The sequence below is a fragment of the Triturus cristatus genome, chromosome 5_1 (genome assembly GCF_964204655.1).
Source record: "Triturus cristatus chromosome 5_1, aTriCri1.1, whole genome shotgun sequence".
NCBI lineage: Eukaryota > Metazoa > Chordata > Amphibia > Caudata > Salamandridae > Triturus > Triturus cristatus.
Window position 1 is genome coordinate 615,970,332 of NC_140587.1, and position 144,179 is coordinate 616,114,510.

At 41.7% G+C, this 144,179-nt stretch overlaps 1 protein-coding gene across 1 annotated transcript; it reads left to right on the forward strand.

Annotated features, from left to right (window-relative positions):
* Positions 1–34,312: 34,312 nt before the first annotated feature.
* LOC146831280 (uncharacterized) lies at positions 34,313–95,529 on the forward strand. The gene is made up of 3 exons (XM_085604131.1): positions 34,313–34,673; positions 37,697–37,807; positions 94,888–95,529. Exons 1-3 carry the CDS (start codon positions 34,462–34,464, stop codon positions 94,898–94,900), a joined length of 336 nt encoding a protein of 111 aa, XP_085460257.1. The 5' UTR covers positions 34,313–34,461; the 3' UTR covers positions 94,901–95,529.
* Positions 95,530–144,179: the final 48,650 nt, after the last annotated feature.

Here is a 144,179-nt window from a genome sequence, read left to right on the forward strand (position 1 = left end):
GCAATAGAATGCCAAATTACAAAATACCGGTCAACATTTGAATATTTCAGATAATGAAAAACACAATAGGCCATAGTTAGTTGTTTCCCAAATTATGTCCAGTTGGATAATGCAGCCAACGCATGTTTCGTCTAAAAAAGTCTTCCTCAGGTGTTGTAGTAGTAATTTTTCTGCAACTCGACGAAAGCTGGCAGAATGGCAACCAAAGTGCAATAAAATTGCAAACATTAATGAAGTGTGTATGTAGATTCTTATTTTCACATAAAGAAGTCCAAAAGACTTATTTCTAGACCCTTTCTATCTAAGGGCTTCTATACCGCCATCCACAGGTGCAGATTTACAGCTGTCGCCAATGTCTGGATCAACAAACGGATATGCTGCAGTTCAATAAGTTACCTATTTTTTTTGACTTTATTATGTGAAAATATGCTGCCTCTGTTTCTTACTGCTGTACAGAGCCAATGAAGAATCGGCGCCCAGGCATGAGGCATCAAAATCCAGACATACTGCGTTGATGCAATAACGGAGAACCGGGCGCTGTGTCGCTTTCACAGCTCAAAGCAGGTGTTGCGCAGATTCCACAGCTGCGAAGCAGGTGCTGTGTCGGAGGCAGAGCAGGTACATGGACGTCGGTGACACAGTGCTTGGGACTTGCGCTGCAGCAACTTTTCTGATGTGCTGCAATGTCATACTGGGGCCCGCGGTGAAGGCCGTGGTCGATGCATCATACTGGAACCTGGGTCAGGTATGTAGCGATCTTTTACAGCGAAGGCTCTGGGAGTCGATGAGTGAATTTTCTCCTTCAGATTATCAGGGTACACTTCCAAGGGCCCAGGAACTGGATTTGGCACCACTTGGCAAGTCAGGACTCTCAACAGAAGAGCCCAGGCACTGGCCGATGAAGTCTTAGATGGCCTGAGACATCTTAACAGGAGGCAAGCTTAACTTAAGCCCTTGGAGAACCTTAGAAACAGGATAAAGAAAGTGAATTCCAGTCCTTTCACTCCCAGGAGAGTGGCAGCAACAGCCGGCCAGCACAACAAAGTAGTGGCATCCAGCTCTTCTTCCTGGTAGAATGTCCTCAGTCCAGGGGCTGTATTATAGAAGGGACCTTGGAGCACAATGGGAATTTGAACCCGATTTGCGCACCCCTGGGACACTTTGGCATTACAGAAGGGGCGGCAGACGCTTGTGCGGCCCCTTCTGTAATACTGAAAGCGCTGACACACATATAGCACCAGCACTTCCCCAAGAGGGTGTTCCCTCATTTGCATGCGGGTGCAGAGGCAAAGAAGCTCTCAGGAGGCACCATGACAGAGCACCATCTAAAAGGTGGCATACTTTCAGTGCCTCCCTCATTGCAGCCCTCTGGCATGGGGGAAAGGGAGGCCCATGGACCCCCCCGACATCCCCTGGCAGGCGGGTGCAGTCACTCACTGCACCCGCCTACAAGGGGATCTCTATTCCCCTTTAAAAGTGCAGGCAGGTTGCCACCTGCACTGTGAAAACACAGAGTGGCTTTGAAGCAGCCGCTCCGTTTTTCACATGAATGCGCTGCACTGGGGGCAGGGCGATTTCGCGCCTGCCCTTGGGGCAGCGCAGTCACCATAATGCTGTGCATTTTCCTGCTTAGAGCTGGGTGTGCGCTAACCAGTAGAATGCACCACCTACATAATACAGCCCCAGGAGTGTTCTGACTTTGGGGTGTCAGAGGTCCATCACTTATACCCCTTTCTGCCTTTGAAATAAGCAAACTTCAAAGGAAAGTCTTTGTAATGCACAAGACCCTGCCTTTCCCTGGTTTGGCTCCAGACACACTACAAGGGGGTGGAGACAGCTTTGTGTGATGACAGACACAGCCCTAATCGGGTGTCAGTGACAACTCCTCCTACCAACCTGGCTCAAGTAGGCCCATCAGCCTGACGATGGGCCATCAGGATATGCAAAACACACCTCAACTCCCTTTGTGACTGTCTTGAGTGCATTCACAAGAGCCCAACTGTCCATTAAGTACTCTACAGACAAACAGACCCACAGAATGGTTAAGCAAGAAGATGTCCACTTTCAAAAAGGTGCATTTTCAAACACGCAAATTAAAAACCAACTTCACCAAAATATGTATTTTCAATTGTGAGTTCAGAGACCCCAAACTCCAAATTTCTATCTGCTCTCAATGGGAAATTACACCTAAAAGATATTTTAAGGCAATCCCCATGTTACCCTATGGGAGAGATAGTACTTGCAATAGTGAAGCATGAAATTAGCAGTATTTCACTATTAGGGCATATAAAACACACCAGTATATGTCCTACCTTTTAAACAAATGTCAAACAAAAATGCTAACCCAACTTTGTGAAAAACGGGGCTAACCCTCCACTTAGAAAACCAATACACTGTAGCTGGCCCATGGGACTTTCTTGGGCCTACCTTAGGGGTGACTTGCATGTAGTAAAAAGGAAGGTTTCAGCCTGCAAGTGGGTCACTTGCCAGGTTGAAATGGCAGACTAAAACTGAATACACACACACTACAGTGGCAGGTCTGGGACATGTTTTCAGGGCTACTCATATGGGTGGCACAATCAGTGCTTTGGCCCACTAGTAGCATTTGATTTACAGGCCCTGGGCACACCTGGTGCACTTTACTAGGGACCTACTGGTAAATCAGATATGCAAATCATGGATAAACCAATCACCAATACATTTTATATGGGGAGCACTTGCACTTTAGCACTGGTCAGCAGTGGCAATGTGCCCAGAGTCCTAAAACCATAAAAAACTAAATGCAGCACACAGTCAAAAACAGGAGGTCAAAAGCAAAAAGACAGGGGAGATCACGTCAAAATATGCCAGGTCTAACGCACCTCTATTGGGGGAACCACGCTCCACTCTGATCTCAGCTGGTTCCTCTTGTTCTCCAATTTCTGTGGGCTCTTTCAACACAACTCCTTACATGTTATGAGCTCTAACATTCTTGCTACCTCTACAACTCTTTGACCATACCGGGTCCCTTATTTTAGTTACCTTTTTTCTTCACCCTCGTGTTCTATATTCTTCCTCATCTTCCTCTCTCCTCATCACTTTTCCTCTACACACCTTCCTCCTTCGTTATCTCAGGGATAATTTGTCCAAAATACTATCTTCTCTTTTATGTCAGTTCTACACGTCTCCTTCTTCAACTTTGTTCTCCTACCCTTCACCCATTATCAACAGCCTCCTATATCCCTTGTCTCTTGCCTGACCTCTATTCATTCTGCTCTGAGCTATCACTAGCCCAGCTTCATGTCTCTATGACAACTTTTTCTGGAACAATTTGTGTTCCACAACTAGATCCCATTCTGTTGCCATCATCTGCCATTTACATTGAGATCGTATTCTTGTTGGCCTTTTACTAAGCGCTGGGGATCCCTGTAGTTGCCCTGCTTCCACAATGCCTGCCAGCCCAAAGGTTATAAATAAGTCTCCCAGGTTTCTGTTTTTACTGATTTTTACAGATAAATACGGACAGAAAACCTTTTCTTGTCTGTATTCATTTTTAAATGTGGATAAAAACGGAAATTGGTTTGCATTTTGAGTAATTTTAAATAATGTCAGCCGTGACTGCCGGGCCAAAAGCTGTGTTGATAGGTAAGGGGGTTAAAAAAGAGAGGAATTTTTTAAAAGATGCTTTAACAGCGGTAGATATGCACAAGGTTGATACCGAAATTTGCATATTTTTTATATAAGAGCATTGATTTATGTGTTGCGGGTGTTCACAGCATTGAAACCTGGCAGGCATTGAAGCACGAGTGCATATTTATTGGTTAAATACATGTGGAAATATACAAATTTCAGCTTCATTTTTCAACAAAACACAAAATTAATATGGATAAATACAGATAAAATGAGCCAAAAATAACTATGGATAAATACAGACAGAAATGTCCCAAAAATAAATACCATAAAACTGGGAGCCCTAGTTATAAACCACTAATCCCAGGCAGTTGTCTACCACACAGTCTTAAATGCTTTTAAGCAACAAAAATATACAGACAGCTACTTGGATGAGCACTTTTCAAAATTCTAGGCAGATAGTACGTCTGGTCCCAGTTACCAAAAGTCAGCTCTAACCTACAGCCTTGCACATGAACGTTGCGGGACGGAACATCCAACAAGCTCTATCCATTAATGGAAGATTAAGCTGCTGCTATGAAGCTCCCCACCCTGACCACCCAAGGTCGGCCCACTGGGACAAATGCACCAATCATCTGTCGCTGACTTCAAAATGTTTCCAAACTCCCCGCAACTCCTTTGGTAAGGAATAAGGGGGCATATTATCAAGGACGGCGTTAAAACTATCGCCGCTTTAGCGGCAGAACACTGCCGCTAAAGCGACGATAATGGGCTTGATAATATGCCCTTGAGAATTCCCATAGAATCCCATGTTCACACCAGAAAATGGGTTTCTATTGGAATTCTCTGTGGCATAGTATCAAGCCCATTATCGCCGCTTTTAGTGGCAGTTTCCTGCCGCTAAAGCAGCGATAATTTTAACGCCGTCCTTGATAATATGCCCCAAGGAGACTTGAGGCTTATGGGCAGGACCCAGATCATCCATTCTTAAAACAAGACGTAGTTATTAGCAATCAATACCAAGGGTATTGTTTGCAAAAGAAAAATAAATCAACCCCTTTGTTATTTAAGTGAAATAAGATAATATTTTTATTTTTTCTCGAAATAAGGAATTTAAAACACCGTTATGTAATAGGTATAATATGGTCATATTAAAAGGAATAACGTACATCGCTTCCAAAATGAAAATAAAGTATTTCTGCAGCATTGCAGATTGACGGGTCAAAGGAATCAAACTTTATAATCATATAAATAAAATTAAAGTAAATAGCTCCTTACCCGTGTGAGGTTGGCACCTGTGATTTGCTTTCATGATGTCAGTCAGAAAAACACTGGGGATATTTAAGGGTGGGGGGACATTGTGCTCATTCCACCACATCAACAGCTGTGTACGTTTGTCCTCCTTATTGTGTGACTCCCCCGCAAATTTAATAAAACCTCCTGTTTACATGACATTCTTAAAGCAATATTTTCATTAGTAAATGTCAGTCACTTCTGGTGTGCGTGTGTAGAGCTGTTCCAGCAAGGCTGACCGCTGCTGAATAATGTTCCTCCTTTGCATGTGTGACAGCACCCGTGACAGCAGTTCTGTTGCTCTGTCCCTTAGCTGAGAGCTGCCCTCCTCTTCCTGACTTTCTTCATTAAAATTCTCTTTATAGCTCGCAGTGCTTCCTACATAAAGGTCATTAGAAGCTGAGACTGGCCCGTTGCTACGTCTGTTCAACTAGTGTTAGCGTTTTAATCAGGACAGAGTAGGGTCTAGCAGAGGTGTTCCACTATGTACCTAAATACAGCTTTTACAAGCAAACCCGTAGATGTGTATGGTCCTCTTGCAGAAGAGTGAATGGCCGAGTGCATTCTGTGACCAGGTCATAGGTAACAATCATACGAAAGAGGTGCGAACCCAGTACACAAGCTCCTTTTGCCCCATTAGGTGTTGATCTAGCCCAGAGCACCTGGGATAACTCTTAGGGCCTACTTACGACCTTACAGCAGAGTGGTGGTGTGGCGGTTTCCACCGCCGCACCACCGCTCTGCCGAAGGTCACCACCGCCCACCAGATTACTGCTTTTCAGTGGTCTGGTGGGCAGGCGGCTTGGCGGTTCCCCCCGCACTACCCTTTAAAAGGCGGCTGTGCCTTTTAAAAAGGCACCGCAATGGGAATACCTAACAAGATTTCTGCTCGACATGGACTCAAAAGTCCATGCCATGCAGGAACCTCTGTGCAGGCACACGGGGGGCACATGTTATGCCTCTCTGTGTGCATCGCATAATCAACAGGGGGACAAAACAGCTAATTGTTTAAAGAGGTCCTGTTCCTATGCTCCTATGTGTATGTATTTGATTCATCAGAAGGAAACAGTTCCTCTCTTGAGGCAGAGGTGCTAGAGATCACTGTCTGTCTGCTGTTAGTGGTCACAGGGGGATCTGTATTTCAGATCTTAATGCCCTCACACACCTGTTAGGGTGTCATGCTTCATCATTGGGCGCTCCTCGTCAGACCGGCACTGCAATGTCCAACGGGCCTGGTGGCATCTTTAGCGGAGTTCTTTTGATCTGAGATCGCCATATGTGAAGGGTGTGTGTGAGTGAAGATTGAATGAATCTTAATATGTGTTGTGAGTCAAAAAGTGATTAAAATAGGCTCCGGCCCGGTTTCGGGGCTGGGACTAAGTAAAAACAGTGGGGCTATTGCAACGATTCAAGGTATCTAGGTAGCCTTTAGTTGAATAAGGTCAACATGTTTTGTGTCGTGAGTGCTCCAGGATTGAGCGACACTTTTTCAGGACTAAGGATAGATCTGTAGGGTCCCCAAGCGCGGTGGACCAGTGTGACAGACAAGATTGTGACGTCAACAGTTGGAGGAGGACATCTAAATGTACATCCAAGCATTCGTATTAGAGGGCGTGTCACTGAGCTAGGAGGGAAACCATGACCCTTCCTAGGATGTCAACAATTATTAGGAGACAGTTGGCAAATACAGGTTAAAAATATATACTAATGCAGGGAGTAAAAAGAGGGGTCCTCTAAGGACCAACAGTATCATCCATAAACCGTCATAAGGGAATGGATGAGATGGGAGGGATATCATAGCCAAATCTTACCTCAATAGAGTTGAGAGTGAAACTTCATAGGTGAGGGAAGAGCGGCCCGACCCCTTCTTTCCCCTAGGGGAGTGCCCCCAGTAAATAAACATGCTCCTTAGTAAATTTGAGTCTTCGCTTATTTGGGGGAAGAGACCCTTCCTGGAGATCACACCTCCAAAAGGACGTATGAGATTTTTTGAGAATGTTGTTATTCAATGACTGAGAAATGCAGGCAATATCCATCCTGTGACCTGCACCAGATTTTCAGGCGACATAGCAAGCGTGACACAGAGAAAACTATAATCTCGCCCTATGAAGGAACTAAGTTCTCTTGTGGGGTGATAGAATTTGGTCAACCTGTTTTCCAAACTCTTGGGATAGGAATCCATGCCCTATATAATGGACCACATTCCACTTAGAAGAAATCCAGGGGTGGTAGATGTATGTATATAAGTGTATATGTGTATGGTAGGGGAGCACAGTGCGTGGTCAAAGACAAGCATAAAGTTGACACGTAAGAAGGGATAGAGCTGGGTTGAGGAATGTTGATGCATTGTGATTCAGTTGTCTTTAATGAGTTGAGTCTTCAATTCTTTCCTAATCTGGAGCAGTATTGAAGTGGTCCTGATGGATACGGTGATGTTGCCCCAGATCCTGGGTGAATAGATAGAAGAGGCTTGCTGTCTTGTTTTTTCTTTTTTACACTCCCTAGTCTGCAGTCTGATGGTGTCCTGACTGCGGGTGTACCAAGATCGACCAGAAATGGCGAGCTTCTAAGCAAGATAAGCAGGGGTGCTAATTGTGATAGCTTTGTAAATTATGCTGCTGGTTTTGATGGTGGTGCGGGCCAGCCAGGGCTGCCAGTGGTGTTTCATCAGGATAGGTGTGATTTGATTATATTTCTTCATGCCCTGCATGAGACATGTTGCACCGTATATAATGCCCCTATTAGGTAACAGTGTGGCATCTGGGAGGCCTTGGAGTAGGACCTTACCACCATCCAGATGCGAGAGTACGAGCTCTTGAAAAGCAGTTCATAAGTCACTTTCTGGAAGAAATGGTTTGGCTTTCTTTTGAAGAGAACACTGGTACCAGACTGTCTTTGTTTTTTGGCATTATGTTCCCTTAGTGTGAAGTTGGAGTCCAGGGTGAATCCAGGTGACTTGGTATTTGGTGAAAATTGGGGTTGAAGCCATCAAGGTTCATTTCTTTGAGTCAGGTTTGTACTGTATCTTGTTTACAGTTCTTGACAAATAACAGGAATTTTGTTTTTGCTGGGTTGAGCTTCAGAAAGGCGCTGGGCATTCAGGTGTAGATTATGTAAAGACAGGAATACGGTTATGGCTTTAGATTCGCCTGCACACTGTTTGTCCTAAATGTTTGAGCTGTGCTCACTCTTCAGGTCAACCGTAAAGAACCTGATTTTAACAATATATACAACTACACAGGGTGAGGAGCACAATGCCTTGAATGTCAAATATCTAATTTAAAAAGTTATATAATATTCAAACATATTTCATACATCCTGAATATGTGAGACAGCAAAACCAATACTTTTTGTTTGTAATGAAAACTTTCACGTCCTTATAAGTTCTTTGTTGTCTTTATTCAAACGTCTTCAAATGACTAGACATGACGGGATGACACATCTAGAAAAAACAGCCCATGCGTTTCGTCCCTATTCACACATGACTTCTTCGGGGCAAAAGTCCAAACCGAGGTGATCCAAACTTCAAAAACACCATAGGTTCTGATTTCTTCACACAAGGCCTATGTCAGATACTCACATTATTCTCCTATGATTTCCTCACAAGTTAAAAACCGACATCGCCGTCTATTCTCATCTCGTTCTCTTTTGAAAATTCCTCTCACACTTCTATCATGTGTCCACAATCAGTCAATCCTTGTATTTCATGTGTTGGTTTCTGTCAGGCCTTAACTTTAAATGGCCTCATGCGGCGCAATTATGCTCTAAAGGAAGCGTGTATTGCCCCCTATTCCTCACGGGGGTGAGCCTTCTATAGCATCAGGATCCAAAACCCAGGTAAAAAAAAAAGGTCTAGATGATGTTCATGCAGTGTTTGAGGAACTGTATGCCTGAAGCAGAGGAGACTTTCAAGTAGAGTTGTGTATCATTGACGTATTTGTGAATCTTGATGCTGTTATCTGTGAGTAGATCAGCAAGTACCTCAATAAATAGGTTGAAGGTAACATGGGTCAGTATGGAGCCCTGGGGGACTTCACATGTGATAGCGATCTTTTGTGACCTGGATGTACCCATGTGAACAATCTGGTGTTGGTAGGAAATGTATGAGGAGAACCATTGAAGTGCATTGACAGTGAATCCCAATCAAGATGGGCTGCTTTCTCTTGAATGACAATGTGCTCATGCCCAAATGTCTCAACAGTGGCTGACAACCATTTTATGTCATATCTCTGGGGCATGAGTATAACTAATCTGTTCTTCAGAGCAGGGGATTATTTCTAATCTCTTGATACAATATACAGTCATTTAATTTATCACTTCTCTAGAGGCAGGAGGAGAATGCCTGTTTCTGATAACTATGACATTCTGTCACACAACTTCTTTTAGCCACTACTGACACACAAAAAATTCTTGACCCTCAGTACTAAATAATGTGTTAAAACCTGATATAGAGTTTGGCGGAGAGTACTCCATCCATCAGGGGGGCAGCATCCCTTACCTCTACAACTCCCTGATGGAGTACCATCCAGCAAATTTAGAGATGACCGCCGAACCAGCAGTCATCTCTGCACTTTGAAAGGATTCGCCTACATGGCGGTACAAAACGTTTGGTGGATGGTCACCATCAGTTTTGACAGACATTAACCAAACCTTTATACTTATGTTATTTATCAAAACAAACTGCCAAAGCGGGAGTGTGCTTCTGAAAAACAAGAGACTAATGGCCCTCACACCCTAAGAATTCACTCCAAGAGTACGAATGTTTTTTTTTTTTCTATCTGTCAAGTCAAGGGTTTAATTGGCTGTAACTGACAGAAAAAACAGCATTGCATCGTCCACCCTAAATAGAGCTGGTGGTGTAATACCTTTCCTCTAATGTTTCCCTACTCTGTCAGGCCGTCAGCGGAAGCCTTCCGTCGACAGAGCCAAACAGGCCTCTCCCTTGACAGAAAGTTTATTGTCAGCGCATTTCTAAATGAGGCGGACACACTGAAAGTTTTGCGGACCTGGTACTCTGTTGAGTTTGCAATGAGGTACCGTGCCTCCTAAACGCAAATTCAGGCCCATAGTTCTTTCTGTTAAAACAATCAAATATCAATGTATTTAAATGTTAGAACAATATGAATGCATCTGCGTTATCATAAGCATTTGGTATGTAGAGTGATACAGTTACATATTTTTATTTGCATTGCGGAGATACGGAGCAGTTATTTTACTTGCTGTTATATTATTCTTTATTTTACTGGGTCCGTGTGTGAGGCCTGATTTTCAAAAAAAACAATTGTGAATTAACTTTTGTAGGTGTCCTCCTATTCTAGACTAAATTTCAGATGGGAATTCCCAAAGGTTTCCCAGAGTACCACTCGGAAGCTGAGATTGTCACACTTTTCTCACCAATACATCAGAAAACATTTTGTGAGTTCGTCTTGGAACTGGTCTACCATTTCACATTCGTAAATGGTTTGATAATTCTAAACAAAGTTGTATATAAAACATAAATATCGATTTGATAATACAAACATTTGCTTGTGTAAGTTCAACTTGCATGTGTACATTGGACCCAGGGTTTGACACCAAACTTTAAACTGACAATAGTCACAAGCAAACATTAACCATGTTCAGGCTGATCTAGCTAGTTAACCTAGTCTCTGTTAATATATTTTCTCAGGGTCCAGTATTTTTAGATGATTTTCTGTGAGCGCAGTCACAGACAGAAATAGCCAAATACTGCCACAGAACAGCTTTTAAAAAAACTCATAGGAAGAGTATGTTACTTCTTCATTGTTCAATGATTGGCAGAGACTCTGTTAAACTGGTGCTACAACTAAATCTAGAAATTCCTGCACTTCAGGGCAATTTTGCCAAAACTGTACTCTCAATTCAAAGTCACAATAAAATCGGATTTCTGACCTCAACATCTATGTACCAGGGGTCGAATCATCTACTTTTTAACTTTAAGTGATGTGTAATAAACCTATTTATTAGCATGCTGTTAAGTAACTCCTCACTCTTGTTCTAAATCTTTTTGGGGATTTTCGAGCCTAGATTTTAATGTAGTTTATAATAATATGCTTCCTCATAGCTAATTGTTTGTGCTGTAATCTATTTATTTTCCATGCCACTAGATAAACTCCCATACCTATTTTTTAATGCTGACCCTTAGTCCTACAGGGGCCTAAATTAAGGAAAAAAAATGATTACTGTGCCTTCACATCAAGAGGTAAAATGTGAGCAGTAGGGATTAAATACTTGCAGTGATGTACAAATTCATCACATTAAGGGACACCCCTGAACCCCCGGGTTGATTTTCCATGTTGAACCACACACTTATTAACATTCTCTCTCATAGCCCTACAGGACCAGGTGGTTTTTCAAAACAATTAAATACAAGTACATGCCCAGCCCCACGCTCAACAGACAGAACCGTATGCGTAGAGGGTAGAACTCTTAGACGATGGGTGGAGGTACAGAACACCACCGCCAGACTCGTCCTCAGCATCCCCGATACGAACACATTAGCCAACACCTAAGAAGGCTCCACTGGCTCCCCGTGGAGAAATGAGTCACCTTCAAAATCCTCACCCAAGCCTATAAATGCCTACACAACACCGGACCCAAATACCTCAATGACAGAATCAACTTCCACGTGCCAAAAAGAACCGTCCGATCTTCCAACCTTGCACTGGCCAAAACCCCACGCATCCACAGAGCCAGAGCAGGTGGAAGATCCTTCTCTCACATCGCAGCCAAAACCTGGAAAGAGCTCCCATCAGACATCAGACACGTCCCCTCTCTCAACACCTTCAGGAAGACTCTCACGACCTGCCTCTTTGGCTGAACAGATCCGCAGACCCCCTTCCCCCTCAGCCCCTTGAGACCCTCACGGGTGAGTAGCACGCTTTATAAACTCTTGATTGATTGAGGTGTAGAAATATGTAAATAAAGGAGAAAGCTCCTTTGGGGTCAGGAGTAGGTAGATCAGCACGTCTCCTATTCCAATGTCCTGAAAGTTAATTTATCCATGGGTTAAAATATAAATCCTTGCATTTCAGTATTTTAGTCGGTGCTCTGTAGTGTTTTGTGCTCTCATTTACAGTCTCCTGACATTCACATCTTTTATGTAAAGCTATAAACAATGAATTAACATTTTCTTTGAATCCACTTTTTTTTGCTGAAACAAAATCAGCTCTTGTTTTTTCACTGACAAGTATTTAGGCTTGAGAAGTAGGTGAATGTGTTTCTGTGCTTTGGGTGAATCGGATTTAGGAGCCCTGCAGAATTGTATGTTACCATTGTAACAATGTGTGTTGCATTCAGCAGATCTGCACTTTCAGTGTAACCAGCGCTGGAACAAAATGCTGACTGCTGAGGAGTGTGCACCCAGTAAGCGCAAAACTCAGGGAAATGGCCATTGCAGGCTTATGCAGAATGAACATAATAGCTGTAATTAAGTTTACCTAGCAAAATCTGTGAACTTTTTAGATGTTAAGAGACTATATTGAACACAAGTCCTAGAAGCCAATTTATTTGGCAATGGCAAGCTGAAGACATTTTTAATTAATTTTAATTTTATTTGCCAGCATGTGTCACAAAAATAAAATAAAAAGATGAAAAAAGAAAACATGATGCACTTAAATAAGTCTGTCATATGCTTGCAGTAAAAAAAATACTTAAAAAAATGTAATTGTCTTAAATTTAGTAGAACAGTATAGGTACTTCCTAACAAGTAGGTGTACTTAAAAAAAAGGTATAGAAAACATTTTTAGTTTTAATGTGCGTCACAGGAAAATATGACTTTTATTTGAACAAGAACAGGTTGCGTTGGCTTTGTATTACTGTAAGTAAAGTGTACATAAAAATATAATGATGACTGAAAAATAAATATAAAAAGTGGGCAGAAGAAACAGTGGCAAAACAAAGTATTGGCTTAGGAGCACTGGCACTTAAGTGTGCTTATTTGCAGGAGACTGTACACATGTGAGCAGGACAAATGTAATCACTCACAGAGCAAGAGAGCCAATACCAGTAGAGGGATAAACCCAGGCCCGAAGAAGCATGTTTTGTGGGAGGAAGCAAAATGTGAATGACAGTTCAACAGACCAGTGAATAATGGGGGATGTCCCAAAGTCCTTCTATGTATGTATATGATGTGTGTGGCAAGCCTAAAAATGGTGGCAGTCATCATTGACAACTGAAGAAAAAAACCAAAGGTGAACTTGAATACAGGCAGGATGTACCACCAGCTGGTGCAGAATAATTTCCAGATAAAGAATTTAGCTGAGATGTAGAAGTGATGGAATGAGGAACTGATTCTGGTCACACAGCACACCATAACTGAAACAGAGGAATAAATGAAAGAAACTTTGTTCTTCATTTAATGGAAGGAAGGCAGGGGGTGAAATACACATTTATGAGTGGCTGGGCCTTTGCTGGCAATATTTATGAGGATTTTTTTACGATTAATGTGAGCCAAAACAATATGGACAGTAGAAATGCACAATTTCTGCACAACAAACACAGAGAGGAGGAATGAATAGATGCATGTGTGACTAACAGCTACCTGCCACTTCTGTGATGTTAGAAATACCCTACTTGGGGTCAGAATTGTATGTGGCACACAACTCTCATCTGAGAGACCACTGCTAAGAGAAAGGGGCTTAAAACTAGAACACTGGCTAAGTGTTTGACAAGCTGCAGAGCTCTCACTCTAAAGGATCAAGCAGTAATGGAGTTGTGGAACAAGTGAAATATCTGCCTACACTGTGGACAAGAGATCAGGCAACACTACATGGTGCCTGTGCTGATGGAAACTGCACTAGAAACTGGGTAGGACCAGGTCTTAATTTGAGCCGGTGGTTTCCGGGGGCTTGGCCCCGGCACTTAATTGTCAACACCAGTGTTTATTACAGTCTTCCACAAGGTAGTCCTGTCTGGTTAATTTAGTAATGACCACAACAACATTTAATTAGTAATTCAATATACATTATAAATGAATATTATCTGCTGCCCAAGCCATTTGCAGCTTTGAGGGTCTGATATAGTTTGACTTGTCACACTTGAAGGCGGGCGATGGTTTGCAGTGGTGTTGTTACTATCATTGGCAGCACAGCAAGGACAATGTATGATGCAAGCTGCAGTAGCCTCCTGACAAGAGCCCTGGCAGTGATTGTATTTTTTTTACAAATCAAACACTGTGTGTAGAGGCCTAGGAAACCCAGGGAGGGTGCTCCCTTTGTCACAGATCTGGAGCACTGAGGTACGTAATGGTGGGTTCGATGCATTGACTTTGGCAAAAAGATAGTTGATCCTCAGGTCTATTTTAATGCAATATACCTACCACACCAAACGCTTTTATAAATATTCCTTTCTTATGCAAAGGGCTTGTATACCTAAACCAGTTTTGCTAAACTGATTGCAGAACATGGCATGTTATAACAGAATTATCAAGAGAAATCAGCAGATTGAAACCTGCCTTCACTAACTCAACTCTATCTTCCTTGAAACAAGTATTTTCCCACAATCTCTAGATGTCAGCATTCAGATCATGCTTGTGTAATCACAAACTAGAGGTCTTATACAAAAAAGTCCAAGTCCAAGCTTTGCACCCTTAGTGCTACAACTGTGGGACTAACTGCAGAAATAGAACATTAGAAGGGTTTATTTACATATTTTTTAAAAGAAGAATATGTTGATATACAAGTACAGTATGAAGAATCCCCAGGCAGAGACCAACATAGCAACTAGCATTAGGTGGACTACAATAAAACAACTTCTAAAAGAAAGTCCTTTATGAATAAAATAAATTTCAACTACCCTCATCCATAAAAAAAGTAACACCAAATATAAATCAAAGCCAGTCGCCAGCATTAATCCCAGTTCTTAACCTTACTTAAATGAAATCCACAAACTACCTCACACAAATGTATGTACATAGTACTTATACAGCACAAATCCGGCCAAAAGGCAGCTGAGAAGTCAGCCACTGCGTGGCCAACCTAGAGGAAATTGATGGCATGATGGAGTAAATCTGATTTCTGAGGCCCTCAGATTTTATTACAAGTCTGGTGGCACATATTATGCATTCTCTTTTCTTACTTCATTATCTACTGCAATTTAACGCACTACAATACCCATAATCCTTCATGTTGAACAGGAAGTGACACAAAAACCCCATCCAATGAAAGCAGGTATAAATAGGGCCAATCCAACAGCAGCGTCCATTTTTCTTTCTGCTACAAATAAGTTATTTGCATGGTGCTGTGTGGAGTTATAAGAGAATGAGATGATTAGTGTATAGCATTGTTGCTGGGCGAGGCTGTGCTTTGTATAAGAGACTCTTTGCTTTCAGTTTTGTAGAAGGAGAGGAGGGGAGAAGCAATGATGCTAGTCTGTTCATTCAGCGGGCCCAATTTCAGCTGCTTAATTAATTGCCAATGTGACACATATTGGGAATTGAGTGCTCCCCTAGGCTCTAGTTGACAAAGTGAAAGGATACAAAGTATCCATTTTTTAATGGCGGGGGAAGGTGGGAATAATACAGTTTGTTCATTGAAGGCGGGCTGCAGGGGGAAAGGATTCAAAGTATCCATGAGTTTAGGTGAATGCTCCATTTTATTTAGCGTGGGTGCTGGGGGAAATGTTTAAAAGCTGGTTGCAGTAAATGTTTGTTTTTGGGAAACTGCTTCTGTTGAAATGTTTGCTCTATGACCAAACACATATTTTATTTTATTTTTAATAGAAAGTGTATTGTTTTGACAAAAACAAATAATACTTACGGAGAACATTGCGGCTCCCATGAGGGAATACTTTTGCCTTAAAGAACTGTGATAACCATAATGCAAAGCATGCAGACGCCCGGATGGGCGGGACTATATAAACCCAATGCGAGTGCGATGGAAATGACTGCTGCCTTCTCTCCAGACAAGCCGTGACCAGTGACAAAGGGCGTGACTACGCCCGAAACGCGTTTGGTAATATTGGCAGGACTGAAGCTGTAACAGGCGATGCTGTTACCCTGCATGTCCCGCAAAATAAAAGGAAGAAAAACACGACAGTGTGTGGCGCCTTCAATTGTGAGTGCTTTTCGTTTGGATATATTAGCGGCATACCCAGGTCACGAGGGCGCCCCGCTGCTGACGGAGCGGCTCCAGCGCCTTGATTACATCGGCGCATTTGGAATGGCGTGTCCGTTTTGCTTGGACTGGAATGTTGCAGAGCGACGACATTCATTGTTGACAGCTGCCCACTGTGGAATGTAAAACAATAATTACGGAGAACATTGCGGCTAACATGCAGGAATACTTTTGCCTTAAAGAACTCTGATAACCATAATGCAAAGCATGCAGACGCCTGGATGGGCGGGACTATATAAACTATATAAACATGCGATGGCAATGACTGCTGCCTTCTCTCCATTCAAGCCGTGACCAGTGACAAAGGGCGTGACTACGCCCGAAACGCGTTTGGTAATATTGGCAGAACTGAAGCTGTAACAGGCAATGCTGTTACCCTGCATGTCCCGCAAAATAAAAGGAAGAAAGACTGTGTGTGGCGCCTTCAATTATGGGTGCTTTTCGTTTGAATATATATATTATATATATATATCTATATATATCTATATATATATATATATCTATATATATATATATCTATATATATATATCTATATATATCCAGTCCAAAGGCCCCTCACGCAACATGAAGAACCGGGCACACACACAGGATCGTTTTCAACCAGCAGATTTATTGGAAATGGCATGATGCATTTCGGAGTTATTCCTTCGTCAGATGCCTTTTCCCGACTGAAAAGTGCCGCCGGAATCCAATTCAAAAAGGTGCCTGCTTTGCTCTGATAGGCTCAGCGACCAGGTGCGTGTGGTGGAGATTAGAGCACATTAGGTAAGTACACTCCCCCATGTGGGCGGCGCTCTCCTTCCCACCTCCTGCACCTGTGTCAGGCAACTCTCTGCCGGCCCCACAATCCATCACCCTGCCGCTTCCAAGCTCCTGGGGAAGTCCCGTAACGGAGTCCAGTAAAAAAGCGGCGGCGAAGCAGCGTTTCCAGTTCAATGAAAAAATATATATATATATTACCTACTGGCGGTCGCCAGTAGGTAGTTATAGTTAGGACCCCTTTTCCATAGGAAAACCTCAACATTCTATTTTGAATAACTTTGGCGCCGGTCGATGAATCCTCGCGAATTTCTCAAAATAGGTGGGGCGCTACGCTCCGCTCCTACCCTGAAAGTCTCGGGGGGATCCGTCAAGCGGGGGCTGAGATAAAAGGGGGGTCCCAAAACGCGTTTTCCCCATGCATTTTTCCATAGGACCTTTAGAACGAGCTACAGCCCGAACGGCTGAACAGAATTACTCGAAATTTGGCAGAGAGGTAGTCCCTAGGTCAAGGAAGTGCCTTTTGTAGGTTTGGTGTAAATCTGTTCAGTAGATTCTGAGAAAATAGCCTTTAAATCAATATATATATCTGAGCCCGCTTACGGTACGCTTACCGTACGCTTACCGTAAGCGTACGGTGGCGTGCGCGAGCGCGATTCTGATTGGCTCTTAGATCTTAGTAAACATTCGAATCGGCCGAAACCAGGAAGCGGCGGCCGCCATTTTGTGTATTTCACTCAGAAAAAAAAGAGTGAAAACAAGAAAAGGGGGCAATGAGGAGAGTTACAGACCCCCTTACATTTGTGAGGGGGTCAAAGAAGGACTGTAAAGTACAAAGAAAACATTTATTGATTTTAAAAAAAATCACGGGGTACACGTACGGTAAGCTTACGGTAAGCGTACGGTAGAAAAAAAAAAAAAAAAAAAATGAAAATCAGATTTAAGTGTTTAGATATTAGGGGGCTCTAAAAAGAGCCGTTGTGTTTATGAAATGATTTTTTAGTGGTACCTACAAGTAAGTACCGATGCAGAGTCTAAGGTTCAAGAGGAAGACTCTGTTCCCTTCATCATTGAAGTGCACACCATCTCCTCTATAAATGTCTTGCATGTCATAACGCAAGTTGTTGTGGTAAATGGCACCCATACCATAGTCACGGAGGAAAGCAGAAACAGATTTGTTGACGTGCTTTCTTGCTTTGTCATCGCACCGCGTGCCCACCGTGCGTGCACGGCACTAACTGCGTAAAGTGGGCGCGCGGTGCGCGAAGCGCACCGCGTGCTCACTGTGCGCGCACGGTGCGCGAAGCGCACCGTGCTTGCACGGAACGAACTGCGTTAAGTGGGCGCGCACGCCACGAATGGCGTAAAGTAACTTAGCATTTAAAAAACCGTACAAATTCACTGAAAAAACCATAGGTTTCACACACGTTATAGTTAGGAATTAGCATTTAAAAAACCTTGCAAATTCACTGAAAAAACCATAGGTTTCACACATGTTATAGTTAGCGGAAATTTTACTGATAAAAAAACAATGAAATTCCCCCGTTATAGTTAGTGCAGACAACTATAACTCACGCGACCGCAATCTTCTGCTGATGACATATGTGTCTTTATGAAAAAAAAATATTTGTAATATATGTATAGCTAAAAATGTATGGAAGAAGACATGGGCAAATAAGTGTCTAAATACAGTATTAGCATCAGCAGAGGATTGCGGTCGCGTGAGTTATAGTTGCCTGCACTAACTATAACGGGGGAATTTCATTGGTTTTTTATCAGTAAAATTTCCGCTAACTATAACATGTGTGAAACCTATGGTTTTTTCAGTGAATATATATATATATATATATATATATATATATATAGATATAGATATATATATGTCATGTGAACAAGGCTCCGTGAGAGCCGAAACGTTATGGCCGTCGCTCTGGGTAAATAAACGAAAATTAGCACCTTAATTTGGTTCGTGTACCGACTTCTTTGGCATCAGCAGGCGTATTGTAGCTGTGGAGCTGTGGAGCTGGTTGATTTGATATATATATATATATATATATATATATATATTCAACTCCCTGGGGTTTATAGACTAGTAAGTCACCATGGACAATGACAGGGTCGAAGACCGGACAGAGAATACTGGAGAATCAGAGAAGAAGGTCCTAGATAACTCAGTTTCAAGTAAATTGCTTGTGACATTCATTGGCAATTCTGTTGCCTCCTTCATAAGTAAATCATTAATTGTGCCCACAGGGGCAAGAATGCATCAAAATGTGGGCACCGTGTGGTGCAAAATGATGAGGATAATGGTGGTGGTTCAATTCCTCAAATAACAAACTCTGAATCCAGATGGTATCACCCTTTAATGGGTTACGATGTTGGTCATTATAAGAGACCATATGATGATGTTGATGTTTGGATTATCTATATTATGATGACATGGGAGACGATGATGTGAATGCTTCTAATGTAAGTAAGAAGCAAAAAATGGCTAAACCCCAAGAGGACCTTTTAGATTCTGAGGGGAACCCTGTGTTCGAACTCACTCTGTTACAGCAATCAAACTCAGCCTAGTGGTTTCCACCATTATTAGTAAAAGGTTACATTAAATCTAGAATTAGACGCCCGGTGGATCAGGCTACTAGAGCTAAAAGGAGGGCTGTCTGTCCTAGGCCTACAATCACTGACAAAATGGCAGTGACTCTTTAAATAGATGTGAAAATAGCTACGTTTCTTAGCAAATAGGGTAAAGACCCTATGAAAGAGGTGGTAAAGGCCTAAACCTCTTGTCAGGATAAGGTTTTGGATATTCAAGACCCACTAGCCAGGATATTAGGCTCAGAAGAGCAAGCTAAAACCACAGGAGAGTCCCTAGATCCAGAAATTGCCTCAGGTGGGTCCAAGGGGTTATTTGCTTTCTGGGAAACACCAACTCTGGTCTCTTCTTGGGGAAGATAAAGGGTTTACTATTAAGGATTGTTACAAAACTGGGGGATTTAGCTAGTTCTGAGACTTCAGTGAATAGATAAGATGTCATGTTTGGGGACGATTTGATAAGAGAGCCAGGGCACTATGTTCAAGCTTTTTCTCTTCTAGACAGGGCACACTCTTCAGTAATGAGAGTTCTTGGATGGATGAATGAATAAATAGACTTTATTGTATGATTACTTAAAACCATTACATAAATATCAAATGACAGTCTAAAATACACAAAGCGAATAAAAGAAGCAAGCAAAATAAATGAAAAATGAATTCCTCTCAGTTCTGTTTCAGATCAAAAAAAACATTGGGTTAAAAAATGTAAGTAAATGCGTATGGTGCATGAATACATATCTTGTTACTCAGAGGAGAGCCACTTTGGCTTTGGATACGCTGGTGGTCAAGCAAGGAGAGGGGGAGCTCATGGTAAGAGTTCACTCTCTTGCATATGCAAAAGTAGGAGGAAGGCTGGCACTCTTTGTGCAAGAGTTGGAAAATATTTCCAGGAATCCATGGGTCCTTCAGACAGTGAGGGACATTCAGATACTTTTTTTGCAGTGACCTTTGAATTCAGGTGCCAACATCCAATGGTTTTCTCTTAGAAAGGGGGAAATTTGATATATGCAGAAGTAAAGGAACCTGTTATAAAGGGATGATAGAGTGATGTTCCGGCATCCATAGGATTTGTCAACAATGTTTTTCTAGTAAGAAAGAAAAACAAGAAATTCCGACCTGTGATAAACCTGAGGGAGCTCAATCAGTGTGTGCTTTACCAGCATTTCAAAATGGAAACTGTAAACTTTTTAAGAGACGTTTTGTTTCCAGGGAATTTAATGGTGTGTTTGGATTTGAAGGGTGCTTACCTAACAGTTCCCATCTTTCACAGTATCTACATTCATTTTGTCAATGAAGTATGTACAGTTTCAGATCCCTTCTTTTGGGTCTGTCTTCAGCACCTTGATGTTTCACCAAACTGCTGAAGCCGGTCTCTGCATTTCCCAGGTTACAGAGGCTGTGGGGATAGTGTATTTACTATTTAGAAGACATGATATTCCTTGGCCAAAAGAAGATCTCTTGCTAGATCAGGTTCAGGAGGCAGTGGAGATCATTCAGCGGTTGGGACTTTTAATAAATGTGGAGACATTGGATCTAATTCCTTCAAGGAAGATAGATTTTTTGGGTTCCTGGTAGATTCAGTAAAAGGTATATTGATCTTGATAAAGACAAAACTAAAGCTGATCAGGAATGAGTTCAAAGGACTGTTAGAAAGAACCCATGCATCTTTGAGACACTTGGCAAGAGTGATAGGCCTGTTGTCACTGTCCATCCAGGAAATATTTTCAGGCACAGATCTAGAAGACGGATGCATTTCTCCATGACTGGTCGGGGGACGCATTAAGCATAACGCCCATAGATTATGAGAGCCAGAAGCCTGGTGTAAATACACAGACAGCTACTTAGAGTGGTGATACCTATATGAAGGAGCCAACCATGGGATCCCATGTTGTTAGAACTCTCAATGGAGTGTCCAATACATGTTAAGGAGTCCCTATGGCAAGGTACATCCTGTGGTGTTGCACAATAAACCAGTTCTAGCGGCTTGTAACTTCTTTTCAAGATAATTAAAAAGGAGCCTGGACTTTCGGATGAGGTGATGCTTCACCATGAATCAAAGCTTCATAGGCCTCAGGCACTGTTAAGGCCTATAGATCAGGATGGGAGTTATGGTGTAGCTGGTCTTTGGATCCCGTTTTAGCATGTGCCATGGGTAGTGGTGGGCGGAACTTGTGGAGTTCATGCCACGGAATTCTGCATAGTTACATTAAAACTTTGTGAGATTTAACTGAGTTCTGCGAGAAGGCATAATTCTACATATCGCATTGCTCACATGGATTTTTAGCGCAAGGAGCTTGTTCCACACTGTAAAATCTGCGCAAATGGCACCTCGCGGCAGTAGATTATCTGCACTTGTGGCAGCTTTCTCAACACGAATGGTCGTGACCTGCCGCAATCGCCTGCATTGTGAAATCTACTCCGGGAGGCATTCTAGTGCCTGAAAATAGCACTAGAGGATGCAAATTCTCGCTCACGCTTGCCAACTTAAAGTTGGCGAGCCGCATGCAAGAATAAACTGTGCCACATGGCAGTTGGTGAAGTTTTGGTGGAACGCCGTGTTCCAAGTGGAATGCAGAGTGTGTAAAACTACCCAAACTCTGCCAGCGAAGCAGAACTATTCACCCACCCCAGTAGTGGGGATGTTGAATTTCTCAGCTTCTATGGCTGCATGTCAGAAGCCATACAGAACTGTTTATGGGTACAGGTCGGCCATATCAGCAGGGCACAAGAAAATTGATGGGAAACCAATTGGGGAACATCCCTCAATATGTAGATTGTTAAAAGCTATAAGGTTTATGAAACTTCCCAAACCATGGTATACTGCTATGTGGGATGTCAATCTAGTATTGTATTTATTTGAATCTGGAGAGTATAATGAATATTTTTTTAATACAAATTGTGTCTGCTAAGTTAGTAACCTTGTTATGTTTAGTTTCCTTCAGGAGAGTCTCGAATGTCAGATCCCTGGATATTTCAGTAGGAGTTCATGTCCACAATACGCGGATAACTAAGAATGCATCCTCGTTTGTGGAGTTCCGAAGTTTTGTTGCACATCCCAAACTCTGTGTAGTAAGATATCTCTGCCGGAATAACCATTCAATAAAGTGGGTGAGGACTTCTGCTCCTCAGTTATTGATACCTTTAAGAAAATATTTACACCGGTAACATCCACAACTTTGAGTAGGTGGTGATGCCTACAGCAGTTGTGAATATGGGGACCTTTGGGGCTCATTCAGTTTAGAGGGGCAATGACTCCCAATGAATTCTGGGCAGGGGCGAGACTAGAGGACATCTTAAAAGCTGCAGATTGGTCTACATTTTTTCAATTATTTTTGTTTTTTACTTTATCTGTAGACTTTAAGGAACTTACTCTTGGCGGGTCAAGAAAAGAAGACATTGTTGATGGATTAGCCCTATTTATATTGGGCTTCATTTGGTGTTTTGTGTTTCTTCCTGTTGACAAGAAGGATTATGGGTATTGTAGTGCATTAAAATGCTGTATACAATAAAGTAAGAATAAAGACTGCCTAATACTCACCTCCTTTGTCTTTAATAAAATCAGGACTCTATTTCACAACTGGCTAGGAGAAGCTGCTATGTAACACATTTAAAAGCCTTGCTCTTATAGTGGCCTGGGAATTACCTGGGTGTCAGATACTTTTGCCAAAGGAGCATACAGTGTGCTATAAAATCTTTGTTATAGAAACATTTTCTGGAATAAACACGTTGAATGCCACATGGACTAAATTAGATCTATAATTTGAGTGAAAGCATTCATCAGGCAGGTATCTATGGTGATGGTTATGTAAGTGATACACAATGAAGGAAATGAAAATGATGTATTTGGACTGATTTAGAGACATGGTCAAACGACTTGTGTTGTGTTTTATGTTATGGTATGTTATCATAAAATAAAATAACACTCATGTGTAATGGTTTACAGCCATGGCCTAACTAGGGATGTTATGTTATGTTATATGTTATGTTATGTCATACCAATTATTTGTACAGATTTACAGACATGGTATAATGATGGATATGCTCTGAGATTATTCTACAGGTGGTTTCTTAAGTTTTTGCTTTAATTAACCAGTTCCTCAAATACATGAACCCAGCCTTTATCAAGCAATGGCATTTGCAGCTACTGCTAACAAGCATTTGCATTTAAATACAAGCCTGTTTGGGCAAAATAGCCATGAAAGCACATAGCAAACATTCAATTCCTAAAAAAGACTAATACAATCTCAGTGATGAGCATTTTAAAGCAAAAGTGTGCTAGAATGAGACTGGAAGGTGGAAAGTTTAAGAACAATTTAAGAACATTCTGTTTTTAAGAGATAGATTAAGGAATATACAGGACATCTTCTCAAGAGAAGTCCTGGGGAAGACACAGTAAAACATTTTTTTGCAAACAAGCCTGGGGCAGTCAACAGGTTAAAAGCTGCTGAAAATGAATGGTAACATTGGAAATCACATTTATATGCAAATAGGCAGATAGCATCTCTGGGGGTTTGAGGGCCTTAAATGGCATCAAGAAAGTCTGATTGTATTAAAATAACCTAGCCCTGCTGATCCACTTGAGAAAGCCCATGTACACTTGCCCTTTGGGGGTGTTATAGGTGGTGGACAAACTAGTTCAATCAGATTGTACAATTAGTACAGTCCGTAAAACCTGTAACAGATTGATTGTATGTCACTGACGTTGGGTCACATCCATCATACAGCTATTCTCTCAGAAGAACCTATGTTCTATTGCGACTCAAAGTCAGTCCTTGGACTGAAGGAGTGATATCCCAATGGTGGCTCTCATTGATCTGTAATGAAATAGCCCTTGCCTGACTTCTGCTCCTTAAAGACTGCTTTTGTACAGCAGCTCCATGGTCGATGGAGATCATCAAATGATGCAGCTTGGCATAGCCGCTAGCACTTTCACATCAGACAACAGCAAGTCTGGGTATTAATGCTCTAGCCAGCCATTGTTCTATCACCAACCCACCTATTTATGGAAGGCCCTGGCAATGCTGACCTTCACCAATATAAAGAGTTGTTAGGCAGAATTTGTTTGATATCAATTATTCTCGCTTCAGAGCTGTTTACGGACAGAGTCTAGACTGCTCTGTCAGCTAGATGATATATGTTCGACGACTAATGAGGGAAGCATCTCAGCTCAAGTTATATTTGACCTGCCAGTGGCCTTGGCACTCCTGAAATTGGGTTATTACTGCAGAACCTGCAGGACCTGTCTTATATCAAAAAGACCATTTTGCAATGAATAATCTTGCTCCTGCAGTACATAGGCCAACAGAGTCACATAGGTTGGTTTTTTTCCAGAGTTTAATATAGCACGAAATTTACCCGATGGTATCAGGTATCAGAGCACTTTACATGAGCACCAGTTACGTTACACTGGGACACATTCAGAATCACAGGATGTTGAGCGTCATTGCTGAGACTCGAACCCGGTTCCCCAGATTTGAGATCGACCGCCCTAGCCATAAGACCACATTTTCTCCCCTGGGTATTGGCTGTGATGTCATCCGTATATGTTGGCCAGCTGTTCATCATTGAGAGGCACGCTCTATAGTAATATAACTATGTAGATGACTCCCCAATCTATGTCCCATTCCAGGGCAGTCCTGTATTATCATTTATTAAGGGCATCTATGCAAATAACAAATACAGAATGAGGATGTGCTGATAGCATTAGATAACATTGATTCTGACCACACGCTTGAATACCTTGTGACCTTTTCCTGCAGATTTCCACAGGCAACCCACTTGATTGGTCATGCTTTGTGTGGATCCTCCATAGAGTGAAATGCGAAAATCGATTTTAGATCTGATAATATCCTGTGAGATACTAGCAAGGTCTTGGATGGGGTGAAGGGGTGGACCTGTCTGAGAAACCTCAAGCAATGATTGGATTATCAGACAATTAGATTGATATGATACACCATGGAGGGTGTGAACTCATGTGTAAAAACTTGGTGCTTTGCATTAGTGCAGTGCTGGAAGTGAAAAATATACTGTGTTTATGGTTTCTTTTTATTGATAATGTTTGTATCACACCCAAACTACTGTAAATCAGTTTCTGAGCAATTAAGAAAGAGTGGAATTTGGGTAATTCCAGTGAAAATAATTTTGAGGTGCGGGTCAGATGTTATCTACCAACCGACATTGGAGTCCATAAGCAGTGCTGGATGGGCAGGTTTTAAACTCTATTTTGAGCTTCATGTGATATGCTTGCATGTAGAGGACAGGCAGAGGGAGTTTTGGAGTGTGGGTCCTTTTGGCATATTCATCTCCAACAGTTGGTACCTCATTTGAAAGACAGGCACCTGATTTAAGGTTGCCAGCATTAAATGTCTGGATGACTGATAGGATGAGTACATTCTGGAAAGTCAGTTTGGTACCTGATGAGCCATTACACTTTAACCATTGTAGTTCTACTAATGGTGGCTTTGAGAAACAGCTGAGTTTTGGATTAATATGGGCTCATTAATTTGCCTTGCATCTGCTTGTACAGCATCATTAAAGGGAGAGCCTGAAAATTGAAAGAAGAGTTTAGTGACTGGGCAGACACATTGAAAAGTATTAAAGATGAGCAGCACCACAGGGTGTGCCAGAGGTAACAATGGAGGCATCCGATTCGCAATTTTTATATATTACTATTGCACTATCATTATGATAATGAACCCAAATCGATCTTTTGCTGTCTGTTTAGGCCAACTCCTTAAATTAGTCTTTACAGAAGTAGCATATAATAGTCTATGACGTCAAAGGGAGAAAATGAATCCATGAACACCAATTATGCCATAGAATAGTCATCTACTTCTATGCAGTCCTCTTGGTCTTGAAGAACCTGTCGTCTGCGAGCTGCATGAGGGTGGGATAGGAGCACTGTGAGGGGTTTTCGCTCGAAAACGAGCATATACAGCTACGAGATGTATGGTGGCGTCACGGAGGATACATAGATACACATGAGCACGTAGAAATTTTGGATCTGGAAAATAAGAACCAGTAAAGTCTCATTCCGATTTTTAAGACGCTACCACAACAGATACCATTGCGGTTTGGAATTATCAGCGCATAACAAAATCTACAGATACACGGAATTTAGCCTTGAAAAAGTCGCGGGACTACTCCCCCATTTTGCGATGAAACACGTGTTGGCTGTAGTGAAGTATTGGAAGATTTCATTAAATAAAAAGAACAAGAAAGAAGACTCTATATATATATGTTTTTGCACTTTAAATTTGTCAACTATTCTGTGGAAACACACTACATACTGATGTTATTTCATAAATGCTACGTGTGCTAAGGAGTGTCATTGTTCACTGTGAGCTACTGTCACTAGCACACGTTTACTACTTGTGTACTCTCATGAGCAACTGCTGTCTCCTCTTTGACTACAGACTTAAACACACCTACTCACTCACTCGGGATGCCTTAAAGCGCATTGGTCCCTGATATCGTGCTGACATGAATGAACGACCGATATGCGTCTACAGCAACTTCTCCTTACGTTAGATAAGGAGGCTCCAAAAGAAAAAGGTTGCAAGAGTCACACTTGTTTTACGTTGGTTACATTAAGATAATCCATGCAGTGTGACACCTGCATGGTTATCTGTGATACATCAGTTAAATGGAATTAAGCTGAAGGGTGGGAAGTCTAAAAGAAGTGTAGCCTAAGAAGCATGTCTAAGAAACTTCCACAAGAGGCATGGCCAGGCTCGGATTGGAGAGATGGGCAATCAGCCATGGGTCAATAGCCCTGTGGCCGAGGCCAGTTGGTGGGACGTGTTTTTGGTGGACTAAGTAGTCCAATCAGCAAGGCTGTGCCGGTCTTCACTACAAGTGCACAATGTAAAAAGGCTGTTGTTACAGCCTTTGCATACATATACTGAGCCTGACCCACATCAGGACAGCTACTTGTCAGGCAGATTGACACTGGGTGCTCCTTCTGTCACAGCATGAGGTGTGCCTGCCCTTGGCTCCTCAAGGAGCTGCTGAGGGGAAGCCATTAGCACGTGCTTTGCAGATAGGGTTGCCACCTGACCAGTTTTCTACCTGCACCACTGATATTTTGATTTCCCGGCTGGTACAAAAATAAGAAAAAGCACTTAAAGCCAGTATTTTCAGCCTTTATCTGTACATACTTCAAACAGCAAATAAAAATATAAAGCACTTTTAAAGGTGCTCTAGGGTTGCGTTAATTATCCATGATTACTAATTAAAGTAAACAAAGACAGAAAAGTCATGTTACAATAGAATATTTACGATTTTGAATTTAAGTCCTATTTAGTATCAAATTCGGACCTTTGCAGACTCTTAAAACAAGAACAAATGGCCCGTATTTTTTCTCTTGGAAAGGTGGCAACCCTGTTTGCAGACAGCTGGGGTAGGGAGGAGTACTGGAGATTGAGGGTGATGGGAGGCTGGTGAGGGCCAGCGAGGGAGCTCGTCAGGTTATTTGTGTTTCCCTCCCCTCCATGGAATGGTGGGATAAGTTAGTCTCTGTTGTTCTCCTTTGCCTGCCAGATACCAATTACTGCAGCCAGCTGGGAAAGTATGTGCTCTTAACTCACTTTGAAATTGAGAAACCAGGTTTGAGTACCGGTTTCAGCTCAACATCCTGTGATTCTGGGCACATCACTTAATCTCCCCGTACCTGCAAAAATAATTAAAAACATGAATTTGATATTGTGTAATGTAATCCGAGGTTTGTGTGTATCACTCTCTAATGTCCAAGTCTGTGCTATATCAAACTGCAACAAACAAAAACTCACATCTCTCTTCCGTGCCCCTCTCACTGAAAGTCAAACTGCCCACTGAATCTCAGTGGCAGAGATCGTGGAACACTCAGTCGCTCACACGTCCACTTTTCTGAATGTCAAACAGCCCTCTGGAGGCCTCTGCATCCACAGATGTGATGGCATGCCTAATTCAGTGATTTAAGTTGCATAGTCTGTGGTAGTTCATGTTCTAGATATTCTACAGCCCCATTTTTAATTTCTACAGCAATCTAGTTGTCTTATTCCTGCAATTCTTTGTGCACAGATTGCCCATATCGATGGTGCACTCAACAACCTCTTGCTCTAGAACACAGAAAAAATTGATATGCTTTTTCATTCCTGCACTGTGTGCCTTGCTTGATGTGCCCATTGTGCTAACACTAACAATTAGTGTTTTAATTGTGTGTGTGGTAGTGATCCAGCTGCGTACCAACAACAGATACTCTGGTCCAGGCCAGCACTCCCCAGCGGCTTGCAGTTCGATCCGCTCCGGTCCAGGGCCTCCTCCTCGAGCAGGGTTCACACCGGTAGAGCGCCTCAGGTGGTCTTTCTCCTCTTCGCCCACCCGTTTTCCGCCTGCATTCTAAAACCCCCTAACTCATTTTTATTTCACTTGGCCTGTGTGTTCTCACTGTATATCTGTATTCACTGTATTACTGTTGTTTTCTTCTCTTGTGTGCAATCTTCCTGCTGCTGCTCCCTATGGCCCCACCCCCTGACACAGCCCCGCTCCCACCCCCCTACCTCTGGTCCCGCCCCCCTCCCCTACTTAATACCGACTACTGCGCCGTCGCGCAGTGGGCGGGCCACTGGCGCACCAAAGGTGCGCCTAAGGCAAGCCCATCTGCGCCCGTCCGTGCCTTGACCTTGCCCAGCCCCAGATTCCCTGGCCCCCGTGAGCACCACGACGCCAGATGCCGCTAATATGCCAACCTCCTCCACGCACTCAACGCCGGCCGATTTACCACCTGATTCCAGGCCACCCCAAAGCGCACCCACGGACCCTTCACCAGCCGAAACTGCAGTTACACCAGCCAGGGTACACCAACACGTGCTGCCCCCCCACCAAGGCAGGCCACAACCATCTCAGATGCATACTGCTCAACACCCGCTCCGTCCACAGGCACGCAGAAACCCTCAAACAGACACAGCGGCAGAAGACCATCTGGTTCACCACCAACCTCGATACATCCAAGCAGGCCTGCCAAAGACTAGAGAAGAAATGGCGCCACAAGAAAACACCGGACAACCATGCAGCCCTCAAGAACGCCAGCCGCAGACACTACCAACTCATTCGAACGGCCAAAAGGACCTCCTTCAAGGAACGCATCGCCAACAAGGCACACAACAGCAAAGAGCTCTTCAATATTGTGAAGGAACTCGCCAACCCCACCTCCAATGATATCCCGCCGTCACAAGACCTCTGCGACTCTCTAGCCACCTTCTTCCACCGCAAGATCGCAGACATCCATGGCAGCTTTAACACCCAGACCTCTCCGACAGCCACCGACACCCTAGACCCACCGACCCCCAGTCACACCGGCCGCCTAATCTCCTGGAACCACGTTAATGAAAAAGACACCATCAAGACCATGAACACCATCCACTCCGGCTCACCATCAGACCCCTGCCCCCACCACACCTTCAACAAAGCGAGCTCCATCATCACACCCCAACTCCGTAAGATCTTCAACAGCTCATTTTACCTTCCCGGAAAGCTGGAAACACGAAGATAGATAGAGAGAAAAGAACATCCCCAGTAACGTGAAATTATAATTACCAAGAATAGTGTGAAGACCAACCCCCTGGCCAAGGAGCTGGTAAGGGTGCCCTGGGATAGGTCAGGCGACAAAGGCTTCAGGACAGGAATCAGGACAGGATAGTTGACCTCTCTAGAATACCGACAACTGTCTTCATCAGCATCTCACAGCGTCTCTCCCAGCAAACAGCATCCCCAATTCTCAGACAGCATCCCAAGCTCTGCTTCATTCAACAAATCTTCATCAGACTAACTAACCAAAGGCTACCTCAGTTATACCTTTTGTTCTTTATGTTCCACCCACTAAAGTTGCAATATCGTAGAAATACGAATTCTAATTGGTTAGGCAAGGGGGGATGATCATCACACCATGCTTACATGTCACTTTATTCAGTTCGACCATTGTTCACAAACCCATCCCCTTAATTTTTATTCAAAACTTTAATTCTCGTTCACAAACCCATCCCCTTAATTTTTATTCAAAACTTTAATTCTCATCCACTACATGTATCCTTTTTGAAACATTAATGACACTGCAAAGAATAGGACATCTCATTGCTGAACTTTTCACCATCCGTTCCCAGGCTATGGCACTCATATTGGCTTCCATTTAAATATTCCATCATTGACCTTCATGGCTCCACTGAGTGAGCATGCGCAGGTATTTCGTCATTTCATTCAATCCGGTTATGCAAGAGAGGCCCAAATGCGCACTAATAATAAAGTCAAAAGACAGTTGTTACTTTAACAATATAAATGGTCTCCCTATATACGACCCATCTCTACTTCAATCCCCTTCACTTATTAATACTTTTCCCGCATTAGCATTAGTAAAATAGCTCGTTTTCGTCTCAGCTAAGCAGGTCCCTTGCACGCGAGTCTTCGAGTCTCCATTTTAGTGCCTTCTGCTCATGCGCAAGAATTTCCCTCCAACATTACTCATCATACTGCGTAGATGCAGTTGACGCATGCGCAGTAAAGATTTCCCCGTTAAAGCGGTTTTAGTCCTTCGTTCGTGTTACTCTAGTTAGTAAACACATAAGCAAGCTTCTCTAACCCGCGTGTTTGTGTGGTGCGCCTTAATTTTAAACAAACATTTTTTTGTAACTTGTTAGTAAGTTAGAGGAGAGGATTGCTTCCGAGCAAGTCTCTTTTCTTCAAGTCCTTGCTCCATCAGTAGTACTACATTTATGACGGGCTTTGTCAACCTGGGGGAGTCGCTGCAGGCCCTGGCCCACTAGGAACCCTGCCGTGATGACCCATGTCAATTGCAAGTTGGACATGGGGGCATTCAAAGAGTTGCATGGCATGGTCCCTTCTACTGTCATGAGGCATAGCAGGAGCATGAATTAGTTTATAGCTTGGTCGGGCACCGTACCCCACACCCACTCACATTGTGTTAATTTCAGAAAAAGGCTGACAGTGTTTACAGAGTCTCTGCACCACATGGTGAAGGATTTGCGTAGTGAAGAAGTCACTAACCACAGGGCTCCCCAGTGACAAACTACATTTCCCAGCAATCCTTCAACTGTAATGTTTGGCGATAGCAGCACTATGTAGGATCATCGGATATAACTTTGACCGGGTCTCACGGTGTTCTTGCTAGGCAATTGCGTTTTACTGCAGCTGGGACCTTTCTACTTTGATTCATGATATCATTTGGGGAAACAGATGCTTCTTTGAGAGTTTACGGGAGCAGGGTTTTATGAATTCAAGTATTCTGAAAATCAAATTGTGTTGGGAACACACTTTTAACCATTTGACTTAAACCATTGTTAAAAACATTATGAGCTGTTTGCATTTGAACTATGGGATTATTCCTGTGGCATACAAGGAAGAATTTTAATTTCAAGAAAATGGTTACCTTATAAATAGAGGAGAAGGGTTAAGGAACATATATAAAGGTACTTATCTCTTGTCATAATTCAGTTTCAGGAATGTCTCCTTCATATTAGAACACAAGAGAATGAGTTACATAGAAATGTTGACAAGGTATGTCCTTTCCACAATTAATGCTAGGTGCAGCACTTTCTTCACAGGGCACTAACACCCATTTTCTTTAGATGCAGTTTGAACTACAGATGTCAGTGCCCAATAGAGATGGGGTGGGCGGAATTTACATAGTCGCGCTACGCAAATCTCTGCGAAACAGTAAAAAATCTCTGCGAGCACGCAAAAGTTCCGTGAACATGCGGAATTGCTTGTTCTGCCTGTTGGTGATGCTTTTTTCTTGTTTGTGAATGCTGTTTGCGTGCTCGGGTAGAAATATCTCGCAAACACGCATTTTGAAAGTGCGAACAAGCAAAAAATTCTGCGAAGCCGCGTATCGCAGAATTTTTGGCAATTCCGTGTTCTCCGCGGAACGCGAAATTACCAAAATTCCGCGATCGGAACGGAATTTACCGCCCAGGCCTACAATAGAGTGACGAGTTAGAGGGTGGTTATCCGGTGTCTCTCTTATCCCATTCCCCTGTTTCTTCTATTGGTCCTCATATTCTCGCTGTATGTGATTGGTGGTGTAGGCAGTAGAGATGGAGGAGTGCATCATCACTCTTGTTGGAGCCAGAGTAAAAGGTTAGTGCTTTCTGTCACATATTTGCAGTCCTCATAGACACACTTAAAGATGGGATAGAAACAGTGCTTAAAATGAGCCGGTGGGTCCGGCTCGGCACCTCCCTTAATTGTCAACACCGGCACTTTTGACAGTATACCACATGATGGCGCTGTTTGTCTAATTTAGACAAGCACAACAAGAGCTGTTTATTAATATACATTAGAGATGATTAATACATGCTAAAAAAAGACATTCGTATAGCTTTACGAGTCTGGAATTGTCAGCATTATCAGAAGTGTGATGGTTAGTAGTTGTGTTGTCACTGTAGGGTGTGCAGCAATCGACCGCCCATCACTGGCATCCAGGTCTCACACTTGCTCGGGCAAATCCCTTCTATTCTACATGATCACTTCATCTGACGTCCCGGGTATGTACGAACTGCAAGGCAGACTGCTTCCAGGTCAGTGGTCCAGTGACGTGCAACAGAACATTGGCGTTTCCACGACAATCCGTGTGAATCCTACCTCAGATGAAAATGGTGAAGACGCCCCTTTAGTGTGCATTTGGGGGGCAGGTACGGTCGAAACTTGAGCGTTGTCAAAACATTAACACGTCTTCCTCAGTAAGAGTAAGAATTTAGGATGGAAACGATATTAAAGCAGGGGGTCATTATCTGCAAAAAGAAACACAATTAGTTCTAATCAGATACAAGAAAACAATTGATAACGTATAACTGAGGAGGATTCTACTGCGAGGTGGTCCAAATAACATAATCACAGTATTTAAAAGATAACTTGAACATTCTAGTCAGGGCAGTGACATGAACTGCGCCACCGCCGAGGGCTGCAAATGGCGATGGCTGGAGTCTCTTTCCGCTGTATATCTCTAGGACTCCATCACGGACCTCGAAACCAATTACCAGCTCAGTGAGAGGAAGCTGGACTTCCAAGGTCCCGTATCCGAATCTTCCCGTGCTATTTCTTCTCCTGTACCACATTCAACCAGTAGGTGGAGCTCGATGCTAAATAAGATGTATCGCTGGTGGCATGAAGACAGCACCGAAATATTCGACGTTATATCCTGGGTAGTAGGAGTCCGTCCTTCTGTGTGGCAAACATATGGCCACCTAATGATGAATAATAACAATAAATGCAATGTTTCCACCCTTATTTGCTGGAGATAAAAAGAGAGCGCCTCCTGAATGCAAGTATATTTCCATAGAGAAGTTTTTCTTTTGCATATCTTGTGTTATCAATGTTCAAGGAGGCTCGTGCGTTTGTACACATTTTGACAGCGCCTTCAATTCCTTTCATAAACAGGCAAACAGATGCCACAAATTCATAATGTCATCTATTCGTTAAAACATTTTTTTCAACAAAATATTTCGTGTATTTTAAATATTGATTGAAATGATGTGACTACAGACTATGATAAACACATACCTGTCTGATGTACAACTACATACATATTGAGCATCTGCAAACAAATACCGTAAAATATTTGAATTTTGTTTCACTTTTGGTCAAAGGTGCGAAGGTAACGTTTATTCTCGTTTATTCTCGTGGTATGTGTGAGATGAGCATTTTTTTTAATCATTGTCCAACCACAACTGTGCAGGCATCTTCCTTTCCCAGACTCCACCACGAGCGCAAGGTCACGCACGCGCTGGCACGCACTCACGAGCGCACTGCTGTCTCCATGACACTCCCCCATTGTTGTCGTTGTAACTGATTTTGGCGCCAGTTTTTTAGCGCATTGGAAAGGCCTTCATTAACACTGGGACCCGGTCCAAAATGATTCCAGAAAACTCAACACATGGCTGCCCTTGTTCTCGCGATAAATGACAGCTTTGGTTGCAAAACAACACCAACAACAACAGCTAAACACAACAAGATGTAAAAAAAAAAATGCACAAGAGCCGTGCGAATGTCACTGGAGAAAAAGTCAGAGATCCGTAGCTCGGAATGGCGTGGGGGATGGGGGAGCAGCCAACGGTTATTCTTCCTCGCTGCCTCGAAAGGGCAGTCCCTTTGGAGAGCAAGCTGAAGGATACAGGGAGAGACGGGAAGAAACTGCTTCAACCTGTACCTCCAATCCTCTGTTTGAGAAAGGTACCGACATACGAGCGAAGAGAGCCTCAGAGTTTAATAATTTACACCCAAGATAAAGCGCCGAAGTAAGTGACTCGAAACTAGATGCCAACGCTGCTTAAAAATTCATTGCATAACAAATACTATCCCCCTGAACACCAGACAAGCATTTGTGCCAAAGCCGGATAAGAAGAACTCGAGCCCCTACTGAAAATGGCTTCGTTTTGAAAATGCTCGGGGATCTTGTGACAAGTACGCAGGTGCAGGCAAAAATACCCGGCAGAGCTAAGAAGCCATCAAAACATAAAATGTGCAGGGGGAATTGGGAGGGAGGCTGCACCTGTGTACTTGGCACCAAGTGCCACTGTCTTCTCTAAGACATGATTTCCAGTAAAAGCTAAAGTTTTTTTATTCAAATTAGATATCGTTTTCTTTCAGAATTCAGCGATAATATTAACAAATAATAAAAAAAATACATTCCAAAACAAGTCTACTGAATTAGTCCACTGACTATTGATGAGTCGGCTCGATAATCTGCTTCCTAAATTAATGTATCAAATAAACGGTTTGTTGTTTCAATGATGTGTTAAGAATGCTTATCGCACTTGCATGTACCACAATGGCCCCAGCAATCATGTCCAACTTGCAAAATTGCTGAACTACATGGGGGCATATCAGCGAGGCGATAGAATTATCGCCACTTTTGCGGCCGAAAACCGGCGATAATTTTATCGCCTCATTAGTAAAGTCACGCTAACGCGTGAAACCTTGCATTAGCGCACTAATTCCTAACGCCCAGCTTTGCATCTCTAATGAGATGCAAAGTGGGCATTCCTGACCTGACATGACAGGAGAAATGTCACTAAGCGACATTTCTCCTATCATCAAGCCCCGCGCTATGAAGCATAGCGGCAAGAAAAGTAGCGATAACCCCTGTTATCGCTACTTTCCTTATGCCTGCTTCAGGACTGATTTAGCCATGATATCCTATGGAAGGTGGATATCATGGCTAAGTTTGTGGGGCCCTATCAACAAGCTAACGCCACATTGCGTGAGATTATCGCTGGGTTTCCAGCGATAATCTCACGTTAGGCAGTTAGCGCAAGGATTTTTATCGCTTTTGAGATAAGCGTTGCTAATAGCACGCTATCGCAGCGATAAAAATCCACGCTAGCCGGCGATAATTATCCTAGCGCTAAGTGCGCTTAGCGATAATTATCGCCGGTTGTTGCTGATATGCCCCATGGGTGTAAAAGGACTACTTGCCACCTTGGAAAAAATAAAATAACGGTCACTTGATTACATTTTGCTGTTCTACAACAGTCAAGAGAGCTGGTAGGTGAAAAATAATTCCATTAATAATGTCTGTCTGACTGTTTGCTCTAATAATAATTTGAAAGATTTAAACAGCTGTCAAATAGTTTTAACTGTTTTTTATGTGTTTGCAGTTTTAGGTTTTTACTTCATGCCGGAAAAATACCGGATTTCACTGCTTTTCCCAATATTTTGACCTGCCTAGACTTAAAAGCACAGGCCAGTGGACGCGTGAGATAGGGGGGAGTACGCAGGAGGAGGAGGACGCAGGGGAAGTGGCTATGAACATTTTTAATTAAAAATTGAAAACTTTCCTTTTTGCTGCTTCCTCACCTGTCTCTCCTCTGTAGTCCTCCCTCGCTCAGCCACTGGAAGCACACACAGGCTCCCAGTCAGCCAATCACAACGCTGCCTTAGCAGCATTATGATTGGTCTGAGCGCCGTTTTTCGGCGCTCAGACACTGACTGAAGGCCTGGGCATGTTCTCAACGTAGGCTGTAATGCAGCCTGCATGGACAACATGCCAAGTGCGCAAGACTGTTTTGTGGGGCCCGAGAGGGCCGTCCGAGCAGTCATTGAGCCCTTTAGGAGGGTGCTACCACTCTTCCCCTGGCCCCTCACGAAAAGCTGTGGGCAGAAGTAGGAGAAAATAAAATGATAATAACAAGTTATTATCATTTTGTTTCCTCTATCTTTCACTGCAAAAAAGAAGTGGGACAACTCTCCTTCGCCTTAGCGGAGGAGCCGCCACTGCACATATGTGTGACATTTCCTTGTTTGTAGTACTCTTATGTGTGACATTTTAATGCTTTATGAGTGACAGACACTATGAGTGAATTTTATTGCAAGCAGAATAAAAAGAAAAATAGTGAAATGCAGGAAGTGCCATTCTTGTTTTATTGTTTCATCTCTGTACTCGACCATCAAAGTTTACACTGTGAATTGTAAATCTAAAAGTACCAGACTTAAAGGGAGTAAATTGAATAGATGGACTTCTCACACCTAATGTAAGATTACCGCAGATTACAGAAGTTGTCCCATGTCAGGTGCCAACCTACTCTCCTCTTTGTGGCTTTATTCATAATATCCAATGATCTAATTAAACTAACACACCTGATAACCATTTTATTTGTTTGACATGCCAGGACTACAAATGGCACCTAGAATGACAGAGTGAAGGTGCGACCCTAATCGCAGCTTGCAAGTTTTCAAAATATTTTAGAAGTAATAATTTCCCAAATTTGTGATATTCCAGGTGGCAACACACAATATAATTCTGTGAATGACGCTTCCTCCCCTCTTCTACAAGTTTAAAGCAGACAGTAAAAAGCCAAGCTTTGGAGCAGGAGCTTAGAATACGTGCTTCGGACTCCTTCCTCCAGGCAGCACTGTATCTTAAGTGCCACACATGCCCACATACGTTGATACCTGTCTTTCCTTGGTTAAAAAAAAAACGCAACAAAAGGGGTTTTACATTTGTGTAGTGAAATACATTGGTTGTAGATACATATTTTTAGGACATTGTTAAATAGGCTCTGCTGCCACACCTGAACGGTGCAAATGGCATCATACTTGAATATCTTTCCAGTGGCGTAATGGGTACCCCTGCAGCTCCTGCGGTGCGGGGGTAGGGGCGCAGTCTTCTGTATATGAAGCTCCACCCTCAGCTTGTCTGTGCGGTGCTGTGTGTCTCCTTAACGCAGCTGCAGTGTGCAGCATACTCAGAGCTGACTCATGCTGACCCAGAAGTGAAGAGAAACAAAGTAACAATTTATTTGTTTCTCTCCAATCCCAGCATGGTAAGCACCTTACAAGAGTGTGTGAGGCCCTCAGAGAGAGAGCTTCCTGCACAGGGCACTGCTCCTCTGAGAGGAGAAGAGGGAGCACAGAACAAACTGGGACAGAGGTAAGTAAATGACCTTTCTCAGAGAAAAAATACCAGCCCGCTGTTCACTTTTTAATATTTTGCAAAAGCCCCAACATAATTCTTAAGTAGAACTGTATTTAAAGGGGCCTGTATTCATTTTATTGTGGCCTTTCTGTGTTTGTTTACTTAAATTATCACTTTGGTTATTAAGGAAGCTCTAGAGAACACTTCAAAGTGATTTCTTCTTGCATTAACTATTTAAAGTATGTTCTGATAAGGGGAATAAAATACGACTTTAGGTGATTTTTGTAAATTTTGTATCGCAGGGACAATAAAATACCAGTTATATCAGTATCTATCTATCTATCTATCTATCTATCTATCTATCTATCTATCTATCTATCTATCTATCTATCTATCTATCTATCTATCTATCTATCTATCTATCTATCTATCTATCTATCTATCTATCTATCTATCTATCTATCTATCTATCTATCTATCTATCTATCTATCTATCTATCTATCTATCTATCTATCTATCTATCCCCACACAAGCTCATGTTTGTTTAGAATGTATAAATCTGACTTTGTATGTATATAGCTATACATGTATATTTTGATATCAATACATACATACAAAGTCAGATTTAATCATTTTAACCAGATACTGCTTTGCAATGCAAAGTAGTAGGACACATGGTGGTAAGTAGTGGCAGTGTGTGGTAAGGTGCAGTGTTTGGTTTTTCTGTATCATCTCCTGGTATGTTCAGCAACTGTGGCGATGGGGGCGCAAGGGAGAGCAGGAAAAGTAGCCCTGGGGCACATATCCATGTTATATGCATTTGTATAGCACACATTCCTTCATTAGGGTATCCAGGTGTGTGGGGCTAATCTCAGGACAAGGATCCAGATCTTTAACTTCTTGCATAATTCAAGAAGGGAGAAGCAGGCTCTAGTGTAAAGTGGGAGGACGTGGTGTGCTTTAGGAGCGATGTATGAGAAGGCTCAACCTATGGTTCTACTTCTGTGGATGCCTGGGACATGTGCTAGTAAGTAGAGGTAGGTTGAATTTGCGGAGTTTGATTCTGCAGAATTGTGCAAAAATACATTACAATTCCACCAGATTCCACAGAATTACATGATGGGGTGGAGTGGGCATCTGGCATTATTTTCTTAGTCCAAAAATGGATGCGAGGATGCATTTTGCCTAAGAAAATAGCATGGCAAAATACCTCTTGGTGTCCTTGTATACTCTGAAGTGCTAAAAGTTTTAAATCACTGCAGAGTATGTAAGGGCACCAAGTGGTATGCAGTGGTTTCGAAACTTGAATAAAAACACATAAAAAAAAAATAGAAAGACAGGAGAAAGTAAAGCATGGAAAACAAGCATTGGCATAGCCAATAGGTCTCGCTTTTGGGACCTTATAAGTATTTAGTTATGCAGCACAATATCCTTGGTGCAACAACAACTGTTGCATGGCTAAACACTGATAAGGTCCCAAAACGAGACCTATTGGCTATGCCAATGCTTGTTTAAACGTTTTGACGGCAACGTCTCCGGGGACCTAAAAGGGCCAGGCTCACCAAGCCCAAAAAACAGATATAAGAATTCTAAAAATGCTGATGGTTACGGGCCAGCAAAGGAACTAGATTGTAGAAGCAGAAACAAAAGAAGGATTAGAGAGAGCTAAGAAGGTACACAGGGTTGAGTGAGGAAAAGAATAGTATGTGATGTAATTTGCATTTGTATAGCGCTGCCCACCATTGTTATAGCATCTCAGCACTTTAACCGTTTGGACACTCTTAAGGATCTGGAAGTCCATCACTTGAGCTGCAAGAACCATTGTGTGATAGTGTGTGAGGTTTTGTTGGCGTTTGGTTACACCTAGCTCCGGGATGTAGTTGAAGGAGAACAGTGTACAGAATAGGGGCGTTGGGGCAGAATGAAGAGGCAGGACAAAATGGACGGGGTGAAAGTGAAGAGAGGGCAAAGAAGGGAGAATGGATTGAGATGCAGATAGAGAACAGAATAAGGAGGGTGAAAAGAAGGAGAGAAGTAATCCGAATAGGTAGCGGGGAAGAATAAGAGAAAAAGATAGGTTGGGTGGAGGAGATTCAATAGAAAACCCGGGAGAACAAAAGGGCAGAGTTAGGGGAGAAGGCAACAATGAAACAGAAGAGAAGAGGAAGCGTAACCGAATGGGAGAAGAAATCTGAATAGAGAGCTAAGGCAGAAATCGAATTGGGGTCAGAAAGAAATGGCAGCAATTAAAGAGAGACAGAATACATGGCGAGTGGTGGAAACAGAATGGAGAACTGGGGAGACATCAGGCCTCGAGGCCAAAGAAGACAAAAGGAGAGATGGCAGAAATACGAATTGGGGCAGAATGGAGAGCAAAGGCAGAATGAGAAGGGGAAGAAAGGCTGGGTGGAGGGGTCAGATTGGAAAGAATGGGGGGAGAAAGGCAGGAGGAAGAGAAGGGAGACAGACAGGAGAAAGATTGGAGAGACTGCAACAACAACGTAGAAAATAGGGACAGCTGGCAGTATACGAGTTGAGGTTAGAATGGAGGAAGGGGATAATGCAGTGGAAAGGGAGAGACTGCGGGGCAAAGACAGAGAGGGAGGAGTAAAGACAGAGAGGGGAGAGAAAAGACAGAGGAGAGGGAAGAGCGAGAAAGGGAGAAAAGGGCCAGAGAAGACAAAGAGACAGACGGGTGAGGTGGCAGAATACGAGCTAGGGTCAGAGTAGAGTCAAATGGCCGGATGAGAGGGAGAGAATTCAAGTTGGATGGAGGGAACAGAATGGGTAAAGGACAGCAAGGAAGTAAAGCAGTGATTTAAATGAGCAGGCACTGTCCGGTACTCAGTACCCGCACTTCTTTAATTTGAAAGAAGTGCAGGTCCTGCATTTCTCAGCACTGCTGCAATACATTTGACGGGAAAGTACCAGCCCTTCTCTGGAGCAAACAGGTATTTTAAATCACAGGTATTTTAAATCGAGAGTACCTGCACGTCTTAATTTCCATTTTAAGCACTGGAGTAAAGGCAGGCTGGAATGAAGTGGCAGGCAGATAAATAAGGGAGCGGCTGCACATACTATGGTGAATGCTTGGTACACTGCGAGATTCTGAAGCATCACAAAATAGCAAGAGCATGATCATCTAGGAAAAGGTGCAGGGGAAGGACATGAGCGGTGATGCCAAGAGCAACAGAGCAGACAACTGCACGCCGAGCTGTGACCCGCAGCAACCCGGGCAGGGAGTGACTATTAGCAATAGACTGCTGTAAAGAGAAAGCAAATTTGTGTGCGTGCTTGGCAGGGGCGGGGGAGCGCATTCCAGGCGGGGGAGCGGACCCTTTGAAGTACGATGCCAAACGGATTGCATGGCGGCACGATGCACGGGATTGTGCGCGTGCTCGCCATGCAATGCACTTTTGGGAGCCCCTCACTAGAGTCTCGCATAGCGATTGCTATGCAATAGCTAGGTGAGACCTAATGATAGACGAGGGAAAAAGGAAGCAGTGGTGGTAAAGACAAGGAAAACAGCAACAACGTATAAAGGAGCTATATGCAGAAGGAACAAGCATTGGCATAGCCAATAGGTCTCGCTTTTGGGACCTTCTAAGTATTTAGTTATGCAGCACAATATCCTTGGTGCAACCACATCAACTGTTGTGTGGCTAAACACTTGTAAGGTCCCAAAGGCGAGCTCTATTGGCTATGCCAATGCCTGGTGTGGTTGTGTGTGTGTGTGGTTGTGTGTTTGTGTGTGTGTGTGGTTGTGTGTGGGGTTGTGTATGTGTGTGGTTGTGGGTGCGGTTGTGGGTGTGTGTGTGGTTGTGTGTGGTTATGTGTGTGTAGGTATGTGTGTGTGGTTGTGTGGATGTGTGTGTGTGGTTGTGTGGGTGGTTGTGTGTGTGTGGTTCTGTGTGTGGTTGTGTGTGTGGTTATGTGTGTGTGGTTGTGTGTGTGGGGTTGTGTGTGGGTAGTTGTGTTTGGGTAGTTGTGTGTGTGGTTGTGTGTGTGTGTGGTTGTGTGTGTGGTTGTGTGTGTGGTTGTGTGTGTGGTTGTGTGTGTGTGGTTGTGTGTGTGGTTGTGTGTGTGGTTGTGTGTGTGGTTGTGGTTGTGTGTGTGTGGTTGTGTGTGTGTGGTTGTGGGTGTGGTTGTTTGTATGTGTGTGGATGTGTGGTGAGGATGTGTGGTTGTGTGTGTGGTTGTGTGTGTGTGGTTGTGTGTTTAGTTGTATGTGTGGTTGTGTATGTGTGTGTGGCTGCTGGTGTGTGTGGTTGTGTGGGTGGTTGTGTGTGGTGTGTGTGGTTGTGTGTGTGGTTTTGTGGTTGGTTGTGTGGGTGGTTGTGTGTGTGTGGTTGTGTGTGTGTGGTTGTGTGTGTGGTTGTGTGTGGTTGTGTGTGTGGTTGTGTGTGTGTGGTTGTGTGTGGTTGTGTGTGTGGTTGTGTGTGGGGTTGTGTGTGTGGTTGTGCATGTGTGGTTGTGTGTGGGTGTGTGGGTGTGTGGTTGTGTGTGGGTGTGTGGTTGTGTGTGGTTGTGTGTGTGGTTGCATGTGTGGTGTGTGTGTGATTGTGTGTGTGTGGTTGTGTGTGTGGTTGTGTGTGTGTGGTTGTGTGTGTGGTTGTGTGTGTTTGTGTGTGTGTGGTTGCGGCAGTGTGTGTGTGGTTGTTTGTGTGGTTGTGTGTGTGGTTGTGTGTGTGGCAGACGTTTGAAAGCCACCCTTGGCAGTGAACCGGCAGAGAGTGATAGATGTAATGTTTGCTTTCCTCTCACTATGTCCAGACTGTGCCCTGTCACATGAGAAAGGCTCCTGGAGAGCGACCTCCATCGAGAGAAGCGCTCTCGCCTCAATCCGCGGGACGATATTACCAGAAGTAAAAGCATGCAGCTTCAAAAACAGGAACAGGCCTGGGACCCAGCGTGCGCTACCAGGAAAGTCTAACAGAAGCAAACAATCCAAGCAGACACATTGGATCTGTCAAAATCTCCAATAGCCCAAGGCAAGAAGCAGAACAGGAAACGAAGAGATAGGATGAAAATGAGAGGGCGCTGTGGGAATGTTTCTTTCCTAACCGCCTTCCAACATACACTTATTTCATCATGAGAGCGACGGTGTGGGCACGTCAAGAGTGCATTTATTGCCCGGGTAGCAAGGGCATAAGGTCCACAAAGGCAAAAGGGGCTGCATGCCATTTTATACATCTTAGACAGGCAACAGCATATTACATGCTGTGCCTCTTAAAGCAAAGGCCCAAGCTTGTAAAATATAAACTACAAGTCCCAGGATGCAAAGTGCTGTTCACTAAATAGTCATAGCTGGATGAAAGCGGTACACATGACAAGCAGCCACTTGAGCAGCTGTGCATCTACATCAAGTACCCACGTTAAGTCCCCCAATCTTGATATGAGAGTTGCCAAAAACCTAACCCATTGTGGCAATCTCGACAATGGAACGTGTACATGCCACCAGAAAAGAATGAGACATTTTAACTGCAGGTAATACAAAAAAAAACGACACCCGGGATACCATGTTCCACGTAAGTCTTCATTTAACACCTGAATGAATTTTGGGAGTTGTAGTGACTAACCACCCCTATGAGTACGAATTGAGCTATATAATTTAGATTTTCCACAACAAATAAGTAAGCGAAAACCGCGTCACCACGAGAGTAGCGAGCAGCAGCTGTGTGGGAAGAGAGTGCGGTGTATTGTATTAGCTTAGCATTTAGGTAGCGCTTTCTGCCCTTGATGAGACGCAGGAGCGCTCTGCCGACATACAGCGTGAAGAAGAAAAGCCATAAGTGATCTTGATGAAATGGAGCTGGAACCGGTGAAAATACTCGAATGAGAGAACAGCTCTAAAACTTCGAAAGGCTCGTTGAAATAAACTGTAGGCCACCCCTACCCAAAATGAACCAGAAGGGACTTTTAAAATGGACATATGTTTGAAATCAAGCACAATCGAGTGGTCTCGTCAGTGAAAAGCCAGCGTCTGTATAACTGTCTAAACAAAAAAGGAAGAAAAAAGTAGCGTGTATCTTCCCGTGGGCTCGAGCTCCCCATGCGCTGCTGTACGTCAGTCTCGCGCCCAGATTGAAGTGTCACTTTAATCTCGCTAAACGCGGGTTTGAAGCGGCAAGGGGCGGGGGAGCGCATTCCAGGTGGGGCAGTGGACCCTTTGAAGTAGGTGCACGCGCCAGTGGGCTGAAGCGCTTCCCAAAAGTGGATTGCATGGCGGCACGATGCACGTGATTGTGCGCGTGCTCGCCATGCAATCCACTTTTGCGAGCACTTTTGGGAGCCCCTTACTAGAGTCTCGCCTAGCGATTGCTACGCAATAGCTAGGCGAGACCTAAAAAGGTTATAAGGTGCTATAAAGACGATGACAGCTGGAAGGGTGAGAGAGAAGAGTGGGTGGGGATAAAAAGGAGGAAAGGAATGGAGAGGGTGGGAAAGTAGACAAAGGCGATGTGCATGAGGTAGCATAAAGGAAGAGCAGAGACAGCAAGAGAGATGAGGCATAATGGAAAGATAGAAACTGGATTAGAGAGAAAAAGTAGAAGATATGAATGACAGAAAGGATGGGAGAAGAATGTAGAAAACTGAATGACCAGAATTAATGGAAAGGATAGAGATGGAAAGTGAAAGGTGGGGAAGCGATAGGGAACAGAAAGTGCAATGGAGAGTAGAAATGTTATTGCACTGAGAGAAATCCATAAATAGGAAGGGCAAAGAGAAGAATACAAACATGAGATGGGAAAGGTCAGAAAAAGAAAAGAAAATATATTGAAATTAGAGATTTGAAAAATGAGAAGGGACTGGAGAGGAAAAGAAAGAAATATCTCAACATGTTCTATTAATTTTTTGCAAGAACACATTAGCAATTCTGTTACAGGTTTTGCATCGCATATTTTTTAAGCAATGTAACTTCAGGTGTCTGTCCCCTATCTCTTCTTTCACTCCTTGCTTTCCTGCTCCTTTCTGATTTTCTTTCTCTTCTTCATTGTTATGATATGTAGGGCCTACAAAGAAAAGAAAAAAATATGAAGGACAAATTAAGGAAGGAAGAGGATGGGATGTGAGAGGTAGAAATAAGATATGGAGAAAGGGAGAGGGGAGATTTGAACAAGTTTAGGCAGAAATGGAGAGGAAAAATGGAAAGAAATGGAGCAAAGCTTTGAAGGTGAGTTAGGAAGGTAAAAAAGGCAGAAATAACAAAAGGATGAGTTAGAGGTATGATGGGAAGGAGAGACAGTGGAAGTTTTTGAAGGAGTAGAGACAGTAAAACGAAGGAAGGAAATGAAGAGTGCAGATAGGATCTGAGAGACCTGCAACCACAGAGGTGCATTGGGTGCACTAGTGCTCAGAGGAACGAGGGGCACACTACCCAAAATATGGCTGCCTTTAGTACAGAGTTTAGCTGCAGGTGGACTGATCTTTATGGAAATCCAGAGGTTTTTCTCAATGTACTGGTATCTCTGAATTGCTGGTAGGGTTGGAGCAGAGTCAGTCAAGTCTAGTAGACCCATCCCGCATATAACGTAGTCTACTCCAGCCGTACCAGCATTTTAGAGACACTAACTCAACCAGTGTCTACAAAACGTACTGTAGAATCACCGGTAGCACTACAAGACAGTGCAAAATAAAAGTGCAAAACAACATTCACACCTCCAAACTTCGAGATATGCATACCTCTCCATCGACTCACTTGGTATTTTACACATTTGTTCTTCAGTAACTTTAGGAAAGTGACCACAAGACCTGCTCACACTCTCCATTGCTACCCGAGGTCTGCGGACAGCTGATAATGCTACTCCACTCTATGCCACTCCACTCTACTCTATGACAGGCCACTCCACTCCAGTCCACTCTATGCAATTCTACTCTATGGCACACTATGAAACACCGCCCTACTCTACACACCTCTTATCTACGCCCCTCCACTCTATGCCACACTGCTCGCTGCACCTTCACTTTATGCTACTCCACTCTATGACACTTTACTCCATTCTGTGCTATGCCACGCCACTCTACTCCACTCCACTCTTCAACATTCAATGCCACTCCACTCTGTAAACTCTGCAGCCCCTCCTTTCTATGAGACTCTGCTCCACTCTATTCCACTCCACCCTACAACTCTGTATGCCACTCTACGACACTCTACAACACTCTAAGCAACTCCCTTTATGACACTCCATGAAACTTTACTGCACTCTACTCTGACACACTACTCCACTCGACGCAACCACACCACTATATGCCACTCCACTCTATGCCACTCCACTCTACAACACTGTATTCCACTCCACTCTACAACACTCTGCTCCGCTCCACGGCACTTAACTCTATGACACTCCACTCTACGCCACTCTACTCAATTCCCTTACACCACTCCATGCCACTTTACTCCACTCTATTCCACTCCACTCTACTCTACGACACTGTACTCCACTCTACACCACTCCACTCTATGACGCTCTAGGCCACTTCACGACATTCCACTCCACTCTGTGCCCATTCACTCTATGTCCCTCCACTGGCTCCACAACACTCTATGCCACTCCATTCTACTCTATGACCCTCTACGCCACTATACAACACTCCACCCTAAGACATTCTATGCCCATTCCATGACACTCTACTTCACTCTATGCCACTCTACAACACTCCACGACACTCTACACCCCTCCACAACACTCCACTCTACTCTACTCTGTTCCATGCCACTCTATGCCACTCCATTCTGACACTCTATGATAATCTACAACACTCCATGCCATGGAACTCTATTTCACTGTAACCAACTCCCTCTATACCACTCCACACCACTTCACTCCACTTTACACCACTCCACTCTATGCCACTCCACTCTATGACACACTTTGTCACTCACTTCTCCGACACACTACTCCACTCTACAACACTCGACTCTATGACACTCTACTCCCCTCTATACCCCTATACACTTGGCCCTTCAATTCTGCTCCACTTTGCTCTACTCCCTCCATGGCAGTCTAAGCCATTCCACTCAACACCACTCTACGCCACTCCACACCACTCAACTCCACTCTATGACAAGCTACAATATTCTACACAACTTCACTGTACGGCACTGTACTCCATTCTACACCCCTCTACTCTATGCCCTTTCACTCTACTCTATTACACTCTACTCCCTCCATGACACTATGCCATTCCACCATACACCACTCTACGCCACTCCACTCTACACCACTCCATGACACTCTACGCCACACTACAACACTTTGTGCAACTCCATGACACTTCACTTCATCCACTCCATTCCATTATCCTCTATGGCACTAACTTTTAGTCATGCTGAACAACAGCCACGCTGGTGTAAACATGGCTAAACACATTGGCAAAGCCATAGCTCTTGCATAAGCAAGAGTGATTGGCTTTGCCAATGCTTGTTTCTATTTGCTGCTAAATGTATCAAAGAAACTACTGCTTATGTCATGTGGATGCAGGCCGCAAAGGTGAAGTACTTCTACAGAGTGGTTGGCGACTGAGAAGGTATGGGCATAATTGAGGGTGTCTCCTCTCCATTTCTTGCAGGCCCCCCCCCCAAAAAGGTTTTGTTACGCTACTGCAGGTTTCCTGCTCAGCACCAGTGACACCGGACCCAGGATGCTTGTTTTCAGTCCAGGGAGGACCTGGCTTGGCAGTTCAGGCTGGACTGTTCCCATGAGACACAGGGTCAAGACTGATTTGCATATGGCTGAGGCTAAACTGGGGTGGCATGGTGAGCAAAAGATCGATGGATTTAGCCCAGATCTATTGACTGGGGGTGAATGTTTGATTTGCTCTGCATTCCATTCACATCATCTGTGTGTCTTTTGCTTTCTAGCCATAAGTGCACCGGGTATGCCTATATGTGGGCCCTGGTCTCACTGTGTCACTGGATTCAAGCTAGTCTGGCTGATGAGGGGTGATGCCCCGAAACTCGTCCCAGGATGCTTGTTTCCGGTCCCGGGAGGACCTGGCCTGGCAGTTCGGGCTGGACGGTTCCCATGAGGCACAGGGTGAAGACTGATTTGCATATGGCTGGGTCTAACCTGGGGTGGCATGGTGAGCAAAAGAACAATGGATTGATCCCAGATCTATTCACTGGGGTGAATGTTTGATTTGCTATACATTCTGTCTATCCTCTGTGTCTTTTGCAGCACCAGTGATAAGCAGAATCAGCTCATCGGCATGCTAATTGACAGGCATCAGGGTACACCTGGGATTACCTAAAATGTGTGTGAACTATACACCAGAGGGCTTATTTATGAGAGGCTTGCGGAACCGGAGCGTACTTTTTTTGATGCTCCAGTGGCACAAGCCTCTCAATCATATCTATGAGGCAACACAAAGCCACGCTCTGTGGCATTGCATGGCCCGCAACAAGTGGGTCATATTCAGTCATTGCATGGCCTCATAAATATGGTGTAAGGGTTGTTAGCCAAGAACTATGGGCAAAGGTAACCCGCCAAAATCACTAGCAAATTAAATCCTGAATTATGCCCAGCCGGTCACACACAGCCCGGATGATCGAGGTAATGGCAATGCATCGGAGAAAGAGGCAGCTGAAGTGGTGGGAGAAGATACTCCGACCCTCATGGATGTGATCCGAGCTGTGCAGGCGACTAGAGATGATATGATCAGGAAAATAGACGCTGTGGCTATTGATGTCAACTTGTTGAGATGCGACCTACGTAAGGTCTCGGATCGGGTGTCGATCACTGAAAAGGATTCAGAGACTCTGAAGAGTGAGGTTAAGAGTCTTAGCGCCACGGTGGTGGACCTGCAGCGGAAGGTACTTAAGCTCGAGGATCGGGCTGAAGATTCTGAAGGGCGGTCGAGAAGAGAGAACCTTCGGTTCGTAGGTTTTCCAGAAAGGGCGGAGGGGGAAGCCATGGATCTCTTCTTGGAGAACTGGATTACCACCGAAATGGCACCCAAACAGTTGTCAAAATTCTTTAGTGTGGAGAGGGCGCATAGAGCGTTGGTGCCCCCCCCCCCCCCGACCTGGGGCCCCTCCTCGGACCATAATCGCTAAATAGTTCAATTTTAGAGATAGATACCTCCTGCTCCAGCTCTCCCATAGCGGTTGACGTTTCGTCTTTGAGGGACATTCCATTTCGATATACCCCGACTACACGCAGAGAGTCCAAGAACAGAGGAAGACCTTTATATCCGTCAAGCGTCGTCTCCAAGACTTAAATATGATATACAGTCTCATGTTCCCAGCAAAACTCAGGGTGGTGAGTGAGGGCCGGGTCTTGTTCTTTTTTTCTGCGGAGGAGGCGAGAGACTGGCTGGACACTAAAGCTCCGGAAGGTCGAAGACTGGTCTCCGCGTCTAGTACGGCGGACTCACTCGCCACCAGATCGCCTGTACGGAATAAATGGCAACCTCCGAGACACACATCTGAGCGGCGCACAATGAGTTTGGGTCGGATCATGGTGCAGTGCGATGGCACCTTACAGGTTTCGGACACAGAGCTTGTTTTGGATTCTGCGAAGGGTACACCAGAACTCATCCCTGACACAGGAGGCTCCGGCAGTGCAAAGGACTAATGCCAAAAAGCTGTAAAGTATCTTTCGTATTGTTAAGTTTAAATGGTGGGAACCAACACTAAGGGGTAACCTATGAGGGAAATCGGTGGGTGGGGGGGATGTTGATTGGGGCTACAATTGCGAATAAAAGTGGAATGTTTTGGGGTTGTGGGTGTAGGATGTCAGTGTGAATTTCCAGTCACCTTCCTCGGAATGGGCTCCATGCCTCGGGTTTGATCACTGTTGCGATTGACGTTATGATTATTTGGTGGAAAAGTGGCCCGCTTTGGGCTGCCGGCAGTAATGTAGCGCCCCCTATAGAGACTCAGTTCACCAGGGAGGCTTGAGAGCGATCTCGCGCCCCGGGGTAGCCGACTCTCTTGTACAGCAATTTCTAGTTGTAATGGGTAAGGGGGAGGGGGAGGGGGAGGTGTTGGGCGGTTTGTGGGACGGCTTATATAGCAATATGTATGTTCATTCACATGACTGCCCGGGGGGGTGGGGGGACGTGACATGCAGGTTTTGTTTTGTATATGTTTGGTTTGTTGTTGGGGATTTTTCAGGGTCACCAAGGGATGCACCGTATTGCACCAGTGTTGGTTATGTAGGGCCAAGAGCCCGAGACAGGAGGGGTCAGGCATGTACCTTTCACATCGCTCTACCATGACAGTACAAACACTGAAGTTCCGCGGGTTGGGTAACATTGCTAAGCGCCGCAGAATACATGCCTTCTTAAAAGGGTATGGTGTTGCAGTAGCCGGCCTCCAGGAGGCACATATATGGGGGTACTCCATTAAAAGCCTACGTAAGCGTTGGAGGGGGCAAATATATGGCACGTCCTATTTGGGCTTCGCCCAAGAGGCGCGGATCGGCCAGGAACTCAGAAAGAACTCTTGTAAATGTTCAAATAGATATATAGTGATGGCATCCAGGGTTTCTGAAAAACATAGTTTTGACCAAGGTTCAATCAAGTAGGAGGGAGGAAGGGGCCCTGTTCAAAGCGCCGACGCGCGTTTCGGTGAAACAACTCCTAATTGGGAGTACCACCTTCTTCAGGACGCAACAGACAGCATGAATGAAAAAGGGACCTGTCATAAAATAAGAAAAAATAGATATGTATATACGTGTATATATAAATATATAGAAAATACATATTATATATGTTTTGTCCATACAGAGTGTCACAAAATTAGCCAATTAGGATTAATACTATCAATTTTTTTATATATACAAGCACTAGAAGCCAAAATTGGGACTGAGGAGAAAAGGGGATAAACAAAGAAAAATGAAACCTCAACAGCATACTAGGAAAAAATTGCCAAATGACAGTATCACCCTCTCCAAAAGCAACAAGATGTTGAAAGAGCGCTTACCTGTATACAAACAGAAAGGCTGTTCGGGGCATGCACTTCCAAAATGAAGCTCCACAGAGAGCAAGAAAATGGCTCTAATTGGAATCAAGGGATGGAGGATCTATATGAATACAGATCAACAAAAGAAAAAATATAAAAAATATAAAGAACAACGGAAACATTTATAAGTCATATAGGGATGGGAACTAACAACTGAAGGCATAAAGAAAAAACACATGTCCAATTTAACGCTGCTGAGGAAAAGCCCTACAGCTACATAGAGAATAGAAAATTACCTAAATATCGCGAAGAGTCAAATCATCAGAGCTATTCACAGGGGTTCAGACTTTTTGGGAAAACCGCTTCAGCGGGTTTGACTCTAGCGCGGAAAGAAAGAAAAGAAAAAGCTGTAACAAAGTATCCAAACAAAGCCCCATAGTTCGCGGATTCGGGTCTGAGTGCAACATATGTGGCAGTCAAATGCAAAAAATATATATAAGTGGCTCACCTGATATAAAGGCAGAAAGAAGTATACAGCAAAGATGTCAGCTTAAACGATTTAATTCGGATCAGATAAAAGATAAAGATCACACACGCTAGGGAAAAGAATAACAAAAAAATAAATTTTATGTAAAATAGCGCCAGAATAGCTAAAAAAGGATTTCCTACATGCCCTACGATAACGATAAGCGTGCTATGGAAGGAAGGCTATATTCAGATATTTTAACGACAGCAATGTGCGCCAACATAAGAATAGATAAAAAGGCTGCACGAGGGTATGGAAAATATCGTACCTTGGAGGGTAGACACAGCGCCGAAAAACGGTCAACCGGCATCCTAACGGAAATGGTCATGAAAGATGATCAAAAACGGAAGAGGCCAGGCAGAAATGAGGCTTTTTAAATAGTCCAATCCAGCATCGCCCAAACCCGGGCCAGGGCGTGTCATAAACACGGCACGATCCGAAAAAGGGAAAACAAGCCGTGATCATCTTTCATGACCATTTAGGATGCCGGTAAATTTATTTTTTTGTTATTCTTTTCCCTAGCGTGTGTGATCTTTATCGTTTATCTGATCCGAATTAAATCGTTTAAGCTGACATCTTTGCTGTATACTTCTTTCTGCCTTTATATCAGGTGAGCCACTTATATATATTTTTTGCTATTTTTTGTATTTGACTGCCACATATGTTGAACCCGCGAACTATGGGGCTATGTTTGGATACTTTGTAACAGCTTTTTTAATTTCTTCCTTTCCGCGCTAGAGTCAAACCCACTGAAGCAGTTTTCCCAAAAAGTCTGAACCCCTGTGAATAACTCTGATGATTTGACTCTTCGCGATATTTAGGTAATTTTCTATTCTTTATGTAGCTGTAGGGCTTTTCCTCAGCAGCGTTAAATTGGACATGTGTTTTTCTTTATGCCTTCGGTTGTTAGTTCCCATCCCTATATGACTTATACATTTTTCTGTTGTTCTTTATATTTTTTATATTTTTTCTTTTGTTGATCTGTATTCATATAGATCCTCCATCTCTTGATTCCAATTAGAGCCATTTTCTTGCTCTCTGTGGAGCTTCATTTTGGAAGCGCATGCCACGAACAGCCTTTCTGTTTGTATACAGGTAAGCGCTCTTTCAACATCTTGTTGCTTTTGGAGAGGGTGATACTGTCATTTGGCAATTTTTTCCTAGTATGCTGTTGAGGTTTCATTTTTCTTTGTTTATCCCCTTTTCTCCTCAGTCCCAATTTTGGCTTCTAGTGCTTGTATATATAAAAAAAATTGAAAGTATTAATCCGAATTGGCTAATTTTGTGACACTCTATATGGACAAAATATATATAATATGTCTTTTCTATATATATATACACGTATATATATATATATATATTTTTTTTCTTATTTTATGAAAGGTCCCTTTTTCATTCATGCTGTCTGTTGCGTCCTGAAGAAGGTGGTACTCCCAATTAGGAGTTGTTTCACCGAAACGCGCGTCGGCACTTTGAACAGGGCCTCTTCCTCCCTCCTACTTGATTGAACCTTGGTCAAAACTATGTTTTTCAGAAACCCTGGATGCCATCACTATATATCTATTTTAACATTTAGAAGAGTTCTTTCTGAGTTCCTGGCCGGTGGGGCCCGAATGTATAGCTAGTCTGTACTTTGATGTCAGTGTGGATATGTGAGGTTGTATGAATGTGTTTTGAGTACGAATGAGTGTTTGTATTGATCAGCCTCTTTCTTGGTTGGGAACCTGTCTCTTTCTTTCCTCTTTTTTCATTATATTGGTATATTGTGATTTATTTAGTTCCTTGCTGCATATTAATTCTATTCATTTGATCTGTTTGTCTATTTGGAACTGTTTTTTCTGAATTTACTACATATATAAAAATGTGATCTATATATTTTTATTATGCCGGAAAAAGACTAATAACAATAAATAAAGAAGAAAATTTAACATCATTCCTTTTGATTTTCTCAAAACTCAGAATACGTGTTTATATGTGTGTATATGTGTATTTGCTTTTGATCCAGCCAGAGTGTCTTTAGCTTAAATTTAATTATATGATACATTGTACATGTTTAAGTATAAAGGGTAGAGTATGGATTCTGTGTTCTATTTGATTTTCCCCTGACTCTCTACCTATATTAGTTTACTACGGGTCCCCTTTGTAGAATGGGGGAGGGTACAGGGAGAACTACTTGAAGCATGGTCCCGTCTTGAGAAGTATAAATATACCATGTATAGGCAGAGATTATATGCAGAGGGAGATAGGTCCGAGGCGCTTTTAGCTCGGCTAATCAAATCAGAAACTGCTTCTGATCCAGTATTGCAGCTCAGGGATAGTAACAGGATTCTGTGGCAAACCCGAGAGGCGATTTTGCGAACATTTGCGGCACACTTGGGACAAATGTGCTCCACGGAGGTCCGTCCTGGACCTTTCGCATTTCAGGACTTCTTTTCAGATATTGAGCTTCCCTCACTGGGTGAGTCGTAGACGGAGACTTTGGGGGCACCCCCCACACAGCAAGAACTGTTGTTGCAAATTCACCAGCTGAAAAATGGGAAATGTCCCGGGAGCGATGGTCTCCCGGACAAGTTTTATAAGACTTTTGCTGGTGACTTGGTTGACTATCTTCCAGCAGTATATATGGAGGCCTTCGAGACAGGGACACTTCCCAACACTTTGATGGAGGCCTTGGTCTCCATGATTATTAAACCAGACAGGGACCCCCACTTCCCGGGCTCTTACCGCCCTAGCTCTCTCCTCAATATTGATATGAAGGTTTTGAGTGGAGTGTTGGCGGTCCGGCTCTTACCACATATGACCAAGCTGGTACATCATGACCAGTCTGGATATATCCCAACCCGCAATACCACACATAATTTGCACCGTCTGGCGCATTTATGGCATGCACCTGAACTTGAGGGCTCGGCCTGAGCGCTATGTCTCCTAGATATCCGTCAGGCCTTCGACACGGTTGAATGGGACTATGTGTGGTGGGTTCTAGCTCGGCTGAAACTTGGAGACTCGTATATGAGGTGGGTGAGGCTGCTCTATTCTGGTCCTACCGCCCTGGTTCAACTCCATAACCAGGTGCCCGATAATTTAGTGCTCCAGCGCAGTACGCGGCAGGGTTGTCCCCTGTCGCCGCTCCTTTTTGCGTTAGTGATGGAGCCGCTGGCGGCTGTCCTTCGCCAACGAATGGAGTGCTGGGGGGTCCAGGTGGGTGATACAACTCATGTTGTATGCAGACGACACGATGGTCTACCTCACTCAACCTGAAGTGGGGTCCCGGAGCTTCTTCGGGAAGTTGCCCGATTTGGTCTGCTTTCTGGACTCTGTCTTAACTAGGGGAAATCCAAACTTTTCCCCATGGGTAACCTGAGAGGGGTGAGTCTAGATGATCTGACGGAAGTGGGGATGGGTTGGGTTACTGACTCGGTCCGATACCTCGGGGTCCGGCTGGGGCATACCCATGATGTATACCACAACCTAAATGTGGGGTGGTGCATAGAGGGGATTAAAAATTCCATCAGGATCTGGAGAGATCTCCCGTTGTCACTGATGGGGCGGATTTCATTGATCAAAAGGGTGGTTCTTCCACGTTGTCTGTATGTTTTGCAGAGCTCGCTTTATCGTGTCCCATGGGTGTACTTCACCCAATTGGATCGCTTACTGGTGGACTTGCTGTGGGGATGTAAATGTAAACGAGTGAAGCTCGCTACCCTTCAGAGAACTTGGGAGCAGGGAGGGTTAGAGGTCCCCAGATTCGCATATTATTATATTGCGGCACAATTACAGCATGCCGTACACTGGCTGGATGATGGTGACAATTGGGAGAAACGGCTGTTGAGAGGGACCCATGGAGAGACCCCCCTACCGGAACTCCAGATGTTGGGATCGAAAGTCCCAAGTGCACCTTCTGTATATTATTAGACAGGTGGGTGCAATATGGGAATACACGGTCCGCAACGTGGTGAAAAGAGCCCCGCATGCTCCGGAGGCCCCACTATGGGCAGTTACACCACTTAGGAATGTCGGCCAGCATATGTCCATCACTCGATGGACAATGGGAGGCTGTGATACGTTGGGAGACTTGTACCTGAATCAGCGGTTTCTCACTAGAGAGGAGGCTGAGTCATCATTTAATTTAGGTTGCGGACAATACCTCCAATACGTTAAGATTTCGGCGATAGCACGTGAGGTGTGGCCGACATTTCCAGAGGAACCGCCCATATCTAATACCCTTCGGACTCTGGTCAAGATGGTCAGGGGCCGCCGATTGGTAACTCATATTTATAGGGCGTTGAGGGACGACTTTGTGGTGGCTCCGTTGCCAATACAGAGCAAGTGGGATGAACTCCTTCAGACGCCTCTGACGGAGACTGAGTGGAAAAAGGTGCATATAGTGGTCAAACAAATTAGCTCTAATGTGCGGTTCAAACTACTTCAATATAACATTGTTCACCAAACATACCTGACAATACACTACACAAAATATACTCTGACAGGCCCTCTGAGTGCCCCAGGTGTGGATATGCTGATGCTAGGTTTCTGCATATGATATGGGATTGCCCTATGGTGACCCCCTTTTGGGAGGCGGTATTGGATCATTTGAAACAAGTAACGGGGTGGTCAATTCAACGCTCAAGTAGGCAGGTACTTCTGGGACTTATCTCAAAGCCCAAGGGCAAGAAACTTTCAAGATGATTTTTGCAGCTAGGTTTAGTGTTGGCAAAAAGGCGGGTGGCGATTCATTGGATGAGTGCGCAGCCACCCACACTAAATAATTGGGCCAGGGACATGGTTGAGTGGGCAATGGCGGAGGTAGTTCGTATGAGATGAGTCCGAAGAGACGACAAATTAGAAGATGATGTGAGTGCATGGCAGGGAATGATTCGGGAGGTCCCGCTTCGGGAGGAGGTTGTAGCCTCCCCCTCACGGAACACTGAGGGGACCCTGGGGGTGCAATCTGAGCGCGACGACAGGGTAGGTACATCGCTCGGGTGGCTTAGGGGGCATATGGTGAAATTGAGTCATCGTACTGGTTCCGTACTGATTTTCATGAAATATAGGTGATGGGAGGGGTGTATCTAGTTGACCCTGGGGGGTGGGAAGGGAGGGAGTTCTTTGGTTATTTGCATGGGTGTTTGATGCTGTTCTTTTAGATCCTATTATTTAGGGTGATGTACAGTATATGGCATCGGATAGTTGCTGTTTCTACAAAATGACACTGTATTGCATTGTCCTTGATTTGTATACTGAGAATATTTGTTTTATGAATGTGGGAATTATGATTGCAACATGTTGTGTTGCTTTGTGCACGTCCAAGTTAAAATAAAAATATTTAAAAAAATATATATATGGTGTAAGGGAAAGCAGCGCACATTGGCGTAGGGGAGCGAAGCAAGAAGACTTGCAGTTCTGACCTACGCCACTTCCTCATAAATAAGGCCCTAAGTTATCAACTTTCTGGATTTGACACAGATCCTCTAGGTGTGGGCAGGGTCTGGTCTTGTGTTTGGTTCTGAGTGCATATATTTTTAGATGAACATCAACAATAATAGCTTGATTTTTTATATAGCGCTTTATTGTGAGCATCTATGTTTTTGAAGAACTTTATCAACAGATATTACAACTAACCCAATATTAGTAATCAATTTACTGACCTAAAGAATCTGAAAAAAAACCTGAGCAGTCCTTGCCAGAATTTCGGAGTGGAAATTTCCTGAGCACTTCATTTCTCCGGAGCAAACCTTTAATTCACTAAACTTTGCTGCTGGCAATCAAAGCCTTCCCTTTCAGGCCTAGATGTTTAGAATGGTTAGAGGCGAAAGGCGGCACCTATATTGGTCCCTATTCAGGAGATTGGGTAGTCAGCAGAACAGTTGGGCAAAATGATTTCACAGTCTCCCTCAGCTCAAAGAAATAGCTGTTTAATTTGTACAACAAAGTGAACAACTGGTGAGCTCAAAACTAACTGCCAAAAGGATTAAATGCAAGAATGCACGAATGACTAACGATTTGCGTTTTTCTGACCCGTGATGCGTGGCACTGGGCAGTGCTGCCAGCAGCGACCCAGGATTTCATACAATTAATGGTTTGACGTGAGCATTGCAACAGGTGTGACTTAACTCTATGCACTCGATTGCAAAAATCATCCACCTTACTATTTCCTGCAAGAAACTGTACCATTCACACTCTTCTGGCCACCTCCACATCTGTATTTTGCACCACTCTGGACTTTCTAAGAACCCCTGAGAACCTCATGCACTCCAGTGCTTGACAGTCCATGCTCTACCTCCACACTCTTCCAATCATGCATGCACTCTCTGTTTTGTAACCATATTTAAGGAGATGGCTCAGTGAGCTGAACACTTACTGTTTAAAAGGTGCTGTTTTAGTCCTCATGCGTGAATCGTGATGGACACAGGCTCAGCCTTCCTTCTTTCTGAGGTGGCTACAATGAGTATCATATAAATTGTGAAACAGTAACAACAGCGAACCTTGTTTCTGTAGGAGAAGCCCAAATATGAACACACCTTTCTGATATAGATGTTAAGGTGATTCAAAACTCTGCTGCAAGTGGTCTTCGCATCTAGTTGAAAAAAACTCTGAAATTGGTGGGGTATAGTAAGCGTTCATCTCTAGTCTTGAGGTATGTGTAATGATCCAACAGATACTATTATTTGTCCGTAAAAATCAACTCACACACAGCAGTTATTTTTCTGTGCTTGGTGTCCTGGGATACTTTCCAAGGTTTACCCACCACAGTTTCATTCACGTCTGTCTGCATATTCTTATGCCATTGTTTGGACATTCAGCTGTCCACAAAATAGTCTCTGTATTTGATATAACTGTTGTTTTGGGAACTCAGCCATTTATTTTCTACTGTTTGTTCATCACAGTTCAGTTCACAACAAAGTTTCTGTCTATTTAACTAATAACACATGCTTTATAAATTCAGCTATGCACAAAAGAGTCGCTGTTGATTTGGTTATACAAGTTGCCTTGGGCATTTATCTGACACATGTTTCGTTTGGAGCAGTCATTAAAGAGCTATCCCAAAATGTAAGAGGCAACACAAAGTATTTGTAGGAGATCGGTTGCAGTAAGCATCAACTGGCATTTAGAACAATACACCAGTTACCTGGTCAGTGTGGAAAGTTTTTTTTCCTCAATGATCTGGTTTGATTTAAGTCTGTAAAGATAAATGTGTTTGTTCTCTACTGGTTGTCATTAGTCTCTTAATTTAAATGAGGCCTGGTATTGTAGAATTTTATAGAAGTATTACAACTCAATGGAATGAATCCGTGTACGTTGAAGTCAAAAGGGGAAGTGAACGGAAAGAGATTACACAGGCTTAGAGTGCTGTACCCGAGGTCTTAGAGTATCTCAGAATGAGGTAACTGTTCCAGTTCCTAGACTCAATAGCCTGAGAATCACTGGAACACAAGGCTGCAGACTTACCACTAGACAGAGTTTAGAGAAGGCAAATGTAGTTCTAGAGGCAGACGGGAGAAGCTACATTACTACCCCCTTCTTCACAAATGACAGGAAAAACACAAACTAGGTCCACCTCTAGGCACAACACAACACCCACACTGTGGATTACAATTAAGCTACCTCTGAGACGCCCTCCCACACAAGTTAATGGGTACAATACACCCATTCATGTAGTACACACTATCCTAAGGCACTCTAGTTCACTTCAACTTCCTGCTCCAGGGCCTCTAGCACCGCTCCACAGACACAGACACACCACAAACTTTCATAAGGAGTGCTGAGCCCTAAAGTGCAAAACGGAAAGTTAGTTTCATGTACTTCGCTAACCATGGAAACCCGATTATTTATGAACATGAGCTATCACAAACCACCCTCCGCAGGTTGCCCAGAAATTATATGATCTTGCTAATCTCAACACAGAACACAATGACAGACTTGCATGAAATGCATTGAACTGAAGTAAGCTCTGCCACAGAATATTTAACATTAAAGACAAGTTGCACATGCAGTTTATCCCAGCTAACAAAAACACAATCCTTGCACAACCCACTCACTGTGTGAAAACTCATAAATTTACTCTACTAAGAACATAATACAGGCTCTCCATTAGCAATGGTGCCCTTTGCTTAACGTTAAATTAATATTTGACCACAAACATCATACCTATGCATTGGCTCCTTAGGGAAGTGGAGCCACCACAGGTATTCACAAATAACACTTTGTAGAAAGAAGGCCAAATCATAAAATTGCAAACATCTGTCCCACACACACATTCAAATACATTTTAAGTACAACATCATAGGATATCTAGGAATGTCAAAACAATATGACTCATTTTTAAATGTTCCTATCCTAACATACCTTTTATACATTTCAGATATTGCAAAAGTGCTGCATGTACTTCTAGCACTCTCTATTGAAATAAAACGTGCATGTCTACAGAATAGCAGGAAGGGAACACACTGGAAGAGAGGGATTCGCTCACTGAAAAATGTCAAAACAATCTGAAAAATCCAAAAGATGCTGATCGGACTAACAAAACATCCAGTTGAAAAATATTGTTTTCCTTAATTTTATTTAATGAATGCTTATCATTCTTGTGATTCCTAAAGCGTTGTATTCTTGGTGCATATTTAACTGCAACTCATTGCCATCTCTTTTCTGTGTACCTGCAAATAGTTAACAGACAGACTCATAATGCCTCAACTGTATGTCGTCCCATACGTCTTCAATAGGCGGCCTGTCAGCCTCCCAGTCAAGCTGACACACCACTACATCACAGCCACACATACACCAACTACTTTATGTCCACACACAAAGAAGCTGCAGTCACAGACTTTTGCTTGTGCAAACCAACACGAGAGCATGTCCACAAGTCTCCTAACCTCTTGTGATCTGCTTCTGGCTGAATAGCTTTCTGAAAGTCTGTGCATGATGAGCATTAAACATGCTGTGTAGATCATGCATCCCAGAACCTACCCACGAGCACACTCTAGGAGAGCTGATCCATTTGACACCTCTCAGCTTGGATTGAAGCTTATATAAGCCAAGATACACTCATGTGCCTCACAAGGGTACTCGTGCAGGAGTTGTCTCACGGCTTCAGGTATGGACACTAGAGCCTGCCACACATCTGTTGATGGTGTCTCCTGCTCATCCCCATGCAGTTACAAATCCAGAAATGGGTCTGCCCACTAACCACCCAGAACCAGGGGCAGTCAAGAGAATAAATAACAATGATCTCTTGTGGTATTCTCAAAAATAAATAAATCAAGCAGTCAATGAATATTCCTTGCCAATCATTGATATCAATTGTGAACAATAATCAAAACAGAAAAATCTATTACAATAGCCATACATAGCTATAGAACAGAAGTATGATAGGGAATCGGCTATATAAATATTTGCTCTTTGTTATTAGTACATAGTAAATCATAAATATCCAAACAAAAAGTTATAAAATTCATTCAAATTAAGTCCAATTGCCCGAGCATCCACAGCGTTTTGACCAATAGTAGTTTAAAGTGCCGTCATCAGAGAAAAGGTGTAATGAGAATAAGCAATAGTTGATGCCAACTGTCAAAGGTAGGGACTGACACAAAATCCAGGGGATGCAATTCAAATACAGCCTCAGGAGACCACCTAAATAAAAAATCTCCATGAGTTGAGTGCCGCATACCTTTCTTCATTTTGCTTATCATTACGCAGCATGGCTGGATCTTTTGTGAGAACTATAAAGAAATAGTTCACAGAAAGTACAATGTCACAGTAACTTACACCAACCTATACTCCCTGCCTATTGAACAAGCCCACTATAAGTATTTAAAATATCTCCAGAATCCTTCTTATGGCTGCTTCTTCGATTTTTGGCAAATTTTATGTAGAAGGTGGTGACAATCTAGCACTCTCGATACCTCAAATATATTTTGCAGTGGGACAGACAGTCAAATTTTCACCGTTTGTGGGAGCGAGATAGCACTACTGATGATGCATCAGCTGCCCTTTTGGTGGTGCTTACAACACCATTGACCATAAGATTCTGCTGGAAATTCTGTCGGTATAACCAGGTACACCAACTGCTCGATGAACTTGCTTAACGATTCTTTGACCAATAGAGTAACACAAGTATAGAGCCTGGAATCATAGATCAGTGGATTATTGTTGACCTCTGCCAGACACAATGGCTGTCCTCTCTTTGTCTGATTCTGTTTTAATATCAGCATGCAGCCATTTCACAAACTCTTGAAGGTCTTGTAATGCTGAAATGTATATGTCTGTGAATGTCATTAAAATCAGTCACGCTTGATGTCAGAAATTACAGTGGGGAGATCTAGAGAGAGTAACACCGGTTGGCATTTGGAAGCACACTGAACAACCGTGAATGGATCAAGACCAATAGCCAAAACCAATAGGTCTGGTGTAGTCTACTGACGTTTTGGCTTTGACACTGCGGATGCTGAGCAGATGTGCACACTGTGCAGCAGAATGTAGTCAATCACAGTGGAAGATAGCAAATGGCTAAAGTGGGCTGACCCTGTGCCTCAAGCTGTTTGCTTTGGTGAGCTGAAGCAAAATGTGAATGACATTACAGCAGACAAATGGATGAAGAGGGCTGACTCAAAGTCGCAGTAAGTAAGACTTAAGGATACCCTGAAATTTTAACCTGTAGTTCCATTTGAGGTAAAATAATGGAATAACAAAGTGTACATTTCTCCAGTAACCAGTTCCTTATCCAAACCAGCAAAGAAACCAATGTGCATTTGCTGGCAAAAGTTTTTCATCAGAGGAGAGTTTGTGTCTACAGGGATTACCATAGAGTAAATTCAAGAAATCATCCATATCATCACTGAAGGCTCATTGTCTCAGATTGTTCGTCTTGTTGCAACATCTACTTCTGCATCAGAGGTACAACTTGATCGATCTGGTCTTCAGTCATTAAGGATCTGAATGCTATGCAATGTAAAGTTCATCCTCTCACCTCAAGTATATTTAAGGAGTGAATCTAAGGGCTTCTGCTCACTAATGCCGCATTCATCAAAAGCTTTTTAGGTGTTCTATTCTGTGAAGAGAATAAGGGTCTCCACTCTACTGAAATAAAAACACTCTAAACCAGACAGCGTCCTGGAATTATCAACCAATTTCAGGCCTGCATTATGCTAGGACAATGACAATCTGGCTTTTGTCCTGGTGGGGGCCCGGTGATTGCACTTTTAGATGTGCAGTTCTATACTTATGATGCCATTGACAAAGGGAGTGCAACCATGCTGATGGTGCTGGACCTGTCATCGCGTTTGAACCCTGGATCATCCCTCTTTTCTTTCTAGTAATAGGGAGGTTTTTGAGATGCTTGAGGTTTTGAATACTGAATTTTACAGTCTTTTGGTTGATAAGCAATCAATGGTTTGATGTGTGTCAATGTCACCATCCTGGGATACAGACTTGTGTGGTGTTCCTCAGGGTTCTTGTTTTTCTCCTGCCAAATTCAGTACATATGTTCAAACTTTATATGAACTGCTTCTATCCATGAGAGTCTGTCAAAAAATGATGCAAACAACACGTAAATATACTTTTTTTGCTCACAAATGACCTCTGTTGCAATAGCAAAGGTTCTACTTCTATCCAAATATGGATACAAATTAAATTTCCTCCATATTGCATCTGAAGGGGCGTTTTTATCAAAACATAAAATAATGTAGTTAAAATATATTTGTAATGTTAACATGCAGACTTAAATGAACATGAACAAAATGCATTTAAAAATGTGCACAATTGTAGTAGGTAGCTATACTTACTCGTAACAGGCCTCAAAATGTTTAAAGCAGTATTGCTTAACAAGTAGTTAGACTAAAATATGCTGAAGCAAGCGTAACATTTTTAATTTTTGACCTTTCAATTATCATGTTTTTATTTAATAATTGTTTCACATTAATCTGCAAAATGTTTCTATGTATACAAAAAGGGTTGAAATACGTGTTTAGAATGTATTGTTTAGTATAATTATGAAGAATAACCATACATAGAATGCAGCACTTAAACGGAATTTGTCTCTTTCAGCATACTTGCTTTAATTCCAAGGGATGATGAGGTGCACATAATTTTCTGTGATTACTGCAGATGTTTCAATTTCTACATAGCCCTTTGTTAGCTAACCACAATTTATTTTATTAGAGGGTTAGAGATGTAGTCTAGTTCATGGAAAAAGAAGTCCAAAATGTAAAAAGGCTTCATGTGTAGTTTAGACTAATTCAACAAATTTGCATACTCGGAGAGTACGGTCTGTGAACCATTGTATTCATTTGGGAAGAAAAGGAGTGATACTGTTCCTAGGAAGAGTCCTGAAAGATGATTGGACGAGAGGAGGAAAAGATGCCACATGAAATGCAACCTAATTTTCAACTGTTTATAATAATAGGTGTTGCTAGAGTAGGTTAGCACTGCACTCTTACACAGATTCCTTTTGCCATTATACTCTTTCCTCACCTCCTTCCACTTCCTTGTTGTTCTGAGACTCTACTGAGATTCATGAACCCCGCTTTATGGGAAGTTCTGCTTTGATCGAATATTGACTTTAAAAAATATATAATTTGGGCTCTAAGCTTGATCTCACTCTCTTTTGAACGTGAACTCTTTATGGGTTCCTTTTCACCTCATTCTTAGAAGAGGAACACCTTTCCTTGAAAGAACAGGTTTAATGAATTTTATCAAATTTGAATTAACCACTGCTTTTATCAATTTGTGTAAATGATTATTGAAACTAATCTGAATAAAACGTATGATTTTGAATGAAAATGATTTATTAAACTCTGAATAATAAAACCCTAAAACTTTAATTACGTCTCATTATTGACTGAAATTAAGATAGAAATGTGGTTACTATTAATTTGATGATTTTCTCCTGATCTCAAATACAGCGTCCAAAGTCCATCGACCTATTCGGAGAGTAGAGCTGTGACCAGCCCTGTGTGAGATGGTAATCCGAGTTTATTTAAAGTGATTCCTGCTCCAGCACATCTAAAGTCAAGCTTAAGAAAATCAGCCAAACTGTCATAATGCCTGAAATGTGCCACGGACATTAACCACATAGAAAAGATGAAGATCTTTGAAGAAAACTTGAATTCCACCTCAGCATTAATACTATTATTTCTGTGTTACAGTATCACGTCAAGTTACACCATTTCATTCACCTGTTTTTGTTAGAGCTCACAGGCCTTAATTCCCAAATATAAAGTACATACAAAAATAGTACCCTCTTCTCTCCCAAACTACAAAAAAAAGAGCTGGGACAGAGGCTAAGAGTATTTCCCTAGCAGATTGAGGATATGTGTTATTCTTGGCCAGGTTAATTTTAAGGCCTTCACCCTGGCCTTCAAGCCAGTATATGGTAGTGCCCCTTTTTACATGAGACACAGATTAAAGTTTTACGCTGCTTAGCAGATCCACTACTCATGGATTATCGACAGCTCTGGCCACCAGTGCTTATTTTTCTTTTATAGCTGTTCAGCAATGCACCTGTTAACCTGCTTCATACGGGCTTTAAGTTAGGCATGGATTTTAGGACAGAGATCAAAACATTTTATTCTTCTTCTTGGTCATCAGGTGTGTGCAATGTGCAGATGATAAGCTATAATGATGACCACTGTACAAGGGAAAGAGGGTCAGATGTGGTAATCCATTTTGCACTGGCAAATGCCCCAGTTTGCAAAATAGGAGATTTTGAGGCACCAAAATAGTATTTCTTATTTACTAAATTTATTTTAGATGTTGGTAAACTTTTAGATTAGTTCACAAATTTCTGTACAGGTCACACATTGCAACCAGTTTTTGCCACCAGTATAATGATGCATCTGGTCTCTACATTCCTGTTGCCTGATTAGTGCAAATATTTACACTTCCTAAAAGATGCATTCTCCCTTCCTTAAATACAACCTTCCTCTTTTCCTCTGAGCAGTCCTTGAATTCTGTCTCTGTATGGTAGGGCACTGTCACCACCATGCTTTTTATGGATCTGCCAAAGTCAATCTCACTGTGCGCTCTGCTCAAGGGAATAGTGAGACGTTCCTCATGTCTGAATAGTTTGTTCACAAAGTCCTTCACAACCTTCTAGGCACAATGGTTGGCATTCTCACTTACTTTGGGTTCCAGTGTGCTTAACAGTCCTGGCGGATTGAGCTGCACACAAAAACAATGCCGTAACCCTATTTCTGGTGGCAATATGCAGTCAGTTTAACCACTGCAAAGTCGGGAATAAACATGTTTATGTTGGACAGCAGCTGCCACTATCCTGGCTAAAGATTTTTCAATTCCTTGGGGGTGTCCAACTAAACTTTGTGTGCCTTTATCAGCAAAGTATTACAAAACTTTAGCCAAGAGAAGATAATGACTCTGGCTATAGTAGCCCTATCTATCTTCTCCATAAATGATTGTGGCTTGACAAGGATTTTTGTGCAACCTAATCACGTTTAGTCAGCTCATGTACCTCACTTTCCATATTGAGATCAAAAGCCCAGAATTTTGGTTTTCTGTGAGAGAGAAATCAATGCCTCTGCAACATTCAGAGGATTATTTCTTGGTTCCCAGTTTGATAATAGAAGCCTGGATCCAACCAACAACAGTTCTTTTATTTTGCTGCTCGAGACAACTTTCTCCAAGATTCTAGCTAAAAAAGGGCTCATACTGTACTTAGCTGTGTCATCAAAATCAAAAGCAGTTATTTAAGAGGGGAATAATCCATGATTGTTTTAAGCTGTCTGGAACCATCATTTAAGCAAAGGAATAGTTGATTATTTTAGGAATGAAAGCTGAGAGTAAGCATGCTCAATTATTTACCATAAATTTAGGACAGACATCCCCTCTACATTTAGTAATATTCATATCTGCTACAAACAACTCCTCCTCCACCAGTGCGATTGATCTCATCGGTAGTTATTACATTAAATCCAGAGGCTGCCACCCAGTTTTTATCAGGGAGCTCTAGCCTTGTGTCATGAACCCAACAGGAGCAATGCACTCATCCATCTCTTGTTGCTTCCACCAATGACCACATAACCAATCATACTAAGGCCAGTGATAGAAACGGGAAGGGAGAATGGCATAAAGAAAGAAAACAGAGACACTGGACTCCGCCACTCTGAATAGTCACTTCTGCTGGGTACTAGTGCCTGCAGAATGTAGTGGGTGTCTAAAGGTGAAGTGAGATCTTTACTAATTTGCCATGAAAGTACTTTATTTAACAGTAACATTGAATGGATATACTTTAGAAATATCTTTGTGTAACCAACTCTTTGATGTAGAACTTATAATTTCCGAAACTAAACATACAAGCAATGAGTATCTTAAATATATGTTCACCAACACTTCACTCTAGGAATAGGGCATCTACCTAAAGCTTTGTCACTGTGCGCTCTCAGAGGGAGATGAGTTATAGTTTCTTCTCAACTCTTGTGTTACTCCAAAATAATGACTAAAACATTGGTTCCATGATGGAATATCGTTAACATAAATATCGTCAGAAATAAATATCGTCACTAAAATATCGCTTACATTAATATCGTCATCCTATACTTAAACAAGGATTCACACAAATATCGATTTTTTTTTATCGACAACCCTAATATCGTTCACACTAATATCGACAACATAAATATCGACTACTACATGATCGACTTTATTTTAAATAACATGACCTTAGACATATATATCGACTACACTAACATCGACGACCTATCTGCTTATAGAAATATACAAAAATATCGTCTTTTTATTACCAACTCGATATGCACTATTCTTTTATTTTACACACTTTTTTTAACTATTTTACTTTACAAAACTATTCACACATATAATTATTTAACGGTTTTCTAATTCAAAATAACGTTCTCGACCAATGATTTTGAAATTTCACTAATTGAACCAATCAAAAGCTACCATTAATTAACTCACTAATATAAAAACAATTATACACTTAACGTAATTTACCATTTTTGGGCCAAACTTGGAGAAAAACGGTTACCTTGCTGAGAGAAGAAAATACAAACCTACGACTACAACTACAAAACGTCATACTACACTTGAAGTAAGTAAAATCCCATTGCTTTTTTCATTCTAACTTAGCATAAAGTAGATAAACTCCCTAAATTAAAAAGTGTTCTTCTTTAGAGTGAAAAAAAAACATGTTGAACTTATCAACAACGACCAGAAACTTACATGTAAAAACATTTATTAACTACCTTATCCATGTCTACTTAGATAGCTGACTAAAATTATTTAAACTTGCTAAGTAAATGTACAATTTACTTCATATATTAACAACTGCTATCATCCAAATACTATAAGTAACACAATGATTAGAAAAAAATAATAAATGCTGCGCTAGGTTGCTGTCCAGTAGCACAGGCGCAAAGGAGGATAGTTCAGTTAATCCATGAATGTATAGGCAGCATACGTGGCAACTGCTTCCAACAAAAAATCGTTTGCAGGGCCACTAAAAGTCTCAGCCATCCAATTAATTAAAGAAAAGGAACATACGTGTTCTTCAACCATCGGAGCCTCTAGCAAAATCAGAGGGCAACCGGAATGTTCCTCTAAATAGCTCATAGCCAAGAAGTCGTAGGCAGCCGTTGATATGTCCCAATTACCCAGGATACCATGCGCCGCACCACAAGCCATAATCCGGACACCAGAACAGGCCAACTCGTGAGACACTAAGGGCCTCATCAGTCGATCGAAATCCGGCACCGGAGACACCGTGTTGGTCAAGCACAAATCCAGAGGCCATTCAAAGGGACAATCCAGGCAGTGAAATACAGGTTGCACGCAGGTGAAGTAGGAATACCTGAAGGATAATCCATATGCCAGGCTTAAAGTCGCCAATGGCAGAGTACCATAAAAGTCAAGCATCCTATCACGAAGAAGATGCAGACGGGACAGGTGCTCGTGTGGCACAGAAACAGCAGCCATTCCGTAGTATGAAAAGTAAAAGCAGCACACCTGCCACCAGCGCCAGAAGCAGCGGAACACCTCCAAAGATGCTCGAGAAAATCGAATGAAAAAATGCCGGAATCACACCAAAAATAGTTTGGAAAGAGGTCACGAGGCCTGAGCCTACAAGTTTAAAAAAATGAGCCAGGCCGGTCGTGGACGAGGCATTGAAAATAGTTAGGATCAAAGCTCCGAAATGTAGGGGGAGGTCAGTATTCAAAACCGCCTGTACCTCAGTGCGCGTATTAGCAACGTGAAGGACAAATGTTTCACGAGAGGAAGTCAATGACACCTCTTTTTGGGACAATACAGCTCTTATTCTGCTCAACTTGTTGAACTCTGCTTTCAAGGTTGGAATCGAAGGCCAGATGGAAACATCCACCCGCCCGTGCGGGGGTGAAAAGAGAACATTATTGCAGCAGACAACCCTCTCCGATACAGTTACTATATATGGGATTCCCACTAACATCCCGCAGCAAGCTTCATTATTCAAAATTAAATAACTACTGTTTGCAAGCAGCGTCAAAGAAGGCGTAATCACAGGCACTGGGACACCTCGTAGGACGCAGGCCAAAATCGGGGCTTGTACATTGCATGCACCGTGTAATTGAATGTGCCTACATACCAAGGAATGATCTGGTGTCGTGGTACATTCCTCACCCTTCAGATAAACCTCAGTTCCGTCCCTAGTACATCTATACGTAAAGGGGAGGGACCAAACCTCATGTATGAAAGCGGTGCCCAGCTGTTCATATCTACCCAGAGCATAATGTTTCATACAAGACGTAAACTTAAGAAGTGCGAACGGTAGAGTTATCAACCTGTATATAAGCCACGTGACTGAATTGATTTCCGCCACAGAGAAAGGTAACGGTTCTAATTTTTCAATATGTAATAATGAATATGTAGCATCTTTCATGGACATAAATAGCTGCTTATCAGTAATGTTAAAAGGAATGAATAACGATGTAGTGCTCAAATAGTCCCAAGGGACCCTCCCTGCCTTTAACGTCTGCAATGTCCATGCAAACTGCATAACAGAACGCAACTGGTTTTGACCATTATATAACACAGACATATCATCATGCACAATATCAACAACTGACGAAACAATATTATCTAATGTATAAATTCTGGAAGAGAGAGTGCTAATGCTGTTATCTATAACGGCTAAAACCTTTTCCATGTTTGCTTGGTCAATAGCTCTCAATCTTGAAGCCGCCTCAATTTGCGAAAATTTCCACACTTCGTTGTAAATAGCATACGCCCACCTTTTGGTTCTGCCACCCACAGGACCTTTAACAAAATAATTCAAATCTATTTTGTCATGTAACTTCGATAAATGAACTTTGACAGATGCTAAGGTGGAATGTCGCAGCCAGGATTGACATAACTTTCCCACAGAATATGTAGTTACAGTATGTGACGACTCAAACCGAGGGTCTACGCGTTCCAAAGGACTAAATACCCTTTTGATCAAAAATAAATTGCAAACTCAGGGAAAGTTCTGGATAGTAAACCATAATAAATTACTATTCTAACTCCAATCCAACATAAGTCAGGGAAAGTGCTGGATAGTAAACCATAATAAATTACTATTCTAACTCCAAACATAACATAACTCAGGGAAAGTGCTGGATAGTAAACCATAATAAATTACTAATCTAACTCCAATCCAACATAAGTCAGGGAAAGTTCTGGATAGTAAACCATAATAAATTACTATTCTAACTCCAAACATAACATAACTCAGGGAAAGTGCTGGATAGTAAACCATAATAAATTACTAATCTAACTCCAATCCAACATAAATCAGGGAAAGTGCTGGATAGTAAACCATAATAAATTACTATTCTAACTCCAAACATAACATAACTCAGGGAAAGTGCTGGATAGTAAACCATAACAAATTACTATTCTAACTCCAATCCAACATAAATCAGGGAAAGTGCTGGATAGTAAACCATAATAAATTACTATTCTAACTCCAAACATAACATAAGTCAGGGAAAGTGCTGGATAGTAAACCATAACATAAGTCAGGGAGAGTGCTGGATAGTAAACCATAATAAATGACTATTCTAACTCCAATCCAACATAAGTCATGGAAACTGCTGGATAGTAAACCATAATAAATTACTATTCTAACTCCAAACATAACATAACTCAGGGAAAGTGCTGGATAGTAAACCATAACAAATTACTATTCTAACTCCAATCCAATATAAGTCAGGGAAAGTGCTGGATAGTAAACCATAATAAATTACTATTCTAACTCCAATCCAACATAAGTCAGGGAAAGTGCTGGATAGTAAACCATAATAAATTACTATTCTAACTCCAATCCAACATAAGTCAGGGAAAGTGCTGGATAGTAAACCATAATAAATTACTATTCTAACTCCAAACATAACATAACTCAGGGAAAGTGCTGGATAGTAAACTATAATAAATTACTATTCTAACTCCAATCCAACATAAGTCAGGAAATGTGCAGGTTAGTAAACAAAATAAATTTTTCTATCTAAATTATTTTTTAGACCCTATTTCCCTATAATACCAAAATAACGCTTCTTCAATATTAATTTAATATTTTTTATTAATATTAAAAAATAAATTTCGTGTAAAAATTTTAATTTCGATGTTAAATTTTGATTTCATGATACATTTCTAATTTATTAATATTTTATACAATTTTTAAAGACTACATTTTTAAATTACTACCCACCCTAATCCCCTATAATACCAAAAACCCGCTCCTAAAATTTTTATTTGAAATTTTTAAATTTAATTACAAATTTAAATTCGTAAACAATTAGAAATTTAAAATTAAATTTAAAATTTCTTAATTATTTTCTAATTTGTTTATATTTTATAATAATTTACTATTCTAACTCCAATCCAACATAAGTCAGGAAATGTGCAGGTTAGTAAACAATATAAATTTTTCTATCTAAATTATTTTTTAGACCCTATTCCCCTATAATACCAAAATAACGCTTCTTCAATATTAATGTAATATTTTTTATTAATATTAAAAAATAAATTTCGTGTAAAATTTTAAATTTCGAGGTTAAAATTTGATTTCATTATAAATTTCTAATTTATTAATATTTTATACAATTTTTAAACACTACATTTTTAAATTACTACCCACCCTAATCCCCTATAATACCAAAAACCCGCTCCTAAAATTTTTATTTGAAATTATAAAATTTAATTACAAATTTAATTTCGTGAAGAATTCGAAATTTCAAATTAAAATTTGGATTTCTTAAATATTTTCTAATTTGTTTATATTTTATAAATTTTTTAAAAACCAAATTTTAAATTACTACCCACCCTTATCCCCTATAATACCAATAACCCGCTACTAAAATTTTAACAATTCTTTTGTAGAAAATATTTTTTAACACATATTATTACTAGTAGGAGTTTTGTAAGTTTTTTAAAAACATAATACATATTTTTTTATAAATTTTATAACAACTTATATTTTTCTGTCGATATTATATGAAACGACATTTTGTTCAACGATATTCTGTTCATCGATATTTTTTTATGACAATATTTTTGTCATTCTCACGAAACGATATTTTTTAAAAAGATATTTTCTATTACGATATTTTTCACAGTCGATATTCTTACCACGATATTAATGCTAGTCGATATTTTCCCGTCGATATTCTATCTTTATACCTAAAACATTCATAGTTTGTAATTCATTTTTTAGAAACTCTCATAATATAACTAGAACTCTAATACCTTATGCAACGAGATTTATGGTACATGTGTAGATGTTCAGAGTGTAATGTTATTTTTTAACAGTGTTGAGTGTGGCAAAGCCTCAAGTGATTATTTCAAAACAAATGGAGCATGCATTATGCTCCAAACACATGCTGCTCAGAAAATAAAGTGCAGAAAACTCTGCTTTTTATCCAATATTCAATTTTTTTAATCCATTGTTTGTCCATGTTAAATACCACAAATTTATCATATCCTTTTTTCCATTATTCAGATTGAAAACTCTGTAAATCCCATAATTTTCTAATGCTTAGTATATGCCTATCCAGGCCTTATATGCTAGCATGTTGGTTTACGTAGCCCCAGACTGCCTCATTCAAAATTTCCCGATGAAATTCGGGCTAAAACAGCCCCTACTCAGGGGTAGCTGCAAGATTAAAAATACATATCAATATAACGTGTGTTTTAACAGTGGTTGTCTAATCATCAAATTTTTAACCCTCATGCTCGGAACAATCCCGATTTGACTATCAAACATGTTTTGTGGTCCCATTGTTCTTATACTCCACCCTGTATGAAATTATATATAAACGGAACTACGTCATTGAAAACGTACTCCCTGACTCACCCCTACTTAAAAAAAACCTTAACAGATTCAAAGAAAATATTTAACAGTTAACAACCCATACACCCCCTCGTTGGCACCCACACTGTTATAGGAATGACAGTATCTGCTGTTTTCAAATAAATGATCGTCAAAGCCGCAGTCTCCCTTAAACTTAATGACATTCTAGTACTATCAGAGATCAACTCATCTTGTCTGTGTTGAGGTTTAGGCTGCATCCAGTCGGCGATGATGGTTATGGCGTTGTGGTAGATTTTTCTGGTGGTAGGGGAGTCATCGGCGTAGGATATAATGTTGAGCCCGTGTGATCTAACAATGTCATGTAGGTGTTGAACAGGGCGGGGCTGAGAGACAATACTTCGGGGACGCTGCAGGTGATGGTATTGGGTCCGGAAGTGAAGGGAGGCAGGTGGATTCTCTGAGTTCGATCCATGAGGAAAGATGAAGTCCATTTCAGGGTGTTTCCCTGGATGCTGATTTGGTTGAATCTGTTGATGAGATGGGATACAGTGTTGAATGCAGCTGAGAGGTCGAGGAGGATCAAGACTGCTGTTTCACCGTGGTTGAGGAGGAATATAATGTCATCGGAGGCTGAGATTAGGACTGTTTCGGTTTTGTGGTTTATGCGGCAGACGGATAGGGAGGCGTCAAGCAGGTTGTTTCCTTCTAGGTACCTGGTGAGCTGGTGGATGATGGCATTCTTGAAGACTTTGGCAGGGAATGGAAGCAGGGAGATGGGGTGGTAGTTCTTGAGTTTGCTTGAGTTGGTGGAAGGTTTCTTCAAGAGCGTACTTACCTCTGCGTGTTTCCATCTGTTGGGGAAGGTTGCTGTGGTGATGGAGGCATTGAGAGTGTTGCTGAGTTCTGTGCTGATTTCTTAGGTTCCGAGGTTGAGGAAATGGTGAGGGATTGGGTCCTCCAGATGGATTGAAGACATGAGGGCTGTGGTGGTCTGTGTGGTGATCAGAATCCATGCAGTGATCGAGGAGGTGGTTTCCGTAGTGGGCTTAGGTTGTTGAATCGACGTTGGTGGGTTGTGGGTTGAAGTTTTTGTAGATAGTGGCTACCTTTCCATGGAAGTACTCTGAGAGGGTGTTGCAGAGTTCTTGTGAGTGGTGAACCATGTTCTCAGTGGCTGACAGGTTGACTATGACTATTTTGAAGAGTTCCTTCATGATACTGGCACTTGTTTCGATGCGGTCTGTGAAGGCATCTCTTTTGCTGTCCTTAATGCATTGGAGGTACCTGTTGAGGGTTGATTTGAAGGTGGTTCAGTCAGTGGGAACATTGGTGGTGCACCATTGTTTCTCTAGTCGTTTGCAGCTGCGCATGATGGTTCTGAGTTCTGGTGTGTACCAACTGGCTGTTCTGGAGGCTCTGCAGGTTTTGGCAGGTTTCATGGGTGCGACTCTGTCGGCACATTTGTTGATCCAGTCGGAGAAGTTCTGGACAGCCATCCAGGTTTGATGCGGCATCAGGTTGGAAGGTTTTGAGGGCTTGTGTCTATTGGGTCTCCGTTACTTTGTTCCATCTGTGGTGCAAGGAGCTGCGTGGCTTGGTGGTGGTTTCCTATTAGTCTATGATGGTGAAATGGACGATTGAGTGGTCGGTCCAGGTGAGTTTGGAGATGTGGCTGTATCTGATTCTGTTACTGGATATGAAGATCACATTGCGTCCACCTACCCTTTTCACGGGCATTACATTTTGCGATGGGGGTGGAGGGTCAGGGGATGTTTCTGCCAAGTGAGCCCAGAGTCACAGTCCCAAACGTCCTCTTCTTCCTGAATAAAAGTGAGATTATGCTGCATACTTGTTCATATTTTAAGTAGTTCGCACAGACACACATTTTAAAAACAATAAAGTTCCTAATACCCACCTTCTATGAACAGTTAGCTTGCCGCCCCATCCACCTCCTCCCTATCCTCTGTTGTCTGAATCCATGGACTAGCCTCCTCCCTCCTGCCATGCATGGTCTGATGTGCTGGCACTGCCCTGCATTTAGCATGATGTACCAGTCCACTCATCCTGCCCTCCATTGCCCAATTCTATGGCCCATCATTGACCTCCTGCTTAGCCTCTGTGCTTTGCTTGCTGCCCCTATTCTCCTTCCCCCTGCCCTCCAATGTCTTTGTGCATGCCCCTGCTCCATCCTTTTTGACCACCATGTTCCATGGACCTGCCACTCCTATCTACTCTGAGTGTTCTGTTGAGCTGCCATTCCCCTACCACCTGCCTAGCATTGTCAGATGACTGTAACCTGTCCCTGCCACCTCCACCCTGCCTGTCCACATGCCATGCCCCTATCCCCTTCCTCCTGTCCTCCATGGTCCATTTTACTGCCACACCCTTCTGCCCTCCCTGGTCTGTTGTGCTGCAACTGCTCCTCCTGCCTGCCCCGCACGGTCTGTTGTGAGGCACCTTCCCCTGAACTCTCTTGTCTGTGCCCAGGTCCTGACCCTCCCTTCTATCCTCCATGGTCCTTTGTGCATGCCCCTGCACCCTCCTTCTTGCCCATCATAGCCATTGTGCTGCCACTAACCCTCCCGCTTGCCATGCATGGTCTTCTGTGCTGCCATAGGCCCTCCCACCTTCCCTGTGTGGTCAGCTAGCTGCTCCTGACCCCCTCCCACCTTCCCTCCATGGTCTGTGTGTATACCATCATAGTCTCACTGTTGCTCTCCACGGTGTGTCTTGTTTCTAAAGCCCATCCTGCCTGACCTCCATGGTCATCTTGCTGCTCCTGCCCTGCCCCCTTGCCCCCAGCCCTCTGTTTCCATGTGCAGACCCCTATTCCCTCCCTCCTGGCTTGTCGGTTCCATTGTAATGCCCCTGATCCGTCCCTCCTGCCCTTTATGGTCTGTTATGCTGCAGCTTTCTCTCCTGTCTGTCCATTATGGTCAGCTAGCTACCATTGCCTCTTTCCCCTCTGTTGTCTGTTGTCCATGTGCATGGTCCTGTCCCCTCCCTATTGCTTTTTATGGATTGTTGTGCTGCACTCCCGTCCCGCATGCCCTGTGTGGTGTATTGTGCTGCTGCAAACCCTGATGCCTGCCCTGTAGGGTCAGTTTGGTGCACCTCTCAATGTCCCTCCTGTCCTCTGTTATCCGAGTCCATGTCCCTACCCCAATTCCTCCTGCCTACCATGATCCAATGTACCATACTTGCGAACATTTTGAACTTGGTAAGAGGGAGATTTTGAAATAAAACTGGGGTATTGATTTTCCCCTTTGAGTTACATTGAAAAAGAGAAGATTGTAGACAGGAAACAGATCAAGTAAAGCCCATTTGAGCTTAAAAACATTGGACGTTTCCTGGCTGAAACGGGTCTGTTGGCATGTATGGTTGTATGACCACTGCCTCTTCCTTCTGCCCACAATGGTCTATTATATTGCCACAGCCTCTCTTGCCAGTCCTGTATTGTTGGTTTGTTGCCCCTGCCCCCCTTTCCACGGCCCTCCATAGTCTGTTGTGCTGCCACTGCCCTTTCTGCCTGCCTAGTGTGGTCAAATTGTTGCCTTTGCACTCTCCTACCTGCCTTCAATTTTCAGAGCCCGTGCCCCTGGCCTCTGCCTCTCAACAGTATCCCAATGAACAAATAGATTGCTAACATTCTATATTTATTACAAAAGTGTGGAATGCCTGACGTCATCTTGATGTAATCAAAACTGTAATGCCTAGAGCATTTCCTTTAGAAATTACATATATGAGAGGGTCTTATTTGCATCAAAATTATGGTTAGTGCTCTAAAAAACTAAAATGAGGACATATTTTCTGAGTTTTCAAATAGCGACAAAGAACTTTTAAATTATTTGTAATCTTAGTTTTTTTATCCAGTTGACCACTTGATTAAATGTTGCATCCAAGGGGAGAGGGTGTGGTGTTACTTCAAGAGCTGCAGACTTTGCAACTAGGGAACCAGGTTGGAGTTTCTGCTTCAGCTCAACATTCTGTGATTCTGGTCAAATCACTTAATCTCCCCATGTCTACAACCAAAATGAATTTGATCTTGTGTGATGTAACCAATGTTCATGTAAAGCACTCCGATACCTGACAAGTCTGCACTATATAAAACTGCAAATACACAAAAAATAAGTGTTTGCACACTTCTGTCATTGGGCTACATTTGGGCTACATCTGGGTGATATTTGGGCTACATTTGGGCTCTTTTGTCTCTGGTGGCCATTTTAGGAGATTTATTTGTTATGAAGTTTCCTAATTTCCTCATTTACTGCAGTCTCCTCAGTAGGAAATGCTTTCAGATTTTTACTTTGATTCCATCAAGTAGGTATTCAGATATGTCACACATTTGCCATAAATTCTGTATGTTAGCACTCTAGTTGCTCATTAGATCACTGTAGTAAAGCTACTGCTCACCAGGCAAGTCTGCTGCTGGTATTCAAAGTGCATGTTTCAGTCTGCATGTCAGAATGTTTTTATGAAATAAAAGAGGATTTCAGAAATCAAAATGTGCCCTAGTTTTTCGTTCTGCAGCACTAATAATAATTTATATGGCAAAATGAACCGCCTCATTTTGTTCCTTTGTAAATTAAATGTTTTAAGTGTTACCACTTTATTCAAATCAAGATGGCTTCAGGTGTGCCATACTTTTGTCATAAGTAAGACTGTTAGCGCTCTAGTTGTTCTTTAGAGCACTCTGGGAAGCTGCAGTAGAACACAAAGGAATCAACTGACAGTCTCTGCCCTTGTTGGATGTACATGTTTTACTGAGAATGTCAGACTTTATTCTTACATGAAAATATGCTCTCAGTTTAGCTTATAGATCACCTTCCAAACCTCTGTGGGAAAAGTATGAGAAAATAGTTTTCTCTCAAACATGGTTCGTGATATCACAGCAGAAGGCTTTTTCACATGGTAAAATCACCTTAGAACACACCACAATTCCTAAAATGAGTATGGTACCATCAACAAATGATTTATAATGTAACTAAAGTCTTAAAACCTTCTGTTAACTGCAATGCTTTTTAATGAGGTGCTATCATGTATATTGGTCGCAAGATGGCTGCCAACACTTCTTGGATGTAGTACTGACAGCCAATCAGATCTCACGATGAGATGTGTGGTTTAGGCTCCGCCCAGATATGTATGTGATTTTACTTTTGATTTTCTCAGGAACTACTGAACAGATTGACATGATATATGCAAAAGGCACATGCCTGACCTGAGGACTACCTCTTTGCCAAATTTCAAGTAATTCTGTTCAGCCGTTCGGGCTGTACCTTGGACTAAAGGTCCCTATGGAAAATTGCATGGGGAAAACGTGTTTTTGGCCCCCCCTTTTTTCTCAGCCCCCGCTTGACGAATCCCCCCGAGACTTTCAGGGTAGGAGCAGAGCGGAGCGCCCCACCTATTTTGAAAATTGTGCGAGGATTCGTCAACCGGCGCCAAAGTTATTCCAAATAGAATGTTGCGGATTTCCTATGGAAACACGGTCCTAACTATAACTATACTGGCGACCGCCAGTAGATAATATATATATATATATATCAGTGGGCGTGACTTGCAGTAAACGCCACATAGCATGTAGGCTCCGTGCCCCTGTGTAAAAATAAAAAGCTGTGTAAGATCCTTTAGTAGGTAGGGACATCTTGAGATTGCATGCTTCATTTTGCAAGAGAACATTGTGCCTTACGGAAAGTGATTTTTGCCTTCCATGGCCTTTAGGAGTGACACTAATACTTACCTGTGGAACTGCAATTACCATCATGCTATGTGGCGTTTACTGCAAGTCACGCCCACTGAGGGCTGTTTCATTTAACAATAAAAACTGAAGTGAACAAACAGGTGAACCTTCCGTGCCTTTGTGTGAAGCTCATGATTAAGAGGCGAATGCCTTGAAACGCGTCGAGCATGATTGCAAAGTTTGGACAGAGAGACAGCGTGCTGCAGCAAGGCTAACAATACCCGAAGGGCGAGAGCATTGTCGAGTGCATTCTTGAGCGCAAGGGCGTTTGGAGAGAAAAAAATAAAATAAAATATATATATATATATATATATATATATATATATATATATATATATATTCAATGAAAAAACCAAAGGTTTCACACATGTTATAGTTAGCTGGACATTTCACTCGTAAAAAACCAATGAAATTCCCCCGTTAAAGTTAGTTCAGCTAACTATAACTCGCGCGCCCGCAGTGCACTACTGATGACGTCACATATTACATCACTCATGACATGGTCAGTGACATCACTCATGACATCACTGATGACATCTCAAATGACATCACTGATGACATTATCCTTGTGACAGGGTGGTAGACCTCCTCTCACCCTAATATAACCTTTGATACAAACATTCAAAAATAGACACTAAAAATTTCAAAACAATGGACATACCAATAACAGTTACAACAACCTATTCAGTAATTCTAAGATCCACATACACATCCACTCATCCACCAACAATCCTATACAGTCACTCATACATGTACTCACACATCATATGTACTCATACACCTAAAAATCCTGTAACACAATCCCACTCATCCATAGAGTTACTCACACACATAGTCACTCATGCTAATAAAGAAACAAACATCCATTTACTTGCATATGCAGTTATACACACACCAGCACACTTACTTTAACAGAAACTTACACATACTTAGTCTTTTTAACAATCACTTATAGAAACACATACTTATTCATACAGGAACTCTTCCAATCTCTCACTCTCACATATACTCACTTATAAACAACAATAGTCACATATACTAGTTTGAAACATATGTAGTTACTTATGAAGACACTATTGAGACAGTCATTCACTCACTAACACACCCATGCACACACTCATCCACCCATACAGTCCTGCACACATGCTGTCTTCAACACATACAAACAGTGAGTCACTCATTCATGCATCTATGCACTACGTAATACCCCCACCGCACCATGAAGACACTCAGACACTCATACTGATACTCAAAAAACCAACTATTAACCTATATAGACACTCATGTAGCTACTCACCAACCCATGCAGCCACTTATATACAAAGTGAGAGACTGATACAGGTATTTACACATTTAAACATTACTCACTAAGCCATGTATTCAAAAAGATACACTTAATCAGTCAGTTATACAATCAATTTTTCAGAAACAAATCATCAATTTAGACACTTATATACTCATTTATTCTTCCATCAACCTTGAGATATACATATATAAAACATATTTAATTTTCAGAAAAACACACATTCACTGGATGATGTCATCAGTGATGTCATTTGAGATGTCATCAGTGATGTTATGAGTGATGTCACTGACCATGTCATGAGTGATGTAATATGTGACGTCATCAGTAGTGCATTGCGGGCGCGCGAGTTATAGTTAGCTGAACTAACTATAACGGGGGAATTTCATTGTTTTTTTATGAGTGAAATGTCCAGCTAACTATAACATGTGTGAAACCTTTGGTTTTTTCATTGAATTTCTAAGGTTTTTTAAATGCTAATTCCTATCTATAACGTGTGTGAAACCCATGGTTTTTTCAGTGAATTTGCAAGGTTTTTTAAATGCTAATTTTTTTTTTTTTCTTCTATTTTTTTTACATATTTTTATTTTAATTTTCTATCCTTTTTTAAAGACTATGGTTAAATTTTTAAAATTCTATAATATGTTTTTTTAATATATTTTATAAAATAAACATGTTAAATTTATTAGCAATACATTTTTTCCTTTTTTTTAAATTTTTTTTTTAGTACGCGTACCGTAAGCTTACGGTAAGCGTACGGTTTACGCAACGTCCGTAATTTATCTACGCTGTTTGCGTATAGTTACGCAATTTGCGTAGCCGCGCGTACTCCGCGTGGGACGCGTATGCGTGTACGCTACACGCGCACATTACGCGGAAGTGTCGGGGAGTGACTGTTATGCGCATGCGCGCAAGCGCGTGTCTTTTTTACGCGCATGCGTACTTTTGCCGTAAGCGTACCGTAAGCGTACGGTAGGTCATGTGATCATGAAACACAACTTTTGATTGGTTGAAACTACTTTCAGTTCTAGAACTCTCCTACACCACACCCATTCCCCTCATTTCTGCTTGTGATCCCTTAGGAGAAGGAGCTGGGTTGTCTTTGTGATACGATGGCAGAACAGCAGAGCTCTTCTGAGAGTGAGGCTAGCAGCACTACCTTGAGGCAGAGAGCGAGGAAACAAAAGACCTCTTACGTATGGGATTATTTCACTTTTCCAGAAGGCCAGCAAAAGGTAAATGCACCCTTAGTGACTTGCAAGCTGTGTAAGCGTGTACTTTCAAGAGGTAATCCTGACAGGAAGTATTCCTTTGGGAATCACACCATGATGAGACACCTTAAGGATGTACACAGAAGGACACATGCTCGACTTACTGAAGGTAACCCTTCAGTAAGTCAACCAAGCACATCCACAGCAGCTCAGCCTGGACCATCATCTGCAGAGCCGAGTCCTTCTTCTGCAGGTCAGGTGAGCCCTTCATCTGTGGGGGGAGCATCTCCTTTTTCTGGTCCTCTGGAAATTAACCCTCGGTTTGCGAGGGTTGAAGTACGGTGCGCCAATTGTCACGATCTAATTACTTATAGGCAGACCAGTATGTCCCTTGTGAACAATAAAATAGATCAGCACACTTGTCGTACCGTCTAATATTCCCATTCTTTCTTTCCTCTGTCCCTGCATGAACACAACGGCTCTTTTAAGAGCCAACCTTACCTTTCATCTATTTTTTATATATTTTTTAAAAAACTTTTTTTTTTTTTTTTTTTACCGTACGGTACGCGTAATTTTTTTTTTTTTTTTTAAAAAACACTAAAAATCAATTATCACATTACAAGGTCCTTGAGAGACTACAATTAAAAACTGCAAATGTGATTGTAGAGAAGTGGAAAAAAGGGACCATGACATTATTAACTTACCATACCCACTCAAAAAAAGATTTATTCATTTAATTTATTTTTAATTGCTTTTTAAATGGTTATAGTTTTCGAAAATGTTCTATCTCAATCTGAAAAAAAAGAAAAAAGTATTAATATTTAATAAAACATTTAATAATACAGTACACATATTTACATATTTTTCAAAAAATATTTTTGCCTTTTTTTTGCTGTTTTCAGAAAATATTGCATTTCACTATAAATTGTGAAAGCAATTGCATTCATCATTTAACAGCAGGCAAAAAAAAATTAACAATCTCAAAGATTGTTTTTAAAAAAGCCCAGAATCTCTTTTTTCATAAACATAACTTTAAAGAAATGCATAATATTCTAAAAAAATATCATCTAATATCTATACTTATTTCTTTAAAATACCGTCTGATATTTTTGTTTCAGAAGTATAATCACAATAATATATGTCAAATAACTCCACAATACATCTGGTTCCATTTCCTTTAGGCCAAATAGTAATTTTAAAATTCTTTTTTTGTTTAATTTCCAATGGTAATCCAATAAAAAACAAAAGTTTAAATTGTACAGATGTCACCGTTTCTCTGTAATATTTTGGTTTCCGAAAGATTAATTAATAATTAAATAAGTCCACAATAGAATTGTTTACTTTTCCGCATGGCCAAATAGTAATTTTAAAAATCTTTTTTGAAAAAATTTCCAATGGCAATCCAATAACATTCCAAAATTTAAATTGTGCAGATGTTACCGATTTTTTCTAAATTTTTGGTTTTTCAAAGTTTTCTTAAAAAATGGAAAAATTCCACATTACAATTGGTTACCTTTCCATTAGGCCAAATGATAATTTGTTAAGTCTTTTTATTTGTAAATTCCAAATGGTAATCCAATAAAATGGTAAAATTGTTTTCTCCAGATGTTGTCAAATCTCTCTAAAATTTAGGTTTCAGGAAGATTAGATAGGAATTTGCTAAATCAAAAGGCAAACGTTGCTTAAAAATCAATTGGGAATCATTACACAGTGTCCAGCCTTTTTCACATTTAAGAAAAACTGTGTAATGACCAGAAGTTACAGTAGGTCCATCATGGAAAATTATTGCAACTGTTACAAAAGTTTTTCCTGAAATTGATAATTGCTGTCCTGTAAACTTCTTTATTAAAGTATCCAATTTTGAACCATCAGCTCTACATCGTTGCATCATTAAAATTACATACTGTCTGTATTCCTTTAAAATTAATGTTGAAAACATGTCAGATTTACACTCACTGCATTGCATGCTATGATTAGCATCTTTAACTAATTTAGCAAAAGTGACTGTTTTACTCTCTGGCAATGTTAAATAAATAAACCTTTCAGAATCAACATTAGAGCCACATATATTATAACAGTTTTCACAACTATGTTCCCATTTATAAGAGAGACCAAACATATTTTGTATTTGTACCCCTTCCTCTTCCAGTACCTGAAAAAAATACATCAAGAATTCCTGTGCATCTTGCTGTACATTTTGTGAAAACTGTGTTCGTCCTGAACATACATCTAAAAGTTTTCTAATTTCAGTAGCACTTTCTATTTGAGTTTTATCATTACTCAGCTTTTCAAAAAGGAGACTCAGCACAGTACAGAATCTTTTTCCCTGATTTACTATTATCTGCTCTTGCAAACTTTCCAGATAAAATGCAACATTCAGCACTACATTAGCGTAGCAGTTGACACCAGAGCTATTTTCAAAATAACATCCTACAACCTGTTCTTCATTTTCCTTATTCTTTTTGCTTGCAATTACATCACTCCTCTTTTTTTTCCTCCTCTCTACATCTTCATTACAGATATTCTCATTTCTCCTTTTACGAGAAACTACACGTTTCTCCAACACAGGATACTGACCTAAATGAGGAGCATAGCTTCTTCTTAATCTATTATACTCCTTTACACAGTTTGTATCAGCACTAACTTTTGAATCATCAAAGTCTATCATGAATAAACCTGATAATGTTTTCACTCGTGACAAAGCAACATATGCCATACCTTCTTTGAACACAGTTGAACCAATGTTCACAAATGCACAATCTACAGTCAATCCTTGAGACTTGTGAATAGTTACAGCATATGCTAGAGAAAACGGAAACTGCTTCCTACGTACATATAAGTCTTTCACAAGCATGAAACGAACTGTACAACGACAAATATCTTTAACTTCTTCTATCTGATCAAATTTTATTTTTAAACATTCAATTCCATCTTTTTTCTGATAATTAATAAAACCCACAACTCTTCCCATAGCTCCATTAACTAAACCTTTTTCAACATCCAAATTTCTCCTTAAAAATACTCTACAGTTCATGCAAACATATAGATTTTTTTCTAATCCAGCTGTTTTGGAAATCTTCTTCTCTAGTGAATCCAATTTATTTTTCAGTGTGCCTGTTAATGTGACAGTAATTCTTCCATCCTCAATTTTGTCCACTGCTTCCAATTACCTGATATCTTCCTTTTCCAATTTCAAAAGCTCCTCATTGAATATTGAGCATTCACGTAGAGTTGGCATTAAGCAGATGACACTTTTGTTTTCTGCAATGTTCTTGTATATCTTCTCTGCAACTATTTCTTCCTTTGGAAATAAATTATGTAGCAGCCGAGCCTGTAATGCTTTTTTGCCAGCTTCTGTGAGTAGTCCAATCCTGATATCTTTCAGAATACTTCCATATTCTTCATCGTTTGCTTGCCTCATATTAGTTGTAAGTTCCTTGTACTCAAAGAAGGACCAAATATTTGCATTACCGATGCTTCCCAATGACTTCTTCGTGTCTTCATGTGTCACAGTATTAAACACTGGTTGTCCTTTAACTGGAGTAAGTTGCAAAAGATCTCCAAAAACTATGACGTGTTTTCCTCCAAATAACACGTCATAGTCAGACTTCAGAATTTGCTGCATTCTTAAATGCACAAAGGCAAGCATTAAGTTCGATACCATGCTCACCTCATCAATAATGAGAACTTGCATCTTCTTCAATACTCTTGAAACTTCCAAGCATGCTTCTCCAGTTAGCTTGTTGTATTGTATTTTGTTGTCATGCTCCACTGGTAACATTAGCAAACGATGTAAAGTGATTCCTTTTATGTTATATGCTGCTAACCCAGTTGGAGCAGTAACCACACAAGACAAAGTAGAATCCGTTTTTTGCTGTAGGTAGCTTCTGATGACTTTTATAAGGAAACTTTTTCCAGTTCCAGCTTGTCCGTTTACATACATCCTGATTGGATGAAATGATGTGCATGAGCACTCTTTTTTTTCATGTAGAAATCCGTGATCAATTTTGTTTCTGATCTCTTCATAAATTTGTTGCTGCTCTTGATTCAGTTGTCTTTCCAAATTTTGTAAGTCTATAAATTCTTCTTGAGCTTGATTCATAGCTGTTTCCACTTCATTCATGGCTATTGATGCTTCATTTTCAACGATTGGTTGTCCTAGCGGATCTTGACTGTTTGTTCCTGAACTTTGGCTGTCCTGAGAACTGTCTCTAGCTATTTCTGCTGCAATTGTAGTTTCCTGTTCAATTTCTTCATTTAACATTTGCAGATAAGTTGTGAATGTTCTGCATTGTATGCTGTCTTTGCAAGCATTAAATGAATCTTCATAGCTTTGAAATTCTCCCAGTAGTTCATCCTCTGTACGCCATGGTTTAAACAGCTGTAATAGAGCCAAGTAGTAAAATTCCTTTTTGTCAGTAGTGTCGCAACTCAGCTTCCGGTGATTTATCAAACTTCCTTTTGTTTGCTTCACCAAACATCCTTCCTCACCAATAACTTTATATTTTCCATTGTTGATGTCTTCTGCGGCTTTCCGTGAATAAATGTAGTTCTGCAGCACTTCATAGAGACACATGTTCTCCAGATGATGACTTCTCTTTGGGTAATATGTATCCAACATGTTTGATTTCAAAATATCTGTACTTTCTGGGTCATTCTCGGCCAAATATTCAATTTCTCCAACAGATTTCAGTACCCGATTTCTCATTGCTGCAAGGCCTAAACTTGCCCAAATTATTCTTCTTGATTTCGAGTTGAGACTTGCAGAAGATAACCTATCTGAACATTCGTAGGATCCAATTTCTCGATGCAATAACATCTTCAAACTGAAACTGTACAGCTTCTTACTGACAGTTTTCTCGTGAGAAATCTCTTCCCACATTTCCTTCAATTCTGTTTTTTCTGATTTCGTAATGTAAGACGTTACATATCGAGCAACAGCAATGGAATTGTCAGCTACATACTGTATATCCATGTTAGCGTTCCACATGGATACACTGGGTTGTAGTCATTTATATTTTTTGATTCTTCTTTTCTTTTAAGGTTGTAGGTATTCTTAGGTGATTTTCTTGTGATAGTATGTCTCACAGCTGACATAAAACTGTTAACTCTTCCTTTTGAAAGAACAGGTCTAGGAAATCCAAATCGACATTTAGTGTAGTATTTATCTTTGCTCTTGTATTTCCGTCGACAGTATTTTCCACACCGATGACTTTGGAACCGTAAAACTTGCTCCTTTAACTTTTTCTCTTCTGTGCTTTTTGGTATAGCACATGTTGCATATTCTTCAATGTAAGATAACACTGCTTCATCAGTATCTGTTCCAAACTTTTGGGCATCCTTGATCCACAACAGCATATGAATATGAGGAGCACCTCTTGCCTGGTACTCTTTTCTCCAAAAGAAATCCACTACTTCTCCTAGAGGTGGATTTTTTTTATTGCAGATGAAGGACATCATAGCCTCAAATCTATGATTGAAATATCTGCAAACCTTAACCGGATCCAATGAGCACAGTTCTCCTGCTGTTTTGTATTCGATGTTTTTAATGTTTGAATTTGCCTCTCGTAGAAAATCCAGTAAATCATCCCAAGCGTACTCAGCACAGCTTAGGGTAAGGAACCATGTTGGTGTTCCTAAATTCCGTAACATGCATTTTAATTCACCATGGCGTCGGTACCAATATTCATTTGTCCCACGCTGACAAGCCATCAGATTGATCAGTTGTGTTTCTAAATGATCATCTCGGTGCTGCACTTTCTCCATAAAATCCTTAGCAGACACATTTTGTAAATGTACTCCACTTTTTAAAATGTGATTTACTGCATAAGACAGTGCAGACAAGTCGCTTTCAAATAAAAGATGGAACAAATAAGGAATACTTTGTCGAAATCTGGGATCTTCAGCATATAGTCTTGTAGTCCGATACTCAGAAGCTGGAATCTGTTCCGGACGTTCATCGTATCGTCCTCCTTTTCCTTTTGGAAATAGCTGGGGAAAACATCGAGCTTCCAAGCTCTCCTCCCATACACTCACGGGAGTTCCTTTTGCTTTCTTCATCTGAAATAGATCAATATTGTCTCCCACAACTTCTTTTGAATGAAGAGGATGTATGCTAATATGTTCATAAATTTCTTCTTCCTTTGACTTGTCCACTTTTTCAATTTGTCCAGTTGGTGTTTCTGTGTCTTCTTGTAAATCTTCTTCTTCTTCTTCTTCTTCTTCTATATAAATTGATTCATACCATTTGTTATTCCTTTTCAAATACAAATTTGCTCTTTGTACTTTCCGTACATCTACCAGCTCCTGCCAAATCTTCTTATTCTTTGTAGGTACACCATTAACCAGAATAATTAATGGTTCAGTTTCCAAAGTATCCGCATCAATAGTTCCCATATTTTTTTTCAAATCCAAGGGCAAATACACCACTCTTCCTTTTAAACCTCTCAGTAAATCTGAAGGAGGTAATTTACCAGTTTTGGGCTCCATACGTACTATGGTCTGGAACGGATGAACACATTGAATGAGTATAGACTCATATGTATTTAATTCAGAAAGTTCAGCAGGAATAGCATCCAATTCTAAATTATTATGTACAGCTCTGGTCGGCATTCTATTTTCCTCTAACTTGTTGTAACAGTATTTACAAATACGCTGAACTTCACCCAATTCAAAACAATTTTCAAGAAATATATAGGTGGCAAAATCCTTCCACTTATAATTATCTTCATTTTCACTCTTTCTGTAGAGATCAACATACCTGGTTTGTTTTCTATAATGAGTTCTGCGGCAACAAATACAAGTTATATTTGGTCTTTCATTAGAGATTATTGCAAATGTTGTTATGTGATCATTAAATGTCTTACTTACAGAGGGTTCTACATTCTCTTCCACTTCTTCCTCATTTACTGTGTCCTTTTCTGCACTGTTTTGTTCAGGACCAAAGTAACAAAACTGAATTTCATCAACAACCTTCTCTACATCTGATACCGATCCACGGAACAGAGCCCTATTCAATTCATCTAACTTTATTGCTGGACTTTTAGCAAAATACAACAGTCTCACAAACTTTCTCATTTCAGTATGATGAACAGCCAGCATCCTAAAATGATGGAAAACACTATTACACACTTTTCTAGATAGACAAGCCAGAGAATGACCCTGCAAACCAGTATTCTCTCGCACTCTGCATGGATCTAGACTTTGAAGCACCTTAATCTTCTGTTTCACACTTTTTTTGCTATATTCTCTTAGAAACTCACGAAATTTATCAATAGATTCCTGACGCACAGTGCAAATACTACTACAATTCCAAGTGTACACTGGGGCTTTAGGACGTCTCCCCATAGCCTCATCCGCCATCACTTGTACCTCATCTCTTGGAACCATTATCTCCTTCTCCATTATGCAACCATTTTTCACTTCATAAGCTCGACCTCTGGTGTCAACTGCATGCAGCAAACTATTACTTTGAAAATAACTCTCTTCATTAAAAAAAGGTTCACTACTTGAACTATGCATCCATTTTCCTAAAAACACTTTACAAAAGTTTGTTCTGTTCACTACTCTTTTCCTTTTGCTATGTGATTTCAGTACATTAACCATTTTGTCTAATGTACGCATCCTATTCAAAATTAAAATGAATAGTTTCCTTTTTAATTCTAATGCCTTAGCTGCAATGGCTTCAATTTCTTTTTTTCTCTTAAAAAACTTTGCCTTTTGCTTATATTTCTTCACATCCTTTATCAAATTGGACATAACTCTCCTCTGAAACATTTTTCTACGTATCTCTTTAAACGCAGTTTTTCTGTTTAAGTTTATCTTTTCAGTTGCAGAAGGTATATTTGCATTAACTAAATTCTCAATTTTTTCCAGTCCTTTTCGATTCAAATCATTCTTTCCAGTACAGACATTTTGTACATTTTTCCTTTTTTTGAATATATTCCTTAGAAAATCTTTTTTTTGCTTACTAGAAGATTTTTTCTTCTTCCCAACATGAGCATCTTCAACTAACTTAGGTCCTCCAGTTGTCTTCAAATATAGGTTTTTTTCTGCTCTTTTTTTACTCTGGATTTTGTAGGCATCTTAAATTTTGTTCACTGCTCTTCAGCAATACCTGAAAAAAACTAAAAAAAAATTCCTTAATTTTATTTAAATATATTACTACATTTGTTTTCACATTAGTCACAAAACGAAATTTCTTGGCCAATTTGAAAGCACACTTACTGCTCTTTTTTTTGGCAAGTGATAAACACTTTTACAGACTGACACATTATGAATCCACTTTTCAGATTTTTTACAAAGCACATGTCCAAACTGCTTTTTCAGACCAGCATCATTTGTAACCTGGGTATCTGCCTACACTCCAGCAAGGGCAACCAGCCTTAGTGATGCTGAATGTATTTGCATTACTGACTGAAACCTCAAACCCCACTCGCTTGTGAATACTGTGCATGATTCCACATGGTAAGCAGCTACCTGTGTGCTAAGAGTCTGCTTCTGCACCAAAAAATGTCTCCCCCTTTCCATCTAATGCAACTGTGAAATCACCAGAGAAATACGCAATAAATCTCTGCCTGTAATTCCTATTTGCACACAGAGTCATGTTTTCACATTAGTCACAAAACGAAATTTCTTTGCCAATTTGAAAGCACACTTACTGCTCTTTTTTTTGGCAAGTAATAAACACTTTTACAGACTGACACATTATGAATCCACTTTTCAGATTTTTTACAAAGCACATGTCCAAACTGCTTTTTCAGACCAGCATCATTTGTAACCTGGGTGTCTGCCTACACTCCAGCAAGGGCAACCAGCCTTAGTGATGCTGAATGTATTTGCATTACTGACTGAAACCTCAAACCCCACTCGCTTGTGAATACTGTGCATGATTCCACATGGTAAGCACCTACCTGTGTGCTAAGAGTCTGCTTCTGCACCAAAAAATGTGTCCCCCTTTCCATCTAATGCAACTGTGAAATCACCAGAGCAATACGCAATAAATCTCTGCCTGTAATTCCTATTTGCACACAGAGTCATGTTTTCACATTAGTCACAAAACGAAATTTCTTTGCCAATTTGAAAGCACACTTACTGCTCTTTTTTTTGGCAAGTGATAAACACTTTTACAGACTGACACATTATGAATCCACTTTTCAGATTTTTTACAAAGCACATGTCCAAACTGCTTTTTCAGACCAGCATCATTTGTAACCTGGGTGTCTGCCTACACTCCAGCAAGGGCAACCAGCCTTAGTGATGCTGAATGTATTTGCATTACTGACTGAAACCTCAAACCCCACTCGCTTGTGAATACTGTGCATGATTCCACATGGTAAACAGCTACCTGTGTGCTAAGAGTCTGCTTCTGCACCAAAAAATGTCTCCCCCTTTCCATCTAATGCAACTGTGAAATCACCAGAGAAATACGCAATAAATCTCTGCCTGTAATTCCTATTTGCACACAGAGTCATGTTTTCACATTAGTCACAAAACGAAATTTCTTTGCCAATTTGAAAGCACACTTACTGCTCTTTTTTTTGGCAAGTGATAAACACTTTTACAGACTGACACATTATGAATCCACTTTTCAGATTTTTTACAAAGCACATGTCCAAACTGCTTTTTCAGACCAGCATCATTTGTAACCTGGGTGTCTGCCTACACTCCAGCAAGGGCAACCAGCCTTAGTGATGCTGAATGTATTTGCATTACTGAGTCCAACGTCAAACCCTTAAACTATTCTTTTATTATACCAGTACACCTTAATTTATTGTGAAAACATAGTCCATATTATTTTACATGTTCCTCACATTTAAATTTCTCCCAAAACAGAAAATAATAAACACAACTTCAACAAAAAGAATTGCATTTCTATTATTCATTTCTTAATTTACCATATACATCCCCTCTCAGACTCTAAACTCACCTTTAAAATTAGTTAGTTGTGAAAGAAATGTGGCACTCAAACAGCAGATTATCAGAGCCAGGATCTCTGTTCTCTACACCTCTCTCCTCTCAGCAGAATCAGATAATGGCAAACTTTCCCTCTCTTTTTCCACACATATACATGTTAGTTTCAAATCTCAGTGCTTGCCCCTTTTTTTCAAATGTAATCACACATTTCTATTGGTTGAAAACCCAACCCATTTCCAAAAGTACCCTTCCCCCAACTTGACTTCTGCCTAGTACCCTTCCCCCAACTTGACTTCTGCCTGCTACCATAGCAACAGCTCATGGAACACTGCTGTGTGGAGTCAGGTCAGAAGTTCGCCAAACAATGTTTCAATTCCACAGAGCAAGAGTGCTTGACTTTTCAAACCTAACAGCAAATCCATAGTACTGTTCTTTGGTAACACATTTTTCTGTACCAATACAAAACTTGCTTCTATTAATTTACACATACAGAATAGTTTTTATTCTAGAATGGTATGAAACAGCCAATCAGTTCTTTTTTTTTTAAAAAAAATATGTATGCCTCCATTTCCAAACTGTCTTTCTTTTCATATTGCCATTCTACTGAAAGACACCTCCTGAGTGCATCCAGTTCTCCTTTGAAGATGTTCACAGTGTGGATTGTAGGGCACAGCTATGTCTTCTGGAGTGAAAAGTATGCAGAGAAAACAGATATGGTGAGAGACCTTGCTTTGCCAAATGTAGACATTAAATGGATTGGTCAGAGAGGGTTAAAGTGGCACCAATTGATGCCATTGGTGAAATCCTTCATGCACATCCAACACCCTGACCTCATAATAGTGCACTGTGGTGGCAATGACCTAGGCACTTTGACTGGGGTAGGTCTGGAAATGCTTATGAAGGAGACCTTTGCACAACTGTTTTCACTTTTCCCTAAAACTGCCTTTGTGTTTTCTAACATATGCCAAAGGCAAAAATGGAACTGGTCCAATCATTTCTGTCCGCAGATTGACAAAGCAAGAAAGCACGTCAACAAATCTGTTTCTGCTTTCCTCCGTGACTATGGTATGGGTTCCATTTACCACAACAACTTGCGTTATGACATGCAAGACATTTATAGAGGAGATGGTGTACACTTCAATGATGAAGGGAACAGAGTCTTCCTCTTGAACCTTAGACTCTGCATCGGTACTTACTTGTAGGTACCACTAAAAAATCACTTAATAAACACAACGGCTCTTTTTAGAGCCCCCTAATATCTAAACACTTAAATCTGATTTTCATTTCTTTTTTTATTTTTTTTTTCTACCGTATGCTTACCGTACGCGTACCCCGTGTTTTTTTTCAAAATCAATAAATGTTTTCTTTGTACTTTTCTGTCCTTCTTTGACCCCCTTACAAATGTTAGGGGGTCTGTAACTCTCCTCCTTGCCCCCTTTTCTTGTTATCACTCTTTTTTTTTCTGAGTGAAACACACGAAATGGCGGCCGCCGCTTCCTGGTTTCGACCGATTCGAATGTTTACTAAGATCTAAGAGCCAATCAGAATCGTGCTCGCGCACGCCACCGTACGCGTACGGTAAGCGTACCGTAAGCGCACCTTAAGCTGGCTCAGATATATATATTAATTTAAAGGCTATTTTCTCAGAATCTACTGAACAGATTTACACCAAACCTACAAAAGGCACTTCCTTGACCTGAGGACTACCTCTCTGCCAAATTTCTAGTAATTCTGTTCAGCCGTTCGGGCTGTAGCCCTGTCTAAAGGTCCTATGGAAAAATGCATGGGAAAAACGCGTTTTGGGACCCCCCTTTTATCTCAGCCCCCGCTTGACGAATCCCCCCGAGACTTTCAGGGTAGGAGCGGAGCGTAGCGCCCCACCTATTTTGAAAAATTCGCGAGGATTCGTCAACCGGCGCCAAAGTTATTCAAAATAGAATGTTGCGGATTTCCTATGGAAACGTGGTCCTAACTATAACTACCTACTGGCAACCGCCAGTAGGTACTATATATATATATATATATATATAGATATATATATATATTCACTGAAAAACAAAGGTTACAGGGACATTATAATTAGGGTCAGATTTCACTTGTACGAAACCAGTGAAATTCTGCAGTTATAGTTACCTGAGCTAACTATAGTTTATACCCCCTGCAATGCACTGCTTATGACCTCACATAGTAGATCACTCATGACATGGTCAGTGACATTACTCATGACATCATTGATGACATCTCAAATGATATCTCTGATGACATCATCCAGTGATTGTTGGTGTTTTCTAAGAGTTTTAAACATATATACTAAGGTCCTTCAAAAGTACCACATACGCCCAGATATACAAGTTTAGTTGTATGATATCTCAAAAACTACTGAATGGATTTACACCAAAAAAGAAAAAGTGTGATCTCTGAAACAGACTCTACCTTGCTAATAAATTTTGTGTAATTCTGTCCAGCGTTCTTGCTGCAGGAGTATCTAAAGACTCTAGGTAATTAACATGGGCAACACACTTTTTTGACCTCTGCCTTTTTCTATGCCCCTGAAAGTTTCCGTGCACAGCTAGAATCACTGGCAGACTTTTTTGGGAAAATTTTGTGAAGAATCATCAACCGGCACAAAAGATATAGGCAAGTCAAAAAACACTAATAATTCCCTTGCCATCCAAAAACCAATACATGACCTCTGAAAAATTCCCTTCTCAATCAAAAACCCAAACACACCCTAAACCATAAAAATTCCTTTGCTACCCTAAACCCTAACAAACCCTTGCCACCCAAAGACCCATCTCACCCTAAACTCTAAACATTTACTTGCCACCCAAAAACCCATAGCCACGCTAAACCCTAAAAATGTCTTTGCCACCCTAACTCCAAACAAATACCATGTCACCCAAAAACCTATACCCACTCTAACCTTAAAAGAAATCCCTTGCCACCCAATAACCAATACCCACCCTATATCATAAAAATTCACCTGCCACCTAAAACCCATAACCACCCTAAATCCTAAATAAAATACCTTACCACCCATAACCACCAAAACCCCTAAAAATGCCCTTGCCACCCATACCCAAACTAAACCCCAAAAAATACCTCACCACCCAAAAAGATACCCACCCAAACCCTAAAGTTTCCCTCATCACCCAAAAGCCCATACCCACCTGAAACCATAACATTTTCCTTGTCCCCCAAAAATCCACACCCACCCTAAACCTTAAAAGTTCCCTTGCCACCCAAAAACCCATACCCACCCTAAACCCCCCAAAATCCCTTACCACCCAAAAACCTATACACAACCTAAACCCTTAAAATTCCTTTGCCACTTAAAATCCCATAAGCACCCTAAACCCTAAAAATTCCCTTGCCGCCCAAAAACCTATACCCGCCCTAAACCCTAAAAAATCCCTTACTACCAAATATCCACACTCAACCTAAATATTCCATTGCCACCCAAAAAACATACCCACCCTAAACCTTAAAAGAATCCCTTGCCACCCAAAAACCATCACCCACCCTAAACCCCCAAAAATGCACTTGCCACTCTAAACCCAAAAAAATCCCTTGCCACCCAAAAACCCATACCTAACCTAAACCTGAATAAAATGCCTTACCACCCAAAAACACACACACACCCTAAACCCTAAGAATTAACTTATCACCCAAAAACCCATACCAACCTGAAACCATTAAATTTCCCTTGCCCCCAAAAATCCACATCCATCCTAAACCTTAAAAATTCCCTTGCCACACAAAAAACACTCCCATCCTAAATGCTGAAAATTCCCTTGCCACCCAAAAACCCATACCCACCCTAAACCCTGATGGAGCAGGATTTTGCAAAGATGAAACCTGCTCGAATGGAGTAGCCCCATAATATGTACTAACAGTAAGTAGTAAGTGGACTAATGTACACCTGACACAAACACGTGGGAAATAGCTTTGCACATGTATGCACTAATATGAAATAATATGTGAAAGAACTAAATGCATTGCAGTATGCTTTGGAGAAAACAAACTAGGCCGCATGAGCATTTTGTGAATTGCATATTGCTTTAAACAGTAAATAATGCTGCTTTGCGCTTAAAGCTTATGCTAGGTAACTTTGATATGGAATGGTACAGGGGAGGGAGGTACACAGTGAAAACTACATTGTCATATAATTAATTAATAAATGTTTGTTTGCATTTATTTTAGTGTACGGGTTTAGACTCCATCTTGAGTTAGAAAACTATCCCGAGTGGGAGGGGTATGAGGAGGAGGACAACAGAACTGACAGAAGCAAGGCAGACACGTTGTGCTCAGCAGAAAGATTGCCTGAAGTTGAAGGCCACAAGGATCAACATCTGCCAAGAATGAAGACGACCATGGGACCAGAGTCACGTTCTGTGGATATTGTCAATTTCTGTAAATACAAATATTAAAATTGTAGCTGGTGAAAGAAATGTGAACACGTGTTAAAGATGTGAACTGTGAGAAAGAAAACAAACCATAAAGTGACTGAGATGTACATGAAGTCACCATGATGTGTCAGAGACACCCACGAAGCCCACCAAATATTTGCTTAGATTTTAGAAATGTTTCAGTTTATGTGGGATGGACATGTAAGTTTGAGGGTATAATTGAGGTGCCTTTAGGGGTGTGGTTTACTCTTAGGCTGGCAGGAGAGAAAGAGGGGAGATGCATCGCTGTCCATCGGTTTGCAGAAAGGCCTAGCTGTACCAGTCCTGTCCTCTTCCTGTACTTTTAGACTTTGTTCCCTGATTATTTTTCGGGGAACCCCCATCATCACTTAGGCCAAAGGGGTAATTTTCCACAAACCAATAGGTTTGTGTTTCATTTGTGCAAATTATTACAAATGTATTTTATTCTTGAAATCCTTTGACTCTCCACCTATCCACTCCATTTGTCACATTGAAGGTATTATTTAGATGAAACTTTTGTCTCTTCATCTATCTTTTCCGTCAGGTATTATTCAGTTTTTGCATAATATTTTTGCTGAAACTTCTGTCTCTTGAACTATCCACTCTTTCATGCCACATGTCATTGAGTTAGTATGATGAGTTGAATTTCATTTATGTTGCTAATGTGTATCCATCCTTCGTGGTTTACATTATTTACATTTGTGACTGAATGCATTTGAGCAAACGGCAATTTACTAAGATAAAGCAAACTAAATTTTACAAAGTGTCTGTGGTTATTTAGTCAACTGTAGGGTTAATTAAGGTATGATAATCATTTTCATCAACTATTCAACTAATTGGTCCATCGACCAAGTAGACAAAGAGTTGATTAATTAAATTGATAGGTATTTAAAGAAGCTTTAAATGATTAAAAGAAGGGAGAAAAATCATAGAATTAAACAAATTGACACAAGCGCATCAGGGGTTCTGGGTGAATGAGTATGAGCCATTGTAAATGTATGAAGTGAGTATTGATCCCTGATCAGGTATTGTCCGTGCACTGGATCAACCCTAAATATCCCTTAGCACCAAAAAACCAATACCCACCCGAAACCCTAAAAATTACCTTGCCATATAAAAACCCATAAACAACCTTAACCCTAAAAATTCCCCTCCCAGCCAAAAACCCATACCCACTCTAAACCCTAAAAAACCCTTACTACCAAATGTCCATACCCACCCTAAACCCTAAATATTCCCTTGCGACCCAAAAACCCATATCGACCCTAAATCCTAAGAAATTCCTTACCACCCAAAAACCCATACCCCCAAACCTAAAAAAATCCCTTGCCACTCAAAACCCCATACAAACTCTAAACCCTACAAAATTCATTACCACCCAAACACCCATTCACACCCCAAACCCTAAAAATTCCCTTGTCACCCAAAAACGCATACCCACCCTAAACCGTAAAAAATGCCTTGCCATCCAAAAACCCATTCCCACCCTAAACTCTAATATCAATATCTATTTAATATACATATATTGCCTACTGGCAGTCGCCAATAGGTAGTTGTACTTGGGACCAAAGTTTGCATAGGAGAAGCGTTTTTTGTATTGCCAACTAATTTCCTCACCACTTGTTGAATTTTCACAAAATTAATAAAACAGCTGCTGTGTTGAAAGTCACTGGGTGATACGTCAAGTGGGTGCCGAGAAAAAAAAGGGGTCCCAAAACACGTAAGCCCATGTTAAGTCTATAGGGGTGTTTTGAAGACGACTGCAGCCTGATCCGAACCAATTAAAGGAATTACACCAAATTTGGCTGAAAGCTAGATGTTTGTCGAGAAAGTGTGCTTTTTGTGATTTGGTATAGATCTATTCAGTAGTTGCAGACATACCAAAGTTTAAAAAATAAAGATTTCTGGTTGCTCAAAAACTTACTGAAATGCTACTGAAATTTGATTGACGGCCAACACTTCAACCAAGAAGTGTTGGCACCCATCTTGGGACTGGGTTGAACCAAGACCCACAAAAAATGTGAGAAAAAAGAAAAGGGGGCTGGGTAGAAAAACCCTGACCCCCCCTAGGCCTCTTGACAAAGTCCCACTGCCCACCCCTCCTTCCCGGCCAAAAAACTGAATGTAAAAATGTTTTCGGGTGGATCAGCAGAGCAGGGAATTTTTTTTTTTTTTTAAAAAGAAGCTCCTGTGCTTCGTTCATTATCTGCTCCTGGTTTTTTCAGTGAATTTTTAAGGTTTTTTAAATGCTAATTCCTTACTATAACTTACCTGCAACCTTTGATTTTTTTCAGTTAATTTCCATGTTTTTTTCAGTAGCAATGGTCTTTGCAGAATGGTGTGGAAAAGAGACGGACCTCTGACCAGCTGTCAGAAATCCCGCTGAGTAGGACTTATAGAAAGTATCAGGAGAGCTTCTTGGTCCCCAAGGTCATTTAGCATCCAAGAAAACTTTATTCCCCAACCACTAGTGTGTCAGGAGATGTGTTTGCAGAGTGGTGCAGAAGGGGTGTGTGGCTTCAGAACACCTATCAGCAAACTTACTGTGTGGAACTTGCTGGAGGTAACAAGAGGGATACTTTTACTCCAATACCCTCAATAGCCAAGGGGACTTCATACCCCAACTAGTACTATATCAGGAGGCACATTTGCAGAGTGATGTAGAAAGAACGTCCTTGATATACGTGATACTGCGCAATGGCTATGGCTGAATTTTCTACAATTCAATTCTGAGAAAACAGAAATAGTGCATTGCGCAGTAGGGAAGGTGCCTCCACCTCTCCCCCATAATTTCTGGCCACTAGGTACTTCCTCCCCTCTGGTCCCGGTCAATACGGTCCGTAATTTGGGAGTTCTGTTTAGTGCTAATCTGACCCTGGAGGCACAGGTGAACAAAACTGCGGGATGCTGTTTTGGGCTGATTAGAGCCTTGAGAAAGATTCTTCCATTGTTGCCCACCTCCGCCAGAGCATTAGTAGTGCAGGGCACAATTTTAAGTCGCCTTGACTATTGTAATGCCCTGTTGCTGGATTCTCCTAAATGTTTGATCCAACGTTTGCAACAGGTTCAAAACATGGCGGCAAGATTAGCTTTGGCTAAACCGCGAGACTCTTCTGCATCAAAATGCTTGGCCGAGCTACACTGGCTACCAGTGTTGCAAAGAGTACAGTTTAAGTCCTTGGGTAAAGTGTTCAAGGCATTACATGGCTTGGGACGAAACCTCTACAAGAAAAATTACTCTGGTACATCCCCACTCGACATCTCCGCTCCTCTTCAGCCGGTCTGGCGAAAGTTCCTAGGTTTAATAGGGTCAGACTGGGTGGATGTGCTTTCAGCATTGCTGCAGCAAGGCTGTGGAATGAGCTGCCACCTGGTATCAGACAGTGTAATTCCCTGCTGCTGTTCAGGAAAAGGATTAAGACATGGTTGTTTCCTAGAATTTGACTCTGTCCTCTGATTATTGCCCACTCCCTCTGTTGTCTCTCTGATTAGTATTGGTCCTCCAAATTACGTACTGCAACGCTAGGGTACGCGTGGGGTGTTGTTGCGCTTAATAAATATTTTATACATACATACATACATTGATGATTGCACAGGTAATGCCTGCATGATTCTATGAGTGCCATTGCCAAGGACAGACTGTGAATACCGGGTGTTTTTGACAAAGTGTAAAACACATATATAGACATATTTGACAAAAAGTTTCAGTGTAGCTATTTAGTAAGATACTAATGTAACTTTCCCCTTTGTATTCATATATCAAAATAAATACATCAAAAATGCATTTTCCTTCTTCACAGCAACACCGGAGGTCGCAATGACATCAGTAGTCACAAATACAAATGAAAAAGTGTAAAACTGATATAAAGACATATTTTACACAAAGTTTCGGTCTAGCTGTGTAGTGATATATTGGTCTAACTTTAGTTTAACAACATATTTGTAAAAAAACAACAGTTTCATAAAAGAACTTTCAACATCTGAACTCATGAACACAACATAACTTTCAAACAAACATCAAACTATCCACTGTCACCCAAACTCATGGGGAATCAAATACGTCTGCAAAACTAATGCAATGCACAATGCATGACAGGACCCTCTTTAAAGGGACGAACAGAAAATATTCATGTGGGACGACGTCCATCTTATATTATCATAAAATCTATCATAGAAAACGCCTCCAATTGACGATCTACAAGAGGGAAGCTGGAGGATCATCTACATCAGTGGCAGCAGCAACAATACCTGACCAGAAAGTCCCTTTAGAGGTACAGACTACTACAACAGATATGGCTCCACAGTTTTCACGAATGGCCACATATTGCATGGACAGTAGTGATGTTATAACAGCTGGTGAGCAGTCTGTTATAGCTATTCACAATGTTGCCAAAAATCATACATGGCATTTTTCTTCCCCCTTTTATATTTTTTGCACAGTTCATAAGAGGAGTTCATAGAAGGACCTTTGACTTCAATAGCAGCACAGCAACACCGAAGCAGAGAGTCCATTCAAAGGTCCAATCTCAACTTCAAGATTTGGCTCCACAGTTTTCCCCAAAGGCATCATACTGCATCGATTGTGGAGTTGTAGTTAGTGCTGAAGAGCAGTCCACAGCGGCCCTAGACGATGCTGGAAAGAACAATAAATGTTCATTTAATTTTTATTTTTGCTCTTCATAGTTTTTCTACATTAGCTGGCATTTTATTACCTTCCAAAATGAGTATCTAATATCTACGAGTTGTTCATTTTATTATCTTCCATATAACTTGCCACATAGACAAGTCAAATCATTCCTCTACAATTAAATACACAGGTAACGTTTGCCAGTTATCATAATTTACTTTTTCACTTTTTAAATATGTCAACAGTCTGTGTTTAAATCTTCTAGTAAATGGATCAACACCATATACAAACATACTCTGGTTTTTACCAGAACACTGTGTTACATTTTGTAATCTGTTTTTTAAAATCTTCTAGTAAATGGATCAAAACCATATACAAACATACTCTGGTTTTTACCAGAACACTGTGTTAAATTTTGTAATCTGTTTTTTAAAACTATCAACTGTAATATATGTGTCTTGTTCTGCAACTCCTCCTCTTAACAACTCTTCATTTTCCCTAGAATCCTGCTCAGGACCAAAGAAAAGAAACTGCACATCACCATAAACCTTTTATACATCTGCCACACTACCATGTAAAAGTGCTCTACTTATTTCTCCTAAACATAAAGCAGGTGTTTTCACATAATACATCCTCCTACCTAAAGTTCGCATTATTGAGTGGCATAACTTATTTTGTGATTTAAACTTCACCTTACAAAGATACTAAGGAATTTACTTAATGGATTGCTGTCTAATAATAGAAACACTACTACAATTTCATTTGTATACAGTACCCTGACTACGCCTTCCTTGTACCTCTTCTGCAATAAATTCTATATTTCTAGGTAACTCTTTTGCTATATGACAACAATTCCTAATTTCATAACATTGTCCTCTTTAATCAATTGCATAAACTAATTTGCTATCCTGGAGATAGCTTTCTTCATTAAAGAAAGCCTCTGTACAAGAAGTATGTATCCATTGTCCACTAAAATCTGTACACCAGTTACTTCTATTCACTAATCTTTTCTTCTGGTTTTGTTTCCTCATGCAAAACACTATTTGTCAAGAGTCTTCATTCTACTTCGAATCAAAATGAAAAGCTTCCTCTTCAAAGCAAAGGCCTTATCAACTACTATCTTAACTTGTTCTTTCTGTTTCACTGCATCTCTACTTCTTCTACACTTTTTTAAATTTAACACTAAATTTACAAGGCTGTAACTATGCAATCATGATAACATTTGTGCAGAACCTATGTAGCCATCTAAACACCCACTTACAACCCATGTAGTCATTAAAATACTGAGGCACACACGTGCACTGATGAAAAACTTAGGCTCTAATCATGCACTTGCGTACTTCAATATCACATAATTTCTGCCTGCCTGATTGTAAGAGTATATGTATAGTTTCTGGATAATTGAATAACTCCATGGAGAGTAGATCACTGATTTGATGACTGCCTGAGTAGTGGCTAGGTGATTTCATGAGTGCCTGAATACTGCCTGACTGACTAAGTACCTTCATTCCTGTTAGATACATAACAGTTGTCACTATATCTCTGAATCATTGGTTACCTCCTTCTGTCAGTATAAAACTACCTGTTTTACTGTATACATGCTTTTCCTCTGTGCTGTGTGTGAGTGAAATCTAGGTATCACACTTGATATATAATTAGATACATGGCCCTCTAGAAACATACATTGCTTTATTACTGAGCATGCACATGCATCAGTAAGTTTCTAAAACGGAAAACTACATTTTTCAAAATTTCAAAGCGCAAAACCTTTTGCGAATGGCATACCTACATAATTTCTCAAATACTTCTTCTGCTTCTAAAACATATATTCAGCGTATATCAAACACAAGTTACACTTGAAATGAAGCTAGCACAAGAGCTCTCGAGGCATTCTGCACTATTAATCCTTCTCAATTTTAAACAAACCATGTTTAAAGAAAAACACTACCCTCACCATATGCATGGAACTTTCTTCAGCCTTACTGAACATAGATCACCATGTAAACATATATGGGATTTCTTAACCCCTTCAGTGCCCGCCCCTTTCCCCGCCCTGTGCCGGCCGTTGTATTAGCGGGCGGGGTCTATGACGAGCTGGACTCGTCATGGGCACAGCGCCACCGCGGCCCATGACGAGTCCAGCTCGTCATGGGCACTGAAGGGGTTAATAGATGTACACATTCAAGCCATCTTTCTGAAAATATATACCTCTCTGCATCTTTAAGCAAACTCAAAAGTCCCATCGTATATATAGCTATGTGCAAGAACAATAAACTATATCTCCCCATCTAAGCATATGCAAAGTGGTCATATAATTTAAAAACCACATTGACAAACACTTCCAAATATATACCAAACCAGTATTACTTGTTTCTAATTCATATACAGGCAGACAACATGTTCTCATCTTTTATTTCACACTACACTATTCCTGTTCAATAATGTTACATTCTTAGTTCCTCATTGCAACTTTCCACTAAACTATACTGTATTTTTCAATAAAATATGCAATGTACTTCCCACAACATTCACCACTAACTTCTTAAACACATACCCTCTAATAGATAGAGTTCATCTCATATATTTTTTCTCATCACTGTGATACTCCTTTCAATCAAACTCCCATATACATCTTCATTTCTAATGTACATTTTTAAAATAATTACAAAGTTATATACATTCAGTATGTAGATTACACTGTTGGTTTAGCTCTTTCTACATAGTTTGGACACTGTTAAGATTTGTAAAAACTAAACACAAGAATGGTACACTACTCTCTTACAAAGCAAGTCTAAAATGGCAACCTCTTCAACTTTCCAATCTATCATCATGAGAAAAGCAGCCAATTAACTTGTCTTTCATTTTAGACTATTGCATCTCCACTTGTGAATGGTTAGCATCTGCTAACCCTTTCCCTTTCTTTCGAAATGAGGTTACTGTTGCCACGTTTTCGCAATGTATGTGCGATCATCGTTGAATAATCACAAAAAACAGGAGTTCAAAATGATATCTAGCTTCATTTTTCTAAAATTAAAATACTATACAACAGTTTATTACATAGTCCTGAGTTGGAAATTAAAACATGCCATTACTTACATGGTGTCATCACTCTTCAACTTTTCCCCCAAAAATCTGTCTCTTTAACATCCTTCCCCCAATACAATCTTATCCCAGTGTACCTAGCAACCCAGTGGAACCAGTAGGTCAAAAGTTCGCAGCACATTCTAGAAGGAACATTATGCTATCAAATAAGATACAGCAGGTGTGGTTTACTTCACAGACTCAAAAGCATTTTTATGTCTGGATTGCATTTCCTTTTTTAAACTACAGCCGATAATAAGACTTCTTTCTGAGCCATTCAGCACACTAACTAACTTTATTCATTTTCATGCTGACAGCATCCAATGAGATATATATATATATTTATATATATATATATATATTTTATATTTATATTTATTGAAAAATTATTTGGTTTAAAATTTTCTGATAATAGAATTCTATATTTATTGTTGAATGTTATCAAAGCGGAATTACATCGTGTAACGGTCATATAAGAACACTATGTTCCAATTGGATAATTATAATTACATGTCTTTTAGATGTATCAATGGGACAATTTTTATGCATTTAAAATAAAGTTTGGCCAAATGTATTAAGTACTAGAGAAATATCTGTATAGTCTAATCGCAGTCCCATGTTTATGTTTACATGTAAACTGTGTTGGCAATTATCTAAACGGTTATGTAATTGGTCAGCTTATATAAAATCATTGATTGGTCCTGCGCGTCATGTGAGCAAGACTGCCGTGGGCAGTCGAAGCGCGTCAGGCTGAGTTGAGCACTTGCATGAAATCTTATGCACTATGCACTTTAATCTGCACCATCAATAAAAATAATTTATTTTCCACGAAGTGGTCCGTACCTGCTTTTTTGGATCCCATTGGATTGTTCCAGGACTTTTGGCTTTTCTATAATTTAGACGAAGTACGGCTGTCTTCGTCATTACGGACCCTCTCTCCATTTTTGTGGCTGGCGGATTCACAGTCGGCATCACGGAAGTGAATAGTTACGTGACCCGGAACGGGTATCTATCGACCAGCCCCCTGCACCTTTCACTGCTAGAAGTGGGAACGGAGCTGAGCTGCCGTGAGGATTTGCCCACAAAGACCCGAGGAGTCGGAGGACACTAAAGGTACCGGACTGTCCAGTCCTTACGGTAAGCGGCTCAGTGGACCAACTAGGCGGATATTGCAGGTGGGGAGATAGTGGAAGAAATTTTGTTCAATTGAAAGTACTCGTTTGAACAATTGAGAAGTGTATGCAGATTACGGAATTATGTTATCGTCAGCAGATGCGCTAAAGGACCGAGAAACAGCAGCTAACGCTCTATTTTCCAATGTTTCAACAGTGGAAGAAACAAATATCATTCAAGACATCAATCTAGGCCACAATAACGATGTTAAAACCCTGCTGAAAAAATTAGAGAAATTACATCGTACCGAGATGACAAAATGGTGGGAAAGAAAATCACTGGAAAAATATAAAGAAGTCGGGAGAGTCCCGCGAGGACTAAGAATAATGATTGCGCCCTCGTTTGAAAATCCCAACCCTATGATGTTGAAGGAGTGGGCAACCAACAATTTAGATGCTTCTATGAATATGGTAATAATTCTAATAAAGTACGCTGAAATTGACAGAGAAAAAATACTTAAAGAAATTGATGATGTCAATGTTTTATTGGAAAAAAATGCCAATAAGGAGCAAATAAAGAAAGGACGCGAGGAAATACAATCCCGGTTGAACAAACATGAGGAAACAATAAAAGAAAGGAAAATTTACAAGTTTGCAAGGGATAAGAGAGATTATGAGACTGGACGAGTATTCACATTCTCAAAGAAGTTCGACAATATAAAACGCCGAGCATTAAATAGTGATCAAAGTGAAATCACCAGAGCATCAACTTCTCATATGCAAACTAATGATAATTTTTCCTCAGTTGAATCAAGCAGTGTGGATAGTAGCGTTGGATCAGACGACAACATCGGCAGTAAAACTTTACAAATTCCCACCAATTTTGCTCCGGGAGAAGAATTATCTTTTTTAGTCGAAGACCGCCGGCAAACTCTGAGACCACGAAACCAAACATCGGGTCAGGAAATAGAAAGAACCAACGGAGGAAACAGAGGCGGAAGAGGAAACTACAGAGGAAGAGGGAAGAAGAATTACAACAATCGAAAGTAAACAAGGTAAATGGTGATACTGTGGACAATACTGTAATCAATTTATCAGAGATAACGTTATCAACTGCTGAGAAACAACTGTTATCCTTAGGCTTGTCTTTTTGCCCAACCAATTGTTTCAAATATACACAAACAAGAGTGGATGTTTTCAAGTTTATCCGCAAGTTAAAATTGAAAAAACATTTCCATCTCAAAAGCGCAGTGAATATTGCAGCACAAACTAGAGCGCCGTAAGGGTTACATACGAGTCTGCAAGCTTCAGATGTAGGCACGTTGTTGGCAGTACATTCTCTAACAAATGACGATAACCCCATAGGGAACTCTACGCAGGAAGATCTTAGTGAAGCGGGTATCATATGCAATATTCCAGCGATCAGTCCATTCAAGCCTTCGTCTACATTTATTCCCATGATGCCTAGAGACGCGATTGATGTTTTTAGTGACTGTATGATTGAAGATCTTAAAAAATTGAATTGCAATGTTCTTAAACAGAAAAGACGCAACAATTACTCTGAATTGCAATATTTTAAACTTATTCACAAGCTACAAAAGCACACGGAAGTCATTATAAACAAAGCGGACAAGGGCGGCAATATTGTTCTATGGCCTAGATCCCTTTATATGGAGGAAGCATGGCGTCACTTGAATGATGCCAGCTGTTATAAGAAAGCCAGCTTCCAGGAATTACGTCAAATAAAAGATAATATATTTTCTGAACTTTTGCAGTGGAAACGAGTGGGCTTATTAACCAAAAATGAATATAATTTTTTAAAAAATGACCACCCTATGACTCCCTTTTAATAATTTATCCCTAACGTACACAAAAATACAACACCAGTTCCAGGCAGACCAATTATATCTGCACAAAAAAGTTTACTGGAAGCCATGTTGAAATATATAGATTATTTTTTACATGAATTTGTGGAAAGCTTGCCTTCATACATAAGGGACACTGGACATTTTCTAACTAAATTAAAAAATGTAAAATGGGAAAAAGATTGTCATCTAATAGTGATGGACATTTGTTCATTGTATACTAGCATCAACCATAGTGATGGTATAAATGCAGTTCGTTATTATTTGGACAAAAGAAGTATACTTATGTATGAGCATAACAAAATGATTACAAAAATGATTGCCACTTGTTTAACCAACAACTATTTTCTTTTCAACAAGGAAGTATTTCAACAACTGCGCGGTGTGGCCATGGGAGCATGCTTCTCCCCCAGTTACGCATGTTTACATGTGGGCTGGTGGGAGGAGCATGTTTTGATGGCCACCCACAAAATTATGTTTGAACAGCATGTGCTCCATTGGTGGAGATTTATCGATGATGTTTTTTTAATTTGGAAAGGAACCAAAGAGTCAGCTAACATATTTGTAGAAGAAATTAATGTAAACACATTGAATCTTAGGTTTACCTCAGACATAAGCAATATTGCAGTACAATTTTTGGATGTTGAAATTTTTATTAAAGAGGACACACTACACACTAGAATGCACAGAAAAGTAACAGCCGGGAACTCTGTACTACATGCAAAGAGTTCTCATCCTCGCCATCTTATTCGTAGTATCCCCTATGGGGAATTTTTAAGAACTAAACGGATTTGCACCCATGAGGAAGATTTGAAAACTTGTCAAAATGAGACATTTGAAAGATTTTTAAAGAGGGGTTATAAAGCCTCTGATCTGTACACAGCTCGAGATAAGGCAAACAGTACAGCTCTGGTTGCTTATCAACACATTGCTCCTGAGGCCCAAGAACTGACAAGGCTAAGTACTAATGATACTGACTCCACTATCTCGGAATCAATAAGTAACATCAGATTGATAACTAACTTTTGCAGACAAGAAAGACAGATTCGTAAAATTTTATATAAAAATTGGCCAATAGTTAGGACAGATATTACCATGTCTCAAATTTTGCCAGAACTCCCCCTATTGACATTTAGAAGGGCACCCTCAATGAGGGATGCTTTAGTCAAAAATAGTCCAGAGGTGCTAATTTCCAACACTTGGTTAATGGCCAGAAATGGCTTTTTTAAGTGCAATTCTTGTCGCGCTTGTAAGTTCGGAAAAAATGTCTCAGAATATGTCACAGCATTTAGTCCTGATCCAGTCAAAATAAAAGGACACCTGACTTGCAGAACTGAGTATGCAATCTATGTTTTAGAATGCACTTGCCATTTATTATATGTGGGCAGTACGAAGTTGCAAGTCTTCAATAGGATTCTTCAACATCTTAGAGCTGTGGTGAATTCCGATCCTACATACCCTGCAGCGAGATATTTAAAATTGGTACACAAGAATAACCTCAATGACCTTAGTTATTATGTCATCAGTGCAATACCGAAAAACATCAGAGGTGGAAATAGAGAGAAAAGATTGAGACAAGTGGAGTCTGAATTTATTATGCTATTAGATACTAAGATGCCAAATGGGCTCAACAACAATGAGGATTTGCATAACTTTTTATAATGAATTATTTTAATTCAATGATGTTGAGGAATTAATGAGTTCCTGGTGTGCTTTTAAACTGGCGTTTTATCCTTAATTTTACCATGTTCTGTCTAGGTTTCTAGACTTTGTTTGGCTTTATGGGATTTTATTGTTGGTTTTAAGCTTCCAGATTTTATTCATTTTAGACATCTTTTTAAAGTTATGCAATTATGTGTGGTCCTGTTCTGCCAATTATTGATCAATTTTTGATGTTTACAAATTCATGCACTTTATATGACTATTTAGTAGTTTTAACATCTTTAGATATGTGTTTAACTCTAATTGAAAGATAATTTTGACTTCCTTATTCTATCAGATGCCATCGATAAGAACGGTTTTGGAGAAAGTGTTGCGTGTATCTGCATGAACATTGCACTTTAAATTACTGAAACATGGAAAAACTTGGAAACGTCAACTACAAGCTGCTATGTATTTTATTTATTAGATATTTCGATATATAAGTTTACTTGTTTATGCACTTTATTATTAGTAATGGGTTTTGCACTATTTTGCACTAGTCTTTATATTACCGCTTAATATGCCAAACATATAATTTTAGGAACTGGAGATTTTAAAATGTATTGTACATATACAATTATACATGGGCAAACATGCCAATTATTAGATGCCAACAAAAAATGTATTATGCCTACTGATACAAATATTGACAAGAGTTATAATGGTTTCTACTTAAGAGAAATTGATCAGTTGAGAATTGTAAGACAAATGAACACTATGTTCTTATTGAAAAATTATTTGGTTTACAATTTTCTGATAATAGAATTCTATATTTATTGTTGAATGTTATCAAAGCGGAATTACATTGTGTAACGGTCATATAAGAACACTATGTTCCAATTGGATAATTATAATTACATGTCTTTTAGATGTATCAAGGGGACAATTTTTATGCATTTAAAATAAAGTTTGGCCAAATGTATTAAGTACTAGAGAAATATCTGTATAGTCTAATCGCAGACCCATGTTTATGTTTACATGTAAACTGTGTTGGCAATTATCTAAACGGTTATGTAATTGGTCAGCTTATATAAAATCATTGATTGGTCCTGCGCGTCATGTGAGCAAGAAACGCGTCAGGCTGAGTTGAGCACTTGCGTGAAATCTTATGCACTATGCACTTTAATCTGCACCATCAATAAAAAGAAGTTTTTTTCCACGAAGTGGTCCGTACCTGCTTTTTTGGATCCCATTGGATTGTTCCAGGACTTTTGGCTTTTATATATATATATATATATTTATATATATATATATATATATATATATATATATATATATTATCTACTGGCGGTCGCCAGTAGATAGTTATAGTTAGGACCGTGTTTCCATAGGTAATCTCAAAATTCTATTTTGAATAACTTTGGCGCCGGTTGACGAATCCTCGCGAAATTTTCAAAACTAATGGGGCGCTCCGCTCAGCTCCTACCCTGAAAGTCTTGGGGGGATTCGTCAAGCGGGGGCCGAGAAAAAAGGAGGTCCCAAAACACGTTTTCCCCATGCATTTTCCCATAGGACCTTTAGTCGAAGGTACAGCCCGAACGGCTGAACAGAATTACTTGAAATTTGGCAAAGAGGTAGTGCTCAGGTCAGGGATGTGCCTTTTGCATATATGGAGTCAATCTGTTCAGTAGTTCCTGAGAAAATTGCAGTTAAAGTACATAAATATCTATAGCCGCGCACCGTGCGCGCACCGTGCTAACGTGCGCAAGCGTAATTCTGATTGGTGGTTACATGTCAGTCAACGTTTGAATCGGTCGAAATCAGGAAGTGTCGGCCGCTATTTTGTTTGTTTTGAGTGCGAGAGTGAAAAAGGAAGGTGGCGAACGTGAAAAGGGGGCAGGGTAGAGAGTTCCTGACCCCCTAGCCTTTGTCAGGGGGTCCCTGAAGGACCCCGAAGGCAGAAAAAAACATTAAATGTTTTTTTTTTTTTAAACCGCGGGGTGCGCACACCGTGCGTGCACCATGCACGCACGGTGAAAAACCATCAAAAAAATAATAATAATTTTGATACGTAGTTTATTGTAAAATAAATGTATAAAAAATATTATAATAAATACATAACTTAGCATTTAAAAAAACGTACAAATTCACTGAAAAAACCATAGGTTTCACACACATTATAGTTAGGAATTAGCATTTAAAAAACCTTGCAAATTCACTTAAAAAACCATAGGTTTCACACATGTTATAGTTAGGTGGACATTTCACTCGTAAAAAAACAATGAAATTCCCCCGTTATAGTTAGTTCAGATAACTATAACTCGCGCGACCGCCACTCTATCAAAAGGATGATGTCATCAGTGATGTCATGAGTGATGCCACTGACCATGTCATGAGTGATGTAATATGTGACGTCATGAGCAGTGGTTTGCGGGCGCGCAAGTTATAGTTATCTGAACTAACTATAACGCGGGAATTTCAACGAGGCACGTTGAGGCAATGCATCCAGTGACTTTTCGTCGAGCTTCTGGAGCAAACCCTCCACCTGCTCAGCCGACGACATCTGCAGCAGCTCAGCCGAGCACATCTTCGGCAGCTCAGGCGAGCACTTCTTCTGCAGTGGTGCCTTCACCTTCTTCCACACCTTTGGATATTCGTCCTTGTTTTGGGAGGATGAGTACACACTGCATGGATTGTGGTCTTCTTATTTCTTTGGGTGAGAGCAGTATTGATCTCATTCAAAGAAAATTTGAGGAGCATCCTTGCGAAAGGCCATAATTTTCTTATATTTTTTTTTCGTTTTTCTCTTCCTCTGTCCCTACATTAACTCAAGGGCTCTTTTTAGAGCCACCTAAAATCAAAACACAAAAACTTGTTTTTTAGAATCTATTTCTTTTCTTTTTTTGAGTGCGCGCACCCAGCGCGCACCCAATGGGTTTTATAAAAATAAAAAATAAATCATTTTTTTCACCTTTAGTAAACCTTCAGGGACTCCCTGAGAAAGAGAGGGGAGTGGCAAAGTAATTAAAAAAGAGATGGTGTACATTTCACAGATGAAGGGAAGAGAGTCTTCCTATTAAACTTTAAACTCTGCATCAGTATTTATGTATAGGTACCCAAAAAAGATAATAGCTCATTTTAGTGCTGCATTAGAATTGCCTGTATTTACAAGGAGAGGAAAAGACACACAAAGAGGCTTATCCTCTCCTTGTAGATATGGAAAAGCACCCTACGCAACTAGTTCGTCAAGAAAATTGACGTAGTGGTGGCGCAGGTGGCTTGTAAATGTGCCCCAGAGATGTTAAGGAAATTAAGGGTAAAAAAGACAAACCAAGAGTGACAGATACAGACACAGAGAGCAAACAACTGAGAAGGAGTAAGGCAGTTAAAAAGACTAAGACATATGGATACAGAAAAAGAAACATGGATGAAAAATTAGTGATGGAGGTAATAAAGGTAGGGGAGTAGTATAGAAGGAGTGAGGAAGTTACAAAAGAGTAGTAAAGCAGGAAGAGAGAATGAGAAGAGAAATCAGAAAAGTAGAGTAAGGAGAGGTGAAGAAAAGGAAGCATGAAACGAAACCAGTGACACATACAGATATGTTAAACTTACCTGACCATCAAAAAAAATAATTTAGAATTAAATGTTTTTATTCAATTGCAAAGATAACTGAATAACATCTTCTACATTTTCTTTCTAGTTCTGAAAAAAAGAAAAAAAGTATTAATATTCAACAATAGGGGGGAGGAGCCTAGCACGCAACCAAGATGGCCGCGTAGGCTTGTGGCTCCCGAGGGCCTCCGCAACCTCCCACGTCTATCCTGTCATAATCCTGATTTTTTCGATTGGCTTTTGTTTATGATCTTGCGCTAAGATGCCACTCGTTTTCCAAATCGAAATTGGACTCCGGGAACGTGTTTTTTTGGCGATCTGAAGTTTGCGGCCTTCTCCGGCCTTGGTGCCGAATTCGGGTTGGTGAGGTGCCCGGCTGCGAATTGAACAACAGCGGCATGCCAGGCTGGGCCTGCCCCGGACCCCGTGCTTTCACTTTCGGTTTCGAGTTGAGCTACCGAGACTGATGCGTGGGACATTGGGAGAGCTGCGCAGAGTACGGAGTGCAAGGCCTAGTCTTGAACTGTAAACGGGCCTCTTTCAGTTAGCGGCCCGGATCTCCTGGCCTTCCTCCGGGTGCTGGAGGGTGCTGACCTTGCTGATCGCTGACGATGACGACGAGAGTGGACGGCGACAAACTGAAACCCAAATCTACCCGGAGGGGAGCCTATTCCCAGGCCAACAATATGGACAGCTATGCACAGCCAAAGGGATCCCCTAGTGGATCGCGTAAATCGCCTGAGCCGCCCAAGGAGGCCTCGGGCGCATCATCTGAATTGACCCTGTTGGATGTCATGGGGGCCATTGAGGAGATGAAGGTGACTGTGAACCAGCAATTGGATACTCTGGCTAACAAATTGGACTCGGTGCTGATTGATGTCACCTTGGTCAGAGCGGACCTGTCGAAAACCAATGACCGGGTCGACTCATTGACCCAAGCAGCGTCGAGCCTAACGGTAGATGTGGCCGCCTTGCAGACGACGGTGCGGAGGTTGCAGCTCGCCAGTGACCTGACCGAGCGTCGCCTTGAGGACTCCGAAGGCAGGGCCAGACGGAACAACATCCGCATTATCGGCGTGCCCGAACGGTCGGAGGAGTCTGCTGTGGATCTTTTTGTGGAGGATCTAGTGGTGACTCATCTAGCACCCAAAGGGCTGAGCAAGTTCTTCGCTGTGGAACGGGCCCACAGGATCCCGGGGGGTGCGCCCAAGGTGGGTGCCCCCCCGCGGCCTATCATTGCCCGACTTTTTAATTTTCGGGATAGAGACGCTATCCTGCAGGCGTCGAGGGTGGCTGGGCCATTACGATTTGAGAACTCTAATGTTAGCTTTTACCCAGACTTTACACAAGCGGTTCAAAAGCAACGGATGGGATTCTCGGCCATCAAACGGCGCTTGAGAGACATGGAGTTCAAGTATGCGATGCTGTTCCCGGCTAGGCTGCGGGTCGAGTTGGATGGTCGCTCCCACTTCTTCGACCGGCCGGAGGCGGTGGGAGAGTGGCTGGATGCCCTGCCCAAGAGTCGGGATCGGGAGGGTCGGATGGCGGAGAGCGGAGAGGGTTTGACGGAGTAGGAATGGAACTGTGATCCTGGTGATGGACTGTATTGGTAACGTTTTGCGCCTGTGGCTGCACTGGACTCCAGTTTGTAACGCTTTGCCCCGTGGTATTTGGAGGTTGCGGGGGGCTTGCTGGGGCCCTTTCCTCCTTCTGGGGTTTTTTCTTGTCCTTTCTTCATATTGGGGTGACAGGCACACTGCATGTTGGGGGGGCTGTTCGGGCTCACGCAGGGGTGCAGGGAGGGGGGAGTTTTGTTGGGGTTGATGGGGGGGGTTGGGGTTTGTTTGTTTGTTTCACAAGGCGGGGTAATATTTTTTGCTGTGCTATTATGATTGTGCTCCCCGGGAGGGGGATATTTTGTGCTGGGAGGGATGGGGGGTAGGGGACAGAGACTTCTTTCCTGGAATGTGAATGGGCTGGGGGACAGGATAAAGCGGGGGGTAGTCCTGCAGTTCTTGAAACGTATTTCGCCTGACATTGTGTTCTTGCAGGAAACGCACCTCATAGGGAACTCTTTTCATGCCATGAACAGACGAGGATATCGCCTCCTGGCCCATTCTGGTTTCACCTCTGGCTCGAGGGGAGTGGGCATCTTAGTCAGGACCTCTCTCCCGCTGGTGGTGGATGAGGTGCTCCACGACGACAGAGGGCGCTACACTGCGCTGGTGGGGAGGTGGGAGGGTAGATTGATTTCGCTGGTCGCGGTCTATGTGCCGCCGGGCCTGCAGACGGCCACCTACGCTGATTTGGGGCGCCTGCTGCTTAGGCTCCCGGTGGGGGTGTTGGTACTGGGGAGGACTTTAATGCGGTGGTTTCCGGTGTTGAGGATCGATACCCCCCCTAGGGACCTCCCTCGGGCCCAGAACTGGCTGGGGGGCTTTCTGGATACCCTAGGACTGACAGATTGCTGGCGGTTGAAACACCCTGGACACGCGCAATATACCTTCCACTCCGGGGCCCACGGTAGTCTTTCGAGGCTTGACTATATGCTAGTGCCTGCAGCCCAGGCGGGGATGATCGGAGAGGTGCGACACTTGGCGCGCGGTATATCTGATCACTCCCCCCTTTTGCTGCACCTAGATATCGCCCTGGGGGCGGAGGGGAGGGTGGCTCCGATCAACCCCTGGTACCTCCGGAACCCCACGATTCGTGCAGACCTGGTTAAGTCTTTGGAACACTATTTTAATGATAACGTGGGGTCGGTGTCTTCCGCCGTCTCCCTTTGGGAGGCCTTTAAGACGGTGCTCCGGGGCCAGGCCCTATCTCTCATTTCCCACACCAAAAAATGCGAGGCGCAGGAGGTTGTTCGGCTAGAAAATGAGATCACCGAGTTGGAGAGTGATTTGGAGCAAGGTGTTACGGATGACAGATTGCATGTGCTGGAGCTTAAGCAGGCCGACTATAAGGCGCTGGTTACTGAATCTGCTAGGAGTATGAGCAGGGAGCAACAGGGGCGATTGTACGATATGGGTGATAAGGCAGGGAAGTTGATTGCCTGGTTGGATAAGAAGGAGAGAGCGAGTCGAGTGGTGCCGGAGATTGAGAGGGTGGATGGTGTGCGTGTGACGGACCCCGGTGACATTGTTGATTGCTTTGCGGAGTATTTTCACGGGGTCTACTCTTCGGTCTCAGAGCGATCGGAGGAAGACTCTCGACTGCTGCTTCGAGATATTACTCTGCCTTCCCTATCTGATGAGGATAAAGTATTGATGGATGCGGCCCTATCGCCGGATGAGATTGCTTTGGCCATTCGCTCCATTGCCTCGAGTAAGGCCATGGGTCCTAATGGACTTCCCATCGAATTGTATAAGCTGCGCCCAGATGCGATTGCCCCGTATCTCCGGGACATGTTCCTTGAGGCTCAGGCGGCGGGCTCCCTCCCTTCTGACCAACGTCTTGCTACTATTGTTGTTATCCATAAGGAAGGGAAGCCGCGGGATCGGTGTACTTCTTACAGGCCTATCTCTTTGTTGAACGCGGAGCCCAAAATCCTCGCCAAGGTACTGGCCAATCGTCTGATCCGGGTTGTGGGCGACCTGATTCATCAGGATCAATCCGGTTTTATACCCCATCGCAATACCGCTTTGAACCTGCGGCGACTGCATGGCGTCCTTGCTCGCGCCCCATTCATTCGTGAGCCGGCCATCTTGGCGTCCTTGGACGCTACCATGGCGTTCGACACCTTGGAATGGCCATACATCTGGGCGGCGTTGGCGAAGTTTGGGTTTGGCCCGGGGTTTATCGGTTGGGTGAAATTGCTTTATGACAACCCACTGGCACAGGTAGTGGTCAACGGACGGGTGTCGGCTCCCTTTGTTTTGGGTAGGGGCACCCGACAGGGATGTCCACTGTCGCCTCTTCTCTTTGCGCTTTGCTTGGAGCCCCTTGCGGAATGGTTGCGGTGGCACCCCTCGATACGTGGCCTTAGATGGACGCCGGAATACGAGGATCGTGTTTCCCTATATGCGGACGATATCCTCTTGTATCTTGCATCTCCGCGTAAATCGCTCATTGTATTGGTGGATGTGTTGAGCTCCTTTGGTCGCAACTCCGGATTGGTAATTAACTGGGCTAAGTCTTGTGTATACGTTCTCTCCGGGGAGGCCCCCCCCTTCCGCGGGGGTGCCCTATCCAGATTGCGGAGTCGGGGTTCACGTATTTGGGTATCTTTATAACCCTGGACCCGGTGGCCCGGTATGAACAGAATCTTCTCCCCCCCCTTCAGCGCCTAAGGGCGGATGTGGCGGGTTGGCGGCGGCTGCCGCTCTCGCCGCTCGGCCGGGCAGCATTGTTCAAAATGATGTCGCTACCACGCTTTTTGTACGCCCTGCAGAACACTATGGACGTAGTGCCGGCCCGTTATTTTCGGGAGGTGGAGTGTCTCCAGCGTCGATTGTTTTGGGATGGGCGGCCGTGGATTGCTCTTGCTAAACTGACCCTACCGTGGTATGACGGGGGGGTCGCCCTCCCTGACATTAAGCGATATTACTGGGCCTCCCAGTTGGCTGCCGTCAATCACGGGATGTATGGCCCTGCTTTGAACCCGGCTTTTGAGATGGACAAATTGCTACTGCCAGGCGGAGACTATAATCGAGCACTATACTCGGGGTCCCTTGATGCGCGGTTGACGGGCCTGACGCGGGTCGCGGTGCAGGTGTGGCATGCAGCAAATGCGGCGATGGGGTGGAGGGATCGCTTGACTCGGGCTACGCCATTGTACGCGTCCCAGCGTTTGGGTTGTCTGTATACTACGAAAGGCTTCGAGAAGTGGGATACGATTGGTATCAGCACGGTAGGGGATCTCTGGACGAAAGGGAAATTTAAGACGTTCGACATGCTGAAAACGGAATACCAGTTGAATGATAGGGAATACTATCGGTATGTTCAAGTTCATCATGCCTTGTGTTCCGTGTTTTCAGACGTGGCGGCTATTCCGGAGCATTCCCCGTTGGAAGACAGAGTATTGGACGGCTATGTGCCGGATAGCACCATTTCGTTGATTTATAAAAAGCTTATCAATGATCGAATGGGTTTGCTGGCCTCATTGCGGGAGACATGGATTGCAGACGGTATAGAACTGGACGACGAGGATTGGGTGTCAGCGGTGGCCTCCCTGAAAGAGGTGGCTATCCCGGCCCGATTGCGGTTCGTCCAGCTTAAGCTACTGCATAGAGTGTACGTCACGGGGCCTGGCCTGATGCGTATGGGGTATTCGGTGGATGGTTTGTGTAAGCGAGGCTGTGGGCTACTGGGGACTTTTCTCCATATCTTGTGGGAGTGTCCGGAGGTGACTCGGTTTTGGTGCAGAGTGCATGCGGTGTTAGAAGAAGTCACGCATGTTGCCTTGTTGCCGGAGGCACGTAGATGCTTGCTGAATGTCTGGGAGCCGACTGATTACAATGTGACGCAGACGCAATGGGTGACTCTAGGCTATATGATAGCGAAGCGTCACATCGCACAATTGTGGGGCTCCCAGAGGCCGCCAACGGTCTCCGAGTGGAAGGAACACATGGACTGGTGTATGTTTAGAGAGAAAACGGTGTATGTGGCGAGAGGCAAGCCTGGGAAGTGGATTAAGGTGTGGGGTCCCTGGAACTCCTATCGTGGAGGTATTTGCGCCCCGCCCCAGACGCGTGAGATGGATGCCGCTCTGTCTCCCTAGCCCCGGCATTCCTGTATGCTCCTGCGACATGCGACTTTGTAGCTTCTGCCTTGCCCCCCTCCCCCCCCCTCTGTCTACCCGGGTTGGTTTACTCCCTCGATACGAGGAGCACATGTTTCTGCCATTAACCTCCTCTGCCTTGTGAGTTTGATGTTTTCTGTTTTTCAAAAATATGAAACCTTTCCTGTTTGTTTAGGGGCTGCGGCTGCGGCTGACTGCGATAATTAGCACTTTAGTAACTCTTTTGCTGCTTCATTGATGTGCATGTTAAGTCGTGCCTAGGTTTACACTGCGTTTAGCGGCTGGCCTGTTGGTTGTAGGCCCATACTTGTATCTTGTCGGAATTGTAATAAAGGTTTTTAAAAAAAAAAAAAAAAATATTCAACAATACACTTTATTAAACAGTACATGTTTTTTCATATTTAGCAAAGCAATTTTTTGCCCTTTTTTTGCTGTTTTCAGAATGTTTTGATTTTCACTGAAAATAGTGAAATCAATTGTATTCATCATTTAACAGCGGGCAAAAAAAAAACCAATCTGAAAGATTGTTTAAAAAAGCCCCAAATGTATCCTCACTAAAACATACCTTAATAGAAATGTTAAAAATACCTTTTAAGAAGAATAACAATTTCCAAAAAATAAAGTCTGTAAACCTTGTTACAAAAGAACATTTTCCAAAATAATATCTGTCAAAGAAGTCCACAATTGTTTGTTTTACCTTTCCTTACGGCCAAATGATAAGTTTAAAATTTCTTTTGAGCGAAATATCCAATTTAAATCCTTTTACATTTTAATAATGCTTTCTTCCAATGATGATGTTAGTATTTAAAATTTGGGTTTCAGAAAAATTAGGTAACAATTGGGTAAATCATAAGGCAAACGTTGCTTGAAAATCAATTGAGAATCATTACACAGTGTCCATCCTTTTTCACATTTAAGATAAACTGTGTAATGACCAGAAGTTATAGAAGGTCCATCATGAAAAATTATTGCAACTGCAACAAAAGTTTTTCCAGATATTGATAATTGTTGTCCTGTAAACTTCTTTATTAAAGTGTCCAATTTTGAACCATCAGCTCTACAACGTTGCATCATTAAAATTACATACTGTCCATATTTCTTTAAAAATAACGTTGACAACATGTCTGATTTACATTGAGAACATTCCATGTTGTGATTAGCATCTTTAACTAATTTACTAAAAGTCACTGTATTACTCTCTGGTAATGGTAAATATATGAACCTTTCAGAATCAACATTACTACTGCTTGTGTTCATACAGTTATCACAACAATGTTCCCATTTATAAGAGACACCAAATAAATGTTCTACTTCTACCCCTTCATCTTCCAGTACCATCAGGATATACATCAAGAATTCCTGTGCATCTTGCTGGACATTTTGTGTAAACTGTGTACATCCAGAACATACATCTAAAAGATTTCTAACATCAGAAGCACTTTCTATTTTAGTTTTATCATTACTCAGCTTCTCATAAAGGAGACTCAGCAAAGAACAGAATCTTTTTCCCTGATTTACTATTATCTGCTCTTGCAAAAATTCAAGATAAAATACAACATTCAGCACTACATTTGCGTAGCAGTTGACACCAGAGCTATTTTCAAAATGACAACCAACAACCTCTTCCACACTGTCCTTTTTCTTTTTGCTTGCAGTCACATCACTGTCTTTTTGTTTTCTCTTCTGTACACCCTCATTACAGATATTCTCAAATCTCCTTTTCCGACAAACAACACGTTTTTCAAACACAGGATACTGACCTAAATGAGGAGCATAGCTTCTTCTTAATCTATTATACTCCTTTACACAGTTTGCATCAGCACTTACTTTTGAATCATCAAAGTCTATCATGAATAAACCAGATAATTTTTTCACGCGTGACAAAGCAACATATGCCATACCTTCTTTAAACACAGTAGATCCAATGTTTACAAAAGCACTATCAACAGTTAATCCTTGAGATTTGTGAATAGTTACAGCATATGCTAGAGAAAACGGAAACTGCTTCCTACGCACATATAAGTCTTTCACAAGCAAGAAACGAACTGAACAACGACAAATGTCTTTAACCTCTTGTATCTGATCAAATTTTATTTTTAAACATTCAATCCCAACTTTTTTCTGGTAATTAATAAAACCCACAACTCTTCCCATAGCTCCATTCACTAAACCTTTCTCTACATCCAAATTCCTTCTTAAAATTACTCTACAGTTCATACACACATAAAGATTCTTTTCCAAACCTGCTGTTTTTGAAATGTTTTTCTCCAGAGAATCCAATTTAGTACCCAATTTGCCTGTCAATATAACAGTTATTCGTTCATGTTCTATTTTATCCACAGCTTCCAGTTTTATGATCTCTTCATTTTCCAATTTCAAAAGTTCTTGATTGAATACAGAGCATTCATGTAGTGTTGGCATTAAGCAGATTACAGTATTTATTTCTGCAATTTCCTTGTATATTTTCTCTGGAACTATTTCTTCTGTTGGAAACAAATTACTCAGCAATCGACTCTGTAATGCTTTTTTGCCATGTTCTGTGAGTAGTCCAATTCTTATATCTTTCAGAATACTTGCATAGTCCTCATCATTGGCTTGCCTCATATTGGTAATGAGTTCCTTATACTCAAAGTATGTCCAAATATTTACATTGCCTATACTTCCTAATGACTTTTTTGTGTCTTCATGTGTAAGTGTATGGAATACCGGTTGTCCTTTAACTGGAGTAAGTTGCAAAAGATCTCCAAAAACTATGACGTGTTTTCCTCCAAATAAGACGTCAAAGTCTGTCTTCAGAATTTGCTGCATTCTTAAATGCCCAAAGGCAAGCATTAAGTTTGATACCATGCTAACCTCATCAATAATGAGTACTTTCATTTTCTTCAATACTCTTGAAACTTCCAAGCATGCTTCTCCTGCTAGTTTGTTGTACTGTATTTTGTTCTCATGCTCTACTGGTAACATTAGCAAACGATGTAAGGTAACTCCTTTGATGTTATACGCTGCTAACCCAGTTGGAGCAGTGACAACACAAGACAAAATTGAATCCATTTTCTTCTGTAGGTAGCTTCTAATTACATTAAATAAGAAACTTTTTCCAGTTCCTGCTTGTCCACTTACATACATTCTCATTGGTTCGAAAGATGTGCATGAGCACTCTTTATTTTCATGTAGTAATCCGTGATCAATTTTCTGTCTGACTTTTTCATAAATTTGTTTTTGTTCTTCATTCAGTTGCTCCTCCAAATATGTTAAGTCTACTAAATCTTCCTGAGCTTGATTCATAGCTGTTTCCACTTCGTTCATAGCTATTGCTGCTTCATTTTCGATGATCGGTTGTCCTAGAGGATCTTGACTGAATGTCCCAGAACTTTGACTGTCTTGAGAACTGTCTCTAGCTACTTCAGCTGCAATTGTTGCTTCTTGTTCAATTTCTTCATTTAACATTTGAACATAAGTTGTGAAAGTACTGCATTCGACGCTGTCTTTGCTAGCATTGAAGGAATCTTCATAGCTCTGAAATTCTCCAAGTAGTTCGTCCTCTGAACGCCATGGTTTAAACAGCTGCAAAAGTGCCAAGTAGTAAAATTCCTTTTTATCAGGAGTGTCGCAACTCAGCTTCCGGTGATTTATCAAACTTCCTTTTGTTTGCTTCACCAAACATCCTTCCTCACCAATGACTTTATATTTTCCATTGTTGATATCTTCTGTGACATTCCGTTTAAAAATAAAGTTCTGCAGCACTTCATAGAGACACATGTTCTGAAGGTGATGACTTCTTTGTGGATAATATGTGTCCAACATGTTTGTTCTTAAAATGTCTGTACTTTCTGGTTCGAACTCTGCTAAATATTCAATTCCTCGAATAGATTTCAGTACCCGATTTCGCATTCCTGCAAGGCCTAAACTTGCCCAAATTATTCTTCTGGATTTTGAGTACAGACTTGCAGATGATAACCTATCTGAGCATTCGTAGGATCCAATTTCTCGATGCGATAACATCTTTAAACTGAAACTGTATAGCTTCTTACTGACAGTCTTCTCGTGAGAAATCTCTTCCCACATTTCCTTCAATTCCGTTTTCTCAGATTTAGTGATGTAAGATGTGACATAGCGAGCAACAGCAATAGAATTGTCAGCCACATACTGTATATCCATGTTAGCATTCCACATGGATAAAATGACTGGGTTGTAGTCATTTATATATTTTGACTCTTCTTTTCTTCTTAGAATGTAGGTATTTTTAGGCGATTTTCTTGTAATAGTATGTCGCACAGCTGACATAAAACTGTTTACTCTTCCTTTTGAAAGAACAGGTCGTGGAAATCCAAATCGACATTTTGTGTAGAATTTATCTTTATTCTTGTACTTTCGTCGACAGTATTTTCCACACCGATGACTTTGGAAACGTAAAACTTGCTCTTTTAAATTTTTCTCTTCTGTGCTTTTAGGTATAGCACATGTTGCATATCCTTCCATGAAACTTAAAACTGCATCATCAGAATCTGTTCCAAATTTTGGAGCATCCTTGATCCACAACAGCATATGAATATGAGGAGCACCTCTGGCTTGGTACTCTTTTCTCCAAAAGAAATCCACAACTTCTCCAAGAGGTGGATTTTTTTTATTGCAGATGAAGGACATCATAGCCTCAAATCTATGATTGAAATATCTGCAAACATTAACCGGATCCAATGAGCACAATTCTCCTGCTGTCTTGTATTGGATGTTTTCAATATTTGAATTTGCCTCTCGAAGAAAATCCAGAAGATCATCCCAAGCGTACTCAGCACAGCTTAGGGTAAGGAACCATGTAGGAGTTCCTAAATTCCGTAACATACATTTCAATTCTCCATGGCGTCGGTACCAATATTCATTCGTCCCACGCTGACAAGCCATCAAATTGATCAATTGAGATTCCAAATGATCATTTCGCTGTTGCACTTTGTTCATAAAATCCTTTGCAGTCACATTACGTAGATGTACTCCAGTTTTCAAAATGTGATTTACTGCATAAGATAGTGCTGACAAGTCACTTTCAAATAAAAGATGGAACAAATAAGGAATACTTTGACGAAATCTCGGATCTTCTGCATATAGTCTTATAGTCCGATACTCAGAAGCAGGAATCTGTACTGGACGTTCATCATATCGTCCTCCTTCTCCTGTAGGAAACAGCTGGGGAAAACAACGAGCTTCCAAGCTCTCCTCCCATACACTCACAGGAGTTCCTTGTGCTTTCTTCATCTGAAACAGATCAATAGCGTTTCCCATAACTTCTTTAGAATGTAGAGGATGTATGCTGAAATGTTCATAAATTTCTTCTTCTTTTGACTTATCCACTTTTTCAAGTTGCCCAGTTGGTATTCCTGTGTCTTCTAGTATTTCTTCTTCATCTTCATCCATATAAATGGCTTCATACCATTTATTATTTTTTTTCAAATACAAATTTGCTCTTTGTACTTTTCGTACATCCACCAGCTCCTGCCAAATTTCCTTATTCTTTGTAGGTACACCAATAACCAGAATAACTAATGGTTCAGTTTCCAAAGTATCTGCATCAATTGTTTCCATATTTTTTTTCAAATCCCATGGCAAATAGACAACTCTTCCTTTTAAACCTCTTTGTAAATCCGAAGGAGGTAATTTACCAGTTTTTGGCTCCATACGCACTATGGTCTGAAACGGATGGACACATTGAATGAGTATAGACTCATACGTATTTAAATCAGAAAGTTCTGGAGGAATATCAACCAATTCTAAATTATTATGTACAGCTCTAGCTGGCATTCTATTTTCTTCTAACTTGTTATAACAGTATTTACAAATACGCTGATCTTCACCCAAATCAAAACAATTTTCCAGAAATATATATATTGCAAAATCTTTCCACTTATAATTATCTTCATTTTCACTTTTTTTATACAGATCAACATTCCTTGTTTGACTTTTATAATGGCTTCTCCGGCAACAAATACAAGTAATATTTGGTCTTTCATTAGAGATGATAGTAAATTTTGTCATTTCATCCTCAAAATTTTTACTAACAGTGAGTTCTACATTGTCTTCCACATTTTCATCAATCACTGTGTCATTTTCTACACTTTCTTGCTCTGGACCAAAGTAACAAAACTGAATCTCATCAATAACCTTCACTACATCTGATACAGATCCACGGAACAGAGCATTATTCAACTCATTTAACTTTAGTGCTGGACTTTTAGCAAAATACAATGTTCTCTCAAACTTTCTCATTTCAGTATGATGAACAGCCAGCATCCTAAAATGGTGAAAAACACTTTGACACACTTTCCTAGATAGACAAGCCAGAGAATGTCCTTGCAAACCAGTATTCTCTCTCACTCTGCATGGATCTAGTCTTTGAAGCACCTTAATCTTCTGTTTAACACTCTTTTTACTATATTCTCTTAGAAAGTCACGTAATTTATCAATAGAATCCTGACGCACAGTACAAATACTACTACAATTCCAAGTGTACACTGGGGCTTTAGGACGTCTTCCCATAACCTCATCAGCCATCACTTGTTCCTCATTTCTTGGAACCATTTTCTCCTTTTCCATTACACAACCATCCTTAACTTCATAAGCTCTACCATTGGTGTCAACTGCATGCAACAAACTATTACTTTGAAGATAACTCTCTTCATTAAAAAATGGTTCAGTACTTGAACTATGCTTCCATTCTCCTAAGAACACTTTACAAAAGTTTATTTTTTTTACTTCTCTTTTCCTTTTGCTTTGTGACTTCATTGCATTCACTAATTTATCTAATCTACGCATCCTGTTCAAAATTGAAATGAATAGTTTTTTTTTTTATTTCTAATGCTTTGGTAGCAATACTTTCAATTAATTTCTTTTTCTTATAAAATTTCGTTTTTTTCTTATATTTTTTCACATCCTTCAGCAAATTTAACATCACTCTTCTCTGAAACATTTTTCGACGAATGTTTTTAAAATCTATTTTCCGTGTTAAGTCACTCTTCCTAACTTCTGAGTCTATATTAGCATTTTGTTTTTGCTGTCGACTCTGTTGTTGTTTTGTACTTGAAACACTGTTTGAATGTATCTTTCGATAATTTTTTTTTTTTTGGAAGATATTTTTTTTTAATTCTTTAGTTTGCTTACCAGAAGACTTTTTCTGTTTTCCAACACATGCTTCGCCTCCTATTTTTTTTTATTAGTTGTCTTCAAATATAGTTGTTGTTTCTTTTTTTTTCTTTTTCTTGACTTTATAGGCATCTTTATATTTTTTTACTGTTGCTCAGCAATACCTGCAAAAAACAACAAAAAAATACCTTTATGTAATTTAAATTCATTACAATTTTTTTGTAAAACTTTTCAAATCCTATCACATGAGCTGATCCTTTCCTACGAGTCAAACTCTTACAAAATAGAAGAAACATGAATTAAATCTCTGACAACAATTCCTGTGTGCACAGACTCATGGTGTGATTCTAGGCAGAAAAAGATATTTGGTTGGCAATTTGAATGCACATTTACTTCTGTTGAGGAGCAAGTGATAATTATTGTAACAGCCTGACACATGTTCCTTCTAGTTTAGACAGGCAGAAAGGAGCACAGGTCCTAACAGCTCCTTGAGACCATGACCATGTGTAAGAGGGTGAGTGATTAGACTGGAGCAAAGGAAATGAGCGTTGGTGACGTTGAATCTGTTTGCGTAACACACTGCTATCTGAAACACCACACAGAGCTGACTATTACGCATGAGAGTGTAGCAGAAGCTGCTGCGTGTGTGCAAAGAGTGTGTTTCTGGAGACTGTGTATTGTCAGCTGCAAGAGAGATCTGCATGGAGACTCCCACAACTGCATGAAGAGTACAGACATGTGTGTAAGAGTAAATGTGTGGTAAGGGTTAATTGGAGTTTTCAACAAGTAGAAACCACCTCAGCCATTGCAAGAATTGATGAAAAATCTACCATGCTATTTTCAAATGTGTTTGCATTTGCCTCACATTTTTGTGATACTGATTTCTGCTGAGTGCTAACCAACACATTTTTAGAAAACAAGCTGGGCCTTTCCTGAATGTGCAAGTTTTACAGAACAACAGCAACACAAATTAAAACGCTGACAACCATTCCTGTGTGCACACAGACTCATGGTCTGATTCTAGGCAGAAAGCGATATTTCCTTTGGCAATTTGAAAGCACATTTATACTGGGGTAGAGCAAGTGATAATTACTGTAACAGCCTGAAACATGTTCCTTCTACTTTAGACAGGCAGAAAGGAGCACATGTCCTAACAGCTCCTTAAGACCATGACCATGTGTTAGAGGGTGAGTGATTAGACTAGAGCAAAGGAAATGAGCCTTGGTGACGTTGAATCTGTTTGCGTTACACACTGCTATCTGAAACACCACACAGAGCTGACTATTACGCATGGGAGTGTAGGAGAAGCTGCTGCGTGTGTGCAAAGAGTGTGTTTCTGGAGACTGTGTATTGTCAGCTGCAAGAGAGATCTGCATGGAGACTCCCACAACTGCATGAAGAGTACAGACATGTGTGTAAGAGTACATGTGTGGTAAGGGTTAATTGGAGTTTTCAACATATAGGAACCACCTCAGCCATTGCAAGAATTGATGAAAAATCTACCATGCTATTTTCAAATGTGTTTGCATTTGCCTCACATTTTTGAGATACTGATTTCTGCTGAGTGCTAACCAACACATTGGAAGAAAACAAGATGGGCCTTTCCTGAATGTGCAAGTTTTACAGAACAACAGCAACACAAATTAAAACGCTGACAACAATTCCTGTGTGCGCACAGACTCATGGTCTGATTCTAGGCAGAAAGTGATATTTCCTTTGGCTATTTGAAAGCACATTTACTACTGGGGTAGAGCAAGTGATCATTACTGTAACAGCCTGACTGACACATGTTCCTTCTACTTTAGACTGGCAGAAATGAGCACATGTCCTAACAGCTCCTTGAGACCATGACCATGTGTTAGAGGGTGAGTGATTAGACTAGAGCAAAGGAAATGAGCCTTGGTGACGTTGAATCTGTTTGCGTTACACACTGCTATCTGAAACACCACACAGAGCTGACTATTACGCATGGGAGTGTAGCAGAAGCTGCTGCGTGTGTGCAAAGAGTGTGTTTCTGGAGACTGTGTATTGTCAGCTGCAAGAGAGATCTGCATGGAGACTCCCACAACTGCATGAAGAGTACAGACATGTGTGTAAGAGTACATGTGTGGTAAGGGTTAATTGGAGTTTTCAACATGTAGGAACCACCTCAGCCATTGCAAGAATTGATGAAAAATCTACCATGCTATTTTCAAATGTGTTTGCATTTGCCTCACATTTTTGAGATACTGATTTCTGCTGAGTGCTAAGCAACACATTTTTAGAAAACAAGCTGGGCCTTTCCTGAATGTGCAAGTTTTACAGAACAACAGCAACACAAATTAAAACGCTGACAACAATTCCTGTGTGCCACAGACTCATGGTCTGATTCTTGGCAGAAAGCGATATTTCCTTTGACTATTTGAAAGCACATTTACTACTGGGGTAGAGCAAGTGATCATTACTGTAACAGCCTGACACATGTTCCTTCTACTTTAGACTGGCAGAAATGAGCACATGTCCTAACAGCTCCTTGAGACCATGACCATGTGTTAGAGGGTGAGTGATTAGACTAGAGCAAAGGAAATGAGCCTTGGTGACGTTGAATCTGTTTGCGTTACACACTGCTATCTGAAACACCACACAGAGCTGACTATTACGGATGGGAGTGTAGCAGAAGCTGCTGCGTGTGTGCAAAGAGTGTGTTTCTGGAGACTGTGTATTGTCAGCTGCAAGAGAGATCAGATCTGCATGGAGACTCCCACAACTGCATGAAGAGTACAGACATGTGTGTAAGAGTACATGTGTGGTAAGGGTTAATTGGAGTTTTCAACATGTAGGAACCACCTCAGCCATTGCAAGAATTGATGAAAAATCTACCATGCTATTTTCAAATGTGTTTGCATTTGCCTCACATTTTTGAGATACTGATTTCTGCTGAGTGCTAAGCAACACATTGGAAGAACACAAGCTGGGCCTTTCCTGAATGTGCAAGTTTTACAGAACAACAGCAACACAAATTAAAACGCTGACAACAATTCCTGTGTGCACACAGACTCATGGTCTGATTCTAGGCAGAAAGCGATATTTCCTTTGGCAATTTGAAAGCGCATTTACTACTGGGGTAGAGCAAGTGATCATTACTGTAACAGCCTGACACATGTTGCTTCTAGTTTAGACAGGCAGAAAGGAGCACATGTTCTAACAGCTCCTTGAGACCATGACCATGTGTTAGAGGGTGAGTGATTAGACTAGAGCAAAGGAAATGAGCCTTGGTGACGTTGAATCTGTTTGCGTTACACACTGCTATCTGAAACACCACACAGAGCTGACTATTACGCATGGGAGTGTAGGAGAAGCTGCTGCGTGTGTGCAAAGAGTGTGTTTCTGGAGACTGTGTATTGTCAGCTGCAAGAGAGATCTGCATGGAGACTCCCACAACTGCATGAAGAGTACAGACATGTGTGTAAGAGTACATGTGTAGTAAGGGTTAATTGGAGTTTTCAACATGTAGAAACAACCTCAGCCATTGCAAGAATTGATGAAAAATCTACCATGCTATTTTCAAATGTGTTTGCATTTGCCTCACATTTTTGAGATACTGATTTCTGCCGAGTGCTAACCAACACATTGGAAGAAAACAAGCTGGGCCTTTCCTGAATGTGCAAGTTTTACAGAACAACAGCAACACAAATTAAAACGCTGACAACAATTCCTGTGTGCACACAGACTCATGGTCTGACTCTAGGTAGAAAGCGATATTTCCTTTGGCATTTTGAAAGCACATTTACTACTGGGGTAGAGCAAGTGATAATTACTGTAACAGCCTGACACATGTTCCTTCTACTTTAGACAGGCAGAAAGGAGCACATGTCCTAACAGCTCCTTGAGACCATGACCATGTGTTAGAGGGTGAGTGATTAGACTAGAGCAAAGGAAATGAGCCTTGGTGACGTTGAATCTGTTTGCGTTACACGCTGCTATCTGAAACACCACACAGAGCTGACTATTACGCATGGGAGTGTAGCAGAAGCTGCTGCGTGTGTGCAAAGAGTGTGTTTCTGGAGGTTGTGTATTGTCAGCTGCAAGAGAGATCTGCATGGAGACTCCCACAACTGCATGAAGAGTACAGACATGTGTGTAAGAGTACATGTGTGGTAAGGGTTAATTGGAGTTTTCAACATGTAGGAACCACCTCAGCCATTGCAAGAATTGATGAAAAATCTACCATGCTATTTTCAAATGTGTTTGCATTTGCCTCACATTTTTGTGATACTGATTTCTGCTGAGTGCTAACTAAAACATTTTTAGAAAACAAGCTGGGCCTTTCCTGAATGTGCAAGTTTTACAGAACAACAGCAACACAAATTAAAACGCTGACAACAATTCCTGTGTGCACACAGACTCATGGTCTGATTCTAGGCAGAAAGCGATATTTCCTTTGGCAATTTGAAAGCACATTTACTACTGGGGTAGAGCAAGTGATAATTACTGTAACAGCCTGACACATGTTCCTTCTACTTTAGACAGGCAGAAAGGAGCACATGTCCTAACAGATCCTTGAGACCCTCACCATGTGTTACAAAAAACAAGCTGCCCCTTTCCTGCGAGTGCAAGAGTAATAGAGCAAGACCAACCCGAATCAAATCTCTGTTTACATTTCTTGTGTGCTCACTGTCTCATGGTATGATTCTAGGTAGAAAACAGTATTCCTGGATGATACCAGTACACATTAACTTATAATGAAGACATACTCCATAATATATAACATGTTCAAGCCACTTAAATATCTTCCTTAACATAAAATGTAAAACACAACTTTTAAAGTGGTAGGAAAATGTACCATACTATTTTCAAATGTGTTTGCATTTGCCTCTCATTGGTCAGTAAAGGATTTCTGCTGAATGCTAACCATCACACTTTAAGATAACAAACTACCCCTTTTCTGCGAGTGCAAGGCTAACAGAACAAAAGCAACACAAATTAAATCTCTGTCAACAAATCCTGTGTGCAGACAGACTCATGATGTGATTCTAGGCACAAAACAATATTCCTCACTGATACCACTACACCTTAACTTACAGTGAAGACATACTCCACAATATCTTACAAGTTCAAGATAGTTAAATATCTTCTAAACCACAAAATGTAAAACACAACTTTAAAACAAGAATGACAATTCTATTATTTATATCAAGATACACCACATACTTCCCCTCTCAAACTCATAACTCACCTTTAAAATTATTTAGTTGAGAAAGAAATGTGGCACTCAAACAGCAGATTATCAGAGCCAGAATCTCAGAGCTGTACACCTCTCTCCTCTCTTCACAACCAGTAAATGGCAATTTGTCCCTCTCTTTTTTCCCACATATACATGTTAATGTAAAATCACAGTCCTTCCCACATTTTTTCAAATGGAATCACACATTTCTATTGGTTGCAACTTTCAACCCCTTTGCAAATCATCCCTTCCCCCAACATGACTTCTACCTGCTACCATAGCAACAGCTCATGGAACACAGGTGTGAGCAGAGAGGTCAAAAGTTCAGCAGACAATGTTTCAAATCCAAAGAGCAAGAGTGCTTGACTTTTCAAACCTAACAGCAAATCCAAAGTAATGTTCAGTGGGAACACATTTTTCTGAACCAATCCAAAACATGCTTTTAAGAATGTAAACATACAGCCTAGTTTTTAGTGTAGAATGGTTTGAAACAGCCAATGAGTTCTTTTTATTAAAAAAAAGTATGTTTGCCTCCATTTTTCAACTGTCTTTCTTTTCATATTGCCATTCTACTGAAAGACACCTCCTGAGTGCATCCTGTTCTCCTTGAAAGATGTTCACAGTGTGGATTGTAGGTCATAGCTATGTCTTCTGAAGTGAAAAATTTGCAGAAAAAAGAGGTATGGTGAGAGACCTTGCTTTGCCAAATGTAGACATTAAATGGATTGGTCAGAGAGGGTTAAAGTGGCACCAATTAATGCCTTTGGTGAAAACCTTTCTACATCTCCCACAGCCTAACCTTATTATTGTGCACTGTGGTGGAAATGACCTAGGCACTTTAACTGGGGTAGGTCTGGAAATGCTTATTAAGGACACCTTTGTGCAATTGATGTCACTTTTTCCACAAATTGCCTTTGTATATTCTAATATATGCCAAAGGCAAAAGTGGAACTGGTCCAACCAATTTTGTCCACAGATTGACATAGCAAGAAAGCACGTCAATAAGTCTGTTTCTGCTTTCCTCAGAGACTATGGTATGGGTTCTATATACCACAACAACTTGCGTTACAACATGCAAGACATTTATAGAGGAGACGGTGTACATTTCAATGATGATGGGAACAGAGTCTTCCTCTTGAACTTTAGACTCTGCATCGGTACTTACTTGTAGGTACCAAAAAACACTCAATGAACACAAGGGCTCTTTTTAGAGCCACCTAATATCTAAACACTTAAAAGTGATTTTTATTTCTATTTTTTTTAAGGCTTTTTTTTGGGTGCGCGCTCAGTGCGCGCACCTCGTGATGTTTTTAAGGTTTTTTCGGGTACGCGTAGAGTGCGCGCACCTCGCGATGTTTTTTAAAAAATTAAAATCTTTTTTTTTGCCCTTCGTGGTCCTACTGTGCCCCCCTGATAATGGCTAGGGGGTCTAGAACTCCCTACCCTGCCCCCTGTTCACGGTCTCCACCTTTCCTTTTTAGTGCGACAGACAAAATGGCGGCCGACACTTCCTGATTTCGACCGATTCGAATGTTTACTGACATGTAACAACCAATCACAATTATGCTCGCGCACGGCAGGGTGCGCGCACAGGGCTTGCTCAGTGCGCGCACGCTGCGTGCGTATAGATATTGATATGCTTTCAAATGCTATTTTCTCAGGAAATACTGAACAGATTTACACCAGACCTGCAAAAGGCACTTCCTTGACCTTATGGCTACCTCTCTGCCAAATTTCAAGTAATTCTGTTCAGCCGTTCGGGCTGTAGCTGTGTCTAAAGGTCCTATGGAAAAATGCATGGGGAAAACGCGTTTTGGGACCCCCCTTTTTTCTCAGCCCCTGCTTGACGAATCACCCCGAGACTTTCAGGGTAGGAGCTGAATGGAGCGCCCCATTAGTTTTGAAAATTGCGCGAGGATTCGTCAACCGGCGCATAAGTTATTCAAAATAGAATTTTTACATTTCCTATGGAAACACGGTCCTAACTATAACTATCTACTGGCGACCGCCAGTAGATAATCTATATATATATGTATATTTGTAAAAAAAAAAAGAACTCAATTACAAGTGCTTTTCCTTTGGAAAACTACCTCATTCAGCTCCAGTCTTCTCCCGACTACTTCTCCTTCACTTCAAAATTCAAAAGATGAAGGCAACAGGGTGTTTCTAGGTAACCTGAAACTCTGCATCCGGTCTTATGTGTAGCAGCCATATACACACAACCAATGCAACTGCTCTTGTTAGAGTCACCTAGTGCCCGAAACATTGTGAAGTTTTTTTCTAAAGGTTTTTTTTACATTCGATTTTGGGTATCTTCATGACGCCATCACGATCCCCGTGGACCCATCATGAAAACGGAAAACAAACGCAGACATTCAATGGCTAACAACACATCCAAAAATATTATGTAAAAAAATCCATTCTGATATACATACTTCTTTCAAAGCATGTTTACACTCATCTTTTGTACTAAGTCTCTTCTGAAAACCATCTTTTAGACCTACTTTCTGTTTTCACAGTTATTCGGGACATCGTGATGATGTTGTTAATCGCGACGATCGCGCCTTTTTAATAAAGTGAAAACACATATATGCATATACAATACAGTATTCTACACACTAGAGGTTTATTACCGTACACTTCAAACACATATTTTTCTAGTGTATGTCTAGAACAACCATCTCTAAAACCTATTTTCCATTGTCTCAGTGAAGATGGAGATCGCGATGACGTCGCTCATTTCAATCCTCGTGGTTATGTCACAAAAGCAGAAAGCAAAAGCAGGTATTCAATAGCCACCACCACATTCAAAAATTATAACTATAGCATTTCTAATCATAACAGTAGATAACTCACTATATAAGTAACTCTATAAAAACATTTAGTAGAATCTCAATATCTCAATAACATTGCTTACTAATGATTCATTAATACATTTTTTAAATATTTCCTTATATGTCCCCACAACGGTGCACCCTGGGGGTCACAATAGCGGTCGCGTCATGGTCCTGAATATCACACACAATTAAAATAATAAATTTTGGACACATAACTTGTGTCACTGATACCTCCATTTATCAACCATGGGGTATCTTCACCCTAACCTCTTATGTGGCCTTTCACACAGATTTTCAGCCCCGGGAACCATTCCCGAAAGATAAAATGGTGCCACAACTTTCTGTTCAGGTTGTGTCCACCAAATCAGAACATTCTCGTTGTCGCGTGCATTCACAATTCAATTCAAAACCACCAAAATATATCCACAGCCAGAGATATCACTATAATTTTAAACTTAAATTTCTCAAAAACTACTGAATGCTATTTACACCAAATACCTCCCTGACAAATTTGGTTGAAGTCCATTCAGTGGTTGCGCTGTAGAGGAGGCTAAAGGTTCAAATGGAAATTAACATTACAAACGCAACCTTAGTTCGTGCCTCAAATTCTCAGTCCCTACACCACGGATCACCCCCAAACTTATCCAATCAATAGTACCCACCGTGACAAATTTTAGGCAAAATTTCATGCAGATTTGTCAAATGACGCAAAAGTTATAGCCAAGTCAAAAAGTGCTTTTCCTATGAAAACTAGGTCCTAACTATGACCACCTACTGGCGACCAGTGCATTTCTGTGGTTTTTAGAGTTTAAAACATTACGTTTTTACTGAACAATTTACCTTACTATAATGGGGCATTCACAAACAATTCATTGGAGGTTGCAGTGGGAGAACAAGGGCCCATGCAGCCCCAGCCGGACTCCCCAAATGGAGCGTGAGCTGGCATTGCTCCTGCCCGGAGGAAGCAGCTGCTATTTGCATGCCCCCACTGAGCAGAAGCAATATATGTTTTGTTTACCTACCCACAGGAGTGCAGGCAGATAAACAGAACACTAGTCTGCTCCCAGCCAGCAGGAGCATGTTTAAAGCTCATGCCAGCAGGGCACAGACTTGTATGTTTGCTCCAGATTCACGGATAATTTAAAAATACTCCTGCAAAATATGTTTCCCTGCCCAAGGTTGCGCGGACAAGAAAACTACTGTGTCCCGGGGTGGGTTCCTTGGGACATGGTCACTGAGCCATTTCCCAGGGGATGGGGTCCCGGGCCTTTAAAGGCTAAGGGAGGGGACTGCGTGGTACCCTCCCTTTAAAGTTTTTTACGGGCCAGTGGGATGGGGTCTCCCAGGCCTTTGAAAAAATCAAGAATGGGGGTTGCACGCCACCCCTCCGCTTTTATGTACATTTCAACTCTCAGAGATGGGGTCCCAGTGGGCATAACTAGGCTCAGGGAGGGGGGCATGCATCCTCTCCCTTCATTATTTACTCAGCACTGGGGATAGACTCAGGGAGAAGGGTGCACACCCCTTCTCTTGTTTTTTCACCTTGGGCCTAAAGGATGGGGTCCCTGGGGACTCTCAGAGGCTTGGGGAGGGGGGCCACATGAACCCTTCCTCCCAGAAAAACATGTGTTGCCCCCCCGGGCCCTCGCCTACCTGGTTTGTATTTAAAAAACAAGCAGAGAGCCCACATACTTCCATACCCTGCCCCCTATGTCTTTTTTGTTGCAGAGCCCTGAGTCCTAAAATGGCTACCACCACATCCTGGTTAATAGGGTGGCAGCCAATCAGATCTCAGCAGTAGATTTGTTGGGTCCGTGGATCCTCCGTGGCGTGAAATATACAGCGTTTTTTCCAAAACTACTGAATGGATTTGCACAAAACAATCACTCTTTCTGGACCAAGATGTTGCTTTCTGCCAAATCTGGTGTAAATCTGTTCAGCGGTTTGGGCTCTAGCCATATCTAAAGTGCCTATGGAAAAATGAATAGGGAAAAGGTGTTTAAGGACCCCCTTTTTACTTGATGAATCGAGCGGTGCTGTTTGACGTATCTCCCAGAAATGTTCCAAACTAGTCAAAAGGTAGCACTTTTTTGGAAAGTTTTGCGGTGATTCGTCAAACAGCACTAAAGTTAAGAGTAATACAAACAATCATTGGCATAGCCAATAGGTCTCGCCTTTTGGCTGTATGAACGCGGGAGCTGAATCTGTCTTCAGTGTCTGCATGAGAGGTATGTAATGAAAAAAAACACATCAGGAGCATGAGGCTATCCTTTGCAGCCAACCTGTCAAACGCTTTTAGACACAGCACTGCATTATGAAGGTATGAAAGACTTATGGGAATCACCACATGGTGGCCATATTCCATCAAATGGATCTCTGATAAAACACTACTGGTTAGGTGTAATGTCCAATTACATCCAAAAAGCTGGCAGTTCCACTTTGTCGCTGGAGTTTTTTTATTTCAACTCTTCTTGTACTTTTGAGCATTTTTGGGACTCTATCTCTGTGCCACTGGACAGGAAGTTGCGATCGTGATGTGAGGGCGAAATCCTCCACCTCTCAGTTGAGGTACGGTGCCAGAATGAGAGATGGAGAAGCAACTCCCAGCATGCCCATCAACGAGGAAATGGAATTCATGTAACAGGGCCTGCACTGGTTTGTGTGTGTGCAGAGCAGGAGATAAATCATTCCACCCTCTCATTCAGTTGCGGATAGAAATGACCACCCCACCTCTTCCTGGTTCCTCTGGTGCTGCAAGTTGTCAGAAGTCTGGCTTTTTGTTGCTTCTGTGACTGGCAATGGATTCACACTCCTTTCTTCGCATTTATAGCCTGAGGAGTAGAGAAACTGCCATTTCCCCACTATATTAATTTTGAAAATGGCATTTATTAGAACAGGACCTCTTAATTAAATTCCCTATTAAACATTTACAATACAAGGTTCATTATTCCGTTTTCTTAATTTTTGCTATGGTGCAAAAAGTATTCCCCATGCTCTGTATTATATAAGAAACAATATGGGTGGGTATGTCCATTTTTGCAGTAGTGCAAAATTTAAAATGACCTGGTTAACATCGCAAACAAATTAAATGTTTTTTTACAACTTGCAAACTGACTGTCACTATCAGTTGCTGATACCAGCATGCATGGCTGCATGGTTTCTTAAATAAGCACCTTCTTCAAGGCCAGACTAACAACACTTATTATATATCAAAAGACTGCGCCTTTCTCGACAGGACTGTGTATGTAAAAAAGCAGAAATTATGTTCAAATCTGCTTTACGAGATTCAAAGCCACAACTGACATTTTGAAAAGAAAATTCAGTGAAGATGCGCTAATTTAAATGCCTACTGCCAGCTTTGAACCTACACAAGATTAATTCAGAAATAGATTAATCTTTGCATTTGTCCGTGTGAAACAGACGGAGCAGCCCGATTATTTTTATCATATAACATGAGGATAGACGTTTATGTAAAAGAATCAATGTCACTGCCTCGTTTTCTTCAATTATTGACAACATTCCTGTTTCTCTGGTGCAAGGTGGGGTATACAATTACACATGTATGACAGGGCATATCAGCAGGTAGTGCACAATGAAGGCGGTGTTGAATGAAGCATTGCTTTGCAAAGCAGGGGCTGCTGTTCCACTGGAAATCGTTCAGCGAGTATGTTGTCACGTCAACACAAGACAAAATACATTTTCAGTGCGACATTTGCAGAAGTGCCATTTCCATTTTATCGGAGTGACATTTCTGTCAGTTAAACCGAAAACCAGAGGGCAGAGTAAATCAAAAGAGAGGAAGCACAATTCAAGCAAGACATACATCACCCTGCTTGTAAAGGTGGTGCTCTGGCGGGTGACCTCCCGCGCGCATCGAAGGGCAGCTGCGCGTGCAGAGTATCGTGTGCGGCCAGTCATGGCATTCATTATATTCAGGAGACTGACAGAGACTAAGATACAGAGAAGAGGGAGACAATGAGGTGAGTGGAGAGCAGGAAGGATGAAAGGAGAAACAAGCCCGGGAGTGGTGCACGCACGCGCTTGTGCCCGCCGCTGTAGTTGAAAAACCAGCGCGACCAGCGCTGACCGCCATCGTGCCATCTGTTTACAATTAACGCGAACGCGATAATTGGAAACAGATGGCATTAATGCTCGCTACCGAGCACCATAGGCCATGGAACAAAGAAGGCGAGACAATCACCTGCCTTGGACCAATTGCATGCTGTCTTTCTTAGAAAGACGCATGCAAAGGCCAATTGCAGGTGATAAAAAAAAGCACACACACAAGCGTGTTTAGAATTTAAAAGCCCTTACCAAAGTCTCGCTGAGCAGCGCATGCATGCTGGCTCAGGCGATACCTTACAAGCATCTATCTATCTATATATATTTAGTCTCCATTAGTTAACACTGCAAGAGAAGGGTAAGCTACATCAGAGAATCAATGCTATTCATGAATTGTATTTATTCTTGGCAGGGAATCACAGAGATATGTTTCTACCCTTCTTGGCCTTAATCATATATATATAGGGAGTAGTTGGTATATATATATATATATATATATATATATATATATACATAATATATATATATATTATCTACTGACGGTCGCCAGTAGATAGTTATAGTTAGGACCGTGTTTCCATAGGAAATCCGCAACATTCTATTTGGAATGACTTTGGCGCCGATTGGCGAATCCTCGCGAAATTTTCAAAATAGGTGGGGCGCTCCACTCCGCGCCTTCTCTGAAAGTCTCGGGGGGATTCGTCAAGCGGGGGCTGATAAAAAGGGGGGGTCCAAAAACGCGTTTACCCCATGCATTTTTCCATAGGACCTTTAGTCCAAGCTACAGCCCGAACGGCTGAACAGAATTACTTGAAATTTGGCAGAGAGGTAGTCCTCAGGTCAGGGATGTGCCTTTTGCAGGTCTGGTGTTAATCTGTTCAGTATTTCCTGAGAAAATAGCATTAAAATCAATATATATATCTATAAGCGCGCACCGTGCGCGTACGGTAAATCTTACCGTACGCGCACGCTGCCGTGCGCGAGCGTGATTCTGATTGGTTGTTAGATCTTAGTAAACATTCGAATCGGTCGAAACCAGGAAGTGTCGGCCGCCATTTTGTCTCTCGCAGTCTGAGGAGGTGAAAAACAAAGGTGGAGAACGTGAAAAGGGGGCATGGTGGACAGTTCCTTACCCCCTAGCCTTTGTCAGGGGGTCCCAGAAGGACCCCCAAGGGCCAAAATTTCCTTTATTTTTTTTATGAAAAATCGCGGAGTACGCGTAGCGTGCGCGTACGGTAGAAACTGAAAAATTCCGCGAACTGCGTAACGTAGGCGCACGGTACGCGCACGATGAAAAACCTTAAAAAAAAAAAAAAAAAAACATAACTTAGCATTTAAAAAAACGTACAAATTCACTGAAAAAAACATAGGTTTCACACACGCTATAGTTAGGAATTAGCATTTAAAAAACCTTGCAAATTCACTTAAAAAACCATAGGTTTCACACATGTTATAGTTAGCTGGACATTTCACTCGTGAAAAACCATTGAAATTCCCCCATTATAGTTAGTGCAGGCAACTATAACTCACGCGACCGCAATCCTCTGCTGATGACGTCAGATATTACATCACTGATGACATATGTGTCTTTCTGAAAAATAAATATTTGTAATATATGTATAGCTAAAGATTAATGGAAGAAGACATGGGTAAATAAGTGTCTAAATACAGTGATGTAATATCTGACGTCATCAGCAGAGGATTGCGGTCGCGTGAGTTATAGTTGCCTGCACTAACTATAACGGGGGAATTTCAATGGTTTTACACGAGTGAAATGTCCAGCTAACTATAACATGTGTGAAACCTATGGTTTTTTAAGTGAATATATATATATATATATATATATATATATATATATATATATATATATATATATATATATTGAGTACGTTAGAACTCCCACAACCTCCAAGCGGCGAAGAAGGAGAGACGGACCACGGAAATCTTCAGGCAAGATGTTTTATTCGACCATTTCTCTCAGCACAAAAACGACGCGTTTCGGGCTCGAGAGCCCTTGTTCATATATATATATATATATTTTTTTTTTTCGTAGATGCAGCTCCTCCTGGGAATCTCGCCCGTAGTAAGGTGGCGTGTTAAGCCGGTAGAGCCACCGCCGGCAAATTTTGGTTATGTAAAAGTCCGCTTAATAAGCAACGCACTCTCAGATGCAGTTTAGAGATTTATTTCTCATTGTTATATATATATTTTACCTACTGGCAATTGCCAGTAGGTAGTTATAGTTAGGACATTGTTTCTATTCACAAAGCGTTTTATCTTTTTGCCAATATCTTTGGCGCCGTTTGACGAATCTTCGCAAAATTTTCAAAATTAATGGTTCACTCAGGTCAGCTCCTGTCTTGTAAGTGTCAGGGTGATTCGTCGGGGGGGGCTGAGAAAAAAGGGGGGTCACAAAACATGTTTTCTCCATGTTAATTTCCATAGGAAACTTTAAACAAAGCTACAGCCCAAACTGCTGAACGGAATAACACCAAATTTGACAAAAAGGTAGGTCTTGGTTAAGAAAGCATTCTTTTTTTAAATGGTGTAAATCCGTTCTGTAGTTCCTGCGACATTAAAAAAATAAAAATATCGATATCTGGTGGCCGAAGTGGACTCACAAACCCAACAGAGCATGAGCTGCATTTTGATTGGCTGTCAACACTCCAAACCAAGAAGTGGTGGCAGCCATCTTGTGACTCGGTAAAACCGAGTCACAATAAAATAGTTAAAAAAAAGATAAAAAAACAAGAAAAGGGGACAGGGTAGAAACACCCTGACCCCCTAGGCCTGCTCAGGGGTTCTCACAGCGACCCCAGGCCCAAAAAAAAGCATTAAAAAAACAAATCGCCAGAATTCGGGCTGGGTGCGCGAATCCTGCCAAAAAATTTAAAAAACGAAGCGTGGTCTCCCGCACTTCCTTTTAATCACCCCTTGGGTGGGCCAGGTCCGTGGGGCAATGTGACATATGTGCAGGGGCCGCACAGGCCTCCGCAACGCCGCAGCCTTTTTCATTAAAGGGTGGGGGCCTCGCTTGCCCCCCAAAGCCCTGGGGATTGCGACCTCCCTGGGGCTTTCATTAATAATGGACGACGAGCCCCCCCTAAGCCCTAGGGACCACCACCTCCCCGGGGCTAATTTACGAAAATGTGTGTGGGGGAGCCTGGTCCCCCCACACTGCCCTGGGGACCACCACCGGGGGCATTAATTATTGAAATGCAGGGGTCTGTTCAGACCCCCGGCCCTGAGGACTGCTGCCTCCCCAGGACTATTTACATGTTGGGAGGGGAGCCGTGCGTCCCCCCTCCTGGAGCCCTCCACGGCACTGGGGACCGCCACCCCCCAGGGCCGGCTCCAGCAATGACCTGTGGTGCCTACCCCCGGGACACTGCAGTTTGCAATGGCAGGACAGGAGTACTGCTTCCGCCCTGTAATTGCAAACTCTGCGTCGTTTCACAGAAGTGAGAGCAGGAAAACTGCTTTCTCTTCCATGAAGCGAAGCAGAATTGCTTTTGGACAAGGGGAGCTGCATGTCAGCAGCTCTCCTTGTCCAAAAGCAATGCCGGCTCCCGCAGGAGTTAGGGGGCCAGCTGGGATCGCAGGGGCATTGGGGCTTCCCCTGTGGTTCCCAACGTGAGGGGATGGAGTCCCCTGGGCCAGAAATGGCCCAGGGAAAGGGGACCACGCGGCCCCCTCCTCTAATTCAATTTTTTTTTAAAGAGGCCAGGCCACAGGGGGTGGCCCAGGGTAGAGGGGCCATGTGGCCCCCTCCTGCAAATAAAAAAAACGAGGCCAGACCCGGGGGATGGGGTCCCCGGGGCCAGAAGTGGCCCTGGGAAGGGGGGCCATGCTGCCCCCTCCCATAATTAGATAAATAATAAAATTAAAAATAAAGAGGCAAAGCCCCGGGGGATGGGGTCCATGGGGCCAAAATAGGCATCAGGAGGGGGGGCACGTGGCCTCCCTCCTATAGAAGTAAACATTTTTAAATAAGTGACCATGCCCCGAGGATGGGGTCCCCAGGGCCGAAATCGGCCTTGGGAGGGGGCCACGCGGCCCCCTTCCTGTTTTTTTTTCTTTACAGTAAACAAAATGACTCAGGCCCTGGGGGATGGGGTCCCCAGGGCCCGGAAACAGTAAGAGAAGGGGGGGCACACAGCCCCCCTTCTAAAAATATCGAAAGAAAAGAAAAACCCTGCAGAACTCTGCAAATGTGCCTCCTGGCGTGTTCTGGGTTGGGGGATTAAGTCCCCTATAATCTTAAGGGTCCTTAGGGGCCAACTAGCCCACCAGGTACCTCCAGTAAGCCCCACACAGTGGGATTGCTGAGAGGTGGTCAGAGGCCATGCCCCTTTCTACACCACTCTGCAAACTCTCCCCTTGGCGCACTGCTGGTGGGGCAATGAGGTCCTCTTGTGTCCTGATGACCTCAGGACTAAAGTGGACTTCATCCCCTGAGCAGCAGTGCGCCAGGAGGCGTTTGCAGAGTTGTGTAAAAAGGGAGCGTGGCCTCATACCACTCTCAGTAATCCCACTGTGTGGGGCTTACTGGAGGTACCTGGTGGGCTAGTTGGCCCCTAAGGACCCTTAAGATTATAGGGGCTTAGTAGAGATAGCACGAGGGCTAGTTGGCCCCCAGGGGCCCTCAGGGGGCAAGGGAACGTTATCCCCCAACGAGGAGCGTGCCAGGAGGTGCATTTGCAGAGTGGTGCAGAAAGGGGGCATGGCCTGGGTCCACCTCTCAGCAATCCCACTGTATGGGACTTACTGGAGGTGTCAGGTAGGCTAGTTGGCCCCTAAGGGCCCCCAGCATCGAAGGAGACTTTAATCCCCATCCAAGAGCATGCCAGGGTGGGTGTTTCCAGAGTGGTGGGCAAAGGGGGCGTGGCCTGCTATGAAAACATACCAATGCTGTTGTGTGGGACTTACTGGAGGTAATAGGAGGGGTAGTTGGCCCCCAAGGACGTCCTTGGGGGCCAAATACCCCTCCTGTTACCTCCAGTAAATCCCACACAGTGGGATTGCTAAGAGGTCTTCGGAGGACACGCCCCCATTTTTCTACCACTCTCCAAACGCGCCTCCTGGCACACTCCGGGTTGGGGGATGGAGTCCACTTTACTCCTGAGGGACTCTGGGGGCCAAGAAGCCCTCCTGGTATCTCCTGTAAGTCCTACGCAGCTGAATTCTTGAGCGCTGGTCAGAGACCCAGCCCCCTTTCTCCACCACTCTGCAAACGTGACTACTAGTTAAAGAAGCATTTGGAATGTAATAGGTCTCACATTTGCCAAAGTTACGGCTATTCGCGTTGTAAATGTAAAAGTTTTTTACTCATGTTTTTGGGAGTGGAGTGGATGTACATTGTGTGTAGTGGAATTATGTGGTATGTTGTGCAGTGAAATTATATGGCTAGAAAGTATGGGGTATTTAGTGTATAGGAATTTTGTAGAGTGGGATTATGTGTTATGGAGCGTAATTATGTGGTATGGTAGTCTGTGTTGTGGAGTGGTAACCTCAGGTTTAGTCGTCCTTGTTTCCATAGAAGCTAAACTATGAACTCAATGAGAAAAATAAAACAAGGAATCACTCAGGAGCACTTCTGGACTTAGTCGGGGGTATGAGCAGGGCTAGTGGAATTATGCTACTGTTTGGCTGCACTGACTTTCGCACAATTACACATTTTCCACATTAGCCACATAATCCATAATTTGCTGCCTAATCTGCAGATTTGACCAAAAAAAGCCTTATTTCTAACTCAAATGGCTCTAAAGTTACCAAAAATGCAGCGACAAGTGTTACAGCGTGGTGGAAGGTCTTGTGCAAACCTAGAATGGTCACCTGTTACTTTTTGCTAAATGTGGGTGTTAAATTGGTACTAATGGTGTGCAAGCCACTCTTGCTTCTTTCTGCACCTCTCTTGCCTCTTTCTGCATTTCTCTTGCTTCTTTCTGAACCTTTCTTCCTTTTTCTGCAATCCTCTTGCCTCTTTCTGCACATCTCTTCTACTTTCTGCACCTTGTTTGCCTCTTTCTGCACCCCTGCTGCCCCTTTCTGCACCTCACTTGCTTCTTTGTGCACCCCCCTTGCCTCTTTCTGCACCTCTCTTGCCTCTTTCTGAACCCCTCTTCCGGCACCCCTCTTCCCTCTATCTGCACATCTCTTCTACTTTCTGCACCACTTTTGCCTCTTTCTGCACCTCTGTTGCCTCTTTCTGCATCTCACTTGCTTCTTTGTGCACCCTTCTTCCCTCTTTCTGCACCTCTATTGCTTCTTTCTGCACCCCTCTTCCCTCTTTCTGCACCCCTCCTGCTTCTTTCTGCACCACTCCTGCCTCTTTCTGCACCTCCCTCCCTTCTTTCTACACCTCTTTTGTTTCTTTCTGTACCTCTCTTGCTCCTCCCCGTACCCCTCTTCCCCCTTTCTGCATGTCTGTTGCTTCTTTCTGCATTTTTCTTGCCTCTTTCTCCACCCATCTTTCCTCTTAACTCATCTCTCGTGCTTTTTTCTGCACTTATCTTGTATCTTTCAGCACCTCTCTTGCTTTCTGCACCACTTGTGCCTCTTTCTGCACCCTTCTTCTCTTTCTGCACTTCTCTTGCCTCTTTCTGCGCCACGTTCCTTCTTTCTGTACTTCTTTAGTTTCTTTCTGTACCTCTCTTGCTTCTTTCGACACCCCTCTTGCATCTTTCTCCATCCCTTTTCACCCTTTCTGCACCTCTCTTGCTTCTTTCTGCACCCCTCGTGCCTCTTTCACCCCCCTTCCCGCACCCCTCTTGCCTCTTTCTGCACCTGTCCCTTCTTTCTGCATGTCTTTTGTTTCTTTCTGTACCTCTCACTTCTTTATGCAACCATTTTTCCTCTTTTTGCACCCCTCTTCCCTCTTTCTGCAACTCCTCTCCCCTCTTTCTGCACCCCTCTTGCCTCTTTCTGCACCTCTGCTTCTTCTTTCTGCTCTTCTTCTGTTTCTTTCTGCAGCTCTTTCTTCTTTTTGCACCCCCTTGCCACTTTCTCCACCCATCCACCCTCTTTCTGCACCCATGTTCTGAACCACTATTCTTTCTTTCTGCACTTCTTTTGTTTCTTTCTGCATCTCTGTTGTTTCATTCTGCACTCCTCTTGCTTCATTCTGCACTCCTCGTGCCTCTTTCACTCCCCTCTTCCCTCTTTGTGCACCCCTCTCATCTCTTTCTGCACCTCTGTTCCTTCTTCCTGCACTTCTTTTGTTTCTTTCTGCACCTCCTTTGCTTCTTTCTGCACTCCTCTTGCCTCTTTCTCTACCCCTCTTCCCCCTTTATGCATCTCTGTTGCTTCTGTCTGCACTTCTCTTTCCTTTCTCCACCCTCATCCCTCTTTCTGCACCTCCAGTTGTTCTTTCTGCACTTCTCTTGCTTCTTTCTGCACCTGTCCCTTCTTTTTGCAATCCTTGTGCCTCTTTCTGCACCCCTCTTCCCTTTTTCTGTACCCCTCTTGCCTCTTTCTGCACCTTTGTACCTCCTTTCTGCACTTCTTTTATTTCTTTCTGCAACTCTCTTGCTTCTTTCTGCACCCATCTTGCTTCTTTCCCTATCCCACTTCCCCCTTTCTGCATCTCTGTTGCTTCTTTCTGCACTTCTCTTGCCTCTTTCTCCATCCCTCTTCCCTCTTTCTGTATCTCTGTTGCTTCTTTAGTCACTTATCTTGCATCTTTCTACACCTCTCTTGCTTCTTTCTGCATGACTTGTGCCTCTTTCTGCACCCTTCTTCTCTTTCTGCACTCCTCTTCCCTCTTTCTGCACCTCTGTTCCTTCTTTCTGCACTTCTTTTGTTTCTTTCTGCACCTCTCTTGCTTCTTTCTGTACCCCTTTTGCCTCTTTCTCTATCCCTCTTCCCCCTTTCTGCATCTCTGTTGCTTCTTTCTGCACTTCTCTTGTCTCTTTCTACACCCCTCTTACCTCTTTCTGCACCTCTGTTGCTTCTTTCTGCATCTCTCTTGCTTCTTTCTATATCCCTCGTGCCTCTTTCACACCCCTCTTCCCACACCCCTCTTGCCTCTTTCTGTACCTGTTACTTCTTTCTATACTTCTTTTGTTTCTTTCTGCTTCTCTCACTTCTTTCTGCAGCCCTTTTCCCCTTTCTGCACCCCTCCTCCCTCTGTGAGCACCTCTGCTCCTTCTTTCT

What these genes read in the sequence shown, in the direction of transcription:
- LOC146831280 (XM_085604131.1), top strand. Translation starts at nt 34,462, where the DNA reads ATGGCGTGGGGGATGGGGGAGCAGCCAACGGTTATTCTTCCTCGCTGC. An exon ending in ACCCAAGATAAAGCGCCGAA is followed by an intron (nt 34,674 to 37,696) that starts GTAAGTGACTCG and finishes CTCCAATCCCAG; the next exon opens with CATGGTAAGCACCTTACAAG.